The sequence below is a fragment of the Elgaria multicarinata genome, chromosome 1 (assembly GCF_023053635.1).
Source record: "Elgaria multicarinata webbii isolate HBS135686 ecotype San Diego chromosome 1, rElgMul1.1.pri, whole genome shotgun sequence".
NCBI lineage: Eukaryota > Metazoa > Chordata > Lepidosauria > Squamata > Anguidae > Elgaria > Elgaria multicarinata.
Window position 1 is genome coordinate 9,546,903 of NC_086171.1, and position 121,896 is coordinate 9,668,798.

Consider the following 121,896-nt stretch of genomic DNA (forward strand, 5'->3'; position numbering starts at 1 on the left):
GATCTTGGCAATTGTGTGGTTTCCTCACTTCAACCAATAGATGAGTCCAATCACTGCTGTATTCATTTACTCACCCACACAGATTACATATGAATTTGATTAGTTTCTTTAAAAATGTAGAGAGTGCACAATTGGAAAAGTCAGTCCACAGCACAAAGTTCATGCTGTCATAAATTAAAGGATGGAGATCCAGGATATTGTTTTAGATGTTGGTCCTGCCCATCTCCTCCCCAGATGTTGGCACTACTTTGAGCCATTGAGTTATTCTAATGCAAAGGTATACCTGGGCATGCATACCAGTATCTGATTTTGGGTACCTTGAAAAAGCAACAACTTGCTAGTTATGTCATTTATAATTGTTGCATTTATTTCATATTTTAAAATTTAGTTTTATTGCCAGGAGGGGGGGAGATTCAAAATGTGTTGTGCTTGTCCTGGCTCCACCAGGCTCCACCTGGAAATACAGCCTACTGAAATATTTATTGATAAAGAAAGGATTAATTAGCCAGTAATTCACATTCAAATTACTTTTATGTGCGGATATACTTTAATGTGCGGATATACTGATGATGGCAAGAGACATTTGCTAAGGGTATATAATAGGGTTTCAGAGACTTGACAGTCATTGTTGCTTTCTGGTACACACGTCCATTTTTTTCTGATTCACTATGATCTCTGATCAAACAGGTTTCCAGATTTTTGTAGTGCATCAAATACCTGTAAAACTTATTTGACCAGAGACCGTAGTGAGATTTTTAAAAGTATTATTGCAAGCAATGACACATCTCTGTTGTATTGCCTTCAAATCTCTGAAGTGTGTACAGAGCTCCAGAACCAAGCAGAGTAGCCAGTACAGCAGGTATAATGTGCCTTGACGCAACACTATCTATTTGAGTAACTGCTCATACATTTGTTTTAAATGGTTCCATATTCCTCCATAACCCTCCATGGAGACTAAACATACTGAGGTTAGTTTATGAAAGCAACAGCGTAATAAGAGGTTCTTGCATTATAATTAACGGTAATAGCACTATTCAGGAGAAAACCAAGGCACTCTGATATTTAACAGCTTAATCCTACACATGTCTACTCAGAAACAAGTCCCACTTTTTTCAGTGGTGCTTACTCCCAGGAAAGTGTGTATAGGATTGCAGCCTTGGTGTTTTTGTTTACTGTGTTACCTGTAGGTATAGAAGCGGAGCAGAAGGCAGCAGCCTAGACGAGGCCTTAGCGCGCATTCTGACCCGGCTTCCCTGCTGTGCGTCCAGATGACGCACAGGGGAATCCGCAGACAGGCCGCGCTGAGGCCTGGTCTTACCTGCCATAAGCGAAGTCGCTTATGGCGCGCCTTGAGGCCGGAGCTGGGGAAAGTGTGGAGAGTTCTGCGGCTTTTCGCGGCTCCTCACTTACTCGCGAGGAGCCGCGAAAAACCACGGACCTGGCACGATGCGCTGTGCCCATCGTGCCAGGGAGTGGGTAATCCGGGGGGGGGAGATGGCAGAGGGCGACGAAGGAGACGACGAGGGGATGGCGGAGGGCGACGAAGGAGACGACGAGGGGATGGCGGAGGGCGACGAAGGAGATGGTGAGGGGGGGGCGGAGGGCGACGAAGGAGATGGTGAGGGGGGGCGGAGGGCGACGAAGGAGATGGTGAGGGGGGGCGGAGGGTGACGAAGGAGATGGTGGGGGGCGGAGGGCGACGAAGGAGACGACGAGGGGATGGCGGAGGGCGACGAAGGAGATAGTGAGGGGGGGCGGAGGGCGACAAAGGAGATGGTGAGGGGGGTGGAGGGCGACAAAGGAGATGGTGAGGGGGGGCGGAGGGCGACGAAGGAGACGACGAGGGGATGGCAGAGGGCGACGAAGGAGATGGTGAGGGGGGGCGGAGGGCGACGAAGGAGATGGTGAGGGGGGGCGGAGGGTGACGAAGGAGACGACGAGGGGATGGCGGAGGGCGACGAAGGAGATGGTGAGGGGGGGCGGAGGGTGACGAAGGAGATGGTGGGGGGGCGGAGGGCGACGGAGACGACGAGGGGATGGCGGAGGGCGACGAAGGAGATGGTGAGGGGGGGGCGGAGGGCGACAAAGGAGATGGTGAGGGGGGGCGGAGGGCGACGAAGGAGACGACGAGGGGATGGCGGAGGGCGACAAAGGAGATGGTGAGGGGGGGCGGAGGGCGACAAAGGAGATGGTGAGGGGGGCGGAGGACGACGAAGGAGACGATGAGGGGATGGCAGAGGGCGACGAAGGAGATGGTGAGGGGGGGTGGAGGGCGACGAAGGAGACGACGAGGGGATGGTGGAGGGCGACGAAGGAGATGGTGAGGGGGGGCGGAGGGCAACGAAGGAGATGGTGAGGGGGGGCGGAGGGCAACGAAGGAGACGACGAGGGGATGGCGGAGGGCGACGACGAGGGGATGGCGGAGGGCGACAAAGGAGATGGTGAGGGGGGGCGGAGGGCGACAAAGGAGATGGTGAGGGGGGCGGAGGACGACGAAGGAGACGATGAGGGGATGGCAGAGGGCGACGAAGGAGATGGTGAGGGGGGGTGGAGGGCGACGAAGGAGACGACGAGGGGATGGTGGAGGGCGACGAAGGAGATGGTGAGGGGGGGCGGAGGGCAACGAAGGAGACGACGAGGGGATGGCGGAAGGCGCCGAAGGAGATGACGAGGGGATGGCGGAGGGCGACGACGAGGGGATGGCGGAGGGCGACGATGAGGGGATGGCGGAGGGCGACGAAGGAGACGGCGAGGGGGGCAGATGGGGGGGATTAAATAAAAAAAAAACTTACCTTCTCCGGCGGCTTCGGGCCCCACATGGCCCCTTTAAAAAAAAAAAACATGGCCGACGCTGCAGGGCTTCCGTCGTCCCTGCGGGTCGGCCGTCTAGGAGGCTGGGCGGCGTGCGTTAAACTTAGCGTGCCGTAGCCCCGCCTCCCTGCCGGCTTATCCCGGCAGGTCTAGCAAAGCCCTAAGTAATGAGCAGAACTCCTTTAGTGCACAACAGCAGGAATGGAGGGAGCTGTAAAGTCATAACATCCTACACACTGAAATATGGCTACAAAAATGGGCAAGTGCGATTTTAGGCTGCACTATAGTTTCCAAATCACGGGAAGTCATTTCTCTGCTTTCTTCTACCTTAAAGACTAACTTTATTATGGTTTATGCTTTCGTGGACAAGAACAGGGATGGGCAGACTTGAGGTTTGGGGGATCTGCTTTGTTTGTTTGTTTGTTTGTTTTTGCTAGCACCCTGAGAACCATCTACTAGAGCTTGGTGCAAAAGACATACCTAGGGGTTGTCCATACGGCTGTTTACTGCGCCGAAAATGCGCATTTTCGCATCTTCGGACAGATGACGCAGCTGCAAATGCGAAGCCATCCAAGAGCAAACCCTGGAAAATCCACTCCAAAAATGTCAGGCATTTACCCCGACTTTTTTGGCAACAGAGGCAGCTCCGCAGCTGTAAAAAAGCCAAAAAACATTTTAAAAAACATTAAAACGGGGGGAGGAGAGGAACAGTGCCGTTCCTCCCCCCCTTTTAATTTTATCTGTAAATCTGTGGCACTCTGCAGAAACAAATGTAAATTTGGGGGTCCGGCTACCTCCAAAATATTTGGGAGGACTGGGCAACCCTCATGCGGAGCTGCGCAGATTTGGCTGTTTAAATTTTAAAAGGGGGGGAAGGAACAGCCTTGTTCCTTTCCTCCCCCCAGTTCCTTTAAAAAAAATTTTTTTAAAGAGTTTGAATATGCAGAGGACCAGGCAACCTCCAGGAAAAATCGCACTTGCCTTCCCTTGCAACCCCTGAGAAGGAAGGCAAATGCGGGTGCAAGGCACCTCCTGGCGTCAAAGCGCCTCCATATAGCCGGGGGGGGGGGGCTAAATTGAATGAATTAAATATCAAAACTGAATGGAGATCACCGTCTTTCCACATGAAAATCCATTCCTAGGTACCTCAAGCTTTCTTCATTTCAGCAGTAAAATGTTAATTTGTGTGTGGGGGGTGTCATTTTGTTACTGCTGTTGTAAAACAATTGGGAGTCTGAAATGATTGCTGATGCATACCTGATCATCCCAATCTATCTTCTGTCCATCCCTGAACTAGTCAACTACTTCTGACAGGGCCGGCTCTAACATTAGGCAGTGTGTGATGGCTGCCTCAGGCAGCAGTTGCTGGGAACTGAGGCACTGTCAGAAAGAACTGTATGTCCTCCACAGCTTGTTCTGCACCTCCTAAATTATTTTAGTGCCTTCTATCGTGGTGGAGGATACTGTCCCACGATCATTGTTGAACTAAGATTCAACTGCCAGGTCGGCTTCTCTACGTGGAATTGGAGATGCCATTTTGTCCCTTGCCCCATACAGCAAAATGTCATGGGCTAGCTCTGTCCTGAGATGCAGGAAGTATTTTCCTGAGCTACTTCAGGAATATATCCACAGGGTTGGCTAACTGTTCCCGAATCTGAGGAAGTGGACTCTAGATCATGAAAGCTTGTGCCACAACACGTTAGTTACTCTTTAAAGTATCAAAAGGCTCTATGTTACTTTGGCTGCAGCAGATTAACACGGTTACCCATCTGGAAATAGATCTAGTGAGATAAACTTTACATTTTAGTGGCTGTGAAAATAGAGCGCATTGAAGAAAACTCTATCAGTATTTGCCCTAAAGGTTTGTTAAATAAATAGAAAGGTGAAATTCCAGGTGCGCATTGCTAATTAACTGTGAGTGAATTGTGATCCCCTTTTAAACATCATCACTGTTGTACAATAGAAGCTCTGGTTCTGTTTTTTGGGAAGTCCTCTTTATCCAGATTCTGATTATCTGATTTCATTGTTTAATCTCGCAGTAGTCCTATGCCCGTGTGACCTGTGTAAGCAAAACTTCCACTTATCCAAAGTACTTCTTAATTGAATGCTTCAAATGTGCACTAGACATTGCAGATAAGTAGTACTGAATTGCACTGCAAGAAAAGAAAAGAAAAAAGACAGTTCAACTTTCATTGATCTATATTGAGCATCACTGCTTTGTCAACCTAACTTTTTGTGGTTCTGGACAAATGGAGCAGCCCTCTGTATTTCACTCTCTAATCACATGTTTTAAGGTAATGGTTGGTTTCATGGAATGTGTGTGCGCCTATATTTCAAACCATAATTAAAGGAATTGCATGAACTTTGGATCAGTCTTTGGAAATCTGAAAATGGAAGCTTCGTTAACAAATGGTAGGGTGGAAATTGGAAAAGGAAGTCAAAGAGCCAAAACTGGCAGGTTGTGGCATTCTCAAGAAGATACCTTTGCGTTGTATCCCAAGGAACTGCATGCACTTCTCATGGGATTTTAAAGTGTATAGGAAAGGTCAAAGAAGAGGGATTTTTTTTAATTGACAGGGGAGGAAGTAAGAGAATGAGGGGCTTTAAAGTTCAAAAACAGAGAAGAGAATTAATTTCGGAAATTATTGTGCATTTATTATTATTATTATTATTTATTTATATAGCACCATCAATGTACATGGTGCTGTACAGAGTAAAACAGTAAATAGCAAGACCCTGCCGCATAGGCTTACATTCTAATAAAACCATAATAAAACAATAAGGAGGGGAAGAGAATGCAAACAGGCACAGGGTAGGGTAAACAGGCACTGGGTAGGGTAAAACTAACAGTATAAAGTCAGAACAAAATCAAGTTTTAAAAGCTTTAGGAAAAAGAAAAGTTTTTAGCTGAGCTTTAAAAGCTGTGGTTGAACTTGTAGTTCTCAAATGTTCTGGAAGAGCGTTCCAGGCATAAGGCGCAGCAGAAGAAAATGGACGAAGCCGAGCAAGGGAAGTAGAGACCCTTGGGCAGGCGAGAAACATGGCATCAGAGGAGCGAAGAGCACGAGCGGGGCAATAGTGTGAGATGAGAGAGGAGAGAGAGGAAGGAGCTAGACAGTGAAAAGCTTTGTAGGTCAACAGGAGAAGTTTATATTGGATTCTGAAGTGAATTGGAAGCCAATGAAGAGATTTCAGAAGTGGAGTTACATGGTCAGAGCGGCGAGCCAAGAAGATGATCTTAGCAGCAGAGTGGTGAACAGAAACCAACGGACTGATGTGAGAAGAAGGAAGGCCAGTGAGAAGAAGGTTGCAGTAGTCCAACCGAGATTCATTTGCCCAACATTTGAGTAAAAAATATGGAAGCTTATGAGTATGCAAGCTGTCTACCAACTTGGACAGCTTTAAAGGGGGATTAGACAAATTAAGGCTATTAACAGCTACTAGTTATGATGGCTATATATTATAGTATGAGGGCCAGTATATATCTTTGTATGTCAGTTTCAGGGGAACATGAGCGGGGAAGCACTGTTGACTCATGTTCTTGTTATGGGATACTTATGGGCATTTGGTTGGTCACTGTGGGAACAGAATGATGGACTAGATAGGTGTTTAGCTATTCTTATGAATTACTCAGGATATCAAACAAACAAAAGGGCTCATCAAATGAGGACCGTTCCATGCAACTCAAGCTTTTTGTTATCCTACACTAAAAAGGTGGCCCAATAAAAGAGGACGCACATTTCTGTGGTATGGCTATCACTTGCTGAGGAAAAAAATCAACACAAATTTGCAAAGGGAAGTTCTGTCTCACCACCTATGGTCTTTGAAAATGCCAGCAAGGATGTGGATAGAGATGATCTGGCATCTCTATGCTTGGACTTTTGAAAAACTTCTCTACAAAGTCCCTCGTGAAAGTAGGGAGGTACAGATTTCGTTAAATCCTTTCCACCTGTGTTTCACAGAGTGTCAGGTGACTTTCATTACATTGTCACCCATTGATGGAATCTTTGCATTAGCGATGTACAAGAATTTTGTTCCACTTGCACAGATGCACATTTCCACTGCTGCGCAGTTCCGCTAATGTGATTAGAATAAATCCCACCAAAAGTTGTTTTTGTTGTTTAAACCAGACTACGGAATCCACATGAATCAGAAAAGGCTGGTGAGCTGCAGAATTTATAGGTCAGATTCATAGAAATCTGAACTCATTTGAATCTGTTGTGGATTTCTCCAACATCACTACATAAAATTTACTTGAGTGAATTGAGCTGTCAGGAGAAGAAGATGGTTAAACAATAGAAAGGAGAAAACAGGGCCAGATCTACACCAAGCAAGATATGACACTTTGAATACGGTTTGAAAACTGTATATGGAGTGTTTCCTGGGCCCCAAAAGTTGTCACTACTGTTATAAAATGTTTTAAAGCAGTAGGGTAGATCCTGCCCAACCATTCTCACAATGGAAGTAAGGAAGAATCTATATTGAAACAAAGGCTTTTTATGTCATTCTGACACAATCTGGAATAGTGAAATGGGCAAGTCTGCAGATAATGTGAAATGATTTAGGATGGTGAAAATCCAAATAGACTGTGAAGAGTTATATCTTTAAACTGGGTGAAGTGATGTGATTTAAAGCGTAAAGTGATGCACATTGGATTATGCATGAACTGATGGCTTTTGAACTGGTGATGACTAATCGACAAAAAGTTCTTGGGACTGTGGCAGACAGCAAAATGAAAACATTGACTCAGCTACGAAGAAAGCAAATCCCATGTTACGGATTATCAGGAAAGGGACTGAAAATAAAATTGTCCATATCATAAGGCCCTTATTCAAATCTATGGTTGCTGCACCATTTGGAATACTGCATACAGTTCTGATCACTCCATCGCAAATTCATGTCAGAGAGCTGGAAAAGGTATAGAAAGAGGCAACCAAAATGATCAGGGAACTGAAACACTTTCCATATAAGGAAAGATTAAAATATTATTTATTTTATACTTTATCTAGCCAAAGCAAACAGGCCATTATTCTTTATAATATGAATACAAAAGAAAACAATGAATCTTTTTTTATATATATATAAAATAGCCACATATAATAGTCTATCAATGGCTATTAGTCATTATGGCTATATGGAATTCCTATGTTCAGAGGCAGTTTGCCACAGAATAAGTTTCTATTTCAGCTTGCACACCAGGAGTGTTAGGGACAGGTGTTTCTTATTAAGAGGAGGGAAAGGTGAAGGTGTACAGGTAGCTGCAATTGCTTTAGGAGGCTGTAAATCAGGTGTGGGGAATGTGTGGCCTTCCAGATGTTGTTGAACTGCAACTCCCATCAGCTGTAGCCGGCATAGCCAATGGTGAAGCATGATTAGTGTGGCAGTCCAACAACGTCAGGAGTGCCACACATTCCCCATCCCTGCAGTAAATGAAAGGGATTATTTTCTTCCTTCCATATTCATAAGGTGAATCCTCTTTTTCCTTTTTAAAGCAGCAGTTGATTGGCTTAAATAATGCCTTTTTGTAGAAGTAGAAATTCCATCTTGTCTTAATCATTGTCCACTGCAAGTTTTCCTTAATGATTGCCAGCTGCATTCCTTTTATGCTGTTGTTTTGGCTCAAGTTCCAGACGGATTTTGGATCTTGGAGCATTAAAAAAAACTTACTCTGTGCCTTCTTCGCTTTCCTAACACAAAGCAGACATGACTTTGGTTATATAAGTATGTGATGAGCTGGAGGAATAAAATGGCTGCCATCTATTTTTGTAGGGCTCCTGAAAGTTGTGGGGATAGGGAGAGGGGAGAGTGTCATGAAAAAAAGAAAATTTTACAGAATCCCTTCTAAACAGCCCAGTCATATGCAGGTTTACCCAGAAGTAAAAGCAAGTAAAAACTTTTGCAAATATTTGTTTTTGAAGATTGCTTAGTTCTACCCTTGCCTTTGGCTTTTTTTACTTACCCAGAAGTAAGACTCTTTCAGTTTAATTACATCCAAGTAAGTGTGTAAAGGACCTAATGCAGATGGCCAATTTACCAAGAAGTAAAGTTTTCTACCAAGGATTTGTTCAGTCATCTGTATTAGTGCTGTTCTGAAGTTTTCAGCCAAGTGATTTTGTAAATCTAGGGACTGGGTTAATCTTAAGGGTGTAGATCTATTTGGAGGATTTCATCTTACCTTAAATATGAGGTGGCTGAGGGTTTCTTTCTTGTTAAAAGAGCAACAAAAGACTTTTGCTGAAACTGTACTGTGACACTCTTCTCTGGATGCTGTGACTCCATTTAAAATGTTCTGTAGCTGTGTAACATCTTTTAAAACAACAGTATGGGGGAATCAGAGGCAGTAAGCCTATATACACCAGTTGCAGGGGAACATGGGAAGGTGCTGTTGCATCACATCCAGCTTGTAGGTCCCTGGTTGACAGTTAGTTGGCCACTGTGTGAAAAGAGTGCTGGACTGGATGGGCCCTTGCTCTGATCCAGCATGGCTCTTGTGTTCTCAAAACGGCAGCAATGGTAACATAGGAGATGCGTTGGTGAGTACAGCAGCCTTGTCCTTTTAGAATGAGCTTTCGTTGGGGGTTCATCACAATCCTTCTTTGCAGGTCCAGAAAGCTCTGACAAACCACCTGTTTTCACTGGCCTTTTCTTAATTTTGGGGCTGCTGGTTATATTTGTAATCTTTGGCCTAATCTACACAAAGCAGGATTTTCCACTATGAAAGTGGTTTGAAAGCAGTATATAAAAGGCAGGAGCCACACCAAGCAGGATATAGCAGTATGAAAGCGGTATATGGTATGTGTACATGGGCCCCAACAGTTGTCAGTGCACTTCAATACTGCTATAAATCAATAATGTGGCTCCTGCCTTTTCTTTACCGCTTTCATACCACTTCCATAGTGCTGTATCCTGCTGGTTATAGATTAGGCCACTGTTTCTATTGAATGTTATTATTTTGTGCAATTTCTTTTATCTTCTACTCCACCTTTGGAGGGTTCCACCCCTAAACGCAGCACTAACATTATTTTGCATAAATACATACATACAATGAGAGATCATTGGCTGGAAGAGGGGATATATTAAAAGGCACAAAAGAGCCAACTGTAACATTCATATTTTACACTACATAATACACCAAATTGTAAGAGTTCTATGTTCAAAATCCACAACTTCCCAAACACAGAACTTGACACTCTACTGTTAGTTTTGGTAAAATTATGCTCACTCTCTGTAGAATCATATGTCAGGGAAGTAAAGAAAATTTTATATTCCTTTTTACTGGACACCCTTCTTCCCAGGACCCGATCATGTGCCCTATGATGTTGCTGCTTCTGCCAACATCGTGCCTCCACCAATTGAAAGCTATTATTCATACGTACAGTGTAGACTTTAAATTTAAGTGAAACCTCTTTGAGCCCAAGGCCCAAATTCCATTTTGGAGAAGCTCTTGAGAGTTGCATTCCAGTGGTGGGTGAGAAAAGACTAATCTGGATGAAGATCTCTGGGGAGGAAATGGAGGCCATTCCCTCCATCTCCTTCCCCCAGTGATCCTGATACAGATAACTCCTCTCTGTGAGGAAAGACTGTTCTCTATCAGGATCACAGGGGAGGGAATTTGGCTGCAGCAGAGGGTTGGGCGGCCATGAGGGCTGCAACTCAGGTCTTTGGTGGCCCCAGTTTGTACACTCCTGTTTTACAGTGTATACTAGGGCTGTGCACAGACACACACACACCCGATCCGCTTCTCTTCCAGATTTGCAACTTCCGGATCAGGTCCACTCCGCTCTGCCTATGGTCCACTCCGCTTCGCTGCAGAGCTCTGGATCCGGATCGGAGCTCCACTTTATCCCCCATAGACTTGCATTGAAATCCAAAAACGCCTACAACTTTTTTTCTGTTAACGTTAGAAACCTCAAACTCGGCACCATGATAGCTTATCCATGTATACACATGCATGCCAAGCCTCAAGCAAATCCAAGCATCCCCTGATTTTGGGGGGATTTTTGAAAATCCGACACTCCATTTTCAGAAATGGGATTTACTCCAACATTTTTACAGATAAAAACTTTGAAGCAGGCCCCCTCACAGATGCCATCTAGATCCACATTCATGGCAAGTTTCAAGCAAATCCCATCATCCCCTGATTTTTGGTGGGGTTTTTCCCTTTTAACTCACCCCAATTCAAGTCCCATGCTAGAACTCCATCAATTTTCACGTTAGAATCCTCAAATTAGGCACCATGACAGCTGATCCATGTATACACATGCATGCCAAGCCTCAAGCAAATCCAAGCATCCCCTGATTTTGGGGGGATTTTTGAAAATCTGATACCCCAGTATCTCAGGGATTTTTAAAGCTGCAGACAGCTCAATGGGCTTTCTTTCTTTATGGCCTTTTCAAAGGAAATCCCAACATGCCATGAATTGGGGAGTAGATAAATCTAAATATGAATCTTCTTCCACACTTGAAAAAATTATTTGGAACTTCAAAAAGTCTAAGTGAGCGCAGGAAGGACTTATCCCCTGAGTCAAAGCAAGACACACACAAACTATCCCTGCAAGGCGGGCACAGAGGAGGACAGGCAGCACTGGGAGCAAGCATGCCAGAGGCTTGTGGGGTTGAACCACAAAGCCCATCATGTAGTAAAGCTCCCAGGCACCAGGCGGGCAGAGAGGCAGGCAGAGGTATGCCATAGATCTATGGGGAAGTCAGTCCCAGCAGATACCCCAAAACAACAGCACCCAGGCGGAGGTAGGAAGGCAGGCATGGAGCAGACATTTCTGGGGGCACAAAGAAGTGAGCCAAGGATTGTTTCAAAGCCAGTAATGCAAACCATCCCTGTGAGGCAAGAGCAGCACAGAGAGATGCCTTTTCTTTTGCATCCCATAACTAGGAGGCTAGGAGGATAAGAGTAAAGCTTTGTGATCCTTGCTTCAGAGTTGATTGACTGCATTGTGATCACAGCCATTATTAATCAACAACAAAATAATAATGTTAATAATAGCAGTACTAATTAATATTAATAGCAGTAATAACAAAAACAACAAGGAGTTGAACCACAATGAAAGCCTGCCTGACTTCACTGAAGAGGAAAAGCCTGGAGAGCTTGGGCTATGGGGTGTATAAAATGTAATAAATAAATAAATAAACAAAGGAGGGGTGGAATTAAAAGCAGCAGTGTTGCTGAATAAACAACAACAAGAAGATTTTTTTTAAAAAGGCTATGTCTGTCTTTTACCAGTAAGAGGAAAGTGGATGTGCCCAGGGAGAAAGGGAACTGTGCCAATTTGACTGGCCCTAAGTACCAGTCTTTAACAAGCTACCTGACACTTCAACTCATGACAGGCATAGCTTCTCCACTGGTTAATCTTTGGAGGGTTCTGATGACCCTCCAAGGACAGGAGTGTGTGCACTGGGCGCGTCCACATGCCCTAGGAGACCTCATCTCCTTGCATCACATCTATTTAGTTGTTCACCAAGGTTAGGGTGGGTAGCAGTGCTGTGTTTCCTATCTGTTATTTATTTGCTTAGTATATGATTTCAGGTTGTGTTTGTGCATTTGGTGGGGCTACTGTTTAAAAAAACACTGGGAAAAGTCCGTTCAGAGACTAAGAAAGAAAAGTTTCCCAGTATCCCAAGTTACTAAGTATCCTGTTTTGCTTATTCCCCCCCCCCCTCCAACTTTGGGATTGGAGGATGCTTTATCAGGTGATCATAATTGGGAGTTGAATCTGCCTCTCGGCACTTCAAAAAGGTACCTCGCCTGCTTTTTTTACCCTGTTTTTTAAAAAATTATAGCATGCAAACCACCATGCGCAAAGTGCTGGAAATAGTCTCAAAATGACCCCCACCCACGACTCTCTAAGCACGGCGAGTTTCAAATAGATAGCTTGAAAAACAAAAAAGTTATCCACTAATCTTTTCTGCAATGCAATCCTATGGGCGAAAAAATCCAAAATGGCAGGCGGAGCGCTCTGCGAAAAGAGGAGCGATCCGCTTTTGGGTGCTTCTCTTCACCATGCTTCTCCAATGCCCCAATCCACTTCTCCTCCACCTGTAGCAGAGGCAGATCACCCTGATCCGCTTCTGCTTCTCCGATCTGAGGAGAAGCGGATCACACCCGTAGTGTATACTGCCCACATGTAATTAACTATACAGGTTTTCAGCCTCTATAGCCGAGCAAGGAGTACATTTTGGCCCAGCCCTGGGAGAATGAGAAAGATTTAGGTTGCCCTTAAAAACTGTGCAGCCTTGTGAACATTTGAGCATAGCAAGGCATGTGTCAATGTGCTCATCATGATCACTGTGACTGAGCAAAATAGTCATGTGATTGCTTTATCATATATCTAGGTCAAAATATCCTATGCCACCTACTAGAATACCTAAGAATATCACAGAAAAGCAGGTAAATCCAAGGAGAGCTGATCTTGTTGCATATTTCTGTGTCTAAGGGCCAAACTATACATGACACGTGAGACCCATGATCTGATCTCCCAACATTTTAATTTGTACTTTAAAGTAGCTCAAAGGGTGTGTGAGCTGAATTTGATTGGAGAAATGGAGTTGTTGAAGGAGGGGATATCCCTTTCCCCTCCTATACACACCATTTCCTTGATCTATATCACCCTTCAAACATATCTTCTGCTCTGATTAATAGCACTTTTGAGTGGGAGATCTAGATTGAGCAAATAGGGCTATGTTCTCCCCACCCACCCCCTTAAAAAAATAATAATAATAATAATAATAATAATAATAATAATAATAATAATGGGAGCTGTAGGGTTATTTTTTCCTATCTAAATATATGTTGGATTCTGCCCCTTAGGAGACATTTTGAATTCCCTAAAGAACTGCTTAATGAGCAAATCTGCAGTTACCTCCCTATAAGTTACCAGACCTTGTTGGAGTAGCTGCAACAGAGCTTGTTGGAGTATCTGCAACACAGCTTGGTTGGAGGCACTTAATATATTATTGTCTTTACTCTATAGAGGGCCCTCTCTTTCCACTTATAAGCAAATAGCATTTATAATGACAGTCAGCCTGTAGGAAGGCAGTTAGGAAGGAAAGATCCATACAAAAAGACTGATCAACTCCAGATGAGGGGAACCAGAGGCCTCTGAAAATGACAAGGCATTCCAGTTAGGCGGACTGGAATATTCTGTAGTTAGCTGAGAAGAGAGTTGGTTAGAGGAGTATTCTGGAAGATAAGTAACAGTTTCAACTATAATTTCCCACATGGAGTAAAGCATGTCTGTCATCCACATCCCATTAAAGTCAGTGTGAAAACCTGCATCAATTTCATTTCATTTGTCAGGAATGGAAGCCAATATTGCCAGAGAAATAAAATTAGTGATAAGTCGGGCAAACACAGATTTTACTTTGCTCTTTAAACTCTCAGACATGTAACTGATAAAATAACCACTTGTCTTATCCGCTAAATAAAACCATTGGCAATGAAAGTATGTAAATCCACAATCTGCATACTGCTGATTACAAGTATTTTCAATAAATAGCAATCTGAAAAAACATGAGTGGAAGATAAACATAGAATAATGTCTGGAACTACATGGAGATCTCATTGTCCTGTGGCTCTATAATCCTGACATTCACTTATGTATGGGCAGAGGGTATCTGTTCTTTCACGTTGCCATGGTTCTGAAAGTATGAGGACTACTTTTTGTCCATGTGTTGACAAAGCCAAAATGGAGGCAGAGAGGCCTATATGCTGTTCCAAGTATATTCTTCTTCAGTGGTGCAGGGAGGTGAATGGGAATCCCCTTTCCTGACATGGATTCTATTTTTATTTCCAGCTCGTGGATTTTTACTACACCTACAGGGCATGTGCCCTTATTCCTTCCCTATTTCCAGATTAAAATTGAACACACACACTTCAAAGTCCTCCTCTATAAGTTTGGTTTCTGAATATTTACAAAATATTCCATATTCACTTTTTAAAATTACCATTACAGATGTGAAATGTGACAGTCTGGGAATAGTTGTCACGCTATGGGATACACTGTTTAACAATTACTGCTGGAACTTTGGGCAGTGTTGAAATAACTAACTACTTAGGTCATTTTAAATTTGTCAGACAAGAGAAATCCTAATAAATCTAAAACATTTTGAAATGTACCATGTTTCAAATGTTGCAATTAAATTTTGCATTAAGAATAAAAAAAAAAATGAATGATTTCTTACATATGGCCAGTGGTAAGGTATGCTGGGAATTGTAGTACAAAACATCTGGAGGGCACCATGCTGCAGAAGGCTGCTATAGCAGGCAAGGTTTCTCCTGGCCAGATCTACACCAAGCAGGATATGACACTTTGAAAATGGATTGAAAACTGTATCTGGAGTGTGTCCTGGGCCTCAACAGTTGTCACTACTGTTATAAACTGTTCTAAAACAGTAGTGTAGATCCTGCCCACCACATTTCTTTCTGTGGGAAGCCAACTATGCAGTCTCCACAACTTGAATCTAATAATTTCACAGCTAATCCATCACTTGTGACCTAATCTACACTAAGCAGGATATTGCACTATGAAGGTGATATATAAAAGGCATGAGCCACACCAAGCAGGATATTGCACTATGAAAGCGGTATCTGGTATGTGTCAATGGGCCCAACAGTTGTCAGTGCACTTCAATACCTCTATAAAGCAGTAGTGTGGCTCCTGCCTTTTATATACCACTTTCATAGTGCAATATCCTGCTTGGTGTAGGCCCTAGAGGACTGGAGAGAATGAAGACCATGCATGTATTTACTAAAGGAACTGGGTGCAGTAAGACAACATGCCCTGTCCTGCCAAACCTTGCGGGAAGGGGCTTACACTAATGCACAATCCTGTGTACACTTTCCTGGGAACAAGCCAAACTGAATGCTGTGGGATATTTCTGGGTAAACATGTGTAGGATTGTGCCGTTTAGTCTGTTTCTTCTCAGTATGAGGAACACCACCTACTGAGTTGCCAGCCTCTGCATCACCTTTCAATCAATTAAAATGTGCAGACCTCTGACAAGTTTATATTGCCTCAGAATGCGTATTGTTGGTCACTCATTTTGTAGTACCAACATATCAGAATTTCCCTACATGTGGAAAATTTATATGAGAGGAAAAAGACTTCTGGGCTAGCCCAAGTTTTGGCCTGATGTGCTAGCTTTGTGTGTACAGAGAGCTTTCGATGGAGATATACTTTCAAGCCTATGCTCCCCCGTGTTCATTTTTATGTGGTACAGTCCTGTGAGTGGTATAGTCCACTGCATGCTCTTCTCAGTGTTTGAGTCAGCTCTCTCAGCTGTGAAATTTTGTACAGCTTGCTAGAACAAAGCAGAAGAATCCTTGAATCTGTGGAAACAGTTTGCTCATCTCCCTGTGGTGGCCTAGGAAACAGCTTCTCCCTCCCAAAACTCCACCTCTTCAATGATAGGCACAATTCCTCTATGCCTTGTGAGAAGAATAGGAATTTTGGGTCCCAGGTTTTGTTATTTTGGGTCGTGGGATATATTTTTTTACTCTAAAAAGGAATGCTAAGAATTTACTGTTCATGGAAACCCAAATACGCTCTCAGTCCTGATGAGGATCAAGAAACAGCGGCAGGCATTCTGTGGCTGCTGTTGCCCACACTGTGAATTAAAGGGTGATTTGACACTTCAAGCCTGAAGTCTGTGCAATCCTATACATGTCCACGCATATAATCCTCACTGAGTTCAATGGGACGTCCTCCCATGTAAGTGTATGTATAGGACTGCAGCCTTAATAATATTCTCTGACCTCTAACAACAATTGAAACTTTTTCCTACTTCATTTTTTTAAGGGGGAAGGAGGAAATAAAATATTTTAAGAGCAAAAAGGATAGCACCTAAGTTTACAGCAATGTCATTGTATCCCAATTTGAAGAGTCTGCCACTTTCAGTTATGAATACTATTTTCAGGAATCCCATTTTTATATAAATGAAATATTTCCCCAAAATTGAAATATCATGCCGCACCATCCTAAACATGTTTACTTTGACGTTCAGTGGAGCTTACTCTCAGCTAAATATGCATAGAACTGCAGCATTAGAAACTATTGAGATTTTAAAAAAATAAATAGAAAACACGCTTTTCTCATTTTTATATTTTTAATATAAAATGTTTCACAAAATACTTTCTCTATTTAACCAAATGACAAATTCATTAAAACACATATTTCCCCTCCTCATTAATCTGAATTGTTCTAAATAATACAAGCACAAAGACTTCAACAAAGGTGGTCTCTGAATTCAACTCAAGTGCTTGTTCCTCTGTAGGACTCTTAATATACACTCTGAATCTCATGTCCTTGACACGTCACAAAGCAAAAGAAACCGTTCTAATCTGGCAGCATTCCTACATGAGATTCCTTTTATCTTAGTGTGAGCAAACGCATCCAAGCTTTTGACTCTCCCCTGTTTAAATCTCCATATGTTTTCCAGATGAGCTCTAACTGCACAGCGATGAGAAACAGCTTAGGTTTTAAATTAGAAGACTGCCACATACTGTGTTTGTATTATCACAAATAAAAGGCCAAGTCTTTTAAAGATCTAAACATTTGCTGTTTCTTAAAGTTAGTCTTCCTTTGGAGATGTTTTCCTCATTCTTTTTTGGGTGAGGAGATGAAGCTAGTTTGTAAAGAAAACTTCTGTCCTGGTCTGAAAACCTTTTTACTTGAAAGTAAGGGCCACTCATTTCAATAAATCTTACTTCCAAGTAGGTCTCCTTAGAACTGAAACTTTTGCATGCTCTTATATGCTTACAGTTTTTCCTTTCCTTACAGAGTTCTTGACACTAAATCAACTAGATGTGACAGTTAATACCACTTAGCTGACATTTGGCTTCTTCAGATACACATCTTGCATTTGGATGTCAAAATCACAAGTTTTTCTTTAAACCCATTCTCTGAAAAATCAGTCTGAGAACGCTCCCTTTTCTCTTCTCATCGGGGAAGGAAAAAACGTGGCAAAAGATCTGCTTATGTGTAAGATGAAAACTTTTTAAAAAAAATGTAGGAAGATTTGGTGGGATGAAATCTGGTACTGGGGGTGGGGAACCTCTTGGCTCTTTGCAAAGTACTTTCTCAGATTTGAGCTTCTGAGGATGACGTGGAGAAGAAGTCATAAAATTCTTTTAGTGGGGGTGGGGTGGGGTGTTCCATAGGATAAGGCACCAAAGTATGCAGACAAGGGATATGTGTTCAAGGCTGCAGTCCTATACACACTTACTGTGAGAAAACCCCATTAAAAGCAATGGAACTTACTCCTGAGTAGACATGTTTAGGATTGTGATGTAATCTTTCATATTAGGTAGTATGAGTTGTTGCAGTTATTACTCAGGGCATAAGAAGTAATTTGTTTATGCAGTGGTCTCAGATAGATGAGAGTGCAATATATGATTCCTGCTATTACTAAAGTTCAGAGGTAAGTGCTGGTATCAGCAAGCTTGGGGAAACCCTAGGGATTTCACAAGTACCAAAAAAAACCCACCCATCCTTAGAAAGAAAAGTCTAAAGGAGGAACCACCCACCCACCCAAAACAGCTCAATGAGGACTGAGCATGCTCAGTGGCCACAGAATGCTGTCTGATGGGGTGGGGAGGACAGAAAACTGGAGAAGGGGGGATGGAGTGTTGCAAAAGAGGTCATGGCTGACTGGCTGGAATAGGAGTGGTCCACACTGCAACATTTTTTTTTTGCAGATCCGAGTTCTAATCCCTAATTTATTATCTCTGTTCATCTATTCTAAATGTGCCTGGAATGACCCATATCTCTGGGCAAACAAGCTGAAGGAAACTTTGTTTCTCTCCTTCCTGTGTATGATTGCTAAAGCCGTTAGAAATCCTCCAAAAATGGGACCAAAAATAAGACATATTCTTGCTTTAAAGCAGTGGTGCAGTTAGCTGCCACGTGTGTAGGGATCCAGTTCTGAAAAAGAAGAGGCGGAGGTAGCAGAAATACCTTTGATTTGACAGGCTAGGAAAGAAATAACCAGGACTTGGAATTCCTCATGCCACATCAGCAAAACCTGGAATCTTTGCAATGCGGAGGTTTTAAAATAATGCAAGATGACTACAGACTAAATTCCCACCACAGAAATCCATCGATCTTGCTCCATCAGTTTTGTCTAGAGGGTATAATACCTCACTCACCCTGCAACACAAACTACATACAAATAGCACAGAGAGAGAGAGAGAGAGAGAGAGAGAGAGAGAGAGAGAGAGAGATTTGAAGGCAGCACTACGAACAACCTAGTATTCATTAGATGAGATGCCTGATTCAGGGATCATCAACCCAGCAGCAGTGGTATGGGGACAAATAAAGGATGAAGAAAAGAAAAGAGATAGTGCACTGTCTAGGCATAGGAGAAAGTGAAGAGACATTCTACTGGCTAGGTGTGATAGCATGCTTTCCAGGAGGCTATCATTTGCATCCCCTGGAACTGCTGGAATATCTTTTTAAAAACAGCACAATTTCTGTCTAGGTTCAGAAATTGGCCAACCTCAGACAATCCTCCAAGTCATGATTTGGAAGATTAGAAATAAGCAGATAAGCCTTGTGTTCCCACACTCCCTTCTTCCCTTCCCCCACACATGAAGGAAGAAGAGTAGAAGCTTCTGATCCTAGTTAGCACCAAACCAGTTTCCTATTGCATCCGAATGCAACAAATAAGGCTGGCATCATGGATAGGCGCAGTTGAGTGCCTGCTGGGGACAGGCCCACTAACAAGACCCTCCCACCTAGTTTTTCTCCTCCTCTTCACCACTGCAACCTGCTTGTTCACCTGCCCCTCACTCTGGCCCAATGGTAATGGAGAGATGAAGCACCAGGAGATGCCACTGCCTACTTGCATGTTGGCTCTCTAGCTGTAAAGCAAGACAGTGATAGCTATGATGAGAAAGAAAATGAGGAGCAATAGCAGCTGGTGAAAATGGTAGTGGGAAGGGAGACTCACTGAAGAAGTGGGGAGCATTGATTGTTTATTGTCCAAGAGCCCTTAAATATCTGAAGCCAACACTGGGATCAAGCTACAGTTTGACAGGAACCCAAAACAGGATCAAAACATGGTGAGAAGAGTGATTTTGAGGAAACCATAGTTTACCATATTTGGATGCAACAACATACTCTGGCTTGTCACTAAGTAGAAGCAAAAGTTTCTAATGGCCCCTTCCTCAACCACAGGGAAGGGAGGCATGGAGCTTGACGCTCACTGCTGCTTAATCCCAATCTTCCAAACTATGGTTTGGAGGATTGTTTGAATGCAACTGAAATGTCTGAAATCAGTGTTGGCACTTAGAGGTGATAGATGACACTTCCAAAGACCACAAGGTATGACTTCTTTGCTCTTCATATTTGCATTCTCTTCACCCAAATCTCCTTTCTTCAAACTGAAAGCCAACCAAATGTATGGAAATTTGCCTAATTTATTCCAGTCACAGAATAAATTTAAGGGCAGAATTTTAAACTCAGTATTATATCTATTTCCATAATACTTTGGATAAATATTGCCTAAAAAGGTTAATGGACCAAATCTTCATCCTGATGCAGGAACACGTATCAAATTTGCAGATGACACAAAATTGGGTGGGATAGCTAGTACCCTGGAAGACAGAAACAAACTTCAAAGTGATCTTGATAGGCTGGAGTGCTGGGCTGAAAACAACAGGATGAAATTTAATAGGGATAAATGCCAAGTTCTACATTTAGGAAATAGAAACCAAAGGCACAGTTACAAGATGGGGGATACTTGGTTCAGCAATACTACAAACGAGAAGGATCTTGGAATTGTTGTAGATCGCAAGCTGAATATGAGCCAACAGTGCGATATGGCTGCAAGAAAGGCAAATGCTATTTTGGGCTGCATTAATAGAAGTATAGCTTCCAAATCACGTGAGGTACTGATTCCTCTCTATTCAGCCCTGGCTAGGCCTCATCTAGAGTATTGTGTCCAGTTCTGGGCTCCACAATTCAAGAAGGACACAGACAAGCTGGAGTGTGTTCAGAGGAGGGCAACCAGGTTGATCAAGGGTCTGGAAACAAAGCCCTTTATGAAGAGAGACTGAAAGAACTGGGCATGTTTAGCCTGGAGAAGAGAAGATTGAGGGGAAACATGATAGCACTCTTCAAATACTTAAAAGGTTGTCACACAGAGGACGCCAGGATCTCTTCTCGATCCTCCCAGAGTGCAGGACACGGAATAATGGGCTCAAGTTAAAGGAAGCCAGATTCCAGCTGGACATCAGAAAAAACTTCCTGACTGTTAGAGCAGTGCGACAATGGAATCAGTTACCTAGGGAGGTTGTGGGCTCTCCCACACTAGAGGCATTCAAGAGGCAGCTGGACAACCATCTGTCAGGGATGCTTTAGGGTGAATTCAAAGTGCTGGTATTAACATTTAAAGCCCTAAACGGCTTGGGGCCAGGTTATCTGAAGGAACGCCTCCTCCCATATGTACCTGCCCGGACCCTAAGGTCATCTTCAGGGGTCCTTCTCCGTGAGCCCCTGCCAAAGGAGGTGAGGCAGGTGGCTACCAGGAGGAGGGTCTTCTCTGCTGTGGCACCCCGGCTGTGGAATGAGCTCCCTAAGGAGGTTCGCTTGGCACCTACATTATATGCTTTTAGACGCCAGGTGAAGACCTTTTTATTCTCCCAACATTTTAACAATCTATAAATTTTAAATAACATGGTTTTAAATTTGTAATTTTGCATTGCTGCTGTTTTTATCTGGTTGAGCTTTTATATTGTATTTTATATTATGGTTTTATACTGTTGTTTTATACTTTGAATGGTTTTAATTTTTGTGAACCGCCCAGAGAGCTCCGGCTATTGGGCGGTATAGAAATGTAATAAATAAATAAATAAATTCCTGCATTGAACAGGGGGTTGGACTCAATGGCCTTGTAGCCCCCTTCCAACTTTGCTATTCTATGATTCTATGATTCTAACACACCATGAAGAATGATCCCAGAAGTAATGGATATATGGTATCAGGAACTGATTCTGCTAGGAGGATGCAACCTAAAGGAGCAAAATCAATTGATCTTCCAGCATCCTCAGAGTCATCTGTCCTTATGTGTTCTTTAATGAATAACCACAGTTTCTAGGCCTTATCTGGTGGAGGATATTTCCACAAGTAGCAGTTGCCAAACAGAGCAATCTAAGATGTCGGGTCCACATCTTCCTGAAACCAGCAAACATTTCCCAGATATGATCATGGTATTATGCCACCAGCAAAAGGTATGATTAGGAAGAAGAAAATGGCAGCCTGGAAATGATTGGGGAATCCTATCCAGCAGACCTTTTAAGAGTCACATCATGTTTTTTCTCTCTCCCTTCTTCATAGGAGGTTGGAATCATTGGGGACCTGGATACAGTTATTCCTAGGCACCAACCTAAGTCCCAGTGATTCCTAGGCATCTCCAGCATGGGACGTGGTGGTAATAGTGTTTTAGAGGGGAAAGCATTTGTCCTAGCAGAGGAATTTCTAGCTGCCTGGCTTTCTCTTGCTTCTCCATCTTTATGTATAACTTCTTCTTTGCCTTCCTTTTCGCTTACTGCTTCTTCCCTCTCTGCTGTCGGTATGTTGTATTTTTGCTCATGTCCTAGTTATTCTTTCTCTTGGCTTCTTCTTCTCTCTTCTTTTCACTCACGAGTAAGCGCAAAGATGACCTCTCTCCAAATCAAGAATTTGGATTCTAAATTGTGTATCTCCCCCACCTCAGTGCCTGTGTAAATGTCTCCCCACCCCACCCCAGTATGTGCATGTGTGTCTGCCCACCCTACCTGAGTATGTCACCAACCCAGCATGTATGTCCCCACCCCTCCCTCTCTCTCTCTCTCTCTTTGTGTGTGTGTGTGTCTGTGTCCATGTCCGTCCCACCCCAGTATATGTGCATGTGTGTGTTCCAACTGTGTGTGCTTGCAGATGTTTTTCTCAGAACCCCAGGAAACACTAGATTTGGTTCTTAGGGCCAAAAAGGTTTACCCCAGTTCAGAAATGCTTAACAGCTTCTTAAGTTCACGTCCATATATAAAAAAATCTGCCCAATTACCTTACCACTTGGGTAGGTTTGCTCCTTCGTGATGCATTCGCGGCAAGGTATCTCATAAAACCTGGGGCAGGGAATAACAGTTTGGTGGCAACTACAACCTTAGTAGAAATACATTAAAGCCAATCGTCACTTCTGCATAGGAATAGAAGGGTCTATATGCCATACCTGAGGAAATATCATTTTTGTTAGATCAATATTTGGCTTTTTAATTAATATCCCAAGGGCCCACGGCAGAAGGTTTCGTTGCAAATAAGTACCTACTTTGAAAGGCCTGCCATGTAACCAATATACTGAGGCTGGTACTGTTTTCTTTGGAAAGCCACAGTCTATGTGGTATTTATTTACCTCCAGGTATTTAAGGACTATCAAACCTCAAATGAAACATGTACTTAAGACTGTCTGCAGCGAGGAAGTTGAAAATGCACTGCCAGATTATGATAGAGATAGCTTTTTCCCCCTTAAAATGTTTACAGTGCAGTTCTATTCATGTTTACTCCAAAGTAAGCTCAACTGTGTCCAATGGGGCTTACTCCCAAGAAACTATGGACAGGATTGCAGCCTTCCCCCGCCTAAAATTCTGCTACCACTTCCCCCTCCTTCCTGCCCTCAATATTTTCCAAACATTTCCAATATAAACACATAGAAATTATTTTTAATTTTGTATGCTTTTGAACTTGCAAACATTTCCCCCTACCAGCAAATATCCTCTGACCGCATTAGTTTTTGTGTATGTATATACATTATTCAGTTTCAGGCTGAATGATGTATATACATGACTCACACAGTTGGAGTTTGGGACATGAACCAGGAACCTACCAATCTAAGGGTAAGAGCTACCATGGGGTGTATGTGCTTAGAGTCTTCGTCAAACAAAAAGAACAGCGGTGTGCAACATCAGCCCCTGTAATTGGCTGGCAGAATCCCAGCTCCAGATTGGCCAGTCCTGGTATAAATAACAGGAGCCTACCTTTTGCTTTGTCAGTTGAGGTGTTCTTTCTGTTATTGCAGGCTACAACCCAAGTCTCTTACTTAACAGTCCCTGAGCAGGAGAACAACCAGTCCAGATCTAGATTAGGATATGACATAGAACTTGCATAGAGACTGAAAGAACTGGGCATGTTTAGCCTGGAGAAGAGAAGACTGAGGGGAGACATGATAGCACTCTTCAAGTACTTGAAAAGTTGTCACACAGAGGAGTGCCAGGATTTCTTCTTGATCACCCCATAGTGCAGGACACAGACTAATGAGTTCAAGTTACAGGAAGCCAGATTTGGTCTGGACATCAGGAAAAACTGCCTGACTGTTAGAGCAGTATGAGAATGGAACCTATGGAGGTCCTGGGCTCTCCCACAATAGAGGCATTTAAGACGCAGATGGACAGCCATTTGTCAGGTATGCTTTAAGGTAGATTCCTGCATTGAACAGAGGGTTGGACTTATAAGCCCCTTCCAACTCTACTATTCTATGATTCTAGATACTCCCAGGGGGGAGTCCACACACCGTTCCGAAGGCGCCTCTTCTGGGGACGATTAAGGTATGTGCTACACGACCGTTTTCGGGGTGCCTTCGGAACGGTGTGTGGACTCCCCCCCAGCTACAAATGTGCAAGTCAAAAGCTCTTATGGTGGAATTATTGTTTCCACTCAACACAAGGTGCTTAACTAAGTACAATTTGATACAAACACTTTGGAAAATCCAGAACAAAAGGGTAGAAGGTACAGAAAGGTAGAAACTAATAGATGCTTAGTTTTGTCTTTTGGGCCAAGCTCATTCCTGAGCCCTTGCGACAACCCAACCCAACCTAGTGCCCTCCAGATGTTTTGGACACAAACTCTCATTAGCCCCAGGCATAATGGCCAATGGTCAGGAGTCCTGGGAGTTGTAGTCCAAAACATCTAGAGGGCATCAGGTTGCAAATGGCTGCCTTCAGATGATAATGTAGCAGTTCCTATCATCTGAACGCTGTGAGTATATTTATTGGATACAGGTGCTGTAAAACATGAACTGTAATGCTGATACAAGCATTCTGACTTAAAACAGTTGCTGAAAAATGCAGTAAAGCATAGCACAATTATGGGGTCCAATGGTCAAGGCCAGCCCAAGAAATTTCGCTGCCGCTGGCAGCTGAATCTTATTTCCCCACTGGCTGCCTCTTCTGCACCCAACGGAAGCAGGAAGCTTATGCAAGGCAGGCTGTGGTGAACATGTACAGCTCTGTCTTCCAACATCTTGCCACCACTCATGGTCTCCTAGGATCTGCTGTCTGAGGCAGGCACTTCACTCTGCCTCAAGGTAGGGCAGGCCCTTCCAAAGGTACCTATCTCACAACCTTCACAGCCTGCCCAACTCTGCTTATTTGAAATGTCTGTTGTAATCTCCCCGTTTTCTTCAAACAGAGCAAAAATAGGCCAATGCTGAGCATGCTTAAACAACAGTCTAACCCACCCCCAGTATTTTAATGGTGTCTTGGCATTATTTCCTTTTCACATCCCTTCCCACTTTATAGGGAGTGTACCATCTTCCTCATAGGACAACCTTTAGTCTTTTTGTTGCCTCTGAGAAGTAGCAGTTCAGACTTCCAGGGCTGGAAGATGAAGCACAACTTCTAGTTCTGAGTGGGGGGATGGGCCTAGTGAGACTGGCTGCGATGTGATCATTCTTTCCATATGGTTTTGTTTAGAAGTTAAACCTTTTCTTTCAGACCGCAGCATTCAGCTGGCAGCTGTTTCTAGTTTAATGAAAAAAGGCCTTGCTCAAATTCCAGCTGTACCACGTGACAAGTGCTTATATGGCTGCAGAGCAGCAGCGCATGGGAAGGAAAGAGGGAGGGGCTGGGTTGAGGAGGTTGTTCCCATATTTTTATTTATGCATCTCAGCTGCAGTCTACAAGCTGGCTGGGGCATACTGGGAATTGTAGTCCAACACATCTGGAGGGCACACAGTTGAGGAAGGCTACCTCAGCACACAAAGAACTTCCATATGTGAGGGTTTCCCCCCCCCCCACAATCTTAAGCTTACATCTGTAACCCTTGGTAAAAGGTAATTGTGACTTCTATGTGGAGTAATAGCTAGCAACTTCAATCCAAATCCCCGTCTACAGTAGAGAAAACGTGCACTTCCCTGAGCTTCATAGAGAAAGTGTGGAATTAAAATGTATGAAATACAAAGCCAAAGTGATTTAGTGAAAACATACCCCAAAGACATAGACTTAAAAAAAAAAAAAAAGACAAAACAGATCAGTTTAGGATCTAAGGAAAAGCAATAAGGACTGTGAATGGGTGTGTGCAGCAAGATGTAATTTAGGATCCCAAACTGTGCAGGCATTCTGGTTAAGAAATAAACATCTCCTAAAAAGACAAATCCGTGCATCTCCTTTGAGATGCCATGTTTCCCAATAAAGTCCCAGCAAAATGTTTGTTCTGATTCCCCCCCCCCCCCCCGCCTCCTGTGTCCTCCAGACAAAGTTTCCTGATGTCAAAGGCTGGAAAAGAAAACATGGTCTCTTGCTATGAACTGTTAACGGGCTCTTGCCTTGCTTTGCTCGCTTTAAGTATCTTGCTTAGATTGGCCGGAGTCTCTGTTTTTTCTGGAAACGTCATTTTGCTCTTGGTCAGCATTCAAAAACCGCATTGCCCTGAAAATAAGTTCCTGCTCCACGCTGTCAGCTCTTTAATGTCTCCTCATTCTTGATCATCAGTTCTCCAAGCTTTTTCAACTTTACCTGTATGGAGAAAGAAGAATATTTCTACTGGATGCTTTTGTTTGTTAGAATCTTACTAAGAGTTATTAGTTACAATTGAAAGAAGTTTCTGTGTAGCATATTTAATGGAAACAGTTACAACAGAAACATTTGCAATCACTTAAGAGTGTCCTCCCACAATGCTTAGCTGTGGGGGAAAGCAGCAAATAATTTAAAACAAAAATGCAGTTATAAGTTAGACAGAGAAAGGACACAAGAGAAAGACTTTCTCATCCATCGAGGCCTGCTAAATGGAAGGGTCTACATTTTGGGAGATGTCTTTCTGCCCATGAGTGTAGCATAGACGTGTTAGAAATAAATGCCTTCAGCCAAACTGCAGTCATTAACATCTGTTTCTGTTTTAAGCTATACTTCACCCTGGCATCCATTCAAAAAGCAGAATTCGCCTGCAATGCCTATACATTACTTTAACGGGGCCAGATCTCCTATGAGTACAAGTTCAATGTAATTCCATAAAGGGGCTGAGCAGCAGTCCCAGACTTCACTGGTAAAGTGTTGTGCCACCTGCAGCACGTGGCTTTACGTTTTCCACATATACCTGTATTTGAGCAAGAGCTTTGAGGGATATGGAAACAAATATTCCCTTTGAGGAATGTTTGAAAGAGCTGGAGCCCAGTTCTGATTAACTGATAGCTTCACACAAGATCATGTCATGTGAGAGCATTTAAATGAGCCTTTATGGGAAGGGACCCTCCCTCAAGTACTACACATAGGTAAAGTTCCAAATATAAGTATTTATTTGTTTATTTTATAAACCACCCTTCATTCACAAGGGATCCCAAGGGGTATGCACAATATTAAAAACAAACAAATCCTATATAAAAGCCATATAATGACATATTAAAATGCAATTTAAAAAAAAATCTGATACAAAACTATCAAATGGCTTTGCTAAAGATTATCAGAGTTATAAAAGAAACTGGGAAAGAACAAGATGATGTACATGGAAATAATCAGCAGGAACTAGGTTTACAAAAGTATGGCACAGAAGTAAAGCATTTTCAGAAGTATGAAAGGGAAATTTAGGATCTGGGATGCATGAACATTCCTTTGCATGTGTCTCTCTTACGGATGTATGAGAATTTTGTTTCTGCTTGCAGAACATGTGAGCCTGCCCTGTTCACAACCCCAAATGCAAGAGTGAGAACATGTTCACTGAAAATGTTCACAAATTACCAAACATGTTGTCACGTTCAATTTTCCCCTTTTGATTTGTGCAAATTTCCAGATTTGCACAATTTTCTAAATCAGCCCTAGCTTAGTCTATGGAGAAAATTGCGCAACTTTGGAAATTTGTTCAAATTTGGGGCTTTTTGCACAGTTTTTTACGCTCAATCACTGTCCATTTTGCACAATATAACCATTTGAGCAAAACAAACAGCAATCGCAAACATAAATCAGACACAAGACGAGTGGAAAGACAATCTTGGGAGAATCTTGATCAAACATTGCTCGTTTGCCCACCCCTAATCTCCAATTAATGAACGTTTGAGAAGCAAGGCTAAGAGAGATCTGGGGAGAGACTGGCAAGTTCCTGCTCATCAAGATCAACAATACTGATTATTATTCTAAGGCAAACTAGATTGATGACAGGAGATCCATGACTAGATCTCCCACGTTGGTAGAAAATGGGATAATACCCCTGCAGGGCTGGGGGGACAATTCAGATTGGGGCTGTGGCATAAGGCAGGATATCTTTAACCCTTTGCCCTGCATAGGCTTCCTAGTCTGAATTGTTATTTCTGTATTATTGTTTCTGCAGGGCAAAACCCAAACTGCAAGGCTACTTCTGATATTCTGTGTTGGTTGCAGTTTACACCCAGTAGAAATTCTGCTACAGCGCCATATCTAGCATTTGAAAAATGTCAGAGACTGGTTTTCATGGAAGAAGAAGAAGAAAGCAGTGGAAGAAGTTCAACAGCTGAGGGGGAGGGGATAGTAAACTCCTATGTTACTTCAGGAACGTTTAGCTTATGCATCACAAAGTAATCTGCCAATCTTCTTTATAACTTCATACAAATACTACAAGTATTTCATACATGGACCTAGGAAAAAATCTCTCTTTAACGATAGGCTTTTGAACCCATAAATATGTATACCAGATCTTGAATCGGGATTATACTTGCTGGCTAAGAAGGGAAATGTAATGATAGACTCCCCCCCCCCTTTTTTTTTCCTTTCCTTTCCTTCTTTTTTTGAAACAGTAGCAGTAGTGCCACATAGCTGACTAGCTGGGAGGAAGCCAAGTCAGACCTCTGCTAAGCCCGCCCTGAGTAGACGTGGCTCAGCTGAGCAATCCCACAATGAGAATACACACTCTCAGATGAAAAAGGAATGACAAGGGATCTTGCCACGCACCCTTTTGCTCTGGCACACTTGCTTTTAACTGCCTTTGCTATATTTCCTTTGTCCCCTCCAAAAAATGCCTGTAAGAATAATTCCACATTCCATTTAAGTCAATGGCAAAATAAAAATCCTAGATGTCATCCTGGGTGCCCCAGGATCACTCTGGTGGCCCTATCAAAAATAGGGATGATAGCAGCTTGGATGAGAATGTCTTCCTGCACATTTAATTAGAATCATAGAGTTGGAAGGGACCATTTGGGTCATCAAGTCCAACACCCTGCTCAGTGGAGGAATTCACTTTAACGCATCCCTGACAGATGGCTACCCAGACTCTGCTTGTATACCTTTAATGACAGAGATGCCTCCACCTCCCTAGGTGGTTGGTTTCATTATCTGACTGTTCTGACCATTAAGAATTTTTTTTCTGTTCAACCAAAATCTACCTGCCTGTAGCTTAAGCCCATTATTTCATGCCCTGTGGTCTTGGATGATAGAGAACAGGTAGTCACCTTCTTTGTGACAACTCTTTAGGTACTTGAAAAGTGCCATCATGTTTCTGCTCATCTTTCTCTTCTCAAGGCTAAAATACCCAAATTCTTCCATCTTTGCTTGTAGAACTTAGTTTCTATTCCCCTGATAATCTTTGTGGCCCTTTTCTGAACTTGTTCCAATTTATCTGAATCCTTCTTAAAATGTGGTGTGCAGAAATAGACACAATATTCGAGGTGGGGGTCTTACCAGCACAGAGTAGAGTGGAACTATTACATCCCATTATGTTGGAACTTTACTTCTATTAATTAGGATGACCATATGAAAAGGAGGACAGGGCTCCTGTATCTTTAACAGTTGCATAGAAAACAGAATTTCAGCAGGTGTCATTTGTATATATGGAGAACCTGGTGAAATTCCCTCTTCATCACCACAGTTAATAGTGCAGGAGCTATACTAGAATGACCAGATTTAAAAGAGGGCAGGGCACCTGCAGCTTTAACTGTTGTGATGAAGAGGAAATTTCACCAGGTTCTCCATATATACAAATGACACCTGCAGAAATTCGCTTTTCAATACAACTGTTAAAGATACAGGAGCCCTGCCCTCCTATTCATATGGTCACCCTATATTAATGCAACCTAACATTGCCTTTCTTGTATCCAGCTTGTAATCATATTTAGCTTGTAATCAACTACAACTCCAAGATCCTTTTCACATGTACTATTGACAAGCCAGATATCCCTATCTTATACCTCTGTACTTGATTTCTTTTTGCTAAATGAAGAAATAAAGAACTTTGCCCTTGTTTCTGTTAAATTCCATTCTTTCTGCCCAGGTTTCTAATCAATTAAGATTTTTTTTTAAAAAAAATGTTTTTCTCTTCTAAGATATTAGCTATACCACCAAATTTTGTGTTGTCTTCCATCTCTTTCTCCAAATCTTTAATAAAACTGTACAAGGCCCAGACTAAACCCTGCAGTATCCCACTCAATACCTCTCTCCGGTTTGATGAGGAATCATTGATAAAGCTCTCAAGCCAGCTGTGGATCCACCTAATAGTAGTGCACTTAACTTACTTGCTAATCAGAGTGTCATGGGACACTTAGTCAAATGCTTTGCTGAAGTCAAGATATCTTATGTCTACATCATTTCCACAATATACTAAAGAAGTTATCCAATCAGAAATTATATGAGATTAGTCTGGCAGGATTTGTTTTTGACAAATCCCTGCCAGCTTTTAGTGATCACTGCATTAGTGTCAAGGTGCCTAGAGATCAAATGCTTCATAATCTGCTCTAGAATCTTCTCAGGTATTGGTGTTAGGTTGACTGGTTTCTTCCTTTTTGCCCTTTTTTTAGATCAAGAGAGACTGTGTGATGCCCTAAGTTCAGTCTTCAGGATCAGAGTGCTGTTGACTCTGTACTCTGAGGAAGATCTGACTTGGCTCCAGAATGTTGATAGGCTTAAGGCCAAACAAAATGATCTGTTAAATCAGCCTTCCTCAACCTGGGGCGCTCTAGATGTGTTGGACTGCATCTCCCAGAATGCCCCAGCCAGAGCTGGCTGGGGCATTCTGGGAGTTGTAGTCCAACACATCTGGAGCACCCCAGGTTGAGGAAGGCTGTGTTAAATGCATGTATGCATTTAACGTGTCCTCCTTTTTTTATTTTAGAAATGGCTGCATAGAAGGAATCAATACTGGGGGCTCATCTACACCAAGCAGGATATAGCACTATGAAAGTGGTATACGGTATTTGTCAATGGGCCCCAACAGTTGTCAGTGCACTGCAATACCACTCTAAAGCAGTAGTGTGGCTCCTGCCTTTTATATACCGCTTTCATACCACTTTCATAGCGGAATATCCTGCTTGGTGTAGATGACCCCACAGACTGCAGAGCACAGACAGAGTTTAACCCTTTCCCCCTGGACTGTGGTCTTGATAAAAATCGTTCTCCCTAAGATTGCTACTGGCCCCAGAAGGAAATTGTCATTGATGCCAATGGTAGAGGAAACAGAAGGGTGGGGAGGGGATTTTAATCAGGACTGCAGTGCATCATGAAAGGGTGAAAAATAGTACCCCCACGGGTCATAGTCCTGATCCCCACTCTTTCCTGGCTGCTATTTTTAAAACACAAACAAGACATATTAAACGTAAACATATTGGTTTGGATCCAGCGATGTCCTTCCACCAGCAGAATGTCCCTGTCCTTTCCTCTTCCTGCCCCCTGCAGCCTTTCAAATCTACACAATACTCAATCCAGCCTTATTTCTTTAGGGACTTTTCAACTAACCTGGCCATCATCTTCTTCGAAATACCTTATCTCTTTGCAATTGTTAGCCAAGATGATATAGTCCAAGACCTATAGAGCAAAAAATCTGCCTACCACAAACAAACTACTACAAAAGTTTAAAATGAAAGCTTTGTTGAGAGTTTTGCTTTAAAATAAAAGGCTACTACTGCTAGAGACATATCCCAGAATAAGACCATGGTTCCAGCCTATCCTGCTCTAGCCTTGCAATAACAGAGATATATTTAGGGTTTTTAAAATGTGTTTGGTTAAAATCCATGACTCAGATGGATTTTGGTGCAAGCTAAATAGCTATTATACTGGCCTAAGGGTGTGCCTTTCTGTGGCCTTCTCATTTTGGAGATTTCGTGTGTGTGTGTGTGTGAACACACACAGAGATTGAGAGCAAATTCACTCCCAGTGTAATGTTGAAATGTGAAAATTATCTCATAGAATGGCAGCTTCACGTAAAGCTACTCAGACACAACTTGCAATTCAGTATAGTGATACTGCTGCCCCAAGGCAGCACTGTTACTGTACAAAGCATCTGACTGACAACAAAGCTTCATAGGTCTCCATTTGCAATAACAAATCTTCTACTAATACAGGAGAACAAGCAGTTTCCTAAGCTTGGTAACTTCTCCCTGACTAGGGTGACCATATGAAAAGGAGGACAGGGCTCCTGTATCTTTAACAGTTGTATAGAAAAGGGATTTTAAGTAGGTGTCATTTGTATGCATGCAGCACCTGCTGAAATTCCCTCTTCATCACAACAGTTAAAGATGCAGGAGCCCTGTCTTCTTTTGTATCTGGTCAAGAGGGCAGAGCTCCTGCAGCTTTAACTGTTGTGGTGAAGAGGGAATTTCACCAGGTGCTACATGCATCCAAATGGCACCTGCTGATAATCCCTTTTCTATACAACTGGTTAAAGATAACAGGAGCCCTGTCCTGCTTTTCATATGGTCATCCTATCCCTGACCATTTCATAGTGGCTGGGCTGTCCTGTGATTTGAAGTTGCGTCCAATGGGATCAACTCCATATCCAACTGGTCATGGGAGGCTTAAAGGACACACCAGTCAGGAAGCCAGACAAGAACTTTTATTGTCAAGCTGAAGTCATGATGGGCCACTATGGACTCCATATTAGTCACTAGTACTGCATCTTACAAAGGGTGCATTGAATTACAGGTCCAGATTCAGTATCCATTGAAGCCAGCATTGTGTCAGCCTGTTCTGGAAGGTTCCCATTTTCCTTAGTCAATCAGAGAAGCATCAATAAGCTTTTATCCACTGGAGGCTAAGTCCCAGTATTGGTGAGATCCATCCATCAAGGCAGGCAAGGTCAGTAATAGGCAAAGCACACATCATGACAACATAAGCAAGGAGGGACAGGGGCAGGATCTACACTATTCATTACACCATTGTTTAAGTGCATTGTTGCGTCCTCCCTTGCTACGTTACAAAATGCAACTTGAGCCCAGTCAATCGAAATACCTTTTCTTCTATCGTTTTACCCTGGCACACTCTTCTTTAGAACGTTCTTCATTATGCTCATACCGGCTCTGAAGTAAACCTCCTTCTTCCGGTGACTCTGAGCTAGACCTGCCGGGTTAAGCCGGCAGGGAGGCGGGGCAACGCGTAGGGACGAGGGAAGCCCTGCAGCGTCTTAAAGGGGCCACGTGCGCCCCAAAAGATAAGCGGTTTTTTTAAAAAATTAAGCCTCTGTCCCCTCTTTCACCGCCCTCCCTCCCCCTCCCCTCCCCCTCGTCGCGTTGTGCCAGCTCTCCCTCTCCTAGAAAAGCCCTCACTTGTCCTAATCAGGAAGCAAAGACCATGGTCACGAGACATGACTTTGAAAGACGGCATTGAAAACAACGAAACGTTGGGGCACATTGTTAGTTTTAAAACGATTTTAACAGAAAGTGGAACGGTTTTAAAAGTCAGAAGAAACGTAACAACAACAGCATCACGTGACTGCTGACGTCATCTCTGCCAACTTGTTACGTTTCATCTAGACAAGTGTAGACGGGCCCATGGTATGGTGAACTGGAAGCAGGAGTCTTCTGATTGCTCTAATCAAAAGAATTCAGTATCACCAAAGAAGCTCCCTCGTTTCACCTTAAGAGCTGAAATGCCTGAGCTCTTTGCAATTCATTCTGTTAGCCAAGTTGATAAAGTCTCAGACCTTTCCATGAAAACCCAAGGGACCTTGTTCAAGGTCTGGTGTTCATTAAGCTGCTGACATGATACATCAGTTCTCCTTAAATGCTACATTAAGGTAAGTGGTCATTGCCATCCTTTAAACAACAGGGTTACTTTGTATATAATCAACATCAATATGCATTGACACTTCACAAAGCACAAGAGATGAGGTCTCTGCTACAAGGGGCTTACGATCTAAAGTTTGATATGGGGGAAGACCGTAGGAGTGAGAGGAAGGGAGATGGAGCAAAAGTAAACAGAGGAAGAATCTGCATTTATTTTAATTGCATTCAGTTATGGGATCGTAGATGTTGCGCCCATGGCTTCAAGGAAAAGGTGGGTTTTGAAGAGAGATTTAGCCTCTGTTTCTTCTTTATTCTCCAGCTCAGACAATGTGCATAAAGTTTCTTTGCTTGAGCCCTGGAGTCAGGACAACATTGCAAACCAGGAGGGAGAATGAGGTATATTGGAGAGGGAGAAAGGGCTGCAGCAGGAAATGGTTTATTGAGTTTTAAAGCGATGTGTGTGCAAGGCCAGCTGCAGTGCATCAAGGCAGCCCACAGAATGGCAATTTCCCAATGCACACTGAAACAAAGACCAGACAGGCCTTGGTTTACTCTTGGTATGTTAAAACTCATGAAGCAAAAGAGAAAACATCCATGTCACAAAAAAGAATCTGTATATGTATTAGAATTATAATGGCAATTATGTGACTATGCATTATTAATTGATTGCATACTAATAGACACTAATCAGTTGCTCTTTCCTCAGTGGAAGCTGGTGACTGGGGAGGGCCTTAGTGGGAAATCCTTCGTGGGAAATCAAGCTCCAGACCAATCTATGGCTGAGTTGGGACCACACTCTAATCAACGGTTGTTTCCCATTCTGTTCCTATAACACACACACACCAGTTGATTGATGTGTCGTCCGAACACAGCCTATGTGAAAGGATGAGGGAGAAATTAGATTGATTTACCTAATTTCATACTCTCAAGCCAATACACAAACGGAATCTCAGTTATCCTTTGAAATGCAGACTTCTCTGAATTTTGCAATGGAGTTTTCCAATCAAAGAACATATACTATAAATGTGAATTTTAGGGTAATGTGCACACAAAAAGGCATACAAGTCATTCAAAAATGTATTATATTAGGAAAATTGCTTGCAAAAGAAATGTGTGTGTTAAGCAAAATTGCATTAAAAATATGTGCATTAGGAGTAACAAGCACAAAGATGTATGCAAATATTCAAGCAATATTCAAGGATGACCCAAACTTAACATGGGGGGGGGGGGGAGGGGACTGAAATTGACAGATTTGTCCATCCCTATCTTTGTGTAAAGCAGAATGGGGCAGCAGTGATTGTTCGCTTGAAATGGAACAATAAATGCTGTGGATTGAACTGGACTGAAAGCAGATTTAGAGGCTGCTGATATTGGAGTAAGACAGTCTTGCTTTTGGAATTTGCAGGTAAACCCCCTCCCTCCTCTCCCTTACCTGCATCCGTCTGTGGTCCCGCAGCTGCTTCAACTGAGCCCAAGGACTCAACCAGGAAGACTAGTCTTCCTGGTTGAGTCCTTGGGCTCAGTTGAAGCAGCTGCGGGACCGCGGACGGACACAGGTATGACCCCCCCTCCCCCTTGCTCCCTTACCTGGCTCTGCCACCGTCGCCGTACGGGCAGCAGCGGTGGCAGGGCCAGGTAAACCCCCCTCCCTCCTCTCCCTTACCTGCGTCCGTCCGCAGTCTTGCGGGTGCTTCAGTTGAGCCCAAGGACTCAACCAGGAAGATTAGGCAGCCTAGTCTTCCTGGTTGAGTCCTCGGGCTCAATTGAAGCAGCCGCGGGACCGCAGACGGATGCAGGTAAGGGAGAGGAGAGGGGGTTTTACCTGGCCCCACTGCCGTCGCCGCATGGGCAGCAGCGACAGTGGCAGGGCCAGGTAAACTCCACTTACCTTTTTTGCGGAGCTCTGGATCGAGGCGAAGGATCCGCCTTCACCTCGATCCGCTCTGCAACACTCCGCGGCTCCCCCAATCCTCTTCGCCTCTGCCTTAAGGGGCAGCGAAGCCCCCCCCCGATCCGCTCCAGCTTCTCCAGTCCGAGGAGAAGCGGAGCACATCCCTAGCTTATATATTTGTAAAGAAATATTGCAAAGACACTCAAAGTCTCTAGTGTTCTCTTTTAATACAAAGAAAGATAATTGTCAAAAGAGACCACCCTAGAGTTTCTGACTCCTCAAAAAACAGGGTGATCTGACATCTCTTAGGGTCATAATATTTGCTTGTGAAATTTTAAAGCATATTGGAGATCCAGTATCATCAAAAGATACTTTATTGTTACTTAATGGCTTTCCAGTTTAGTTTACCTTACTTTTTCTTTACTAAGAGTTCCTCTATACTTACATCATGCTAACAACAGCAGACTCTGACTTGATCTTGCCTTGGATATTTTTCTTCCTTTCCAATTTGTCCTGAAAATACAGCTCATAGCTGTAGAGGGCATTGCATATTGACTGTATTTGCTTCAACAAACATTGGTGCCACAGGATTTTTCTACTTCAGTGATGGCTCCAACGGGTTAAAAGATTTAAGACCTGAATCATGAAAATAACTTCTGGGCAGGAATTCTGCATTAGTTCCTTCCTACTTACCTGCCATTCCCTTTGACTGCTTGTATTAATGTAAGGATTCTTTCTAATGTGATTTCTGATGACCCCCTTTCCAGCGGCTTTGTTTAACTTGTACTTCCCTTTTGTATATGTGAGCACAGAGGAATCTGGAACCTTCTATAAGGGAAGTATGTGATCTACAACTGAACTATGCCCTTCCCACCATCTAGGTTCATTTCCTGAAAATGGAGAGGGGTATTTTTGCAATGGTCACAGTGAAGCCCCACAACACATTTTATTAATCATATTTTGGGGCAAATGTCTGGTTCTTAGATCTATGGAGAGATGATACCTGTCCAGAGTTGCCAACTCTTGAGATAAAACAATATTTGGTACCTCGTGGGTGGGATCCTATGAGTCAGGGTTGGAGCACAATAGTTTTACATTGCTCCAGGGGGGAAGCTTAATTATTTTGAGCAGGTGCAGTTGTGGAGCTCATCACAAAAGCTGTGTCTCAACTTTGGGTGAATTCCTGTGGCCCTCCAAAATGTTGGACTACAAATCCCATCAGCCCCAATTAGAATGTCCAGTGAACACTCCCGGTTCAGATAGGCAGCATGCCACTGAATACCAGGTACTTGAGAGCAGCAGGCAGCAGGAGAAGATTGCCTTGAAGTTTGGTTAAGGCCTTCATGGAGGCACTGAGTTGGCCTGTGGAAAGTTAAATGCTGAACTAGATGGACCTTTGGACTCATTCAACAGGGCTGTCTTATCAGGGTCAGCCCAAGTTATTTTTCTGCCTGTGGCAAAAGACAAAATGGCACCCCCTCCATTCCACCTACAGGAACCAACTGGACTGAGGTGGTGTATTTCAAAACTGATGATAGGACAGCTTCCTTCCCCACGCCTGAGAGCAGCAAGATAGCATAGAATACACAGTCTGTCCTCCAACAGAGGGAGCTGCCACAGGGCTGCTACTGCTGCTGCCCCCTGCACACCACTAGCACCTGCTCCTGAGACCACTGGCTGCCTCACCCTGCTTAATGGTAGGGCCGGGCCTGCTTCTTATTATCAAGGAGTAGAACTCAGAAGAAAAGTAGCAGAGCTTGTGGAGCAGAGGGAAGGCGAGCCTTGCCCCCTTCCTTTTCTGGCAATTGGCCTGAAAGCAACGAGACAAACACGAAAACAAGCAGGCCACTTCCCATCCATGTTTAGTCAATTGGCAACCTTACCTCTATCTCTTTAAAATCTGTTTGCCATCTAGTTAGGAGGACACTACTGCACCTTCCTCATGGCTTTCCCACCCATTTCTTTGCCCATCCTCCTCTTTGGCTTACTGCAACATCCAGTTCTTTTGTTTTCTGAGGATTCATTACTGCAAAGATTCAAGGGTGGTTTTTTTTTAAATGCTCTGGCTGGAATGGATTTGAGCACACGCTTAGCATTTACACACATCTGTAACCTCACTGATGTCACATTTCCATCCACCCCCTCAAACACAAACCTGTAGCAATTGTGTCCAGCTGAGCTGCTTTATGGACCATGGAGGCACACGTATTCGTGGTGATAAATGCATGCAAAGAAGCAGTGCGGCTGACATAGCCATGGTAATTGTCCTCCTAGCCATCATAATTGCAGATGCTATTCTGAGTACTAAACTGGCTGCTGGCTACAATATTTATGCACAGTATTTCACAAGCTAATGCACATTTCACGCTGCAATAAACAGTGTGATTCACCCTTCATGCTACTTACATGGCTAACAGTAGCATCAATAAGCAAAGTAGCACTCCTTCCTAAGGGATCTTAGCACACTGCATTAAGAACGCTGGCTCAGCTGGAATTGGCCACTCTCCACACGGTGGCTGTTCTAGCCCAATGAAAAAAAGGACGCTTGCTCTTGGCATTCCCACCTTGGGTAGGCCCTCCTTCTGCCGTTTCTCCCTAGCATGGTGGGCCCCTTCAACAGGACTCAAAAAGGGCTGTGGTCTTCAACTGATGGGTTGATATCAGTCCAGATGGGTCGTGGCAAAGCTGTTGTTGCCATGTTGGGCAATTGTGAAAGTTGGACCTACGTTGCAGGTTGGGAGTCCGAAATGAGTCTCAAGTCTGGACCAGTTGAAGACCACTGCCTAAACCACACAAAGAGGCACACTGAACCTTTTGTTAAAATACAAATCACATAATAAAACAATACTATAATTCATGTATTTTTAACATGACATTGATTCCAAGATGTTTCACAATTACGTTTAACTAGAATTGTCCAGATTTCTGGAAGAACTGTTATAAACATCATATGTCACAGTTATCAGGAATTTGATATTTTGGGCATTTTGTATCCTCAATATTTTCATCCATGGAAGCTTATCGCTACTAATTACAAGTTCAGATTTAGGGTGCTCTTACATCACTAGCAATTGGAACAGTCTTTTAATTTTTTTTCTTTCTTTTTCTGTTTATTCTTGACAGTTTACATGCAACATGTACATGTCACCCCCATTCCTAAAAGCCTCAAATCATTCTGATTCTAAAGTGACCAGGTGCCCTACTTTACAGAGGACAGACAGTCCCCTATTTTGGAGAGCAGGCAGATTTTTCCCCCTCCAAGGCCTTTACAACCTTTACAATCTTCACTGTTTTAACCCCTAGTGATTTTAACTCCTTCCTTGGCCGATTTTGTGTCCTCACTACTACTTTATTTTATCCAGTTGGTTTAATATTGTGCTTCTATCATGCTGGCTTTGTATGTGACCTTGTATTTGTATTGTGTTGGTTTTATATTTTATTGTGTCTTTGAGAGCCTTGTATATTATGCTGTTTTGAAATTGTACAATGCTTGGAGAATTTGTTTTAGAGATATCTTATAAATACAATAAATACATTGCACCAATAGCATATTTACATAATATTTACATATGGATGTTGAACTATAATTGCCATGCATTCTGATCCCTCCCATGCATATTCATCTGGAGCAAATTCCCCTAGGTTGCAGCATTAAACATATTATACTGCATGGTCTTACTTGTATTCGTGGTAGCCGTCTACGTTCTGCTACCAAGGGCTGAGAGGGAGCAGAGAAATATGAGAGTCTGGAAAGGTAGCCAATGAAAGTTCAGCTGGGCCAGCACAGACTTAAAAATCATCTGGAATGTGACAACATCAAGTATTTTCCTGTATAAGTTATGGACCTGGAAGCAACTGTGGAAAGTGAAATTTACCCATAGCAATGCAAAAGAAAAAGAAAAAAGCACTCCCTTGCATGCTAACACATGCATATCCTGCCGCATTTCTCCATTTCTTCTCTGTGCCAACAGATCCTTCTTATTCAGCCCCGTCCCATACAGAGTTCGACAAGCCTAGTTCTGCATATGTCATGTTTTCTCTATGCATATTTTGCCTGCGTGGAATTTAATCACTGTAGTGCAGTGTCTGCACCAGCCATTTATTCCAGGATAGTATTGATGTCGTCCCTACCGGGCCACATAACGCACAGCTGATCCCGCTGTGATCTCGGCTCCACCACTCAGTTATTCAGGAATATCGCTGACTGGTTTTGTAGTGGTTTTCTCGGCTCTCTCGCTACAAACCCGAAGTCCACGACAGGCGTGAAAAAAAACTCTCGCGAAGCTGTTGCTGTTTGGCACGAGCTCCTGGCTCAGTGAACAGCCAACCCGGTGTGAGGGCTGTGGGCATGGGCATCGGCGTGTGTCATTGCCAAGTGTGTTTTTAAAAGACAAATATATATATCTCTGCGCAGTAGCACATTTTTGACACAGTACCCATCCCTCCTGGTGTTGCTGTGTATCTGAGCTGGTGTGCATCTCTCTCAGGAGTTATTTTTAAAAAAAATTGTGTGCCCACCTACTTCTGCTGATACACATTTGGAACCACCATCACGGGGCACACGTCCTCCCGCAACAGCTCTCCTTTACTTGCAGGAAACTTCCTCGCATGTGCCCCGTGAATGGCGATTGCAGATCCAGGGAAACTCGCAAGCACCCCTCCTCCCTTGCAAAATGGTGGGAGGTGTAGATGAGGCCAAAGTCCTTTATTTTCAAAAGAGGGCAGCATCCAAATATAGATATGCGATTCCCCCCCCCCCCCGGCTTGGCTAAAACAGAAGACACATTGGCTGGGGCCATATGCTTGTGTGTGCACATATGCAAGCTAGCATGAGTTCAAACTGAGCACACCCAGTTATACGGATGAATAAGCAGGTGATATGGAAAATTAGGTATCCATTTTGCTCTACAGAGTTTTTAAAAAGTCTGTTTGAAAAAGAACTTGTGCTTAACTGGATTCTGTGCGGGGTCACAGGACTGTACTCTCCAATCCACTTCTATCCTGTTATGGCTATGTATTGGATGTGTAACATGTAACTACCAATCATGCACAATTCTAACACAACAAAATCACAAAACCTCCATCATTGCACAAGAACTCCCGTGTGAACATGAAACATCCCATAATCTCATCAAAGGCTTTCTGCCTGAGAGGCGATTTGTCTCCCCGCACCACCATCCCAGATTGCTGAAGGCTCTTTTCAGACAATTGTACGTTGTTTGCATTTGCTTTGCGATATCCTGGCCTGAACAGGCTTCTAAAACACAGTGACCATAACAAGTATAAGCAAATTTGTGATCTAACAATTCAATTCCCTTCTATCAAAAAGCTTCTACCAATTGTGGAAGCCCCATTTTCAACCTTCCTTATCAAGTCCCTCTTTCAGAATACTAGAACCCGAGTTCCTCCCATGAAATTGATTGGTGGAAATTTAGGACAGATAAAAGGAAGTACTTCTTCACTATGGAATTTGCTACCACAAGATGTAATGATGGCCACCAATTTGGATGGCTTTAAAAGGGGGTTGGATACATTCCCGGAGGAGAAAGCTATCATTAGCTACTAGTTGTGATGGTTATGTGTTACCTCAAGTATCAGAGGCAGTAAGGCTATATACACTAGTTGCTGGGGAACATGGGCAGGAGGGTGCTGTTGCACCGTGTCCAGATTGTGGGTTGATGGTTGGTTGGCCACTGTGGATGCTGGACTATATGGACCCTTAGTCTGATTCAGCATGGCTCTTATGTCCAGAGTCTAAAATTACCTAATTGCTCCACTGTAAAATCCATGACATGATCAACAGTGAAATAAAAACTAACCATAACCCATCAAAAACAACAGCAAAACATTAACTGGCAATTAATATGAATCCATGCCAGATTTCATGCAAATCCAAAGGCACAACGGAACAGTTTTGAAATAATTACACTTTCTGTCTCTGTGTGTGTGTGTTCAATTATTATTGTCTTACCTGAAACTTAAATCCATTTTATCATAGTTTATGGCCAGAATAGTAACATTTCATAGCTGCCAACTCAACCACATCCCAAAGCGGCCAGGATGAAAGATGGTTTTGAGGTTCCTGCTGGAACACCAGAAATTATTATGCTCTCATTAAGCCTATGTCTTCCAAACTACCTCTCCTCACCAGCACCTGCCTGCTCATTTATCTCTGGGGCTCCAGTTGAGTTTCATGTCTCTCAAAAGACAGGAAAGAGGCATGTCCTCACTCATAGCAGAGGAGAGGCAGGATTATGTGCTCTAGCTGAATCTGTTTGTTCCATGCCCAGGTAGTGTTCACAGCTCTTCATGGAAGAAGAAACTGGACGAAATCCATTTGCTAGGAGTTTTATTCATTATGATACAGGTGTATGTGAGAGAAAGGAGTGTAGAAAGTGGCATTCCCCAACCTGGTGCCCTCCAGATGTGTTAGACTACAACTGCCTTGTGAGAGAAAAAAAGGAGTGAGGGAGACAGAAGTAAGCAAAAGAAACATCAGGGCCTGCTCCAGTTGGGTTCCACCCCCAGGGCTAAGTGACATCAACAGCCCTGTGGGTAAGAAGGAGTGGCAGAAACAGGATCAGCTGGAGGGAACATCAGGGCCTGATCCAATTGGAATGCCCTTCCCTCAGGAGATGAGAGGGAAAAGAGAGCCATTCTACCAGCCCTGCTGACAGACTAGTTATTTATCCCCTTCTTTCCTCCCCATTCCTTTTTCTTTGTGTGTCTTGTCTTTTTTATTGTAAACCTGTGGGGCAGGAACTGTATTTTTGCTGATTGGTTACAAGCAAATTCCAGGAGTCTTTTTTGAGTAAAGGCTTCTTACCGGAGCTTTGCTTCCTGATTTTCTCGCGCGATTGTAATGGGCTGCAACACATAGACGGAGAGGGGCACCCACATGGTCTATAACTGAAAATTTCCCTTCCTCTTGGTGTTCAAAGACTTGACTGGGACAGCATCCTCTAGTGGTTGCTTTGTAGTGCAACTTGGGCTGCACACAGGAAATCCCGTACGATTTCAAAAGAATCGGGTTATCCAGGGACTCTACACATGAGCAAAATAACAAACACTTCTGACTGGCCAGTCACGGCAGAAACGCACCTTCTAAGCCACTCCTACCCAGGGAGGGCCTTAAAGCGCATGTTTCGGAAACGCAGAAATGCTCTCTTTAAGGCCCTCCCAGATTTCTATCCAGGCCTCTTCTTGGTCAACGCTTTGATGTTGACCAAGAAGAGGCCAAGATGGAAGCCTGGGAGGGCCTTAAGGCATGCATTTCCCCAGACAAAATTATTAAAAATAGGGTTTCCCCATGGCCCCGTTTCCTGGACGTGTCTGGGCCAAACTAGATGTATGGTCACCTTACATAGGGTCTAAGGCTTGGAGGGAGGGAGAAATTGGGGGTCAAGGGAAAGGAAGGCAAGGCTTGCTGGTCTAGGGGCATGAGTCTAGAACCCTGGGTTATTCCATGAAGCTGAATGGTGGGAGATTCAGGACAAATAAAAGGAAATGGGAAACCAAAATGGAAAGGGCATGGAATGGCTGGAATTGCAGCACTCCATATTCAAACACTTGTTGCAAGTGTAGGGTAGTGGTTAGAGTGTTGGACTGGCACTCGGGAGATCTGGGTTCTAGTCCCCACTCGGCCATGAAGCTCTCTGGGTGACATTGGGTGAGTCGCTGACTCTCAGCCTAACCTACCTCACAGGGTTGTTGTGAGGATAAATGGAGAGCAAGAGGAGGACCATCTAAATGCCTTGAGTTCCTTGCAAGAAGAAAAAAGGCAGGAGATAAATGTAATAATACATGCATAAATAAGTCCCTTGTGTATTTTATTATTAGGGTTGTGCTTTAAAATCAACTCAGCTATCCCCTCTTTTTTATTTTAATTCAGTTATATAGAAATCAACATGCAGTTTTCCCTAACCCTATACAAGCATTATTCATTTAATTATTTAAAAAAAATGCTGGGGACATTCCCACCTAATTGGAAAACAGTCTCTTTTTAATATCTGAAGTGCAATACTTTTCAAAGGATCTCGAGTCCCAGCTTTTGGGGATGCATTTCTGCTGCTTGTAGCCTGAGCACCAATTAAAGTAAGGACATGTTACGGACTGCACATACCAAATATATCAACACATGGATTACAGCACAGGAAGCAAATTAAACAATGTAATCTCCAAAAGCCACGGAGGTGTGTGTGTGTGTGTTTTCTACACTAAGCAATTAACATGCTATTGCATTCTAGAATAGCCTTTTACTCCTCAGTGAATAATGCAGTGATTCCCAACACCATGTTCTCCAGATGTGTTGGTCTACAATGGGAGTTGTAGCGTGACACATCTGGAGTGCACTAAATTGGGGAAGGCTGGAATAGGGGTTCCTAAAGCAGACATGGGGAACGTCTTCCAGCCTAAGGGCTGAATGCAATTTTGGAGAAGCTCTTGGGGGCCTCATTTCAGGGATGGATGGGGCTAAAGGCAAGAAAGTGGGGCAAGAATACCCCAAAATAGAAAATAAAGACCTGCGTATTTTAGCTTGAAGCTCATATTGCTAGATGCGTAAGCCTTTGGAGAGGCACTTCAACGTTTCAGTATGAGTAAAAATGCACAAAAGCTGGAAAGCCACCAAATGAATGGTGGTTTGGGGGGGGGGAGAGGAAGGAGCTAGAGGAAGTTATGTGCACTTTGGGGAACCCCAGACTGGGACACTGGGCCTGCAGCTCCCCACCTCTCCTAATGGAATGGAGGAAGATGTCCCCCTCTCATTATGCATTTGATTTATATTGTATTGTTGTATTCATGTTGTTCCCCACCTTGATCCAAAGGGAGAGGCAGGTAAGAAATAAATGTATTAGCAGTAGTAGTAGTAATATCTGAAAACAGAGAGTTGAGAAAAATGACAAGCTGTAGGGAAGGTCAGCAAATTGTGTTTGATAGCTGAAATCTGTTTAATGTGTTCATGATTTTAACTGTATGAAACATAAATCAACATATTTATTTAGTTATTTATTTTCAGCTAACAGTGAAAAGGAAAAGTTTTGGGTAAATAAATTACTCCAAAGCCAACAACCTCCAGGTTACTATGCATTCAATGCTAACATGAAAGCACAATGCATGTAGGATTTCTTAACAAAATGTATGGACCAGAGCAGTGCTTTCTGATCAGTCATCATGTTTAGCCTTCAAGTACATCCCTAGCCCAACCCAAGGGATGATTTGTTCCCTTGTATTGAGAAAAGTATGCTGCAATCATATATTCACTTACCTGTGAGTAAGACTCATTCGAATCAGTGAGATTTACTTCTGAGTAAACATGTGCATGATTGTGTTGTTAACGCTGGCCCTGTGCAGAAGACACCTTAAACCATGGCTTTCACCACAGTGAATAAGGCCTTTAGCCTTATTCACCATGGTTAAAGCCATGATTTAAGATATATATTTTTTTTAATAATTTTTATTTATTTTCTACATTATATAAACATACATAAAACATTACCATAATAATAATGATAACAGAAAGAAAAACAGAAAACAGAAAAACATCAAACAACTGCTGCATACATATTGAATAAATGTTGAGTACATATGTTGAATAACTATTACATATACCTTATCATACTACAACATCATCATTCTTAACATAAAAGTGCACCCCCCACCTCGGGATCATTCCTGAGTCCAAAATCTAATCGTTTCTTCTGCTGGCGGTTTCCCACTTCCCTTAATAAACACAAATATTAGGAACTGTTTCCAGATTCCTTCAAACTCATTTATTTTAGTTACGCCTTTTCTCCACTTAATATTACATGTCAATTTATCATTCATGGCTATATCCCATACTTCTTTATACCAATCTTCTATAGAGTATTCCCCTTGAACCTTCCAGTTCCTAGCTACCATCAATCGTGCTGCAACCAGCAAACTCGATATCAGCTCTATAGTTCCTTTTCCACACTTTATATCTTCAAATAGTGACAGCAATGCAATCTTTGGTGTTTGTTCTATTTTCATTCCCACTATTTCTTCAATTTCATTTAAGATATCTTTTGAACGGGGCCCTAAAGCAGTGTCAGGTTAGTCCCAAGCTTTCCTGCCAGTTGTCTTAATTGATCTGGAAGCCCTTCTGAATCCCAGATTTGATTTGATTTGTAAAACAAATTTCTTTACTGTATTGATGTGTTAAAAGTAGGGGTGTGATCTGCTTCGCTTAGAATCGGAGAAGCAACAGTGAACCGGGGTGATCCGCCTCCCCTACAGGCAGAGGAGAAGCGGATCGGGGGGCTGAAGAAGTATGGCGAAGAGAAGTGACCATAAGTAGAGCGCTCCTCTTTTCGCGGAGCGCTCCGCCCGCCATTTTGGATTTTTTCGCCCATAGGATTGCATTGCAGAAAAGATTAGTGGATAACTTTTTTTGTTTTTCAAGCTAACTATGTGAAATTCGCTGTGCTTAGTGAGTCGTGGGTGGGGGGGTCATTTTGAGCCTATTTTCAGCACTTTGCGTGCTGCGGTTTGCTTGCTATAATTTTTTTAAAAAGAGAGTAAAAAAAAGTGGGAGAGGTACCTTTTTGAAGTGCTGAGAGGCAGATTCAACTCCCAGTCATGATCACCTGATGAAGCATTCTCCAATCCCAAAGTTGGAGGGGGGGATAAGCAAAACGGGATACTTAGTAACTTGGGATACTGGGAAACTTTTCTTTCTTAGTCTCTGAATGGACTTCTCCCAGTGTTTTTTTAAACAGTAGCCCCACCAAATGCACAAACACAGCCTGAAATCATGTACTAAGCAAATAAATAACAGATAGGAAACACAGCACTGCTACCCACCCTAATCTTGGTGAACAACTGAATAGATGTGGTGCAAGGGGATTAGGTCCCCTAGGGCATGTGGATGTGCCCAGTGCACACACACTCCTGTCCTTGGAAGGTCATCCAAACTATCCAAAGATTAAACAGTGTAGAAGCTATGCCTGTCATGAGTTGAAGTGTCAGGTAGTTCTTAAAGACTGGTACTTACTTAGGGCCAGTCAAATTGGCATAATTCCCCCTCCCCCTGGGCATGTCCACTTTCCTCTTACTAGTAAAAGACAGACATAGCCTTTTTTAAAAAATCATCTTGTTGTTGTTTATTCAGCAACACAGCTGCTTTTAATTCCACCCCTCCTTTGTTTATTTATTTATTTATTACATTTTATATTTATACACCCCATAGCCCAAGCTTTCCTGGCTTTTCCTCTTCAGTGAAGTCAGGCAGGCTTTCATTGTGGTTCAACTCCTTGTTGTTGTTGTTGTTGTTGTTGCTATTAATATTAATTAGTACTGCTATTAACATTATTATTTTGTTGTTGTTTCATAATGGCTTTGATCACAATGCAGTCAATCAACTCTGAAGCAAGGATCACAAAGCTTTACTCTTATCCTCCTAGCCTCCTAGCTATGGGATGCAAAAGAAAAGGCATCTCTCTGTGCTGCTCCCGCCTCACAGGGATGGTTTGCATTACTGGCTTTGAAACAATCCTTGGCTCACTTCTTTGTGCCCCCAGAAATGTCTGCTCCATGCCTGCCTTCCCTCCTCCGCCTGGGTGCTTTTGTGGTGGGGCATCTGCTGGGACTGACTTCCCCATAGATCTATGGCATATCTCTTCCTGCCTCTCTGCCTGCCTGGTGCCTGGGAGCTGTACTACATGATGGGCTTTGTGGTTCGTGCCACATGAACTTTGTGGTTCATGCTTGCTCCCAGTGCTGCCTGTCCTCCTCCTCTGTGCCCACCTCGCAGGGATGGTTTGCATTACTGGCTTTGAAACAATCCTTGGCTCACTTCGTTGTGCCCCCAGAAATGTCTGCTGCTTGGCTGCCTTCCCTCCTTCGCCTGGGTGCTGCTGTGGTGGGGCATCTGCTGGGACTGACTTCCCCATAGATCTATGGCATATCTCTGCCTGCCTCTCTGCCTGCCTGGTGCCTGGGAGCTGTACTACATCATGGGCTTTGTGGTTCATGCTCACAAGCCTCTGGCATGCTTGCTCCCAGTGCTGCCTGTCCTCCTCTGTGCCCGCCTTGCAGGGACGGTTTGTGTGTGTGTTGCTTTGACTCAGTGGATAAGTCCTTCCTGCACTCACTTAGACTTTTTGAAGTTCCAAATAAATTTTTAAAGTGTGGAAGAAGATTTATATTTAGGTTTATCTACTGCCCAATTCATGGCATGTTGGGATTTCCTTTGAAATGGCCATGAATAAAGCCCATTGAGCTGTCTGCAACTTTAAAAATCCCTGAGATACTGGGGTGTCTGATTTTCAAAAAAAAAAACCACCCAAAAATCAGGGGAGGCTTGGATTTGCTTGAGGCTTGGCATGCATGCGTATACATGGATCAGGTGTCATGGTGCCTAATTTGACATTTCTAACATGAAAATTGACAGAGTTCTAGCATGGGACTTGAATTGGGGTGAGTTAAAAGGTTAAACCCCTGCCAAAAATCAGGGGATGATGGGATTTGCTTGAAACTTGCCATGAATGTGGATCTCATTGGCATCTGTGAGGGTGCCTGCTTCAAAGGTTTTTTTCTGTCAAAATATCAGAGTAAATCCCATGTCTGAAAAAGGGTTGTCCGATTTTCAAAAATTCCCCGAAAATCAGGGGATGCTTGGATTTGCTTGAGGCTTGGCATGCATGTGTATACATGGATAAGCTATCATGGTGCTGAGATTGAGGTTTCTAACATCAACAGAAAAAAAGTTGTAGGCTTATTTGGATTTCAATGCAATCTATGGGAGAAAGCAGAGCTCCAATCCGGAGCTTCGCAGCGAAGCGGAGCAGACTATAGGCAAATCGGAGCGGAGTGGAGCGGACCCGATCCGGAAGTTGCGAATCTGGAAGAGAAACGGATCGGGGGTCTGTGCACACCCCTAGTTAAAAGTGCTTGAGCTGGCTGTTTTCAGACTGGCAGATGCAGATGGTAATGTTGAGGATGAAGACTACCCCATCAGTGTACGTGGCAATTAAAGCGCTGCAGAGGTCCCTGCTCTCAATAGGCATCCAATCTAAAATAGAAAGCAGGGAAATGACAGAGAAGAGAGAGGTAAGATTAGGAGAGACAATGTGGACAAATGCCATTACATATATAAAAATTGGTTACAGCTGGGAATAAGCAGGGCCAGCACAAGTCGTTTTGCTGCCTGAAGTGGAGCAGCAAATCCATCACCCTCCAAGTCAAGGTGCAGAGTACCCAAGGCCAGTCAAAGTTATTTTGGTACCCAAGGTACAAAATCCCACAAGTATCTCTCCCTCACAGTAAAACTCCCAACACAATGCGTCAATTAGATAACTAACAATTGGCTGCCCTTTCAAGACACCTAAAATCAGCTGCCTTCTCACTTTGCGTAATAGTAGAGCCGGCCCTGGCAAGGATAAGCCAAAGACCATCCTGAAAGATGCGTTTTGAGGGTAGAGCTGAAGGAATGGCACTATGTTTGCACATGTTCAGAGGACTGGCTATGGTTACCCAGAAGTGATGAAAGGAGCTCTGTACATGTTCAGAAACACTCTCTTTTTTATTTTGGCTTCTCAGTTCCCAAGGTTGCACACCTCCAAAGACGCAAAGGACAAATACCTAAACTGAGCCCGGGGGGCTGGCCTTCTCGATGGATATAACTTGTTGCTGCGAGCTGATGTGACTTGACAAGAATTTCCTTGCCTCGCAACCAAAAGAGAGACGAGAAGAGGCGGAGGAGATGGGTGGGAGGAGGAGAGAAACTTTAGCCTGCAGGCCCCTCTCTCCCGCCCCTTGTGAGGGGTGTGTGTGAAGGGAGAGGGAATGGAGTGATCTATGCTCATACCAAGATCTTGGGGAAGGGAAGTCGGTCAAGAAATGGAGCCTGCCTGCTAGCCAACTCCCCCAACTTGATGTGCCAAAGCAACTCCCTCTCCAAGGGAGGGACAAGGAGGGAAAGGCACATGCGCCCCGCCACCCCCATCAGATGGAAACTGTCTTGGCAAGGAAGAGGGACCACGTCAACCACCACAGGCAGGGAGAGCAAAGGAGGGGGCAGGAGGTGGGAAAATCAGGACATCCGTGGTTGAAATGATGATGACACCCAACCAATCTAAAGAGGCTGTGGAAACCCAAGAGGGCAGGGTGGGGGAGGGGGAGAGGATTGCCTTGGCCTCAGAGATTCACTTGGAATCCTAAGTGTGCTTTCTTTCCATGGGTCTTTACTACTGAGCAAATGGGGTTCGAAATCAGCAAAGAGCCTGCTGGGTTCTGAAGAGCCCTCTCTGAAAACCCTGCAGGAATTGCAATCCTTACAGAGGCTGAAGGTGGGAGGAGAGCAGCGATGGGGTTAGCTAGGCAATGAGATAAATTCCTCCAGGCTTGAAGAAGAGATCCACCCTCAGACCTCAGGCTGGAAAGCCACCGTTTCTCAGCCTCACCTTTCCCCATCTGCAAAATTGGGAGCATTACACCAACCTAGGTCACAAGGTTGTTGATCAAGCTAAATGCAATTCAGGAGGATTTCGCAAATGGGGACTGCTTGATAGAAGACTGCAGGTAAAACTCTCTTTAAACTGTTTGAGCAGTAGTTTGCCTCCCCTTGAGTAGAAAAGGGGATTTATTGTGGGGACAAAAGAAACAATCCAGCCAGAAGAGAGGCAGCAGGAGACGATGTGATTCAACTGAAAAAGTTGCAAGACCAACCACCACACAAGGAAGAAAATGGAAAGAATTTATTCTTCTCGTCAAATGTCTGTGGCGATCAGCAGTGTAAACTGGGAAGCTCAAATCCAGACTTCAAAAATTATATATCACACTCCGCACTGGGCTAATTTAAATGTGTGGGACAATGCCCTAGTTTGGGGCTGTGGTGATAGAGAGGCACTTCTCTCTAGCTGTACAAAAAGTCAATAAAGGGGATGTGCCATCTTCTACAAATTCCCTGGTGAGGGCTGGTAGGGTAGGGATGCCAGGAAGAGCTATGGCAGCCCTAATGCAGCCTTCCTTCCCCAACCTGGTACCCTCCATTTGGCCATGATGGCTCAGGATGATAGGCATTGCAGTCCCAACACATCCAGAGAGCACCAGATCGGGGAAAGTTGCTCTGAAAGTTGCAGTAACAAGGGGTGGGTGGTTCATTTGGAAGGGTCGTCTGCACGTCCAGAGGGAGCCAAAGATCCCCCCTTTCCAACAGCAATGCCACGCTCGTTTGTTCCAGAGGAGTCACATCCAATGGACTGCTCCAGAAGAAGTGAGAGGTGGATCATAGGAAGTTGCCTTATACCGAGCCGAACCTATGATCCATCTAGCCCAGAGTTGTGGACACGGATTCTTCTGGGTTTCAGGCGGCACCTTTTCCTACTGCTACCTGGAGATGCCTGGAACCTTCTGCATGTCAAATAGGTGTGCTACCACTGAACTACTGGCATCTTGTTTGGAGTCTGACTGGCCTCGAAGCACAGCACAGCGCCAGCTACGTGGGGTGGTCTAAACTCATCAAGATCCAGGTGTAACTCCAGGTTGTGCTCCTTCCCTGCTCTCAACCTGCGGCTAGCTGCTCGCTCTCGCGCTCTCGCTGTCTCCTCCCTCCTTCACCTTGATGACAGGACCTGGACAGCTCCTGCTTTGAAAGCGCCTCGCTTCGCTGCCTGCCTGCAAGTCCTAAAAGCCTCCCGAATGTGCAACCCACAAAAGAAAAAGAAGGGGGAGGGGGGAGGGAAATGGGGAAGAAGGAGGGGGAAATCAAGAAAAGAAAAAAAAGCATCCAGACAGCCAGTCAGATTTTCCTTTATAAAGCCTCAAAGTGTCCACGTCCTCAAAAAGAATGGAACCAATTTAGCATCCCCACCTCCCTGCCTTCCCTCCCAGCGCCTCTCCCCCTCCTCCCTCCTCTGCGCGCCTTCCTCTTCCCTCTCCCTCCTTGCCTGCCTTGATCCCACCCAGCCACAGCTGCTGCCAAAGCCGCGGGGACAGGTTGGAAGGGGAGGTCACGTGACGCCCCGGCTCCCCGCCGCCCGGCCCTCCCCGCCAGCTTCGTCGACTTCCCATTGGCTGCGACGCGTTCCACGACTCGGCCAGAGCAGGGAACCTCCTGCCGTATAAATAGGGCCGTCGAGGGCTTTATTATTTTAGCATCCCGGGCAGCAGGTTTCTGCTGAGTTTGGAGTTACGCGCCCCCACGACTGTATGCCTGCGTCCCTTAAGTAATTGCTCACCACCGACCCAGGGACTCTGAAACACAAGGAGTCTGCATGCCTAGCAAGTAGACATGCTCAGCTTTGTGGATACACGGATTTTGTTGCTGCTCGCAGTAACTTCATGCCTAGCAACCAGTCAATGTAAGTGCCTTCAGATTGTTTGGGGGAAGGGGGGGATCTGCCGCTGGATTCTTCCCTAGATGGCTTTGGTGGGGTGGAGGTGGGGGCAGTGAGGAACGTTGAGACTAGGGCCCGTACCAAAACTTCAGGAACTGCTGCCGTCACCCCCGACTTGCCCAGGGCAAGCCCCATACAGTTAGACCCACCTTCCCCAATCTGGTGCCCTCTAGACGTGCTGGAATGCAACTCCCACCATTCCCACTCAGCATGGGCCGTCTGGAGAGGCCACCAGGTTGGGTCAGGCTGGTCTAAGGGGGTCGCTCTGGTCTAAATGATTTGGGAATCAACGTCACCCCTTTGAGCCTTCCCCAACTTGGCACCCTTCAGATGTGTGTGGGACTACAACTCCCATCCATGCCAGCCAGCATGGCCAGTGGTCCTGTTGGCTGGGGACAATGGGAATTGTAGTCCAGCATATGTGGAGGGCACCAGGCTAGGGACGGCTTGCTGACAAAAGATTTCCCCACCTCCATAAGACACAGTGGCGGATTTAGACTTGGATAAAACTTAATGAAACATCCGACAGCCCTTTCCCCCCTTTGGCTCAGATATTGTGATCCTGGCAAGAAGCCAAGCAGTCTCCCTTTCTGTACTCCACCTCTTGAGAGAGAGGGGGGTTAAAATTCTGAACCCATACATAACTCAAATTAAAATGAGGGGTTGACGACGACTACACAGTTGTCCAAAGAGATTTATGATGAGGCTGGCATTGAAGAACACAGAAATCCTACGTGCATCGGTAACATCTCCTTGGAGAAGTTGTAGCATTTTTATTAACCTTTATTTGCCTAACATTCTCAAGGTGATTCAGAAAACAACAGATGACAAAATGCTTAAGAACAGTAGCTGTTTAGGGCGTTGTACACGATCTTTGTGTGCAGTTAAGAGTGCTACAGATGCTCAGAATGCGCCCTCTAGCAGGAAGGAGATGGTAAAGCAGAGGACCCAACCCTGAGTGAGTGGAGGCCAGATGGACTAACTCTTGTGAAGAAGAAGATGATTATCATTATCACTGAGAGAGGTGGGGGGAGAAAATTTAGTTAGTCATTGAGTATACATGCTAGGAGAGTGAAAGGAGAGTCCTTGTAAGCAATTCTCACAGGATAAGTTGTTAAAAAAATGTTTTGGAAAACAAAGAAGAAACTTTTGAGAACACTACAACAACCAAAATGAGGGAAAGTCTGTTTCCTGATTTTTTTTTTTGTTCAAGAAACAAACCAATAGGATTAATGGATATTCCAGGAATCTTCCATCGCACATTATTATGCCTTAGTGACCCCTTCTGGTAGAGAAGACATACAAAGTTTTTCCGCAATTTTTCCCCTCTTAAACACAGGATGAAATCCTGCAACAGCAGTTCTTCACTCAGCAGAATATTTGCATAAATAACCTTTTCTGATATAATCCTTATCCTTAGCCCTATGTTTGTATTTGTGGATAGGGAGTGAATAATTGAACGTAAAACTTGGCATGGGCAGGTATTGCCAGGTTAATCCTATCACATAAATATCTATTGGAACCCCACAGTAAGGTGAAAATAATTTTTACCCTCCTGATGACCCTGTGAGGTAGGTAAGACTGAGAGATAGTACTTTTTCTAATGGCCACCTACTGAGTTTCATAACTGAGTATGAATTTAAATTTGGATTTCCTCCGCCCAAACCCTCTAAATGCACCATGTGATGTACAGTGATAATCTTTTATCGCACCCATTTCTTCTGGTGTAGGAGCAGGCAAGCTATAGCATTACATCTGACTGAGAGAAGGTGTTCTGTGTAACTCAAAGCCTTGCATGCTGCCCAAACAGAAACCAGTTCAGCAAAACACTGTCACCATAACTATGTTGCATATTTAAAATATGTGCAAGTTATAATCTTTACGTTGGCTTATGCAGCACATCCATGCACCTCCAAAAACACTTTGTACTTTGCATATGGCAAATGCCATCCATACTCTAAAAGAAGCATTTATCCTGCCACTGTTTGTCTGGCAGAACTGGATTCACTGAAATAATCAGGCAGCCAGCGATTCTGTTAGTATTGCCACGATTCGTGATTAACCACTAGTCAAACATAATGTAGGAGCACTTTGTCTTTACAATTATACTAAACATTCTCAGTTTGATCATACCTTCAACAGCTTTGAAGATATTCAGATTTAGTTCTCCCTCCAGTGGCAAGGAGAGAGAATGGCAGTTTTCCCAACCCAGTAACATTTCTGTCAGTGGCTGCATTCGGACAGCACATTAGTCAATGGTGGGTGGAATAGTCAACTCATGGTTGGGTTTTTTGTGAGTACTCACCACACAATGGCTGAGTTCAGACTACACGCTAATCAACTGGGGGGAGGAAGGGGTAATAGGAACAGAATAGGAAACAACTGTTGATTAGCGTGTCGTCCGAACTCAGCCAATATGTTGCCATGCCCCCGTGCAGCGGTTGAGGCTCACATTGAGTGGATTAATAGTCAACCCGGCATTTGACTGACACAGCCTCCTCCCCTCTTCCTGCCCTCCTCCCTCAGTCCTCCAGGTGCTATCCCAGCAGCCTCTGTGAGTTACACTGGCTGTAGCATCCAGCTCGGTTTTGGCTGCTCTTTCCTGGGAACTCTGCAACCAGGTGAAATAGTCCACTTAGCTGGTTGAAAAACTCCACTGGCTCAGTTCAGAGAACACAATAACCACCAGTTGGGCAACTAGTCAACTCTGCAGCTAGTTGTGCTTCTCCAGTGGGTTTTTTTTTTAGGAAAAAAATCAACCATGGGGTGGTTTTTGCCTGACAGACAACGCAAATACCAACCATTGACCATTCAACTGACAGTTGACTACTGAAACCACTGGTGGTTATTGTGTTGTCCAAACTGAGCCAAAAATTCCTCTTCCCCTGGCAACATCCATTAACAAATGTTATATTTTCAAAAAGAATAACTACTTTCAATCATCTTATAGGAACTACGATTTTGATTGATTGATTGATTCACCTAGTGCTTCAGATAATTATGAATGTAAGAGCATAAGAATGTACTAAATTAACCGTTTCCACCATGATCCAATTTCCCAATAGTGTTTCTCCCAGTTCAAGTCAGTAAAAATGTTCTGCTATTTTATAAGTATTGCTATTCAATATTATGATAGGAATCATCCACATGCAAAATTAAGTCTATAACCATAGGTTTCCCATCCAACCATTTGTCTAAAATAGAGGATTACTTGCAAAAGAGGGAAGAGGCAGGATATAAATGTAATAATAAATACATAAATATGTGGTGATAAATTTGTGGTAGTTATCTGTAAGTAGGATAGCCAAGTCCCAAAATCAGAAAGGTTCTGCGTAGCCCAGAAGAAATATGCAGCAACGTCACCTTTTTGTTTTGCTGTTCAAACAGAAAACGTCACCCATCCTTGCCTTCTGTAATCAGCAGTGTTCCAGCTGCATCTCACAGCAGGCCAGAGAAAGGGGGGGGGGGTAAAGCTACTGCTGGGCCAGTAGAACAGAAAGCCCCATGGCACATAATTTCTTGCAGTCTCTGATCCCTTAGACTAACAGGCAGTATTCTTGGTGAACATATTTGCAAAGCTCATTTAAAAATAACTGTCAGAATACTATTATAGGGTGTATTAGACTATGAAGAAGTTCCTGTATTCTACCTGGGATCTGAAGAATTGCTTTGAGCATGCCCACTGGGATTTCACCCCATTTTTTCTTGGAACAGTAGACCCGCCCCCCTCCTCCATGCCACATCACAAAACACATGGGGGTAGGGAAGGGGGAGTGTGCTGCTTTTTGAGAAATGCAAGTCTTATGCCCCTTTAGGTGTACAGAACTAATAGCCTGGCATTTTGGATCCTGGCTTATATGTGTGTTGGGGAAATCCAGAGTGTAAGCTTTTCCCATTTTAAAGCATATGGCATTCAGGAAGAAAGAAAATTTCTTTGCTAATGAATCTTCCAACTCTTGGATGCCAAAAATGTCCATGCAATCTCTCAGTAATCATAGCCAATGAGTCCTCATATCTGAATGGATGTGTAAGGATAGACTGACCAACAGGGTGTCATTCTCATCAAAATAAAATTAGTTTAATGTTATTTACAAGGATATGGATGGAGGGGAAATAACCTCAACTTGAATTAAGTCCATTTCAAGTGCTGGCTTTGGATTTCTGAAGCAAAGAGTTGATTCTAGCATTTCCTAGAAGAAATGTTGCATGATCATGTTCAAAGGGACCCATAAAGCCCCTGTGTGAGCAGCAAGTTTATATATGCACACTTGGGCAGTTTTGCCCATTTTCCCTTTTAGATGCATCCACGCAACGCCCACTGAGTCCTACTCTGGAGTAGCCCTTTGTCTTTGGGAGTGGGTTTTTGGTGGGGATATATGTAAGGGACTACAGTAGGAAGGTTGGGGAAGAAACCCCAGGGTGCATGTAGTGGTCCATTCATGATCCTGGCTCTGATTCTTACAAAACCTTTTCTTAAACATATCAGAATCATGTAATTAGAAGGTGGGGGGGGGGGGAAGCAAATAGAACAGGGCTTTCCATCAGCAATGTGCTGCAGAGATCAGAGAACATTAAATCAAGTTTTTAAAATAGTCATTTCTTGTTTGCATTTCCTACCATGAGCATTTTAATAATGATAAATAGAATACTTCAAAACATTTGTAACTTAAAATTAATTAACTGTTTTATTTTGTTTTTGTTTTTTCAGATGTAAAGGAGGTCAGTATAATTACTTTAAAACTACAATGTGCAACCAGTATAATTACTTTAAAAACTACTATTGATAAAATAGACTATTTATAATGTTTCAGAATAGCCATTTACTGTCCACAGTTCCCAAGATGTGCATGGACAAACTGTTGATTATTAAGCATCATGGGGACTGCCCAAAACTGTACCCACCCCTAGTTTCCTAATGGGCAGTCCTTCTTGTAAAAAAAAAAGCTACCTTTATAGGTGAATGTAAGATTAAGAGGATATAACACAGCAGTGAGATTCGATTGCATGCACTACCATTTTGGATACTCCTAACTAGGATTTAAAGCCAGAGTACCTTTAAAAATGACATTGCATTTGAAAAGCATGAATGAATTCAGGTATGGACTTTTTATAATATTTCATTTGCATGAATGAGCAACTACTAACAGATCTAGTCCCCTTCCCCCTGCTAAATATACATTTCTTTAAGCTAATTTGCCTAATAATAACTTGCACTTAAAATGACAAATTGCTAATTTTAGATTTTCTCTAACCTCATATTCATTCCTTTCTAGGCAAAGGCATGGAGGGTAAGCATTTTTAAGAAATTCCCATATAAGAATGATGGAGCTTTAATCTCCTAGGGACCTGATGCAATTCTTTTTTTAAAAAAAAAACCCTCAGGTGATTGGGTGAAAAGAGGTCCTTTAAAAGTACAAAACCAAACCAGGTCCTATTTACTTTAATGTAAATCCAAACAAAAAAAACTGAACTTGGGAGTAAATACCATTCATTTCATGTGAATTTGCTTGGGAATCCAGCTGAGATATTAAACCCACAGGCAGCCTACACTTATACATGTTTATTCAGAAGTAAATCCCACAGAATAAAATGGGGGTTACTCCAAAGTAATTGGGAATGTGATGTAACCTTAATGGAAAATCCATTTTACAGAAATCAGAGGGAGTTCTGACATATTTAGGATTCAGGTGTAAGTAGACTGAAGCCAGAAGCTAACAAACATGAAAGGTGAATCCGTATTCACAGAAAAGGAGTACACCTAATCCATCTTCTTGAGGTTGACTCAGAATTTATCAGTATAAAATATCCATGTAAATTACCTACTTACAAAATATTTTCAAGGAAGGTACACAATTGGTTTAGAAATTAAGGTATAATAAATGAATACCAGACACTTAAGGAAGGGCAAATCAACAGTAGACTTTTATTTGTGTGTGTGTGTGTGTGTGTGTGTGTGTATATATATATATATATATATATATATATATATATATATATATATATATTGTCCACTTACTTTATATTAAAAGTAAAGTACGAGTGTGTTCATTCTGCTCTTGAACTATAGGTAACAGATTAGTAATGTTTTTCAGCAGCAGCCATCTAAAGAGTAGGTTTTATCACGTTTTTATTGGCAGACAATTCTTTATTCATATTGTAAGTTTCGATGCTGAACTTGGTTGCTTACAAGACTTGTTTAAAATTTCTATCATTTTTGGGTTTCATTTTCAGGGCCCCAGAGGAGTAAAAGGCCCAGAAGGAGAAAGGGTAAAGAGCTATTATTTATGTTTATTTTGCTTGTTACATTTGTATCATTGCTGGATAAACAGGAAAGGCCATAGTCATAAACCCGATAGAGGGTACCAAACCTTTGAACTTCAGTATTAACATTCTAATCCTATACATGTCTACTCAGAAGTAAGAATCACTGACTGTAAGTGTGTATAGGATTACATCTTAATTTCTTGATGATTTGAAACCATTGGATTGCAATCAGATTAAGTTAGTCATACTTTATTCCCACTGATATCCATGGGGCAACTTAGTCATGACTAACTTGTCCTATTGATTACACTGGGACTTTAGTTCCAATCCATTCTGTTATGCGCTACCGCTATTCCATCCTATTTAGCTATGTGAGAGGGCACTCCCAAAAACATTAGAATAACTATAACTCTGAACAAGTCACTCTGAGTTGTAGCTATCCAAATGTTTTTGTGTGTCTTTTCAGACAATTCCTGTACATGAGGTTGCACTGTGTATAACTGAATGCATTTACTTGGGGCAATATTGCGTGCTTCATTTGGGAAAGGTCAGGGGGATGCTGTATAGCTTTAAGTGAGAATTTAGACAACCAATATCAATTAACTGTTTGAAAGATCATTTGCAAAGGGTTGGAGTCTTTATTGTTCCCAAGTCCCCCCAAAATGTCTAGGGTTGATTTCTGCTACTAGGTTTCAGGTTTGCAGCCAAAAAATGCATTTGTAATGTAATTTTTACTTGTGAGAGGAGGTCCTATTTATTGTGATGTGACTAGTTAGTGGAGAAGTGTGGTATCTTGATGAGGAAATGAAAAATTAAGTTAAATATACCACATAGTTAGGATACATACACATAATGGGCTTAAAACATCCCTACAGAATGTAGGTCTTGTCTCTGTTTGTCTGTGCTGAGTTTGTGGTCATAATCTAACCGCAGTTACAGTTAACAGCCACTGATTCCCACAACTAGACAGCAGCTCTTGCGTCAATTAGATGTTAGCTTACTGACAATGAGCTGATGTGGTCATCTGCTAATTGTCAATGCAAGGCTGCTTTTTGGGCTCTTTGGTATACTGATGTGAGTACTGCTGTTTGCAAAAACACAAGTCACAAATTGATGAGCTCCGGAATGGAGGTTGCAGTTACATGCTGTCCAAAAGCCCGAGAGTTCTTCTCCTATGGCTCCCTTGCCTGTTGCCTGCCCATTCACACAAATGCAGCATTAACTGTACTACACAGCAGGACTGATTTTCCCTTCCCACAGATTCCCTCACAAATCTCGTCCTCTTTAACAACTCTACAGGCGGGATGGGCCTTTGTTATCCTTCCCTGTGGTATTCTAAATAATGTATATTAATTGTTAAAGGGAGGGAACAGGGAAGCCACCTATGCTCCGAAATTGATTTAGTCAATGGGGTTTCTGTCACAGCGGTATAGAGATGCATGACCCAGGCCTTAGGAGTGCAGTTACTCAGTGACAAGAGTCTATATGCATAAATGTAAAGCCATCATGGCAAATGAATGTTTTCCCTCACACTGTGATATTGACATATGTGTCAGGAGCCAGGAATAGCCATTGACCCCACCATGTTTACATGCAGTTGTAAACATGAATGTGCCACTACATAAGGCGTGACACATCCCTGTATTATTGAGGCCTACTCTTTCAAGACTCAATTGAGGTTCATTTCCCCCACAGGTGTAGCCTATATTGAAATCACTACTACTCTTTAACATTTTTTGGGGGGGCAGCCTTCCTCAGCCTGCTGCCCCCCACCAATTTATTTGACTACAACTCCCATAGCTGGCTGAGGGATTCTGGGAATTGTAATCTAACAGATCTGGAGAGCACATGGCTTGGGAAGGCTCCTGTAAGCCAACACAATTTGTGACCCACAAAATATGTCAGAGCCCACCAGCCATGTATTATGGCCTGTCAGGTGCTTGACAACAGCCCCTTTCTCCCAGTTTCAACCATGTGTTGTGCCTCTAATCTGTTGCTGTAATGTATCCCGCAAGTGCACTGCATTTGGCTTGGTGCACCTGCCAAGTACACTACAGCAACATAGTAGAGGCACAAGGGATGCAGGCCTGATTTAGTACTAACAGTGAGCTAAGGAATGAGGGATAGTGTGGTGTAGTGGTTAGAGTGTTTGAGTGGGACTCCAGAGATCCAGCTTCTAGTCCCCTCTTGTCCATGAAGCTCACTGGGTGACTTTGGGAGAGTCACTGACTCTCAACCTAACTTATCTCACAAGGTTTTTGTGAGGGTAAAATGGAGATGGGTATGACCATGTAAGCCGCCCTGCAAGAGGAAAAATAAGAGGCATATAACTGCTAAAATAAATGAATAAATAACCTAGGCTTTTGTCAGAAATTGTCTATGTTGCATTGAATGCTCAGGCACCCCTTCCCCCAGTGTGTTTGCTCATTTTAACAGTCACTGCTGATTTGGGCACGTTCCGAATCATCCCCAAAGCTTTGTGTTTCTTATTGTCCTGAAAATAACCTCATCACTAGAATAAGCAATCTGATGTATTGGTGGGAGGTCCAACAGAAGAGCCCTGCCCCATCTGTGCAGCAGTGAAATTGCAATCTAAGTCAATCTTCCCCCAACCTGATGCCCTGTAAATGTGTGGGATTACAACTCCTAGGGCCATGCTGGGAATGATATGAATTGCAGTCTAACATCTGTGGAGGGCACTAGGTGGGGACAGCTGGGTGAAGTTGACAAGGATGTAAGAATACCTGTACCATTGCATAAGGGGCCACTCTCAATCAGGCAGGCTATAAATTGATAATTAATAAGGCCTACCTGCTATAGGTAATGACAATATGATGGCAAAGGAATAGTCTAGGAAAGATATCTCCTATATCTGTTTCTGTTTTCTGATTTTTACTTGAATATATATATACATACACACACACACATATGTGTTTTTCCCCCCACAGGGTCCACCAGGCAAAGATGGTAAAGATGGTCCACCAGGCCCCCCAGGGCCCCCTGGTCTTCCCGGACTTGGCATAGTAAGGCATCCAAAATTTTATTTCATTGGTGATCCATTGTAGTATCTTACGATACATATAACGCCAAGCAGGTCATAAAAGGCCTGCCACTTCAAAAGCAACGGCCATATCATTGACCATATCTTCTCAGATGTGTCTCCATGTACTCTATAGGTAGGAACATCCTTAGAGACCTAGGAATAGTCAAAGAACAAATAATTAATATACTATTTTCCCTTTGACTTTTGCCCCTTCATTCAAGAGCTATTGTATTCATCAGGGATTAATTCAGTGAGCTCCTGCAAGTCACTTACACATTCTGCTGTTGGCTTTGTATAATGTATTCTTGATACTGAAACTAATGATAAACTTAATACAGCCTTACATGAGGAGACTGTCAGATATCCAGATTATTATTATTATTATTATTATTATTATTATTCTACAAGCATGAAGGGCTTGAGATACAGTAATGCAAATTCACAGCCTAACATCCATTTTCATTTGGGTGTATAGTGTATACCACTTGAATTCTAAAACAGCTCTTGCAGATCATATTAATTGCTTCCATTTTTATCCCCTACAGTCCTTTGCTGCTCAGTACGACGGGTCTAAATCAGCTGATCTTGGGCCCGGACCTATGGTAAGCAAATGTTTCATTTCTCATGAAGGTATATCCACAAATCCAAGTTGCACCAATAGGTGCTGCCACAGCTGCCAACAGAGAGCCTTCAGGAGCAACCCATGAATGGACACCTCCCAACATTGTGCCTCAGCTATGAGATGTATGCAGTGCAGCTCCACAGACTGTTGCATAGTAATACAAGGCCTGCTGTGCCTCCCAGCCAACCCGTTGGCAATTTAAACTCTGGGCAATGGTCTTCTGAGGGTCATGGATGATCTTTAGATAGCAATATGTATTGCTTAACCTACTTGAAAATGTGGTAAGCCAATCCTTCTGTGTTTGGGGGCCCTCCTCCTCAGTTAGGGTGACCATATGAAAAGGCGGACAGGGCTCCTGTATCTTTAACAGTTGCATAGAAAAGGGAATTTCAGCAGATGTCATTTGTATATATGGAGAACCTCGTGAAATTTCATCTTCATCACAGCAGGAGCTATACTAGAGTGACCAGATTTAAAAGAGGGCAGGGCACCTGCAGCTTTAACTATTGTGATGAAGAGGAAATTTCACCAGGTTCCCCATATATACAAATGACACCTGCTGAAATTTCCTTTTCAATACAACTGTTAAAGATACAGGAGCCCTTTCCTTCTTTTCATATGGTCAACCTACCTCAGTCAACTCAGTGGGACCCTGGATGTGAGCTCCAAAGTCCTGCCCTGATAGCACCTCTGCATCTAGACATCTAAATGCCCACGCCATCGTTTACTGTGCATGTCATGGACAGGGAGGGCCCCTGCTAGGAAGAGGTTTGCATCATTTCCAGGCTGCACCTCTGAAGTTGACAGGATCGCAGATTGGTTGGCCATCCAATATTCCCCTGGTTCCAACATGGCCACCTCTTAAGCTAAGAGGTGGTGACATAGGTGGCCAACCTACCCCATTCATGAGATGTGGACTGGACCTGTACCTAGTGGCTGGGGCTGGTCACCTAGTTCTGCACCTGCATTTCTTTTCGATCATGCTACTAGACTGGAGCCTTGCCTGTAAACTGCAGACCAAATTCGAAGAAGATCCATTGACTTGAGTTCCAAATGTAGGTGGTTGGGATCAGGGTAACAATGATCATAGCATAATTCATACTTCATCATCCTTCCTGTTTGTTGGGTGTAAAATTCAGGAAAAACCTGTCTATCTATCTCTTTACCAGAGATCCTGGCCAACGAAGTTTTGTATTGTGTTTATATTTACCACCTGAATTTATGGAAATATTGGCCACTTTGAACATTCTATAGAAGCACAGGGGAAGCATGAGCATAATGCTTTTGACCCTCACACTTCTACGTCACATCCAAACAGGGGATATTCATATATCCCATATGGAAAGATGCTCATTCTGTCCCTTCTTCTCCTGCCTCACCTTCAGACATGCTCCAGAAGTATGGGGAGAAGAAATGTGAATGATTCATGTTTCCTCTCGTTGCTTCTAGAGAATTCTGAAGTGGCTCTGAGATCCAATTTCAATGTTAACGCTTCCTTTCACACGTTATAAAAATGTGTAGATGAGTAGTTGGAAAATAGCAGAAGAAAACAATACTAACTCTTTGTAATGTCAGAAAGATCAGATTTGATTCGGAGACATGTTCCCTCCAGAGTGGTTCCAGGAGCATAATACAGGGCCAGTTCCAGAGGGTGGTATGGTCGGGCATTTTCCAGGGGCTCAAGATGGGCAGACACCTACTGCCCTAACAGTGATCTTATTCTACTTCGTACAGAATAGCCAAGAAGATCCAATTCAGCATCAGTGTTCATCTCCCACCTCGTGCAGGTTAGGGGAGGTTCACTTAGGGTGCCATGACTGAAAGTCCCCGAAACATTGCTGCAAGACATGCATCTCAGGATATGTTGATCTGATGGGTTGGAACCATGTAGCTTCTATGTGGCATCTATATCTGTCTGGGGAGACAGCCACCTGTCATCTTTGGCCCTGTGAATGGGTTGAATGTTATCACCCCTTACAGATGCTATGCAACTTTGTAAGCACTTACCTTGTAGCTGCTGGTCATCTCCATCCATCTTCATACTTGTATATGAACTCTTCCAACTTTACAAAGAGTTTCTGTCTCCTTCCATATACATAATTCCTACAACAGGGAAATGTTCTGTTGGAAGTGGCCTCTTCAAATCAGGAACCCAGCACGGTGGTCCCAGCAGTATGCAACACAGGTCTTGTGGCTCTTGTGTGGTAGAATATGTGCTTCTGGTCCCATTGCAGTCAGTGGTTGTGCTTCCATTGACTATTTATAAAATCTTACCCCCTCAACAGTATAAATACACCCCTCCCCGGCAGAGGTATTGTAACAATGCCCCCCTGCACATATTCTACATGTGGAGAGGGCTCCATGCATAGAACAGGAAGTGAGGCTGCACTGCTGGTCCAACCCTTGACATTGTGTCCACCCCTGGCCCCATCCCATGATCATCCCTGGCCATTGAGCCTGGACGTATGAAAAGGGTACACCTGTGCCCACACAACTCTACATGGACAGGCTTCCCTTTTCAGATATCCACACTCAATAGCTTAGGTCCTAAGATAAGTTGGCTTAAGGAAGTTAATGAAAGGGAAGTTCCCCATATCTCCTGCTCTTATGCAGCTATCTGTGACCCCTGAAAAGCCTCTCGTATGGGTTAGGAACCCCTGCTGAACGATGTGAGAGGGGCACAGAGGACCACTGGAGGGAAGGAGTGGTTGGCAAACTTTCCTTCGATGAGCTTCCTTTAAGATAACCTATCCAAGGATCCAAGCCCAATTTTGGCAGTTTCCCCCTCTGTCGGAAGCCCCTGCATCCTGCTTCACATTGTTCAGGAGAGTCCCTGAACTCCGTAGTGGATTTCTGGGGTTGCACGAAAGATGAGGGGACCAGAAACGTTCCTTCTGTGAACTTCTCTTAGGTCCCAAGCCAAAGCATGGATGCTGTAGTGGGGATGGGGGGGGGCAACTATGGTCATGTTGTTGGGTGTTGTGGTCAGGGCATGGCCCCGCCTCCTCTTTGAAGTATGGAACACTCTTCATGCATTTGGTGCATGAAAGTGGCTATTGGCCCAAAGCAAAAAGACAAGAAGTAAGTGTAACTATAAATGAGCTGACCTTGGACCTCATGGGTTGGGTCTAGCTTTAGGCAAGTGGAACTGGGCTGGTGGAAGTGGATTTCCCCACTCCCTTGTCCACACAGCAATCCCCTGGAAAATGCTTTACAGAGCATTGGGGAAGAGGGTCCCTCTGCTGAATGGGGCAAGCTGTAGTGTGGGGGGAAAGGGAGTCCCTGAAAACCAGATAGAGGCACCTTCCATGAATGGAGGCCTTCCATAATGGGAGGCAAATCTTGGATCCAACCCCATACCTTCTTGATATTGTTTTGCCCACAAAGATCAGGACAGCATGCTCAAGAGAGAGAGAAGGCTTTGCTAAGAGGTGTAGGCTATAGCTTGTGTTTGTGTAACTCTCTTGTGCTGGTGGTTGTGACAAAAACTTTTGGGGAAATGTCATGCAGTTCCATTCTTCCCTCTCTGCATCTTCCACACATGGGTAATATTAATGTGGTTAAGCCAGAATTTGCCAACTGAAAATATGGAAACCTCAAGATAACTGCAATGTGCAAACAGATTAATAACCAGAGATTTATTTGAAACTATTGTAGAGAAAGCCATTTCGTCACTGCCAACCATATAATCTGTCTTAAATGAATATATACTGTTTTAAGAGAAAATGTATTATTTATAGCTATGAGTAGGGACATATTCATGGCTTCGATCATTTTCTCTATCTTATTCATAAAGATAAAAACCAATTAAAATGCAAAGCAATCAGAAAATTAAAAAAAAAGAGACTTGACTAGGGTTTTGTTTTGTTTTGTTCTTAAAACCTCTGGGGTAGTTGACAAAACTTACGTTGTCAAAGCCAGGCATTTGTACTGGTTGCCCAAATTTTGGGTAATGTTTTGAGTAGAAAGGAGTAACATTTCCCCTCCCCCTTAAACTCTGTTCAGCCCTAGCATGGCATTTTACAATCTCCGGCACGTGAGACTGCAGTGTGCTTGCGTGTGATTCCTCCATAAATGTTCCTCGTATGTTCTTTTGAGTTAAAGGAGGAGAAAACTACAAGAAAATGGAGGCAGTGGCATCAGTAGCTGTGAACATTGCTCTTAGCCACCTTTCACAACTTTGCATGCCTCCTCTGATGCACGCTAGAACAGAAGGGCGGGTGCAACCTACCGCTTCGGTCAGCAAGAATCACCAAAGTGAAAAAGGATGCTTTTGTGGTTAATATGCCCCTGAGAACATCCTGCGGTCCATTGGAATCCATCCCCATAAACTGGCCCAGCTCAGGCATAATAATTTGTGCACTTGAAGGTCTGGCAATCCTTTTAAAAGACAAAAGACAAAGAAGTAGTACAGCATTTAAACCACATCACATGGGCAAATATAAGGATCAGAGGTACATTTCAGCTAGTACTACATTAATTGACTACAGCAGGGAAAGAAGAATCCATACTCTTGTTTTTGACTCTCGTGTTTGCTTTGTTATTGACTATGATTCCAGGTATCTAATGTAATATAGGACAAGGCTACTGGCACAACATTACATTCATTTCATCTCATTGTGTCTCAATTTCAGGCAAACGATTAAGTAATACTGAAAACCTGCTGTGAGATCATCTGGTGTTCTTACTATTGCATTAAATCATATTTCCATCTCTTTTTCTAGGGTATAATGGGACCCAGAGGCCCACCTGGATCAACTGGACCCCCTGTAAGTATATTCTGATTACAGCCGTTGGTGGGGGAGAGAGTTCCGTAAAAAGCATCTGTCACAAATGTGAAAGTTTGCCTTGACTGGCTCCATGATAGCCACTTTGTGGGAGAGCCCATGACAATCTTTCAGAATTCCAAATGTGCCCACCAACTCCCCAAAAGTTCGGGACCCCTAAGAACACCAAGCCTGTAAGAGAGATAAGCCCTCTCCAGGTGTTTGCCTGAACGTGTGAGGGCTTAAACTGGGTAGGGGGATGGGGCCATGCATGCAGACCCCACCCCTCTATTCCTGTATACATCAGGCTCTGCCTCCTCTGTCCCTAACCTTGCTGGGGCTTCCTACCCAGTTTAAGCCTGCACATGTTCAGGTGAATGCCTGAACAGAGCTGCTATTGCCAATCCCCCAATAAAGTCCTCTGTTTCTGTTGTGCCACTTCTTCAGCTCAGCAGAAATTCTGAAATGCCCACTTGCCTGGGAGGACTTCCGAAATTCCTTTCCCCCCTCCCTGTACTTCTATTTTGCCCTCTTTCCAATTTGTACCTTAATATCCCTGTTAAGAAGGGCCAAAGCACAGAACATGTGTGCCCAGTGTCTCTTCATGTTCCCATTAGTCGTTTATTCTGGCCTCTTCTGGGCTGGAAGATCACAACATCCAGCTGTATCACAGCCTAACAACCCAAGGTTTGCCAAATTACCCTCCTTGCCTATTGCTGAGCCATTTGTCTTCCAGCTAGTTCCCTGACACCACTCTGCAGCATTCACCCCCTAGCATCTTCTCCAGACCCTCTCTCTTACTAGAAGAGAATGTACAATATTCAAAATTGAGTGGAATATTTTGTCTCCCTTCTAGGGCTCTCCTGGCTACCATGGACCTGCTGGTGAACCTGGTGAACCTGGTCAAACTGTAAGTAAAACTATTCCCTACTATTAGAATTAATGGAATTCTGAAATGCCCACTTGCTTGGAAGGCGTTTTCCAAAACCTATGCATTTGCAGAGCCTATTAAAATGAGATTTTTTTATTTTTTTGCAAAAGAGATGGGATTGGAGGAGCAATAAATGAGCTGGTGTCAAACTGGATTCCATATTGGCTTGGTTTTTCCAAAGCCGAAATACAAAAGGAGCTTGAGGGGGAGATAGGATCTTGTTAGATAGATAGCCTATAGTTTACGTTTCCGCAACTTTCTTGCACTAATTTTGGTGTATAAAATGTCTGGGGAAATCTCAACTGGAACTTCGTAATGAACATCAAGACTTCTGCTTTTATGAAACCCAGGAGCCATAAATAAAGTGGCCTCCAAAACTTGGGGGATTCAGAGCTAGGACACTAGTTTAGTTGAGTCACTAGTCCATACGTAACATAGAAGAAGCTCGTACTTAACACCCATTAATTTGTTTCAAATTAACTCCTTTTTTGTCACTAGGGTCCTCATGGTGCTCGTGGTCCACCTGGTCCTCCAGGAAAGGCTGGTGAAGATGTAAGTATTCATTTACATTATAGTTGGGATTCCCAGAAAATGAAGTCGGAGCCGTTTCCATACCTGAACATTGGTTATCCACATTCACTCTGTGACCCCCACACATATCCCATGGAGCCACTATGCTCTTCTGGTTATCCATTTTTTCCTCATCCAAATGTATTGGATGTTTCCTAAGCCCTTCAGATAAAGCAGGTTTAAAAATATGTTCTACAGCCCAATGGTATTTTAATGGCAGCTGAATTTTCCAGCAATTCTGATTCTGAAAAGTAAAGCAGAATTTTGTGCTTTACATCACAGTCCTGCACCAGAGATAAAGTCCTGGAGAGTTCAATAGATCTTAGCCTCAGGTTAGGATTGTGGCCTATGCCTCCTGAGTAAGAATGGATGAGAAATTCATTCAGTCCAAATTTTTATACAAATGTACCCAATTTGTATCTCCCAAACTATATGCAAACTCAAATCCACTTATGCACCAAAATTCCCACTTTTTAGAATTTTGAGATGTAAGTCACAACACAAAAATGTGTATATTAAGGGAAAGTACATATTAAAAAAAAACATATGAGAGTAAAATCACTTACAAAACAGTCACAAGATAAATATGCATATTAGAAGAAATGTGCATGAAAATGCATACAATTGTTTTGCATATATATATTTTTTTACTGAATCTAGCTGAAACAAACTTATTGTTGGGAAATTGAGAAATTGAGTGAGGCCAAAACTGACAAATTCGCCCATCTTTACTCCTGGGGCAAGGGTGGGGGGAGAGAATTGAAGACAGATATCAAAGCATGTTATAATTCATTTGCTGTTCCATGCACGAAAAGTACATTATTATCTCCTTTGATGTTTCATTAGGGTCATCCCGGGAAACCTGGAAGGAATGGTGAAAGGGGTGTTTCTGGACTTCAGGTGGGTGTTGTCTCTAAATTTGGTTACATACCTGTAGGGGGAGAAATAGCAGTGGTTTTAGCATAAATGCGCTATTGGATATTATGGCAGAGATTCTATGTATTTCAGGTAGGGATTGGCAAGTAGATGCGCCCTGGCAATGATAGAGGAAGGGCCATAGCTTTGCCTGCAGAAGGTCTCAGGTTCAGCCCCTGGCCTCGCCAGATAAAAGCATCAGTCAAGAGGTGTGGGGAAAGGATTTTCTACCTAAGAGCCACTGCCAGTCCATGTAGACTAGCCTTTCCCAACCTGCTACCATCCAGATGTTTTAGACTACAACTCCCAGCATTCCTGAGCATTGGCCACACTGGTTGCAGCTGATGGGAGTTGGTCACACAACAATTGGAGGGCACCAGGTTGAGGAAGGTTGGAATGGACAATACTGGGCTAAATGGACCACCAGTCTGACCCCATACAAGTCAGGGCAGCTTCATAGGTGTTATGTTCATGTGCCATCCTGGTTGCCAAAAGTGATGTGTGGAGGTAGCCATGAGACCGTGGCCATGAGACTTGCAAGCAGTGTCCTTTGGTGGCTGGAGATGACGCTTGGCTCAGCACCAGCCCTTCCCTAGGGTGACCATGTGGAAAGCAGTTAGTCATGGCTAACTTAAGTCCCATTGATTTTCAATGGCTCTGCTCTAAGTGTGGCTAAAGGCACAATCCTATGCATGTTTAGACAGAAAAAAGTACTACAATTCCCAAACAATTCCCTTTTTTCTGTTTAAACATGCATAGGATTGCGCCCTAAGTCTGCATCCAACCTGCTATGTTGTGGAGCCTTCCTCAGTTATATTGAGCCTAACTACTTTGTGCAGATATGTATAAAATGAATAGCTTTTACTTAAGAATTTATGCCCTCTGTTTTGTTTTTGTTTTTCCAAGGGTGCTCGTGGCTTTCCTGGAACTCCCGGCCTGCCTGGCTTCAAAGGAATTAGGGTGAGAATTTTGCTGAGACAGGAACACAGTTTAAAAGAATGAGCCATGAGAAGATAAATATGTTTCTGGCTTGTTCAGTGCCAGATGTTGTACACACCACACGGCTATTTTTATACAGTCGCTTATCTCAGACAAAAGTCAATGCTTGTTTGCCACAAAGGGTGATAAGGAAAGCAACCATCAAATGGATTCACATCCGAGAGCCATAGACTGGTTTTGGTAAAAGCAACCTTCCTTATACCCAATACTGGCACATATCACCTGTTCTACATTGGGGCTAATTGCAGCTTCAAATGGGCAGGTGGATTTTGATCAGGGAAACAGCACAGAGGGAAGGAGTGAACACCTACCTACCTGCAGTGCTGTTGCCCTGATCCAATCCAACCCCACCATCCCCAGCATGAGTCAATTTAAATAGGGTGACCATATGGAAAGGAGGACAGGGCTCCTACTTCTTTAACAGTTGTATTGAAAAGGGAATTTCAGGAGGTGTCGTTTCTATGCATGCAGCATATAAATGTAGAGTGACCACATACGAAAGAGGGCAGGGATCCTGCAGGTTTAACTGTTGTGATGAAGAGGGAATTTCACCAGGTGCTGTATGCATACAAATGGTAATTGCTGAAATTTCCTTTTCAATACAACTGTTAAAGGTGCAGGAGCCCTGTCGTCCTTTCTATATGCTCACCCTGCTTTATAGATAGATAGATAGATAGATAGATAGATAGATAGATAGATAGATAGATAGATAATTAAAAAAGAAATCTCATCACAAAATTCCCACTGTTTGTCCCTAAGGCCTATGTATGGCTCTGGTATTATTTATTTATTTATTAAAACATTTATATCCTGCCCTCTATCACAAGGATCTCAGGACAGTATGGCAGTGACAAAATTGTAAATGCACATATATAATAAATTGCAGCTTTAATTCTAGATCGAAAAGGAGCATTTATACCATTCTCTACCAACTAGGTACCCTCCAGATGTTTTGGACTAGAACTCCCAGAAATTGTGACCATAAGCCATGCTGGCTGGGCCTGATGGGAAATAAAGTCTGCAACATCTGGAGAACATTGAATATCCATGTAGTTGATGTGGTAGATGCCAGCGTTTGCTTTGTCCCTTCCCCGCCCCCTTTAAAGAACAGGCATTTCCCTAAACAACAGCATGTTGCTGCCCTGTTTCCACTCATCTGCCTCCTATGTTGTTTCCCAGCGAGTTCTAGCTTCTAAGCTCCTTGGGGCAGGTACCTGTCCTCTCATTCCCTCTGAAGCACTTTGCACACAAATGGGAGTGAATGAATGGCATCACTCAGGCTATAAAATCGTATAGGTTCAAGAGTGATGTCAGAGTTTAGGTCTAAGTAGACTAGAACCAAACTATGTTTTATGGCACCTCTTTACTAGCCAATGCTGATGAGGGTGAGAGACAGACTAGATATTTCCCATGGCCCCATGGTCACCAACATGCATGTACATTCCAACTAGGGATGTGCTCCGCTTCTAATCGGACCGGCAAATTAGAAGCGGAGCGGGGTGCTTCGACTCCCCTTAAGGCGGAGGCGAAGAGGATTGGGGGGCAGGCGGAGAGTGGCGAAGAGGATCGAGGTGAAGGCGGATCCTTCGCCTCGATCCGGAGCTCCGCCGGAAAGGTAAGTGGGGTTTACCGGGCCCTGCTGCTGTCGCTGTCGCCCATGCGGCGACAGCGGCAGAGCCCGGTAAACCCCCCCTCCTCTCCCTTACCTGCCTCCGTCCGCTGTCCCTCGGCTTCTTCAATTGAGCCCGCGGTTCAACCAGGAAGTCTAGGCCGCACTTGCGGCCCAGACTTCCTGGCTGAACCGCGGGCTCAATTGAAGAAGCCGACGGACCGCGGACGGAGGCAGGTAAGGCCCCCTCCCCCTTGGTCCCTTACCGGGCTCTGCCACCGTCGCCGCACGGGCGGCGACGGCAGCAGGGGCCGGTAAACCACCACCCCCGCCCTCCTCTCCCGGCCTTACCTGGCACCACTCCCCTCCACTGCGGAGCTCCGATTCGGAGCCAGAGCTCTGCGGCGAAGAGGAGCAGAGTATGGGCGGAGCGGCGTGGGCCGATCCGAAATTTTCGGATCAGCCCGCAGGGCGGAGCGGGGGGTCCATGCACACCCCTAATTCCAACCCATCATTAATCCATTCACATGACAGTGCGTGGGTGAATTGTTGCTCACCAGCACTCCAATTGCCACAGCTGTTGAAAAAGAAAGTAACTAGTCCACCATCCCCAACCTGTTGCCTCCATATCCTATCATCCCCAGGAGGCAGTTTGGGGAAAGATGAACTAGAGCATTTAGCTGTGAGAGTTAGGGTTGGGCTGATGATGTGTGATGCCGCTAAATAATGGTTGTAACTTGTAAAATCACTGTAAGGCACATTGCAAGTCCAACGTGTATCTGCCATTGTTTTGTTCTGTTTTTAAATGATTTTGCTGGCCTGGAGTTGCGTGCTTCTCCTGTCTTTCCAGGCCCTTATATATTCCCGGCAGTACCCTGTCCCCTCCAATCCCCTCTTCATTCAATCACTTCCAGCAAAGCAACCTCCCCCCTCTTTCCCCCAGCTATATGCACATTGATGGGTGCATGAAATAAACTGTTTCTTTGGAAAAGATTTTTGTAATAATAATAAAAAATCTTCATTTGTTATAGGGACACAACGGTTTGGACGGTCGGAAAGGAGAACCCGGTGCTCAAGGTACCAAGGTAAAAATGAGTGGTTTTACTTCAAGCTGCACGTGTGGTTTATTCTAAGGAGGGCACCCATCCCATGGCAGCATCTCCATTTCCTCTTTCTCGCCTACACGTATGTTTTAAAATATCACTTCATACAATCAGCTGGTCTTCTAAGTCAAATCGGCCTGTGCCATGAATTAAACATAACAGGGGTTCAATCCTGAAAGCTTGAGACAAATGTATACAATAGAAAAGCTTCAGGTCCAAACCCTGGCACAGAAGAGTTGTCTTACATAATATAACTGACTCCTACATTCAAGATCATCAATAATGAGGAACACACACACATGGGAAGCTTTTAACTCAATAGTATCCAAAACCATATGGCTAGGTAGAACTACTACACCATCACCACCACACACACCTTCCCACTGTCGTTCTTGGAGAGTTCTAGTTTTCTGTCCATTCTATTTTATTGTCACTGAAATCGATTGGTTTTCCAATATCCCTTTTTGTAGATATCTCAACAGATACATATAGAAATAAAAGTGCTCACTAGTCAATAAGGGTTTACAGTGAAATCTTAGGTATGTCTACTCAGAAGTGCATCCCATTAAGTTCAATGGAAGTTACTCCTAGGTAAGTGTGCATAGGATTGCAATCTTAGGCTGCATGCCTATACTCCCTTACCCGGGAGTAGGTCCCATTGAGTTCAGTGGCGCCTACATGTTTAGGATGGCATTGTTAGTCACTAGCAAGCTGACTGGCACCAGTAGGCTGCTGGAGTGAATTGAAGCCAGCACTTGCTCTTGAGACTTAAGTGAGAAAGTTACTGAAGATGGGTGACATGGGATAAAAGAGCTTTAAAATCTACAAGGAATCTCAAATCTTCCTTTGTCTAATTTCTGTTCTCAAGTGTGCTCAGGAAGTGGTGGTAGGCCAATGACATGGAACTTTGAAATACAGCTCAGAACATATTGAATCCATTCTTATCTATTACCCCAGGAATGTCAAGCTTGAGTATGCAACATATTATGCCTGTCTAGGAATTGCAAATAGAATATAGTATATTTGGGTCCATTCCCCCCAACCACTGTATCAAAGCGAGCCTCTGTGATTCAAGACAGTGCCCCTGCTTTCCCATGTCAAAGCAGAGAATGATTTGATTGGCAGACCTAACACTGCTACCCCAAGCTAAAAAGCAAACAATTGAAAGGAAAAGTGCAGGGACTGGTCTTGATGAGAGAAAAGCCCCAGAGTGGCTCTGCAAGGATGCTAGGTCATTTATATGACCTAGCAGCCATTGCAGAGCCATCCCAGGGCTTTCCCCCAAAGATCCAAAATAAAAAAGTCAGGGACTTAACCCGACTTTTTTCTCTTGCAGCGAGGTGACGAAGGCATCTGTCGTCTGTCGCCTTGCTCTGGAGTTACGTTGGGCAGATGGCAGACCCTGATTCGTCGCCATCTGCCTGGACAGGGAGGACAGGACGGGTCAGCAAGCTGAATGGCCCCTGGAACACCACTGTGCTTCTCCGTTGTGGGGAGAAGGATGCTTGGCTCCAAAAAAAAAGGTTAAAAAAATACCTGGAGGGACACGAGGAGGCACGGGCGCCCTGGTGCACAGGTAGCGGTGCAGGAGACGGCCGCTCCTCCTCGCGTGCAAACCCCATGCTCACTCCTTAGGTGGGGACAACCCGGAGGAGCGCAAGCACGGGGTTTTGGAGGCTTGAGGTGCCAATGTGCTCTTGTCAAGACAGTCCCCAGGTTATGTGTGAGTTAAACACATGTGTCCTGGTCCAAAGCTCCATGTGCTTTCTGATGTGCATTTGGAGTTCTTGCATATGCAAGCTCCATCTTCCATTTCAGTAGCAAACAAAAAAGGTGCATATGCATTTTGTTCCTCCATTAATATGAATAGGCTAACTATTGCAGTGGAGGACTTCTGATGAGTTCCCATGTTTGTAAGAGAGAGTGCCATTTGACATCAAAGTATCTGTGATACAAAAAAGATCGTACGGGAGTGAGGGTGGAGAATGCAGGATGCTCATTTGACCTCAAAGTATTGACAGTCAACATAAAGGAAGGGGTTCAAATTCTCCGGTATTGTTATGATTGCAAGGAGATGGGTTGGCCCCCTCGCTAAAGCAAGATATAGACTGGAAAAGGGTCAGGAAGAAGATCATGCCTTTTCAGATCATTTCCAACACCTTCCATCAAAGAGACCCCTCTTGTATTTCGAGAATTAACGGTATACTATGTGCCAATTTTGATATAACCACTAGGACTTCTTTGGATAATATCTTTGTGTATTAGTTTAGCTGCTTAGTTAACCATCCTGTCCAAACATATCTACATACAGCAATGGTAAAGAGGCCTGTAGATTGCCAACCTTCCTTTGATATAAGATTCTGTGCACACATTCAGTATTAGAAATGTAAACCAATTCCTACGTCTTTTGCTGAAGATAGTAAGACATGCAGTGCAAGGACAACCTAAATCACGTCCTTAATGTATAATATTTGTTATTCACAGGGTGAACCTGGTGCTGCAGGTGAAAATGGTTCTCCAGGACAATCTGTAAGTATTTTCTCTTCATAACTAAATAAACAAAATACTGTTACAAAACAATACTATGTATGTTTAGACAGAAAAAAGCCCTCAACTCCCAGCATTCCCAAGTCAGCTTACTAAACTTTATTCTGCTTAATCCTGCATAGGAATCACACCCTAAAACTGTAATTTCTTAATGTCTAATCATTGCTACTATTCAACTAAAGTGAAATAAATTGTTTTCATATATTCTCAATGTTTGAGTGAAATGATGCTATTTGGTCATCATTTGTAGTACCATAATGCTGCAATCCTGCACTCACTCATGTACATGTAAACTCCATTGAGTTCGATTTGAGTTGTGTGTGGGTAACGTTTTTCAGGATTACACCCTGTTGTGGAACCTGAAATAGCATAGAAGCTATGCTATGTTGCTGTTGTGCATGTACTGTGGCATATGATGAAAACGATGATGTAATAACTCACTTGTGCTTTGCCTTCAGGGTGCTCGCGGTCTCCCTGGTGAAAGGGGAAGAGTTGGTGGTCCTGGCCCAGTTGTAAGTGATTACCTACCTTTTATTTTATTTTATTTCTTTAGTTCTATTTTTGATTCTTTAATTTTATACCTGGAATTTAATATGTATGTTTGATTTCTGCAGGGTGCTCGTGGCAGCGATGGAAGCAATGGTCCCACTGGTCCTGCTGTAAGTCCAAATTTGAATATCCTTCCTAGAAATCCTTCACAGTCCTGCCCTGAATGTCACAAAGTGACAAAACCACAAAGTGACAAACTCACCTCTTGGTTTTATTGGTGCAATGTTCTCCGTCTCTTTCTCTGCCCTTTTATCTACTGCACAAAAGGGAATGATCCAAAAAGCAACACCCATCATTTCCAGATATGCATCAAAGAATTGCCAAAATATTGCAAGAGATATTCTTAGGGAACTTCCACAGATGGTTTAGCTTAAGTCAAGCTGCACAGAGCCTGCTAGAGGTCTCCTCCGACATGGTTGGCCATTCTTGGCAGCTTGGTTGGGGAGAATCCAGCCCCAGCCCTGTTTAAAAAAAAATGGATGTCCCTTCTCATCAGTTTTCTAATGTGAAGGGTGCCCACCAGCTGGGGTTGAAGGCGGCTTCTAAACTAGCTACCACCCTAGGCTTAAAGAGCAAGTGGGCTGGTTCAAAAGTAGTGGGAAATGGGAGATTGCCCCAGAGGAAAGATGGCAACAAGAACCAAGAGAAATCCATGGGACATCAGTTCATTCTCTCTGCTGCATACACTGGATTATGCAGTGGACTGGTCTTGGCAATGCACCAGCCCACGTTGTCTCCTGGCCATCTCTGGAAGGACTAGGTTGGCCACCACCACTGAGCTCTGCACATTGCTCCATAGCAGTTGTTGGACCTACACAGCTCTCTGATATTTTGCACATCCTGTAGCAAGCATGACTCGGTTTCATCCAAGCTGAACAGGATCCTTTTACAAGTGATACTAAATAAAATGCCTTTTTTGTAACTATTGTAGGATTTATTTGAACTTTTGCAGTGGCATCTAATACAATTTTTTTTTTAAAAAAAAATGAAAGCATCTAGAAATCTTGCCTCCTAATCCTATGGGTACTTAACCCATTGTGATTTTAAAAAATAACTGAGGGATGATATCATCATCATCATCATCATTATTATCATCGTCATCTCTTTTTTAACCCATTGCGGTTTTTCTAGATGGATATGACAGGCTTTGCCTATTATTGTTATTGTTGTTGTTATTATTGGTACCTGCAACAAAATGTCACAGTATGGAGTGCTGCTATTCACTCTGCCAGTCAGTCAACCATGCCTCCCTACACAATATTCCATTCCATTCCCCTCCCACCCAGTTTTCTTTTCCCCCACCCCCATCCCTGGAATACTCAGTCAACATTCCATGCCCAGTCCTCGCTGGACTGATTTAGGCACGTCTTTCCTAAATATTTTTTGTATTTTCATAAAAAACTAGATTCCCCCCACAAATCAGCTGATGCCTCTTTCTTGTGCATACACAGTTCTACTTTGGCCACATCAGCAATGGCACTCATGCCTAAACACTGGAAATTAAGAGAATGACGAAAAATTCACAAGTGCCAAAACTGAGCACTGGCACTAATAATCCACCTGTGATCCCTTGCTCAAATGACATTAGATGTAATTATGTTAGAACCAATATTGAGCATTAGTGGGGAAAGACTGATAAGTTTTTCCCCAGAATATGAGCATTGCATGTCTATGGCTGTAGCTAAGTCTGTGCCATTTCTGGGTCAAAAAAAAAAAAGTGCTCCCAGTCACACCTTCCAGATTTAAAGGGAACGTCTTGATTTTTATGTACAAACCCATTAAATCAGATACAGAGCTAAGGAAAAACAATGGGAATAGCAATCCAACCTATTTGGAGGGCACCCGATTGAGGAAAGCTGTTCCATGCTGTTCCCAGGCCTTGTACAACATTAGATTGAGTTTAGACATGAGCAGAGTTCAGAGCAGAAGTCTCCCCATGCCTTTACTGAGCAGTGCTTTTTCACGAAACACTGCAAATAAATGAATAAAGAAATATGGATGGGGTTTTTTCAAGTTTATGGCAGGCCTCAATGCAGAGCTGGTGGGTTCCATCAAGCTGAGTGGATCCAAGTTGTACAGTTCTGCTTTATAACCATAACAGGGAGGTGTCACCATGCGAAGTGTTAGCAGAAGCTTTTATGGGGTAGCCATAGCATAAGAATTGGCCCTTTGCGGCAGCTGTAATGCTTCAGGAGACCTCTTTGAATGGATCTTAGGGATTTAAAGTGTTAGCTTACAGCTTAGGTTGAATAAGGAACGTATGAAGACATCCTCATTGTGGTAGTGCAGGATATTTTGACAGCAGGATATCTCAGCTGTAATCTATCCCTTCCATTTAACTCCTTCATCCATCAAATGTTTGGCTCTGAGATAGTGTCGGAAGACATTTCTTATCTTAGGGCATTCTACATTCATATCAGTCATTCCTGTTTTCATTGCTTGTCATTTTAGACTTTCAGAAGTTATATTAACTATATCACGATCATTGATTCAAGTGTGCTTGGCTGTTCCTTTGTTTATTTTTGCAAAGTGCCTGTATCAGCAGATCTCTAAATATGTCTTCCTTTCTTTCTTTAAAATTGCAGGGTCCCATTGGTTCTGCTGGAGCCTCAGGATTCCCTGGTGCGCCTGGAGCCAAGGTAGGACAGTAACCTAACCAGAATCCTCTAGCACAGATGCTCAGTAAAAACCTCCAACAACAGTTTGCCACAAAATGCTTTCAGACAAAGCAATATGATCATCGTACCGTTTGAAGAATGCAGCCTATTCCCTCCTACAAACATATGTGACGAGACTTTGGGGACAAACAGTGTCTGAGTTATCAATCACATGCTTTGGAGGGAAACTGCATGTCATTATCTTAGCGGTTACGATCATTGTTTTGCTTGGAATTCATTGGGTTTTAAATGGGTTAGCAAAGCTGGACAATAATGAAATTGTGGACCAAGTTTGAGAGGTCGATTGCTGTCTTCCCAGGAAGACAAACGTTGTTGTTATATTAGCATCATATTGTTTTGTAGTCATGTTTTCTTTCATATGGAAAGGCCTCATGGCCCAGTATGCAATGCATCAGATGATCCAAGCCCACATGTAAGGATTCCTTTTTTTAAAATTAAGTCAGCAGTCTCTGTCTCTGTCTGTGTATGTGTCTGTGTCTGTGAAAGAGAGAGACAGAGACAGAGAATTAACTGCTACAATTTGGTCAGGGTTACTATTCTAATTTGTTCCCATCTCATTGAGACAGGTGTATTGGATGGTATTACCACTGTTATTCTTTAAAGCAGCTGATGCCCTCCAGAGTTTTTGCACTACAACTCCCACCAGCCCCAAACAGAATGGCCAATAGTCAGGAATGCTGGGAGTTGTAATCCAAAACATCTGGATGACACCAGGTTGAGGAAGGTTGCTTTAAAGTCAGATCACAGTGGCATTTTATGCTGAAATGGGCCACACAACCTTCACCCACTGTCTTGTGCTTGAAGATTTATTTGTGCCCAATCTCTCTTTCTTTCTCAAACAGGGTGAAGTAGGATCTGCTGGTAACACTGGTCCAAGCGGACCTGCTGGTCCTCGTGGTGAGGCTGGTCTCCCTGGTGCTGCTGGTCCTGTTGGCCCTCCAGTAAGTTAAATTTAGTCCCTGCCAGGGCTTAATATAGATTCTTGGGCCCAGGGAATTCCATTTAAAATAAATAAATCATAACGTATCTTTTACTTTGCTTTCTAGGGTAACCCCGGTGCCAATGGTATTCATGGTGCTAAAGGTGCAGCTGTAAGTATATCTGTGTCTAACTGAATTTAACTCCTAGAGGATGCCTTTAACTGTGCTGCGGAGAAGGTAATGGGGTTTTAATGTGTCCTTCTCTCTCTCCCCTTTCCTTTTGGACAGGGTCTTCCTGGTGTAGCTGGTGCTCCTGGCCTCCCAGGACCTCGTGGTATCCCCGGCCCATCTGGTCCATCTGGCGCTTCTGGTGCTAGAGGTCTTTCTGTAAGTGGTATTGCCTTTATAATGTTCTTCCCTTTTTCGTTCTGGTTTTTTACAGTTATTGCTTCCATAAAGGCAGCAGGGCACCGTCGTAACAATGGCCATTTTAGCTGGTTGTTGTACTTTTCTCTCATGTACTACTTATGTCAACCTCCAGCTTCTGGTTTAAAACTGCCTAATTGGTGCCGCGTTGTGCGATATCCCTGCCATATTTTCCATATTCAGCCAAGTCTGAAGAAGCAATGACTGATAACAGTAAAACATTCAGGGATCCTGCCTTCTGTCAACCTAATGGCATTGGACCACTAGCCCTTAATGTCTAATTGCTAACAGTCACTAACACACATTCTTTTTATCTAATAACCACTTAACATTTTTCTTAACTGCTCAAAACATTATTTACAGCAAGGGTTGGAGAACTGGTGGCCCTCCAGATGTTGTTGGACCCTATCTCCCATCAGCCCCAGCCAGCATGCCCAGTGGCCAGGGATGATAGGAGTTGTAGCCCAACAACATCCAGAGGGCCATAGGTTCCGTACTCCTCTTCAAAGAGACATTGTCTCACTAATCCTTACGACAGCCCTGTAGGCTAGACCAGTGTTACATTATCTCCATTTTGCATATGGGATGCTGAAAGAATAGTGGAGCCACATAGTTCATTAATAGCTAAAGTCAGTTTTGAACTAGGAACTTCCCAACTCATTCTCCTATTGTGCTACACTGGTTCTTTTGTCCAGGCCAATGCTCAAATTACAGCAGATAGAGAGGCAGAGCAGGCCTGGCCCTCTTAACTTACCTGCCAGACAGGGCAGCATGATTTGTCTAAAATGGGGGTGGGGTGGAATCAGGGAGTGGGGAGTGGGAATTTCATGAAGGGGGCCCCTCCCTCCACTCCTCATAATTTGAGCAACGACCCAGGCGAGGTTGTGTGGCTGAGTACCTTTGTGCTCGAAAGATCAGTCTTTGCTCTTGTAGTTCTTAGTTGCTTGGAAAACCTGAAGCTTAGATGCTCAGTAGAAAAATGAAAGCTCCTTCTACAGTGCTCACTGCCGGCGTGTCTTATTATGTTTGACTCTAGGGTGAGCCTGGCCCTGCTGGATCCAAGGGAGAAACTGGTAACAAGGGTGAGCCTGTAAGTATCATAATGCAGCAATATGGGAGATTGTTTTCTTTATTTTGGGTGTTGTTGTTTTCCAATGTAGCCTGTTATGCAAGATGCTGAGGCTTCTGTTTTGTTTTTTTTACAACCGAACAGGGTTCTGCTGGCCCATCTGGTCCTGCTGGTTCAAGTGGTGAGGAAGGCAAGAGGGGTAGCAATGGTGAGGCCGGCTCTACTGGTGCACCTGGACCTGCAGGTTTAAGAGTAAGTCCCTCCCTCGCACACTGGAAAAACATCTGGAAAGTCTCAGGGAGATCCTTGGGAAAGGACCATAGCTCATTGGTGGACCACATGTTTGACACAGAAGGTCTCAGGTTTGATCCCTGGCATCTCCATTTGCAAGGATCAAATAGCAGGCGATGGGGAAAGCTTCTGCCTGAGACCCTCAAATGCTGTGGTGTGGGCCGTGATTTGATAGAGGGAGCATATGGTTGGTATATACAGGGACTGAGGTTCTAATTAAAAGATACCAAGGCTCGGAGAGACCTCTTCCCAAGACACCATTGACCACTACCCAGTACTACGTAGACCATTGACCTGTCTTGGAATAGGATAGTTTCTTATGTCCTAAAGAAGACCCCACCTATAGCATTTCTGCTAAATATCAGACATCCTGAAATATTTTCACATTAATCTGTTGTTCTTTAAAAATCACTACTTACCTAAATGCAATTTTGGATTTTTAAAATGATAATAACAGTATTAGGCCTTTTTTTTAAAGAAATTAGTTGGTGTATTATAAATGGAAGTAAAATATATAGGCTTTTTAAAAATGTTTTTGTAAAATGATTAGCACTTCTTAAGACCTGCTGAATTTTAGTTAATTGGGAAGAATGGGATGTTCCCTTGAAGGCTTGCCAATGCTTAAAATCTGGTAGAAATCTAGAAAAGATTAGCATAATCGCAGTTGAGCAAAAGGTCGCTCATTGCTGAGTGTCAGAAGATAAATAGTATGAAATGGAATAAAATAGGAATGTTAGGGCACAGAATGCTACATTTTTAGCTTAATCCTTGGGATAGTGAGAGTGTATTTGCATATTATATTTTCTATCCATTGAATCAATCCCATAGGAGATCTCCATGCCTGCATAGCTGTGTTATGCAGATGAATGGTTTCTTTCCAGACCCATGTATTACCGAGCTCTGGCTCTGGGAGGAGATGCAATTCACACGTACAACACATTCACACATTAGTTTTCCAGGCACAGAGGTCATCCACAGGCACATTCCCATTAGTGGAGAAATATAATATGTGAATTGGCCCTGTGACAACCCATTGTTTCTGTCCTGTGGTTACAAGCCCTATGTTGCAAAAAGTTGTGTAAAAGTCATGACTGTCTCATTGATTAGTTCATTCTTATCAAAGTTCATAAAATCACTTACAACCCAGTAATGATGCTGTATTCCCGACATTACACTATAGTCTCAAGAGGACCATATCATAGTGTCACGTGAAGGTAGCATCTTAATAGCCGCAGTGCTTTCTCACCTAGTTTCAAATCTGACCAATTTGATTAGTTTTCTCCTGCCATTAAAATAAAAAATGTGGGTCTAGACATAAACCTTGGTTGGACAAGCTTAAGGACATGTCCAGGTGACCCTAAAATCAGACATTTAGTCCAGAGTTTCATCCCTTATGATCAATCTAATTATGAGAGATGCATCATCCTGCCTCAGTCCCTGCTGGTCAAGGCAGGCATAATGGAGCACCAGCCAAGGACCCATGTGGACCCACTGACAGAGCTCCCTGGACTTACTCCTGCTCTTCCCTATTGCAATCTGCATCTTCACCTGCTCCTTGAAGTGGCCCAGATAACAAGGAGAAGCAGTAGATACCGCTGCTCACTGGCTTTCTGCTTGTCAAGCAAGCAAGTGGCAGCAGTGAGGAGAAAGAGGGTGAGGAGTAAGAGCAGCTGATGATAACGGTGGTGAGAAGGTCGACTCATTGGAGGAGAGGATGGCCATTGAGGGTGTCTTGCTTATGGACCTTCAAAAAACTGACGCCAGAGCTGCTGGTGGTCTTCAGGGCCAATGAGGAATGACGCGAGAGCAACGTCAATCAGGCAGTCATGGCTGGCTATGCACACTGAAAATAGGGGTCCTATTGAAATGATGCCCACTCTTCCATGGGGAGCTTCCTGTTCTCTTCATTGGGCTCTACAGTAGCCAATAAAGACCCTGGGAAGCAGCCCTCCCTGGACAGACCCTAACTGTCTGACTTCGTTCCCATTCTCTGAGAGGATATTGAAATTCAAGTTCTGTTATAAATTGGAAGAGAAAAGCCAAGTTTGGATCTTTCTCCAGGTGCCCCATTTCTACAAAATGAAGAAACACTCACCGTAAGGCCCATCACAGGTGCCAAGCATTCCTCTGTAAATCCTGACTCATACATAGCACGGCTAGCCTTTGCCTTCTGGTGGAAACTCTGTTCCATTTCTGACCAGATATTTGTGTTCTTTTCCCCTAGGGTGTTCCTGGATCTCGTGGTCTCCCTGGATCTGATGGCAGAGCTGGTGTTATGGTAAGCTGCCTTCTTTTTCCTTTTCTTCTTTTTAATCTGTCTCATGACTTAGTCGTGTTGGGTTTGTCCTCCATCTGCAAAGCCAGAGGGATGTTTATCTTTTTCTGCCGTTGTTGCTCCCTCCAATTTGAGCGTGATGTACTTTCTCTGTAGGGTGCTGCTGGCAACCGTGGTGCTACTGGCTCTGCTGGTGCTAAAGGTCCCAATGGAGATGGAGGTCGCCCTGGTGAACCCGGTGTCATGGGTGCAAGAGTAAGTATGGATGAGCAGGAGGAGGAGGTGACTTGGTAAGGGGGCAGCATCCAAATAAATGGGCAGATTTATGGTGTGGGGATTTTTTTTTCCCTTTAGAGAGTAGTATTCTGAGGCTACATGACTTTGTTTTCAAATGGCCCATTTTAAAAATGTGCTATACTTGATGATGATTTTTAATCATGGTTAATATTTATAGTGACAAGAACTGCTCTACATTCAATACCTTATTCTCCTCTCACTGCTTTGCTGTGAGATACCTTCCCATTGTACAGATGTGAAACTGAAGCCACAATCCAATGCAGGCTTTGATTGCAATCCTGTACCCACTTACCAGAGTAAGGAACATTGAACTCAGTGGGACTTACTCCTAAGTAGACAAGTATAGGGTTGCACTGTGGGAGTAAGTCTCACTGAGTTTAGTAGGGACATTGTCCAGTAGACCTTTATATGGCAGGTAGATAGCAGCATATCCTTCAATTATTTTTACTTATACATTTTAATGTGTGGAAGAGAGGGGGTGGGGTGGAATTGAGTTGCATTCCAGTTTCAAATAAACCTAAACAACATATTAAGGTGACATGTCTGTGCTTTTTAGGGTCTCCCCGGTCAATCTGGAAGCCCAGGCCCTGCTGGCAAAGAAGGCCCCATGGTAAGGATTCTACATTTTATTCTGCAAAGATATCTTTTAAAAAACATGTATCTTTTAAATTAGCATTTGGATTCTTATAGGTACATTTTACAGCAGCTTTTAATGTTCTTTAACATCCTGTTTATCCTAGCAACAGGCCCATGAGCCAGGCTAGACAAAGAGATTGTGATTTGCTCAAGCGCCTATTGTTGAACTCCGATCTTCCTCATGCTCAAACCCATCCCTGGCCCCAACTAAAGGCCTGTTTAGGAAATGATAGTGGTGTCCTCTGTTGGACCTTCTGATTCATTATCCACACATGCCTTGGTTAACAAATTTATTAACATGGTTCTATACAGCTCCCTGATGGGTCTCCTAGCACAGGTCTGCAGCAAGGTTTCTCCTAGACCAAGAGAAGAGAGGGGGGAAGAGTCTGGAGGGTATGTTGTACCTAAGAGTGTTGCATGAATACAACACAAGGACTAAGCAACAGCTTATAGCATAGTGGCACTGATTAATATTGGGGGGAAACAAGTTTCCAGTTATATATACTGCTAGCTCCATGTAAATGTGAAGGGGAGGGGATTCTCTTGATTTCATTGGCTTTGGATTACCAGTGCCATAAAATAGAAAGAAAGTGATATAAGGAATTTCATAGCCCAGATAGCTCTTCCAGTTTAAAAAGAAAGACACATTGGAGTGTGCTGCTTTCAATGGAGGTACATTTTTCAGGCAGTGAAGGTATGGATCTAGAATAAAAGTACTGTTCTTTTCCCTCTAGGGTCTTACTGGTTCTGAGGGACGTTCTGGCCCAGCTGGCCCAGCTGGCGCAAGAGGTGAACCTGGCATCATCGGATTCCCAGGACCAAAAGGTCTCAATGTAAGTGCAATTGAGCTTTGTGGTGTCGCCATAGAACAACATGGCAACTTAGGAGAGCTGCCCATGAGACTAACATCATGCCATCACATGTGATGTTTCTAGTATCCCAGCAATGAACACCAGAATAACATCACTACAGTCCCAGTGCAGTATTACAGTCCATGATGTGTCACTCGCAACTCTGCTTTGCTGGCATAAAACGATTTGGGATTTAGTGGTTCGTCCCATCAACGTGGTCATCTGTTAGCCCCTTTTGCTTTCATTCTTACTCAGGAGAATGGCTGCAATCCAGGAGACTCTTTGGCGCATGCACCAGCTGTTGCACACATGCACTTGAGAGATTCAGTTTCCTTTTCAGTACCGCAGCCCCAGTGCATCATTTAATTGCAAACTAAGTGTGGGATATCGTAAACACATAGTTGAGCAGTGCATAGGTGGGGAAGAGAGGTGATGAACCAAAAATGGCCAAGCTACCTGTTCACATGATACTACTCTTCTTGAACTGTGCCAATTCAGAATGCAAGTTAGGCAATATGTGACCAAGGGCATAGCTAGATGGGGCAATATCCCAGGGATCGCCCCGGGATCATCTCTGTATGTCCACATGACGCACAGGACATCCTGGGAGCAGGGAGGGATGATTCTTCCCTTTCCCCTGGATATCGCCCTACCCTTCCATCCCAGTTTTTCCCAAGGTCTTGGGATGATCCTGAGACTGCGGGAGGTGTGGCCCGCCGTCGTGGTTTTGTCCCAGCTCCTCGTGAGTAAACGCAAGGAGCCGGAAACTGGGCACAGGGCACGGAGCTCCTCAGGAGCTCTGTGCCCATCGGGGGTAGGGTGGGGGGAGCGGGAGGGGTTTTTTGTTTTACAAACTTACTTTTTGCACAGGAGCGCTCCTGCGCTCTTCCCCGATTGAAAAAAACAAAACAAAATGGCGGCCTCAACGTCCTCTTCCTCCTGGGAAAATCGCGAGATCACACCCCTCCCCTCCCCTCGTATAGCCATGCCCCAAATGCACCATCATAGAAAATCCCCTCCCTGTGGAAAGCTAGCATGTGAATGAGAAGTGCCCTCGTTTTATATGTGCAAAGGGCTTGTTTTATTACATGGGGAAGCATTCAGACATGATCTTCCATCAGTAGTTGTAAGTAGTACAGTCCCGAGAGGGTTGTAGACTATCATAGTCCTGAACATATAGACAGTTGGATCTAAGGCAATGATTGGATTGTTATATAATTTAGTTCCATCCATTTGTTCCCTGGGCATGATGGCTTAGGTTTAATGTTTGGCAGACCACTTTTTTTTTCTGAGTGTAAATAAATGTACCCAATGCCACTGAAACGGAGGAGGTGGGAAAAATAGTTGATTAATGCATCAGCAGGACTTTTTCAAATCATAGGACAAAAGCTTCAAGGCCATAATGGGAAAGGCCAGCCAGGGAGGTTGTTGAATCTACTTCTCTGAGGGTATTTGAGGCAAGGTGTTGCAAGCATCTCCCTGAGATAAGTTATGGCCTTGAAAGGGAACAAATCATCAAGCCTCTGTATTTCTGTGAATCTGTCTCATGGGTTTTGTAGGGAGTTGAGCAAGAATCCTTCACTGTAGGCCCCCTCTCACCATTCTCGCCATTATTCCTGCCAACTAATTGCTTGCTGGCGAAGAGAGCTTGTGAATAAGTGGGTGCTGGTGCTCATCCGCTTTGTCATCATTTGCTCATCTATTCTGGGACCAAGAATGTGTGAACAAAAAGATGGCAACCGTAAGTAGGAAGAGCAGGTGTTCATGATGGTGGGTCCCCTGCTGAGGCATGGACCTCAGCAGGTGCCCAACCATGCCAATCTCTGATGCCTGCACTGACCTCAAAAAGCATGAGATACATAAACTGAAAAGTAACTTGAGTTTAGCTATTCTCTGTCCTAAAACAGTGACTTATTTTCATGTCCTTTTAATTCTCCAACAGGGCGAACCTGGCAAACCTGGTGACAGAGGCAATGTTGGCGTTGCTGGCCCACGGGTAGGTGCAACTACTTGAGCACAGTGTCTTAGTTAGGGGAGCATGATTTGTACAGAGCATTGCCAAAATCTGAGAGAAGGATCTGCAAGTTACTTAGTGTGAAGAATTTATAAAATGTTAAGTAGTCAGGCACATATCTAGCTTCCATGCCAATAGCCACAGGCTAATCTCTTGCACAGACCACAACATGATAACCTTTTCCTAAGTATATTTATCAGTGCTTAATGTGAAAACAGATGCTCTCTCTGGGCCTCTCTTCAGGCTTCCCAGCTCTGGCTTATAAAAAGCAAACTATCCCATTGGCATTTTATTTATTCTCTGCTTTTTAATAAACAACACCAAGTCAAGATCTCTTTGTTGGAGCAACACTAGAAAAGGAATTCTTGTGCACAAGGGAGATGTGGGGCGGGGGGGGGGTAGGCGGTGCTGCTGTGCACATGCCAGAAATTAACTTTAGCGTAGTACAAATGTTCAAAGTCTGTGGATCACATCTGATGGAGAGTTCCTCATTCATTAAGTAGATATTAGTCAGTCAATGATTTTGAGGTAACTGGATTTTTTAGAAAGACAAAAATGGCGCATATTTTAGAGGAAGATTGTCCATACTTTATGTAACTAAAGCTCTGTTATTCTAGGGTGCTCCTGGTGCTGATGGAAACAATGGAGCTCAAGGACCAGCTGGTGTTGCTGTAAGTCTAAGATCAGCATTGTTGACTTTTGATGTAAACACAAGAGTTCCATCATTTGGAATGGCTAACCAATAATTGAGGGTCTTGATTTGCACATACCTTCTTTAGTGCAGCTCTAGAAGTGGGCAATTGCCTGTTTCATGGGCTGTGTTTAGACATCACAATAAACTGTGGTTTATTATGATGAGAGTCAGCTTCAGACTCCTGTGCTCTCCAATCCTCCTCCAGAATGGACATGAAGAGGAGAGTTGAAGCTTTTGCTTCCGATTTCAATTAATCACAGTTTAGCATTACATCCAAATCCTAAACTGTGGTTTGTTAGAACTAGCCAGCTTCATAACCCATGGTTTGAAGTTGGCTTCTTTCTAATAAACCATAGTTAAGAGTAACCCTAGTTTGTTGTGTTTGGGCAACATGACAAACTGCATTTAACAAAAAACAGAATGCCTCTCTGCAGCTTCATCAGAAGGGGAGTGGGAGTCTGCGAGCCCAAGCCTCACCTAGACTTACTCCCATCATGATAAACTGGTTTATCTTGATGTCCAAGCAAAGCCATTATCTACTATGGAATGTCCTGGAGTGTATGTGTGCCTGTGCCCACATGCACCTAAAGACATCAGATATTTATTTTTGGTTTTTTTTCTCTAGGGTAGTCCTGGTTCCAAGGGTGAAACTGGTCCAGCTGGTCCTCCTGGCTTCCAAGTAAGTGGCTAAAGTTATAGCAGATTTGGGGCTCTGCAGTTGGGAACTATGCAAGGAACAAACAATATTAAACATCTCAATGTATAGAAATGCAATAAATAAATAAATAATCATGACTGCAAAATATGCATAATAGTCTACTCCATAAATTCTGATATACTTATCCTTAATTAGCTTGCTGGCAAGGGAGATAATAGAGGAATTATTTAAGACATCTTACTGAACCTGAGGTGCTTAGTACCTTAGACTAGAGGAAACATCTGTCAGATCAGGATTAGTGAAGTCCTTTGAAGCCCCTTTCACATGTATCTGAACATGCATAGATTTGACAGCAGGAATTTGCTCACGTTTATCTAATTCTCCCACTTTGGGCTGAACACAACTAGTAGCATTTATATGCACGAAGTCCAAGCTACTTCAGTCCAATGCCACATGGTATTTACCAGGTAAACTCAGGAGGTAAGTATTACAGGCATAGATACCATGTTCAGATTTAGCTTGGGGGTAGAGTCACTGAGTGCATTCCCACTGCTTCACAGTGCATCGAGAATAATAATAATAATAATAATAATAATAATAATAATAATAATAATAATATATTTCTTACCCGCCTCTCCATTTTGATTGAGGTGGAGAACAACAATAAACGATAAAATACATAATACATAAATACATAAATACACGTATACTAGGCACAATACATTTAGGTACCTATGAAAGGAGTGCTAAATAATTTGAATTGATCGAGCTATTGCTCTCTTCAGAAACTGATAAGGCAGTTCTGAAAATCTTTTAGGGCAGCCTTCCCCAGCCTGGGAGCTGTAGATCAAAGCATTTGCAGGGACCCAGAGAAGGCTCCAGAACTGAGCTGTCTTGTCTAGTGCTTTGCTTTTGTTTAAGGAAGTCAACCTTAAAGACTATCCAATGAAGGTAGGCTAAAGGTAAAGCTAGGAGATAAGACATCAAAGTTGGAGACTTGGTTTCCTTCTCAAAGGGGAAGAATAAGTTGGTTTGGAGAACACACAGTGATGTAACAAAGGGCACTACAGTCCACACATGCCTTGAACCAAACCTATAAGACAGCCTTCCCCGACCTGATACCCTTCAGATGTGTTAGACTACAACTCCCAGCATGCCCAGCCATCATAACTGAGTGCAGATACTTTAGACTGCCATCCAGATTGTGAGATTTACTAATGCTTTGTTGCATATCCTGTAAACTCACCTCTTGTGATTTAAAGTGCATAAAAGAATGATGTATTCTTGTGTTTACTTCATCTGTCCATTTCTTTTCATTTAGGGCCTTCCAGGTCCCTCTGGTTCAGTTGGTGAAGCTGGCAAACCAGGTGATAGAGTAAGTGCTAAACACACTCATGTCTAACGTATTGTCATCTAAGCCACACGGTTGCCCAACATCGTAGCCACCACAACCACCCATTCAATTATCACAACAACATCCAGTTTCGCTTTCTTGGATTATGATGACTTTTTCTGCATTAGAAAAGAGTTAGTCCACCATCTGTCTTCCATGAGAGGAAGAGCTCTGCTGTGGAAGATCCCTCTACCCAATTTTGAGGGCTTCCTCCCCTCCCCAAACACCAGAGCTCATCCCATTTAATTGGGTCTCCTGGCACTGAGTGGGGGAATCCACTTCTGCCAGTGCAGTTGATCCAGCATACATCTGGATCCAACTGTTAGTGTGGTAATCCTAACAGCATGACAGTATTAACATCTGAAGATACACCATGTGTATTGGTGTGATACTAACACACCCATGCAGAAATGCAAAACCTGATTTTAATTCTCTCTTGAGGCTTGAGCCCTATGTTCTGTTGCATCTCTGTTTCCAATTCAAAATGTTTATCATCTTTTGTCTCACTATATGAAAATATCATCAGCCAATAGCCATAAGAATTCTTAAACAAGAGGGGGGGAATAGATTTTAACATTCAGCCTAACTAGTCTCTCTTTTTTATATATCTATAGGGTCTTCATGGTGAATTCGGTCTCCCTGGTCCTGCTGGCGTAAGAGTAAGTATTCAACTGAATATATTTTATTTCTGTTATAAAAGATCCTCATATCATTCCAGAAAAGAAATCATTTGTTTCAAATAATCAGACTTACCAAAATTCTATTAATCCTATACTGAACTGTATTACCATCCTCTAAAGGTTCTCACAGTAAAGGACAACATAATGATTCCGATATTACTGATGTTGCTACATCAGTTTAGCATTACTACTAATATGCTCAGTATCAAATATATGTAATATTTATATATGTTTATATTACATGCATAGCACATTATCTAAATAATGAGCTCCCCTAAAGATACTTACTTGGGCTTGAGTCCCACTGAAAGCAATAAGGCTTACATCTGAATCAAGGTCATTGATGCTGTAGAATTGCTAAGAGCTGTTGTACGTCTGATCTAATCAGGACTTACTACAGCATCCTGAATTCTTGATTGGTGCAGTTCTCCTGCAAAAGAACAGGACCTATCCTTAAACCTAAACTACATTCAGTAGCTAGGCATTTTATGTGAGCAAAGTAGTAAATAGTTAGGTAGTAACTATTAATAGTAAATGGTTATGATTACTATTTATTAGTAGTAGTAAATAGTTACATAGGAACAATGTAGTAACAAAGTAGTAAATAGTTACATTGCCATCACTTGCTGTCAGTATTGGCTTCAGTCTTAAATACTAAGCTTCCTCACCCTAAAAATTTAAGATTTCTGGTTTCAAATTAACAACACACCAATCTGTTTTATGCAGGGTGAGCGTGGCCCTCCAGGCGAAAGCGGTGCTGCCGGCCCTACAGGTTCTGTTGGGAACCGTGGTCCAGCTGGTCCACCAGGAACTGATGGTAACAAGGTAAGCCAGAAAGGTTGCTATTTTTCTGAAATCCTGGGGAGGGCAGTGTCATCTCCTTGATGTAAGTACTTAGCTGAATGCTGATGACATCAACCTCCATATGTGTGTTCCTGAAACGTCCAACCCTCAGCATGTCAATGGCATATTTTTGTGATCCTGCATTACAATCTACCATTATGCAGAACACGGGAGTGGGAGCTACCCAAACAATTCATCAGGCAGATGTTACAGGAGTCGGGTAACATAGGGTTGTTTTTTTTCACTAGTCCTTGCTGTTAGAAGTAGAGCTTTCAAAGGTTGCATCTATGCTACAGGGAGCCCACTGCTGACATGCTGAAGAGCTTTTGCATATACATTGGGTCTTCTCACTATGTTGTTACCTAAATGGCAGCTCTTTGTGTGAAATCAACGTTGGCTTGAGAAGCTCCTCTAAGTTTCAGGGGTGGCTTGTTGTGTAGTGATGGGAGGGGGCTGCTTTTTGATAAAGGAGACCTGGAAGCCTCACTATGCATCTGGAGCTGTCATGTGGCTCTCTAGATCAGGGCATGTGTGCTTTACTCTGATCCTGTCTCCTGGCCTAGATAGAACAAGCTATATCAGACTTCCACAATCTGGTGTCTTCTGGGCATGATATGGAAGTTGTAAACTAACGCATCTGCAGGGACTATATGCTCACTAAGGCCGGCCTTAGGGTGACACCAATTACTGGAGGATCAGTGATTATGTGGAGCCTGAAATAGAAAGTAATAGTGGACTTACTGTGGGGGAGGGGGTCTTCAGATGGTAATGTGTATTATTTCACTTTCTTTCAAATGTGGCAAGCATCTCCTGCTGGAATGGGGTGGAGGCTCCCTGCTCATTCTACTCTATGGGGCTCTGGACTTTTGCCCCCAAATCCTGCCCTGATATCACCCCTGGAAGTGCAACATTGTAGAAAGGATTTCTGTGATCTGCCCCATTTCCAAGCGATTCTGAATCAGACGCAGACTCCCTATAGAGTCCGGGTCAATCTGAAATGGATCCATTTTTGGTTTTCTCCCACCTCCCAATTCACAAACTTACCGAACTGAGGGATGGTGGTGCAGCAGTTCCCCAGGAAAAGTCTTATTAGTAGATCATCAGACTTGACGCCCAAGATGGAAAATATAGTTCCCTGTATGCTGCCAGGATTTTAAAGGATCCAGTCGAATATCAGATTAATTCTGAACACCCAACAGACATCCTCCAAATCAATCCATTTTAATCAAACCCATTCCAAATTGGACACGGAGTGGGGAAGATCTGCCCATTTCCAGTTAAGATACATTTGTCTATTTTACTTGGGTGCTTGATGAATGGATGGACGACACAGGATAAGAAACACTCTGTGTGTGACCCATGCAGTCGGCCCTTTACGTACCTATCCAGCAGTATTCAGAAATGCTGTACCTTTCAGAAAACTAGCAAAGAGATGATGGCAGGCAGTGCACTGTGACACATTGCTCATTTTTCTCTAGAGCCTTTCAAGGTTTAATCTTCCCTTTCCTCTTTCCCTGTTCTCCTAGGGTGAACCTGGCAATGTCGGCGCAGCTGGTAGTGCAGGCGCATCTGGCCCCAGCGGAATCCCCGGAGAGAGAGGTGTGGCTGGAGGTCCAGGAGGCAAAGGTGAAAAGGTAAGGCAACAGGGGGAAATCTGACTCCGATGGCTGTCACAAGACTTTTCCCACAGGAACACGAATTGCACGCAGAAGGCCCATTGGCCCATTTTCGATCCCCTTCATCTCTAAGAAGGACTGGTAAAGACAGCTGTCTTTATCGGCCCTAAAGAACTACTGCCAAGTTGTATAGGCAATACTGAGCTGGAAGGACCTATGGCCTGACTTGGTATAAGGCTGTTTCCTATGCTCCTATGGGTGGGGGAAAGGCAAATAGAAATGACCTGCAGATTTTTGGATCCCAACTCAAAGAAGCTTTTGCTAGCTATTTCTTAGCCACCAAATCCTAACCAGTCGCATTGAGGTGCATCCCTGTGATGCTCTGTAGCTTAAGTAGCAGATTATCAGAAGCAGTCTGCCAGGTTTAGAAACTATCTGGTCTGGTGAAGACAGACCCAAAGGTCGGTACTTGTGCTTCCCTTCCTGCTTGCAGTGTCATACATCAGGATAGGCATTTATAAGCTATTTTTCTCTGCAGGGGATGTAATCATGGCAGGCACTGATATTAAAATTGTCTTTAGTAAAATGAGTTTATGTATTCTGCAAGGATGGAGAAAAAATAGTTCCCTTCACCTATAGGAGGCCTGATCAACAGTATTTTTTTTTTTATCTCCGCTGTCCACCTTGAGCACAGACAATTGTAAACAGAAGGAAATCAAGTAGTGAGAAACATTACGAATGAAAAGAAGAAAATAATATCTCATCTACTCTAGATAGTCTAATCTACCGTTGTTGTGCACTGCAGTATAAAAAAGATGAGGGCAACAACATTTTAATATATCCAGGTAGCAAAAAAATGGTCCAGAAGAAAAGATAGGCTAGACAATAGACACACCTTTTAGTGTGTCCTAAACAATTTATATGCTTTGGTGATATTACTTTTTCAAAGTTCAGCAAGGATTGGACATTTTGTATTGCCCCATGAGAAAATATTGAATGCATACACTGAATCAAACAGCAGAAGGGGATGTAGAAAACAAGATGCCCTTACCTAGAGGAATGCAGAGCTTCCAGCTCTGGCACTCGGCCTTAGAGCACCCTTCTGTGAAAAATGCCTACCTGCTATGCCTTTGGTTTCAGTCATTTCATCCCTAATCCATATTTTCTCCAGTAAAGAGCCCATTCTAGAAACCATTCTATGTTACATATTCCAAATGAGGTTACTATATTTTGAATAAGTAGTCACTTAGCATAACCTTGCCAGTGAAATGTGAGAAATAAAACTATATAAAAGTGCCCATCCGGATGATAGATTGAGACAAGCAGTGGACTGTGTGGTGGCCATTGAATGGGTTCAATGGAGACAGATCTACATAACAAGCCATTTATGTGTGGTGACTCATCACATAGGACCTCTAAACATCTCTGGGTTGCTCAAGCATGGGAGGACTGGAGGTTACATGTGGGGTGCCCCCGCCCATGAATGCCTATATGGTGCAGCCTCCATTCAGTTATTTGTACACAACTCTCCATCTCTTGAACCAACCCTACAGTTTTAGATGAATGCAAAGGAAATTGTCTTGCTTTGCCACTTTGAGGATTATGATTCTTCTTATAGGTTATTTTTCCTTGCAAACTTTTCCCATTGTCATCTAAATACTTCCATCATTTTCAACAACATCAGCAACTTTTCTTGAAGCGGTTACACTAGTTCAGATCTCTCACTGCACTTCCATCAATCTTCTTTTTGACATCATCCCATCAAAGCTTTCATCCATGAGAGAGGGGTTTCTACGCAAACAAGATGCTATTTCTCTACTGGGGAATAAAGAAGCCATCACTAATATTACACCATGCACTTTATATTAAGATTTCAATCCTGCCCTAGTTGAAAGCAAGGCAAGCTCTTATTTATTGAGGGAATTTAATCACCTTTAACGAAGGAATTTAATAAGTGGATAACAAGCCATAAGCATGTTTTATTTGATCCTCTGTTTTACTCCCCGCCACCCCAGTTTAGATTGCACTGTCTCATTGCTTAGAAAACTTACCTAATTGCTGAGAAAGTTTAGGAACCCTTGTCCCATAAAGTATCTCCCGCCAGGTAGACGTTGGCCATCACAATTCATGCTGTTTTCTCCCTTATATTTCAGGGTCCATCAGGCTTCAGAGGAGATGCTGGAACAACAGGAAGAGATGGTTCACGAGTAAGCACACTTCTTCAGTTACTTTATTGTTTCCAGGAGTCAAGCAGACAGTCCCCTTTAGCAAACCGGGTGTGAAGGCAAAATAATTAGATTTATGTCACAATACACAACCCTTCTGTTCTGGAGCAGTCTCTTAACCTTCGGTGATATTAGCCGGAATTAAGCTAGCTGCAAAAATAAACGATAAGATTACATTGATTTCGCTTTCCTCCATCTAAATTAACTGCATTTTCAACACACTGAGACTGCATTTCTCCACCCAAACTGTAAAATTAAGCTTCCTTATAATGCCCAGTTATCAGAACAGTGGTTACATTGATTTTGGATTGAATTTTTAACTGAAAAGCTCAGACAATGCAAGACTTTTTTTTTAAAAAAAAAAAAACTTAGTCTGTACAGTGATCTATGATTTACTAATAATCTTCTTATATGATCTGATACTGGGAGGGGGGACCACACTCTGGATTCAAATGCATGATTCTGCTTGATTTTTAGGGCATCCCTGGTGCTGTTGGTGCTCCCGGACCTGCTGGAAGCAGTGGTGAAAGGGTGAGTACTGGTCTTTTCAAATACTTTCTAGGCATGTTCCTAGAAACATATATGTGCAGCTGGATTTTGCACATGTGCAGATAATTGGCACATGCATCTAGGCTCTTCCCATGTCATTACCATATAGAAAGAGCAGCCTCCAGCACACCGTAAAGTCCTTCCCACTTGAAACTGTGATTTAGGATTTAATACAAACATTGGGTTGGATCCCAATTTAGTCGTGCTTAGAGTACACCCAGATATTCTAAGGGTGCAAGCAGAGATTCAGATGATCTATTATTATTCCATATTCTTACTGTCGAAAGAGCTTTCCAGTAATTACCTTATTCAACTCTGTGAAGGTGACCGTTCATAGTCCCCTCCCACTGTTCCCCCAAGTCTAGCCTGCTCTGGGTCCACTAAGCTAGCCAGCTGCCTTCATGCTCAGTGGAGGATTTGTTTCCATGGCTTGCTGAAGGCAACTCAGAAAACTGAAAGCTTGGCACAGACATGAATCTGTTTTTACCTTGACTAGTCCAGACATCCTATCCACTAGGCCAAGGTGCCTCTACAGATTCTATCCTCAGCCATAAAGATTTCACCCAGAAATGAAACAGGGTTGAGGGAACATCCCCAGAAATAGGCAAATGAGAGAGTTGCTGGTGGGGGTGGAATGGGAGTGTCAGGCCTTTGCTAGACCACAGGTTAGCCCAGGATGAACACCGGGCTCACCCCTGTGTGTCCAGATGATGCACAGGGGATCCCAGGCTCAGGCAGGGGTCAACCCTCCCTGGTCCTGGGATAACGGGCACCACTTTTGGCCCGGTATTTCCCACGGTCTTGGGCTGAGCCTGAGACCGTGAGCGTGTAGCCCGTTCCACTGCTTTTCCCAGCTACCGCAATTACTTGCGAGTAGCTGGGAAAAGCAGCGGACGGGGCACAGCGCTCTGCAGGAGTACTGCGGCCATCAGGGCAGGGGGGAGGAGATCGGGGAGAACGATTTTTAAAAAAAATTACTTACCTAAGCGCATCCAGCCCTTTAATTGAAAAAAAATGGTGAACGCGACAGGGCTTTCCTTTAGCCTGTTGCATCTGACATGTGGATTGGAGGGACAGCCCGTGGTAGCTACACTGAGGGCTCACCCCTCCTCCCGCACGGATTACCAGGTAGGTCTAGCAAAGGCCTCAGTCTCATAGTACACAATACTGGAGTCACTGGGGATGGTTTTCTTGTCTGATTTTGTACAAGGGTTCTTAGTCTTAGAGATGTCCCTAGTAGTGTTTTAAGATCCTGAATAAACTGACAACAAAACAAGATGGAGAGATGAGCATATACTCATTTTACTTGTCTTTCTGTGCTACGAAATGGCTTGTTAGCATTCTTTGGGTTACATCTAGAACTGGGAGCCGTCTATATGCTCTGGAAGCCCCGAGGTGGCTCCACGGTGGCACTGCATTGATTATAGGACATAACAGTCATTGCAGAGCTGCCTCAGGGCTTTCCAGAGAAGCTCCACGTTCTAAAAGTCAGGGACTTGCCCCAACTTTTCAGGATGGAGTGAGGCAAACATAGCCTGTCAGCTGTCTGACCTCGCTCCATCCTTGACATGGAGACGTGGCCAGGCGGGTGGCGACCCCTGATTGATCACTAGCCACCAGGCCACCAGGTGGGCCCGGCCACCGGAAACCCCGCACATTTGCTGCAGTGTCAGGATCAGCCACCACCACCCTGACGCAGCAAAGGTGCGGGATTTTGCTTATTGCAATGGCAACCCACTGCCGTATAGGCAGCCCCCTGGTCTTGCTTAAATTAGACCCATTAAAACCAAGTGAGGCTTATATTTCTCCAGCAACACCCCACCACCACCCATGCCACACAACAGAACACATTTGAACCCAAAGGGATTTTCAAAGGACAATTTTAATATGAAAGGGGGAGAGGACAATCTACTGTTCAAAGAAAGGAGTAAAGAGTCCCATTGGGCATGGAGAAACCTTGGGCATACCTACAGTTGCTCTTTGGATCCTGGACATTTTATTCATGTATTCCTTGATTTAGAGTGTGAATAATCTATAGCAGTCAACATCGAAGCGTATTTTCATCCCATTCTTCAGCCAAAAAAGGTTTCAGAAGTGTCTTAGAGAGAATAATAATAATTTTAAAAAATAGTCCCTGGCCCTCCAGCTTACAGTCTAAAAGTCATGACCTGAAAGAAAGAAGTGATGGGGAGGGAGGAGGAAAAAATAAAACTTAGCCACCAGTGATTAAAGTTACAGAGTTCTTATAATGACCAGTAGAGATGGAAACAGTTCAGGGAAAGGCCTCTTAGCAGAACTGATGGAGTAGCCCTGCTTCCATTCTCTCCCTCTGCTGCAGCTAGATGACAACTGAGAAAAAGCCAAAGACATCTGGTCTTTTCGCAGACCCAATAGAACAGGATCTATAATGAGCTAGTCTGTATCCTAGTAACCCTGCTCCTTTGTGCCTTTTAGGGTGAAGCTGGCCCCTCTGGCTCAAGTGGTCCTGCTGGGCCTCGTGGAATCTCTGTAAGTAGTGAAACATTCCTTTTTCAAAATGTAACACGAACGGATTCTAGAAACATTTTCTGGGGAAAGGTGGCTTGCTTTCTTCACTGGTTGTGTTGTTTTCTCTCCTCCTCCCCGTCCCCCACTCTAGGGTGAACGTGGTGAGGCTGGCCCTGCTGGTCCTCCCGGATTCGCTGGCCCTCCTGTAAGTATGAAGAAGGAAGTTCACCTATCCATTTTGTAATGGTTTGGAGTTTCCATGTACTTTGAGTCACATCTTCTCTTGAATTTTTCAGGGTGCAGCTGGTCAGACCGGTGTTAAAGGTGAAAGAGGTCCAAGAGGACCTAAAGGTGACAGCGGCCCACATGGTGCCATTGGTGCCGTCGGTAACTCTGGCCCCGCTGTAAGTACTTTGAATCTTTATTGCTTTTTTTTATACCATCCAATAGCCGAAGTTCTCTGGGCGGCTCACAACCATTACAGACATAAAATACAACATGGTAAAATGCAATACAAAAGTTTAAAACTACAGTATAAAATAAAAATAAAAACCAAAATAAAACCTAGCAGCAGTACAAAGATGTAAAATACATTAACAGATTTAAAATACAAGAAACTGAAGGACTACAATGGCTGGGAAAATAAGATGGAAAGGGTATAATGTAGGTGCCAGGTGGGCCTCTCTGGAAAGCTCATTCCACAACCGGAGTGCCACAGTAGAAAAGGCACTCTTCTTAGTTGGCACCACTTCACTTCATTTGGTAGAAGCTCCCAGAAACAGATATTAATTTGTCCTTCACTTAAGAACAGAAGAAGAGCCCTGCTGGATCAGACCAAGGATCCATCTAGTCCAGACTCTGTTCACTTCTGACCAAATGAGGCTGTCTGTATAGATTTCATATAGCACAGCCATGTGTTTACATCGAACTGCTAAGCTGTGGAACAGCATGCTTGCCAAGCGTCCCGTCAACTCATGTGGATATACTGTATTCCTCAAATCTAGAACTAAGATTAAACTCATTTGTATCATGTCAAGGATCTTTCCCAAAGGACAACAGTTAAGAATTATACTACTGTATTTCTTTGATTCTAAGATGCACCTTTTTTCCCATATAAACATCTCTAAAAATGGGGTGCGTCTTAGAATCGCGGGTGCATTTATTATTTCTTAGAATTAAAGCTTTTTTTCTGTTGGTGGTACTTGATGGTGTCTTAGAATTGAAGAAATACGGTATGTGTAGTCTAACAGTTCAAGGAATTAAGAAAGATACTGTGAGTAATCTAAGAGTAGTTACTTAATACTGCTATGTATTCACATGTCACACATCCTTCCTGCAACGCCATGGCTGATAGTATGTGATCCAACATTTTTCATCGAAATATTATCTTACATAGAAGGGGAATTGTAGTGGGAATTGTAGTGGTTGGTAATGTAAAGACTTTTGAAAACAAAGTAAGGAACTCGGGCTGATGTCCCATCAGCGTTATAACTCCCGTCACAAAAGGATGGTGTTCATGCAGCCTTTAATGGGACCAACATTTTGTGTGGCCTCTTCTCCTATGCCCCTAAGCCAGTGAACGCAATCAGTTCTACAAACAAGTTGTTGGTGGTGCAAATGCTGTAGGGAGGTCATCTCTGCTGTTCCTTGAAGGAACATTGTTGCCTTTTTCCACAGGAGAGCCTACCTTAATAAGGGCTCTAGCAGGCCTTCATTAAAGTATGAAGCAGGGCTCTGATCCTGCTTCCAATAACGCTAGATCAACTGGAATCAACATTATTTGAAAGCTGGAACTCTGGAGTACTTTGCTTGTTTAAACTTTTCCACTCTTTCTTCTCCTATATAGGGTCCCGTTGGCGCTGTGGGTCCTGCTGGAGGCCGTGGTGATAGCGGTCCACCTGTAAGTCTAGAAGCTCCTTATGTTTACTTCCGCCCACCATCTCTGGAGTTATTCATCTTTGTGAATCCTAATCTTCTCCCTTGGTCTTCTTTGGTAGGGTGCCACCGGTTTCCCTGGTAATGCTGGAAGACCTGGACCTCCTGGACCTTCTGTAAGTAGCTATTAAGAATGGTCTATTTGTACCTTTTAACAGGTTAGAATTGTGGAAACATTTATCCAATTCTTATTCCTCTTTCCAAAGAACTACTCTAGATCACGGCGGGAGGGGGCTGCCTGGAACTTTATCAGCAGTTGTTGTTGTTGTTGTTGTTGTTATTTTCCCCAATGCTGGGACTCAAATCAGCTTTACAGTTGTTTAGTGAGAAGATCTGAAATGGCGAATAAGCTTTTTTCCCCACCATCAGAGTGACGCATCTGCCTCAGGCAACAGATGCTGGAGGGGGGCAGCAGTCCCCCTCCCACTGTTCCCCCAAGTCACCTAAACTCCCCTGCTCTTGGCCCACTAAGCTAGTCATCTGTCTTCAAGATCAGTGGAGAATGAGGTTCCACTGACACTATTCAAGTAAGATTGAGTTGTCATTAGGGTCAGATTTTGGAATTAATTTTTTAACTTATTGTTAAATTAGCACATTTTCTTACCAGCAGCTAAGATTTCTGTGAAATAGGTTTCTGTTGGTGCTGAAAACTGTGGGTTCAGAGTGGCTGTTCAGTGTGGTAGGGCTCAAACCTCACTGTACTCAGCCTTTGGGACAGGTTACTTGTCCTTTGCTATGCCTGACATGGTAGCCATTTTGTGGTTGTGCCCAAGATAGTTTCTCAAATGTCCCCATGGCCAAAATGTTTGTTTGCCCCTGGACTAGAGTAAGGGACTAATCACAGTGAGAAAAGACTATAGATTTTGGATTGAAGCAGTCAGCAGATCCTAGGTTCAGTTCCCAGCATATCTACCTATATTGATCCCAGGAAACAAGCCTGGTTTGTGGTGGTTGCTGATGACATAGTTCCTTATTCCTGCAATCCTGTGCATACATACCTAATAATAAGCTCCATTGAATTGAATAGAACTTATTTCCATTCGTGCATAGAGTTGGAGGGTGAGTCAATTGATTACAAGCAAGCTTTTTAGAACAGGCAAGCTTGTTAGAAGAAACCAACCCTACAAGGTTAAAAATTCTCCAACAACTATCTTTGTCAGTTCTTTGCTGTTTGGTTTAATGTTTTGTTCTCCATGAGGTGGTGAAGCAGTGATGTTACTATGTAATTACACAGATATTTTATTTCTAGGGTATCTCTGGTCCCCCTGGCCCCCCTGGCCCAGCTGGCAAAGAAGGTATTAGAGGACCACGTGGTGACACTGGACCAGTTGGCCGTGCTGGTGAAACTGGTATTGTTGGACCACCTGGTTTCAGCGGAGAGAAAGGACCAACTGGAGAAAGTGGTGCTGCCGTAAGTTATTCAGAATCATTTCTCTTTCATAAAGGTCACTTGTTACATACTCTTCTTTTCGTATTTTACATAGACACAAATGTAGTTGCCTAGTAGAACAATCAGAAGCCCTTGATAAACTGCCGCTACTTGGCTTGCGTTCAGCTTCTGTTAAATATGTTCTTTACCAGTAATTTGCTCCTTGCGTACAGTTTAAGTTTGCAGCATAAATGATGCAGCCATGGACATGTTAGGGTTTTTTTCATCCCATGAGCCTAACAGCATCATAAGTCTGTTTCTTGCTAGTTTAATGCCCACAAACCTAATTTGAAAACTTGCCCCACTATGGCCAGATCCTTACACAGAGGCTAAAGAAGGAAACCACAAAACACTCAAAGGATGCAATCTGCATTCCCCTTTCAGTGGATGACAAATATCCCAGTGATGTTAATGATGGTGGATGACACCCCAAATCTCTTGTGAACAAGCTAAAAAGGACGTTTTAAATCAGGACATCAACAATATCTGGCTGTTGTAAACAGTGCATTGCACCTGTTCTACAGGGGTAATAATTCCTGCTGTTGGGTCCAGTTAATAAACAAGCTATTCAGATAAGGGCTACACCTGTCTTTCTGCATTTGGTACACCAGACCTGCACAAGCTGTGGCCCTCTCAGGGGAATGGAGTCCACCAGGCTGCTTTTATCCCTTATCAGAAGCTGGTGCAATATTATGTGAATTATTTTTTTCGGGGGGGGATCTATAATTTTCATTTAAAAGAGTGAAAGTATCTTTGTGATTGAAGTCCTTAAGCCTGTTCCAGCATGAGCATGCATTCACAATCTCAAACGTAACTAAAATTATCAGAAACGGAAATCAGATCTTAAGGCAATGTTCAGAACAACGGATTTGTTTTGAAGCTAATTAGATAGTCAATTTGGTTACATCAGACGAGATCTGGGCCATTCTGAGATCAAAGTAAGGTGCCGAAAGGGACAGGAAGCATGGGTTTGAATTTATGATAACACAAGTTTGCTAGTCTGTAAAAAGGATCTGAAAATTGCATTTGCTCTCTCTCCTTCATGTAGGGTGCTCCTGGTTCCCCAGGTCCTCAAGGTCTCCTTGGAGCTCCTGGTATCCTTGGTCTTCCTGGCTCTAGGGGAGAGCGTGGTCTCCCAGGCATTGCTGGATCCCTTGTGAGTACAATGTTGGCCAGATCTTCTTCTAGGTCACAAATATGTTTGTCTGGAAATAGGATGGCCCATGCTAAGACCCATGTTGTTGAAAACCACCCTGGTTTCAGAAGATGTGACTCTGCTGCTTTACATATAATAATAGTGCATCGCCTGAAGGAAGGATTTGTGAAGTAATTGAACATCCCCTTTCACAAGCCAAAGACTTATTTGTGTATACAGTGATGAAATTGATTCCTTGGGGGGGAAGGTGTGTTTTAAGCACCTTCCCATTTAAAAGTATGGCCCAAAACATTAATACATTTATTATATTTATACCCCAGCTATTTTTCATGAAGGAACTCAAGCCAGCAAACATGGGGCTCATAGGCAGTCTACCCTCCAGGCAGTGACCAGTCTACCCTTTTGGAGATGTGTTCTTGACTTATAGCTTGGTCTTATGAACAACTGCATTGTGGCTATATTTTATGGGATGTGGCATTAGGATCCAATACTGGCGTGAGAGCTCAGCTAGTCCCTTCATGCTGGTTGTAGTCCCCTACCTTTGCCACAGACAAAGAAGACTGTACCATTCTGGCAGGGAATTTGCTCAACGTTCTCTGAAGGAAGGTCAGGGATTGGCTGTTGCTTGGCAAGTGAAATGGGCCCTTCTGATCCTGCCCTGCATGTCGTTCAACGCATCCTGCTTTTGCCCTGGCAGCACAAATTGTTGCTTGCGCCACCACAGAAAAAGACGATTCTGAGCCCACCCATGTACCTTCCATGTGCTGGTCATTAGTCCTCTGAGCCTGGAGCTGCATCCTTCTATATTGTGTAAAGCATCTGACATGGACTATTGGAATTAACAACATAATAATAGTCACTTCAATAATAAATAGGCAAATATGATATAGAGAATATTTTGCTTGTTTAGTGTATGAATATCAATGAAATGTATCCCTGTTGTTGTTGGTTTTAGGGAGAGCCTGGTCCCGCTGGTATTCTTGGTCCCACAGGTGCTCGTGGCCCATCCGGTGGCGTTGGCTCCCCTGGTGTGAATGGTGCCCCTGGTGAAGCTGGACGTGATGTAAGTCATTCTTTTTCATCACACGAATGAGGTCTGAAAGACAGAGCAACAGCCCATTGCTTTTAAGCTGATGAAGCAAAGCTATAACAATATAGTCATAAATATAAATGAACAGAATACATATAAATGAATTGGTACGCTTCTACAATGCCTTGTTTTCATGGCACTTAACAGAACAATATCTGCTTCATAGAATAGCAGAGTTGAAAGAGGCCTAACAAGGCCATCGAGTCCAACCCCCTGCTCAATGCAGGAATCCACCCTAAAGCATCCCCGATAGATGCTTGTCCAGCTGCCTCTTGAAGGCCTCTAGTGTGGGAGAGCCCACAACCTCCCTAGGTAACTGATTCCATTGTCGCACTGCTCTAACAGTCAGGAAGTTTTTCCTGATGTCCAGCTGGAATCTGGCTTCCTTTAACTTGAGTCCATTATTCCGTGTCCTGCACTGTGGGAGGATCGAGAAGAGATCCTGGCCCTCCTCTGCTTAATGATAGTCAAGTGATTTCACAAACTACTTTAGGAATAAATACTATGGATTAAAGAAATTGTCCCAAAAAGCAAGCACTGTTTTTTGTCCTACTAAAGTTTGATATGCTTTATCCCTCCTGCCTCTTTCCTTTTTCTTCATCTCCCACCACAACCACCACAGGGCCTGTTCGGTCAACATGCTAAGCCATGGTTAGGCTGCTAACCCTTTTGAAGCATATGGTTAGTGAGTGTGTATAAACCGTGGTTATGTAGCCATCATGGTTAGGAATGGTTCACACAACACACTAAGTCATGGTTCACACAGCATGCTAAGCCATAATATTAAAATACTTAACCATTATGGCTTAGCATGTCATCTGAACAGGGTCACAGTTATTATTAGCAAGGCATAGGACTCAGCAGATTTAAGAAGTTGGATAATGGACATACTATTGTTCACTATTCCACAAGCAAGGATGAAGTTGTAAATTTTGAGCAAAACTATCACACTGGAAGTAGAAAGTGATGTAGATTATTATTCCGCTTAGGACTTTGACCTGTTTTGTGGTATAGGGATGGAGGGAGGAAATTAACATCTACTGCGATTTCACATTCAGTAATGTTAAGCTTTTTAAAAGATCTTGGTGATATTGAGAATGTATCCTTTCTTCACAGGGAAATCCAGGTAATGATGGTCCTCCAGGCCGTGATGGTGTTCCTGGTTACAAGGTAATCCTGTCCTCCTTTTTCTAAGCAGTAAGGAGACTGTGTTCATCACAAGCCAATTTGCACATACTTACCTAGTTCGTCTGCTATTCTTTTGCATTCTTTTTAGGGTGAACGTGGTACTCCTGGCAGCCCTGGCCCACACGGCTCTCTCGGTGCTCCCGGCCCTCATGGGTCTGTTGGTCCTTCTGGCAAACCTGGAAATCGTGGTGAACCTGTATGTGACCTTTATCCCTTATGGAAAAACAAAATTGCCTCTAAATAAGTCAGATGTCAACTATCTGAGATAGAGTAAAGGCTTGGGGGGAGGGGTGGCAGGCCCTATGTTGAACCATAGTCATATCCCTTCTGGCATTGAAGAAGTCTAGCAAAACCCCTTAGGAAGGCCTTTGAGGAGGGCTTTCACCATGTCTTTTATTGACTGGTTGTATTTTTATATTAGATTTAATTGTGATCATTTATTGGGTTGGGTTTTAGGTTTTACACAGGTGAGACCCTGCAATGAAATGGTGCTGGTTGGAGTGCCCTTGTTAGTGTGCCAGCCAGCCAGCCAGCCATGCCCTCTTCCAGGGTACTCTATTCCATTCCCTTTCCCCTCTGGTTTTCCATTGCCCTCCCCTGAAACAGAAACTCTGCATTCTACGGCCCTTGAGCATGTTCAGTCTTCATTGGTCTGTTTGTGTATGTGTGTGGGAGCTGAACCATGAAGGTTTTTTTTCCCGTGAAGATATTTTGCACTTCTGGATACATTGGGGTTCACCTGAGCGTGTTGATACCTCGCTCTTGATTTTCAGTGGCCCCATTTTGCCAACAATCCTCTTGACACTCACCAGTTGAGTTCACTGTTAGAAGGCATGCTAATTTTTGTTATCATTCTGACCCCTGAGGGCCAATTGCATGAGAGGGTGACAAATAAATGTTGATGATGATGACACTGGTGATATTTTTGTGCTCTAGACAGCCTTTGATCTATAAACCACCCTTCCTCATTCTTCATGCCTGTACAGTAGGCATGTGTGCACATACATACCGTTTCCCCAACTCCCATGCATTCTATTTGGCCTTCCCCCGCAACATCTTCTCCAGTATAAAGAATGTTCTGCTCCTCATGTTGGTAAGACTTCAGTCTTCCAACTTTTCATAGATTAAAACCTGGCCATTGTACCAGTAACTTGTGAAGAGGAAGCAGATACAGGTGCTGTCTAAGGCGTTTAGTGAAATAGTAGGATGGGGACATTTTTCACTCCCTCTTAACTACTCCACAGTAGGGGCTGCCGATTTGACTTGGAACCCTACTCCGCTGAGTACTTTGCATAATGTCTAGTATCATCACCCTGGTGCATGCTTGGACCTGCCACAGTGCGTGGTGAGTGGTTGAATCTCTCACTGCTACCAAGTAATTTTAAGAGACTGTAGCAGGAACTCCTCTATTTTTTATTGCTTTGCAGTGAACTGAAAAGCAAAAGTGTGGTACCAGAGCACTTCATTTTGTCCCCAATCAAGACAGCAACATGATGAGAAGTGGCTGTGGGCTAATATATCACTCCCCTATTACACTGTTTGGCTTTCTTGGAACAAAAATCAATTTGCAACCAGTCCCAAGAAACTGCTTTTGGACAGGTGGTGGGGTAGCGGGGTGAAACCATGCATCCTGTTTCATTCTGGCACCATTTGCTCTGGGTGTAATGCATGGCCAATAGAAAGCACAGGGGGACTTAAGCTTCCGTTCATTGTGTTTCTTTGTAATGCATGAAGTAGAACTTCCACATTTCTTTCCCTGTTCCCATGGCAAGATGCACATATTTCCAGTGAAAGAATAAATTGTGTGTCTGTCCGTACTAGAAATAAGGAAGTTCTACACAGAAATATGGAGAACAGGAGTATGATCAAATTGCACTTCCTGTTCTCTTAGTTAAAACAAACATATAAATCCACCCCTAGGTCATTCATTCATTAGACAATGAAGGGCTTTTTGTTATCACAGTGTGCAGTAAGCAGCTTTTCTGTTGTGCTTCCATTTCAGGGTCCTGTTGGTATTTCTGGTCCTTCCGGCCCTGCTGGTGCAAGAGGTCTTGCTGTAAGTCTGGTTTCTGTTTTGTTTCTGTACTTAAATCCATTGCTTCAATAAGGATGAAGATAGGAACAAGGTTTTGGAAATAAGTCAAAGGGGTGAATGAATCATGGGGAAATGTCGGAATCAGTATGTAGAAGAATTTGAGATTGTAATGGTTGAGGGATTTTCATGGGACACTTAGCAAAACTATAAAGAGAAAATTGTTTGGTTCACAAAGAGAAAATTGTTTGGTTCACATTTCACACTTTTAAATCACTATATGAACTGAAACTTGTTACCCTTCGAAATTTGCACTTCTCTGAATTTTACACTGCAGTTCTCCAGTTCAAAAAAGGCAGACAAAATGCATATATTCGAGGAAATAATGTTCAAAAACATATATTAGGAACATTGCTTGCAACAAAGTCTATATTAGGCAACAATGCATGCAAACACATGTATTAGGAAGAATGTACATAACAGTGTTAATGAATTTTCATGTAAATGAAACAAAATTAAGACTGAAAAAATGGGAAACTGCGAAAAACTGAAATTGACAAATGTGATCTAATTCAGACATAACCTCGATACATAAAGAGAAAGCAAATGTCAGGGGTCGTCATTTTTCAGCGCAACCTTATCAAAAAGTGGACAGCCTGGGCACCCAAGGGCTAAGTTAGGATGTAAGCAAAAGAGATACATAGGAAAAACTTTGTTACCAAGCGAGGCCTTGATCTGTTCCTGTTAGCATAGAGCTGGCCTCCAGATGTTGTGAACTGCAACTCCCATCATCTCTGACCATTGTTGGCGGGGGCTGATGAGTGTTGTAGTCCAAAATAACTGGAATGCACTGTGTTGGGGAAGACTGGCCTGGAGTATCGTCACCAACAGAATAGTGTGACGAAAAGGAAGGGGGGATCCCAAATGGTAGGATCCAATATTTCTGAAAGGGTCCTCATGCATTTTGAGCAACAGTTCTTCCTCAGAAGGATTGTTTTTGAACAAAGACAGACCTGCTTTCTAGGCATGTCAACTCCAAAAAAGAGACTTGAAACTATCCCTGGGGGTAGGAAACTCTTTGAAAAGCTTCGTGTTGAACCTTTCCTTTCTATTCCTTTCCATAGGGCCCACAAGGACCACGTGGCGAGAAAGGTGTTGCTGGAGATAAGGGCCCCAGAGGCATGCCTGGCTTCAAAGGACACAATGGACTTCAGGGATTGCCTGGCATTGCTGTAAGTGTATTGTTTGAACAATGATTGCCCAGCAACTACAGAAATAAAGCCATCCAGATCAATAGAAAGATCACTAGGTTACAAGATCCAAACACCTTTCTGGGCTAATCCCTGTGGAGGATTTACCTTCTTAAAGTTTCCTTTTAATTAGGGTGACCATATGAAAAGGAGGACAGGGCTCCTGTATCTTTAACAGTTGCATAGAAAAAGGAATTTCAGCAGGTGTCATTTGTATATATGGAGAACCTGGTGAAATTTCCTCTTCATCACAATAGTTAAAGGTGCAGGAGCTATACTAGAGTGACCAGATTTAAAAGGGGGAAGGGCACCTGCACCTTTAACTGTTGTGATGAAGAGGAAATTTCACCAGGTTTCCCATATATACAAATAACACCTGCTGAAATTTCCTTTTCAGTACAACTCTTAAAGATACAGGAGCCCTGTCCTCCTTTTCATATGGTCACCCTATTTTAATACTACAAAAAACGGGATCTGTAGCTAAGTGTTGCTGCATACCATGCTCCTGTTCTGGGTTCTAGCCAGCAAGCCCGTCATGCCGCCTCCCAGGATACTCCATTTTATTTCTCCTTCCCACCTCTTGGTTTTCCATATCCCGCCCCGCCCCACCCTAACAGTCAATCAGCATTCTATGCTCACTGAGCATGCTTAGTTCTCATTGGATTGCTTTTGAGGTTCCATTCCCTTGGGGCACAATCCTATGGTAGGCTTAGACAGGAAAAACGCTTACAATTCCCAGGCTTGCCATGCTGCCTGGGGAATGCCGGGAATTGTAGGGCTTTTTTCTGTCTCAACAGAAAAGGCTGAGACAGAAAAAGGTTGAGCCCTTAGAATGTGTGTGTATGTTTTCCCAAAGGGATTTTTTTTTGTACTTAGACAAACCTTGGGGTTTGCTGACACCTCCCTCTTGTACACAAATAATGCTGTTTTGGTTACAAGCGGATCAGCACTTGAAAGATTAATTCACTATTAGTATATAGGCAAATTCTTTGAGGCATTTGAGCATACCAAGCAGCCTTATACAGAATCAAACAATTGGTCCAGCTAGCTCAGTCTTGCCTATTCCAGTAGGCAGTAATTCTCCAAGGTCTCTGGCACATGTTTGGCTACCTGGGATCCTTTTAGGTTCTTGTAATTTCCAAACTAGAGGTGTTTGAATGACTCAGGCTCAGCTAGAAACCCAACCCTCTAGCCCGGAAATGCTGCTGCTGCTCATGGATGCGTGGGGACAAGCTACCATTCATCCATGGCATGGGGAAAGGATTTTATCTATGCTCAGGGCTGAGTCCACCTAATAAAACAATCAATTTTTGAAAATGAGCCATTGATCAGAATAAGTCCTCTATTATATCGCCCCACCCAAAACACTGGGATTCACCAGGTGTACAAGGATAAATGAGGATCAAGGAGGCAGGACCAAGCCATTACACTGTTTTCAATTATTGCTTTTCTCTTTCTCTCCAGGGTCATCATGGAGAACAGGGTTCATCTGGTTCTACTGGTCCTGCTGGCCCAAGGGTATGCCCATTTCACTGATATTTTCTGTGTGGGATAGTGAAATAACCCATTATATTACAATTATGTGATTTATATATTTCTATTGACTAACTGCATATGAAGCATACTGATTTGGTGGTATTTACTGTCCCTTGTTTTAGGGACCTGCTGGTCCTTCTGGTCCTTCTGGAAAAGATGGTCGCAATGGTATGCCAGGACCTGTTGGCCCTGCTGGTGTGCGTGGATCTCAGGGTAGCCAAGGACCTTCTGTAAGTACAAGTTTGGATGCTGATTAGATGAACTGAAATGATCGTTTTTAACATGAACATTGTATGCATGTTTGCTCAGTAACATGCTCCACTGAATGCATATGATGAACAAACATGCATACATTTGTGGCATTCATGTATTTAATTGTAGCTGCAATCCTAAGCACAATCCTATACTAAGGAATAAACCCCACTGAACACATTCTGTGCAAACATGCATAGCATTACTCTGTAAAGTCTGAAATGAAGGATTCCCCCTCTTTTATTTGTCCTACTATCAACCTACCTCCCAGTCACCATTCTGCCTGACATTTCCTCATCTTATAAACCATGAAATCAGCCCAGATCCTCTATGTTGAGTGATCCACAATGGATTTCATGACATGAAATCTTAAACAACTCCAGTCTTAAAATGTTTAATTAGATGTTAGCCCTGTTGATTCCAACAGAGCTTTACTTTCCAACTTAAGGTGCCACAAGACACTGCATCGTTCATCAGACGGAGTGGAGGTGGAATGACGGTTCCCTACCATTGCTTCTCTGCCCCCACTCCTATCCCACATTACTTCCTGTTTCTTCCTGGGGAAGAAAGAGGAAGTAAACAAAGACCATGTGGCCTATTCAGGGAGTGTTTTATCACAAAGCTTTTCCTGCACACAGCAGGAAACGGCAGCACATTCCATTTCCAAAAAAAAAAAAAAAAAGTTGGATTAAAAGGGGTCCATTTTGGGACGGAAAAACGGCAAGAAGAGGCAGGAGGTGCACTGCATCATCTAAAGGATGCACACACAAAAATGAGTGGGCAGTAGCAAGCGTATGATAAGACGCTCGTCTGATGACCCCTTAAGTTGTTTTTCCCAACCTTAAGCATATTTACTTGGAAATACTTTCTGTTGAAATAAGCTGAACTTACTACCAGGTAAATGTCTTTAGGACTGGACTCTGAGGCTGCAATCCTAGACACAGTTACCTGGGAGTAAATCCCACTGAACACAATGTGGCTTATTTCTGAGGACATGTATAGGATTTCAATGTAAGTGTGTTCAGGGATGGTTTCAGCTTTCTTCACTGTAATGCAAGGATGGGAACACATGGCTCTCCAGATGTTGCTAGAGTACAACTCCCATCATCCTCACTATTGGATAAGCTAGCTAGGGCTGATGGGAGTTACAGTTCAACAACATCTGGAGGGCCACACACACACCCATACCTGCTGTAATGACTAGGAAGCCTCCTCCAGATGAAATGAAAATAATATAATTTAGTGCTAACAACTGGAGTAAACAGGCCTAAACAAAATTACTTGGAAGCAAGTCCTGATGATTTCAGTGAGGCTGATTTCCACATTCATTATATTTAGGATTGCAATATAAGAGCGATTTTTTAAAATTACAATTTAAATTACAATTTCAGACTAAGTTGAATAATGTAGCTTTAACTTAAAGACTAAACAGTGTTGATACTAAATTCTTCCTGACTTCCATTGCAAGGCAATGTTCATATTGAGCCAGATAAAGAATCTGCTTTCTGGTTAGTGAGCAATTCTTATAGGATACATACACGCTCTACATCCTGCATCCACTGCCTCATCTCCAATTTTAATTTACATGGGCCCACTTCTGTACCAGACAATTCAGGCATGAGTTGCGGTACCCCTGACTGAACCTAGAGATTGAACCTTCTGCAAAACCAAGGCAAACTTGCTTTAGATAAATACATTCCTATTTCTTTCATCTCTGAACATTTTTAGGGTCCCCAAGGCCCACCTGGTCTTCCTGGCCCACCTGGTGCCAATGGTGGTGGTTATGAAATTGGCTACGATGCAGAATACTACCGGGCAGATCAGCCTTCTCTTAGACCCAAGGACTATGAAGTTGATGCCACCCTGAAAACATTGAACAACCAAATTGAGACCCTCCTGACCCCAGAAGGCTCTAGAAAGAACCCAGCTCGCACCTGCCGTGACTTGAGACTCAGCCACCCCGAATGGACCAGTGGTATGTTAGTGCTAGACGCTTTGACTGATGGTTTACTGGTTAAGTACTTTGCATGGTATGGTATGTGGCTGGCTCTGTGCTGCACTTGGCCATTTATTCCTGTCAGTAAAATTCCATGTGTGCAAATGATGCATGGAAGTCTGTATATGCCACTTAACCTAGTCCATGATGGGATGAATAAGAGCATATCTGCACAGGATTTCCCTTTTGTCCAGCACTTTGTCAAGCATTTTTCTTTTGTTCATATCACCAGGAAAGCAGATAGGCAAACTACTAGATAGTCTGAGCTGCTCTCATATCTCTAAATCAACTGTGTAGACGTGTAGGTCAGGGTGAGCAGACATTCATTCATTCATTCATTTCATTCCTTTATTTCATTTTTATACTGCCTAATAGCCAAAGCATTTGAGCAGTATCAGACTTTCAGGATTGACTTGATTTTTTACTAGAGCCATGAGATCCACCAAATGGAGCCTGGTGCAAAAGAATACACTTAAAGAATTCTGAACCCAATAATTTGTTTTGGGTTCCAGAACTGAACCCAGCTCATGGTTCTTCCACACAAAAATCCACTTCTGGTTACCCCAAGCTTTCTTCATTTCAACAGTCCAATCTACAGCAAATCACCCAGAGATCCAACAGTAAATTCAGATCTATCTTCTGTCTATACCTGGTACAGGGGATACAGATAGATGGGGGAACAGGCTTTTTGTTTGGTGTATCAAAATCTCTCCCCTGGAAGTGTGCTAACTCAGATCCAGTTCATGTAGATGGCAAGAATTTGATTTATGAACACACCCAATCCCCTAAGTAAGTCAATTTTTCACTGAAGTTCATTTTGTACTTGACGCATTTCAGAGGTAATGGCTTTTAATTGACATCTCCTAGAACAAGTCCTCCTTTCTGATCCCCAATAGTTTAGTTATATTCTGTTTTTCCACAGTGGATCATGCCCAAACTGGTTCATGATAAACTATTCATTTTCAAAGTACATCACATTTGACAAAAAAACCACAATTTGTTACAAAATATGACAAATGGGTATATCAAAATTAACTACTCTATCATAAATTCGATATTTACAATTAAATAAACTAGACCTTATACATAACAAGAACAAAACAAAATAAAAATTATCAGAATCAAACAAAACAAAAAAGTTGAGCTAACCCTCACTGCAAATTGTAGTCTCACTAAACTACAAAAGACTAGCCTTTTCCGGCAGGCCTATCCAGATAAATGTTAAATCAAGAATTTTTAAGATGTACTGATTCCTGTTCTAATGTTGTTCCCTGCCTCGATCCAAAGGGAGAGGCGGGTAAGAAATAAATAAATATATTATTATTAAATACATTTCAGAGAACTGTCTACCCTGATTCCTCTCAGACATTCATAACAACAAGCTAATATTTCAAACAGATAAGTGAAGATGGTTTCAAGGATTTTGTGATTTTGGGATTGTCTGTGTTCATACCATTCCTTTGACTGGAACCACATGAGCATTGGATATGAAGCTAAAGCCATTCTTATTTTTGCTTCATAAAATGTCAGGTTTCTACTGGATCGATCCTAACCAAGGCTGCATCATGGATGCCATTAGAGTGTATTGTGACTTCTCCTCTGGTGAGACTTGCATCCATGCCAATCCAGAAAACATTCCAACTAAGAACTGGTACACTAACAAGAACCCTGCTGAAAAGAAACATATCTGGTTTGGAGAAACTATCAATGGTGGCACTCAGGTGAGTGTTCATTCTGCGTATGTTCTGATAAATGTGTTGTCTACAAGTGAAAACCTTCTCATAGTCACATTGGAGTCAAAGGCAATTAACCCACACCACTCTTTTCTTTTCTTTTAATCCACACAATATATAAATTAACTTGATTCTTAAGAATATAAGAGGTCTTCTGCTGAATCAGACTATCTACATAGGGGAGGGGCTCCATTTATTATTATTATTATTATTATTATTATTATTATTATTATTATTATTTTGCACTTTGCAAACCTGAGAGTTTTCCTGAGTTATTGATACTTCTCCCTTTGGCTACATAAGCATTAGTACTCACACCTCCACTCATTGACAGAATCTGACTTTATGGGGGACGAGAATTTCATTTGTTTGTAAATGCAGATTAGTGCAAATGTGTGGAGTGAAAAGAAGGGAGAAACAAATTCTCAGGATGCTGAACTTTTTATTGTAGGTTGTAAAGCCCGATGCGTTTCGGCCTGTACCTTTTCAAGGCCTTCTTCAGGGGGTTGTAGGAAGATGTCTGGAAAGATCTTCTTATCAGTTGCTATTAACAATCAGAGAAAGACATTCTGTTGATAAGAAGATCTTTGCAGACATCTTCCTACAACCCCTTGAAGAAGGCCTTGAAAAGGTACAGGCTGAAATGTGTTGGGCTTTACAACCTACAATAAAAAGTTCAGCATCCTGAGAATTCGTTTCTCCCTTCTTTTCACTTCATTGGATGTTTTTCTACCCCTGCTTTTGCGATTAGTGCAAATGCACATTTGTGCAAATCCCCCCAAATGTAAAAACCTGGTCTGCAAGTCTGTAGAACCTGCATGCCTCGGAAAACACCCATCCACTGCAGAATCCACAAGTCGGATTCATAGAAATCCAAACTCATTTGAATCCGTCACAGATTTCTCCAACCACCCACTCAAGCTTGAACCTCAGAAATATAGAGAAATGATGGCAATAATAGCCATTGATAGACCTATGCTTTAAATCTTTGTGAAAAGCTATTTGAACTAGTGGCCATTACCGTATCATCTGGTAGTGATGGCATAAGTTAAAAAGAATTATGTTGTATATAAAGAAGTAGTTCCTTGTGCCAGTCCTGAACCTTCCGCCAATTACCTTTAGTAGTTGACATTAAGTACTAGTACATACACATAGAATAGTAGAGATGGGAGGGGCCTATAAGGCCATCAAGTCCAACCCCCTGCTCAATGCAGGAATCCACCTTAAATGCAGGAATCCACCTTTCTTGCATGAGAGAGGAAGGTTTTTTGCTTTCGCTACACATAATTCATGGGTTTTTTTTAAAAAAAAGTTTGTCTTATCTCCCTTAGGAGGGTGAATGGTGACACATGTACATTATCCAATCTCTACTTTGATATATTTTTGTGGAATGATTAATAAATTCATATGGAATGAATAAGACACAACTTGGATTAACTTGAGTTAAACTTTAAGTACCTCCTTGTTATAACTCTCTTTTCATTATTTCTTGTTCTGAAATGTTGATGATTCTCCCCTGTTAAATTCTTCTCCAAATGCCAATGTGCATCACTTGGGCTTATGCATAGAATATATTACAAATAATTATTGTGATTTTAACTGCACGATCCTCCCCCACCCTTCTGTTTTTAGTTTGAGTACAATGAGGAAGGTGTGACTACCAAGGACATGGCCACCCAACTTGCTTTCATGCGGCTACTGGCCAACCATGCTTCCCAGAACATCACTTACCATTGCAAGAACAGCATTGCTTACATGGATGAGGAAACAGGAAACCTTAAGAAGGCACTGCTCATGCAGGGATCCAATGATGTTGAACTACGAGCTGAAGGCAACAGCAGGTTCACTTTCAGTGTTCTTGAAGATGGCTGCTCTGTAAGTACCAATTTCTTCCTTTTTTAAAACCATCTTTGAATATTACTGCTCTCCTACAGAGTTAGACTACTTTGACAAAATCTGGGTCATTTAGAACCATTTACAATACAATCCTACACAAGTCTTCTCAGATGTAAACCTCGTTCATTTTTTTAAAAAAAGGGGGGGTTACCCCAGAAAAGTTTCAATAAGATTGCAGTCTTAGTTTATGGGAAATAAGGCTTCAACTTTTCCAAGCACCTTTTGAAGGGCATTAAAATCTCCTCCTACTATAATGCTACTTTTTATCATAAAAATACAGCAGAATTCACTCCCTATCTGTGTGCTACTGAGATAAATTCCCTGAAGCTGGAGACCTCATTCATAAGAAAAGGAGAATCTACCACAGATAATTCACATGTCTCTTGGAAAATTAGCATTCCTGGAGAATGAAGACCATAAGCAAGTCAAGTTATATAAATTTCAGAGTAATTACCTTTAAACTGAGTCTGAATTACATAGCGCTCTCTCTCTCTCTCTCTCTCTCTCTCTCTCTCTCACACACACACACACACACACACACACACACACTTTCTACAATTGAACTATCCCTAGAATGAGGGCCAATCCATTCTTTATGGGACAGTTGTTTTTGCTGCTTATACACAGACATTTTATCCCAAAATGCAAACAGGAGGTATGTGTCTTGAAACCTGTAGTAGGCATTCACCGAAGAGCCTGACGGGCATGTTTCTACACAGTTTCTGTATATAGGTGGCACAACACCAGCCTATAACTGTACAGAAGCCAGATTAAAATGGGAATATCATGAGAAAGTAAGTGGTAATTGTGAGGATAGCTATAGGGAGGATAGAGAACATGGATGAGTAGGTTGGAGTTACAGGTCTCTAAGCAGGCTGGATGATACCAAATGTGCGTGAGGGTTAAATAGCTGAGGTGGGGATGATAGGTAAGCAAAGTGGGACTTCTATTAATCCTTGGTAACAAAATTCAATCTATGACTCAATAACTGTTCTAACTACTATTTGTTGTTATTACCTTCCAGAAAAAGACCAACAAATGGGGCAAAACAATTATTGAATACAGAACAAATAAGCCATCTCGCTTGCCCATCCTTGACATTGCACCTTTGGACATTGGTGGCGCTGACCAAGAATTCGGTTTGGACATTGGCCCAGTCTGTTTCAAATAAATGAACTAAAACTAACTTAAAACCAAAAAAAAAAAAGTATTCTCTCTTTGCCATTTCTTTTTTATACTGAAAGCTGACTCCTTCCATTTCTTCTGTTCATCTACTTGCTTAAACTCTGGGCGAAAGAGAAGGAGAAGGATTTATTGGAACGATGTGCAATGCAATTTAATACAGCCCCAAAAGGAATCGGAAGTTTTGCAAGATTTTATCACCTTTTTGTGGAAAATGTCAGCCTTTGTGTAAAAAACAAAACAAAAAACAAAACCAAATAAAAAAATCCTGAAAGTTTGCACCACTTGTGGCCTTTGAATATCTTCCACAGAGGAAGTTTAAAACCACAACTTCCAAAGGTTTGAACTACCTCATACACTTTTAAGCCAAGTGTGATCCACATTCTTATACATATGATCTGAGGTGCTTTTGGTCCCATTCATAATAAAAAGATGCTGATTTAATATTATAGAGTATATTACCAATACTTGAACTTTAATGGTGCTAAGGTCATTTGAAAACAAACAAACCACTTTTCTGTATTAAGTTGTATTGTTTCTTTGGAATCTGTCTCAAAATAATTTAGAATGTCCCATCTCATCACCAGACTAAGCATGTGGATCATTTCTCCCCCACCCACCCATTCACCCCATCTTTGTCCTCTTCTTCAACATCAGGTGTCCATGCTTTTAAAATCTCATTTTCATTCTCTACAATGGGCAGAAAAGGAATCATCGTTTCTCAACGAAAAAAAATGTACCTATTTTGTATATGTGAGATGTTTAAATAAATTGTGAAAAAATTGAAATAAAGCATGTCCAGTGTTCCAAAAGAAACCACTGAATGAGTAAAGTTCATTGATTAAGTGCATTAAGAGATAATATTTTTTGCACCTAATGTTTATTTTCCAGCTCTGCTTCTTGTCTATTAAAACATAAAAAGGTAGCAAGATTCAGCTTTGCTTCCAATGTGTCTCACTCTACCCATGCCTTGGGGTGGGAGGGTTTGATTCATCTCATTGCTAAATATGCTAAAGTCTACTTCGTTTCAATTAATGAGTCATAATTTGCTATATGCGAAATACCAATTAATACTTAACATTTTCCAGCAAAGGGTACATATGAATCCAGCATCTCTTGCTTTTAAAAATCTTTGATAAATTCTGATTCTACAGTCCTATTTCCAAATTAAATCCATCAATCCATTTAAGAAACAAGTTCATTTTTACACACACACACACACACCTATCTTCAAGCAGACTTCACAGTTCTACTCACAACTGCATTTGCACTTATTTTCCTCTTTAACCAGGATTTGTTACTACCGTATTTCTTTTATTGTAAGATGCCATCGATTGTAAGATGCACACTAATTTCAGTACCACCAACAGAAAAAAAAAAACCTAAGACACACCCGCGATTCTAAGTCGCACCCCATTTTTAGAGATGTTTATATGGGGGGAAAAGTGTGTCTTAGAATCAAAGAAATAGGGTCTTATTTTCCAAACAAACAAATTGATAAAGCCTGCATTGATGTTTAGGCTTGCAGCCTTATGATCTAAAGGCAAATCTACATATTCAGAAAAAGCACACCTTTGCACTATACCACTTCAGAATGCAGGTAGGGAATCACATATTAAACTTCAGATCTTCCCCATGTCAAACATTCTCTGCCTCTGGAAAGCTAGCATGCTAAAGAGAATTGTAGCTTAATCTCGTCAACATGCTAGTTTTCTAGGTCGAGGGAGTTTTTGAGGTAAGGGAATATTCAAGCATGAGTCTGCCCACAAGCATTCTGAAGTGGAATAGTCCAGGAAGGCTGTGCCACATGCTTTTTCTGAACACATAGATTGGTACTTAACTGATATCAATAGAATTGTTCCAGAGTGAGGGTGGATTTCTGCTATTGTTTTTGTGTTTTTTATCAGCAGTAGCATCTTATGCTAAGGCTTAAGTGGATTGAATGAGTTCAATCCATTTTGGGGTTCCATAACACCCACTTGTCCAAATTCCACTTAAGCCAAACTCTAAGTTTCCAAGATGATGATGAAAAATTAACAGATCCTACTGGCTTTCATTGAAATGTTCTTTCTGGAACAGCAATCCAGCTGAAGTCTAATTTGAAGTATGACCTTTGTTGGTCTGACTGTGCATTGCTGGTTTGCTACACAGAAACATGTGAATGAAGTTGTTTCACAGACTCAATAAAAGTATTTTGCTATAATGACAAAAACAATTCATTTATAAGAATTCAGTGGTAAAAAAAAAGACCATTCTGAATTAGCAAAAGAAAAATCACTTTTGTAAAACAACCTGTAACAAGAGGCATGCTGAATCAGACCTAAGGCCTATTTAGTTCTATATTCTGTTCACACAGCTGCCAATGCAAAGCCCACAACTAGGCCATGACTGCAATAGCAGCCTCCTGCTTACATTCTCCAGCAACTGGTGTACATAGGAATACTGCCTCTGTTATTGGAGGAAGCTTATAGTCATCAGGACTAGTAACCATTGACAGACTTCTCCTCTATGAATTTGTCTAATCCCCTTTTAAAGCCATCAAAGTTGGTGGGCATCACTATGTCTTGTGATAGCAAATTTCATAGTTTTAACGGTACGCTGTGTGAAGAAGCACTTCCTTTTATCTGTCCTGAATGTCCCACCACTCAACTTCATGAGATGAACCTGGGTTCTAGTATTATGGGAGAGGAAGACAAACTTCTCCTTATCCACGTTCTCCACACCATACATAATGTTCATTTGTATCATTAGGCAGAGTGAAAGGGCCACCCCAGGCAGCTTATTCTGGGTATCATTAAAGGGCAGCAAATTGTGGGTTATTTATTGCTGCTGCTGTTCTACTGCCAGGGCGGGAGAGAGGTGCCTGTGGGATTTTTTGCCTCATGTGCCAAAATAACTTGATTGGCCTTGGGTCAAATGGGTGCATGGTACTGCTCTGCCTCAGGCAGCAAAATGTCTTGGGCCAGCCCTGTTCAGAAATATCAGGTGCTCACAGTTGTGGGAGGTGTGTCATATCAGACCAATATTGCGCTGTTAGGAAAAAAACACCCTGGCCCAGGAGGGGAGCTCTGCATGGGCTCTTGAGGCTGGTTTGCATCTGGTCCTTGCTGAAAATAATGGGTACATCTGAAGCAGGTGGGGATGCACATCCCCTTCTGTGGAGCCCCTTGTTCCACCCAATAAAGTTCAACAATAGCTAGATGGAGGCTTTTCTGTTCTTCATTCATATATGAGACACACACCAACAGATCTAGAGGAAAGGTTTCCACAATGCAAAATACAACAATCTTGAGCGTGGTGCTTTAGAGACACATAGTTAAGAAAATTATATTCAGTTTTGACCACTTCCTTAATAATGGGAAATGCAGCATAGCCTATTCCCTAAATGGCTGGAAACCACAAAATACACTCAAGCCAAAGGACTGAGTCATATTTGCATTAGTTGCAAGTTCACAATCAATTTTAATATTACTGCACCATCATACTCTGCTTGGAAATGGCCGGGGAAACACCCATTCTAAAAATATATAACAGCCACTTGTGGCTAGGGTAGCAACCTTTTTTGGTCAGGTCTTCTGTTCCTTTAACATACGGGTAGGCCATTTGTGGCCCTCAGAAGGTTTTGGCCTACAGCTCCCATCAGCACTAGTCAGCATAGAAAATGGTGGGGGATGATGGGAGTTGTTGGTCAGTATCTGAAAGGCCACAAGATTAAGGGGTGCATGGTTTAATGGATGCATGTTTAATGGCTGCATAGTGGGCAAATAGTCAATATATAGAGCACACAGAATATTCAACACATACATTGAATTTCTGCCTTCACACAACTGTTAAAGGCACACAAGCCCTGACAGAAAAAGAAGTCTGGATAATGGAAAATCAACTGTTGGTCAGGGGGGAAAAATAGGCGAAGGGGTACTCAATAGGGTTACCAACTTTTTTTTTAATTCTGACAGCCATTCCCTATAATTCCAATGTTCAGGCCAGGTGTGGTATTGCTATTTAGCCAAAATGGTGCTACACACATGTAAGAGGGAGGTTTCAGTAACTGAGGGAACTACAAGATATGTAGATGTGCAACAAATTTTAGAAAAAGTGCTGATATCAAAAATATCCCAATGAGGATTGAGCATGTTCAGGGGCATGGAGTGCTGGCTACGTGTTGCGATGGGGGTGGGGGCACGACAGGGGGCAGGAGCGAGAAATGGATTGGAGTGGTTGGCATCCTAGACATGAGCATTCCACCACACACTGCAAAGTTATGTTGCAGTTCCCAGCTGTTCTCATTGATTCTAACATCTACTCCCAATCCTCATATTAAATGTGTTTAATTCCATTGCTTTGTTCCAAAATATGGAAATTTTGTTTCTTAAAGAAAGAAAGAAAGAAAGAAAGAAAGAAAGAAAGAAAGAAAGAAAGAAAGATTTAA

The 121,896-nt window shown here is 43.0% G+C and overlaps 1 protein-coding gene across 2 annotated transcripts; it reads left to right on the forward strand.

Annotated features, from left to right (window-relative positions):
* The first annotated feature begins 58,508 nt into the window (after nt 1-58,508).
* Nucleotides 58,509-117,720, forward strand: COL1A2 (collagen type I alpha 2 chain). 2 transcript variants are annotated; one of them, XM_063123060.1, is made up of 49 exons: nt 58,509-58,539; nt 61,485-61,559; nt 62,125-62,181; nt 66,926-66,970; nt 67,824-67,877; nt 68,397-68,450; nt 69,315-69,368; nt 70,290-70,343; nt 73,023-73,076; nt 75,579-75,623; nt 76,100-76,153; nt 76,256-76,300; nt 78,776-78,829; nt 79,711-79,809; nt 79,915-79,959; nt 80,077-80,175; nt 81,251-81,304; nt 81,428-81,535; nt 83,799-83,852; nt 84,006-84,104; nt 84,703-84,756; nt 85,517-85,615; nt 87,576-87,629; nt 88,265-88,318; nt 88,967-89,020; nt 90,321-90,374; nt 91,007-91,051; nt 91,799-91,897; nt 93,442-93,549; nt 95,685-95,738; nt 96,234-96,287; nt 98,760-98,813; nt 98,944-98,997; nt 99,089-99,196; nt 100,639-100,692; nt 100,790-100,843; nt 101,977-102,138; nt 103,205-103,312; nt 104,268-104,375; nt 105,519-105,572; nt 105,679-105,786; nt 107,593-107,646; nt 108,747-108,854; nt 110,337-110,390; nt 110,531-110,638; nt 112,389-112,635; nt 114,187-114,377; nt 116,022-116,264; nt 117,310-117,720. In XM_063123060.1, the coding sequence occupies exons 3-49, from the start codon at nt 62,179-62,181 to the stop codon at nt 117,454-117,456; spliced, it is 3,819 nt and encodes a 1,272-aa protein (XP_062979130.1). In that variant the 5' UTR covers nt 58,509-58,539; nt 61,485-61,559; nt 62,125-62,178; the 3' UTR covers nt 117,457-117,720. The 2 variants fall into 2 exon arrangements, with proteins under 2 accessions (XP_062979130.1, XP_062979138.1); XM_063123068.1 differs by lacking the exon at nt 76,100-76,153.
* The last annotated feature ends 4,176 nt before the right edge of the window (nt 117,721-121,896 follow it).

Excerpts from the sequence above, each read along its gene's own strand:
- COL1A2 (XM_063123060.1), top strand. Across the intron at positions 84,757-85,516 it reads CTGGCAAAGAAGGCCCCATG|GGTCTTACTGGTTCTGAGGG; the intron begins GTAAGGATTCTA and ends TTTTCCCTCTAG. Across the intron at positions 103,313-104,267 it reads CAGGCATTGCTGGATCCCTT|GGAGAGCCTGGTCCCGCTGG; the intron begins GTGAGTACAATG and ends TGTTGGTTTTAG.